The sequence below is a fragment of the Metopolophium dirhodum genome, chromosome 2 (genome assembly GCF_019925205.1).
Source record: "Metopolophium dirhodum isolate CAU chromosome 2, ASM1992520v1, whole genome shotgun sequence".
Taxonomy (NCBI): Eukaryota; Metazoa; Arthropoda; class Insecta; order Hemiptera; family Aphididae; genus Metopolophium; species Metopolophium dirhodum.
In genome coordinates, this window is record NC_083561.1 from 38,052,576 (window position 1) to 38,196,754 (window position 144,179).

At 28.6% G+C, this 144,179-nt stretch overlaps 13 protein-coding genes across 25 annotated transcripts in view; 4 read left to right on the forward strand and 9 right to left on the reverse strand.

Annotated features, from left to right (window-relative positions):
* Positions 1 to 18,298: 18,298 nt before the first annotated feature.
* Positions 18,299 to 20,912, reverse strand: LOC132939292 (eukaryotic translation initiation factor 3 subunit I-like). The gene is made up of 6 exons (XM_061006379.1): positions 20,754 to 20,912; positions 20,404 to 20,650; positions 20,188 to 20,337; positions 19,755 to 19,882; positions 18,682 to 18,882; positions 18,299 to 18,613 (listed from the first exon to the last, which is right to left on the reverse strand). Exons 1-6 carry the CDS (start codon positions 20,754 to 20,756, stop codon positions 18,365 to 18,367), a joined length of 978 nt encoding a protein of 325 aa, XP_060862362.1. The 5' UTR covers positions 20,757 to 20,912; the 3' UTR covers positions 18,299 to 18,364.
* Positions 20,913 to 25,491: 4,579 nt separating this feature from the next.
* LOC132938567 (transmembrane protein 138) lies at positions 25,492 to 28,021 on the forward strand. Its single transcript, XM_061005488.1, has 4 exons — positions 25,492 to 26,069; positions 26,157 to 26,229; positions 26,687 to 26,861; positions 27,786 to 28,021. The coding sequence occupies exons 1-4, from the start codon at positions 25,939 to 25,941 to the stop codon at positions 27,911 to 27,913; spliced, it is 507 nt and encodes a 168-aa protein (XP_060861471.1). The 5' UTR covers positions 25,492 to 25,938; the 3' UTR covers positions 27,914 to 28,021.
* A 152-nt stretch (positions 28,022 to 28,173) lies between these two features.
* LOC132938566 (nocturnin) lies at positions 28,174 to 48,816 on the reverse strand. Of its 7 annotated transcripts, XM_061005482.1 has the most exons (11): positions 48,690 to 48,816; positions 48,440 to 48,618; positions 46,248 to 46,410; positions 42,336 to 42,550; positions 42,071 to 42,209; positions 41,794 to 41,990; positions 30,311 to 30,483; positions 29,738 to 29,797; positions 29,531 to 29,652; positions 29,256 to 29,462; positions 28,174 to 29,193 (listed from the first exon to the last, which is right to left on the reverse strand). In XM_061005482.1, the coding sequence occupies exons 6-11, from the start codon at positions 41,982 to 41,984 to the stop codon at positions 28,693 to 28,695; spliced, it is 1,254 nt and encodes a 417-aa protein (XP_060861465.1). In that variant the 5' UTR covers positions 41,985 to 41,990; positions 42,071 to 42,209; positions 42,336 to 42,550; positions 46,248 to 46,410; positions 48,440 to 48,618; positions 48,690 to 48,816; the 3' UTR covers positions 28,174 to 28,692. The 7 variants fall into 7 exon arrangements, with proteins under 7 accessions (XP_060861465.1, XP_060861464.1, XP_060861467.1 ...); XM_061005481.1 differs by lacking the exons at positions 46,248 to 46,410; positions 48,440 to 48,618; positions 48,690 to 48,816 and adding an exon at positions 45,606 to 45,994; XM_061005484.1 differs by lacking the exons at positions 41,794 to 41,990; positions 42,071 to 42,209; positions 42,336 to 42,550; ... (1 more) ...; positions 48,440 to 48,618; positions 48,690 to 48,816 and adding an exon at positions 33,341 to 33,713.
* Positions 48,817 to 62,785: 13,969 nt separating this feature from the next.
* Positions 62,786 to 90,009, reverse strand: LOC132939531 (clavesin-2-like). 2 transcript variants are annotated; one of them, XM_061006753.1, is made up of 7 exons: positions 89,853 to 90,009; positions 70,786 to 70,998; positions 69,530 to 69,751; positions 66,378 to 66,571; positions 64,298 to 64,414; positions 63,458 to 63,551; positions 62,786 to 63,367 (listed from the first exon to the last, which is right to left on the reverse strand). In XM_061006753.1, exons 2-7 carry the CDS (start codon positions 70,994 to 70,996, stop codon positions 63,192 to 63,194), a joined length of 1,014 nt encoding a protein of 337 aa, XP_060862736.1. In that variant the 5' UTR covers positions 70,997 to 70,998; positions 89,853 to 90,009; the 3' UTR covers positions 62,786 to 63,191. The 2 variants fall into 2 exon arrangements, with proteins under 2 accessions (XP_060862736.1, XP_060862737.1); XM_061006754.1 differs by lacking the exon at positions 89,853 to 90,009 and adding an exon at positions 71,369 to 71,493.
* Positions 90,010 to 105,279: 15,270 nt separating this feature from the next.
* On the reverse strand, positions 105,280 to 107,360 carry LOC132938634 (transmembrane protein 208). Its single transcript, XM_061005571.1, has 5 exons — positions 107,142 to 107,360; positions 106,899 to 107,054; positions 105,944 to 106,080; positions 105,764 to 105,848; positions 105,280 to 105,699 (listed from the first exon to the last, which is right to left on the reverse strand). Exons 1-5 carry the CDS (start codon positions 107,145 to 107,147, stop codon positions 105,547 to 105,549), a joined length of 537 nt encoding a protein of 178 aa, XP_060861554.1. The 5' UTR covers positions 107,148 to 107,360; the 3' UTR covers positions 105,280 to 105,546.
* A 1,898-nt stretch (positions 107,361 to 109,258) lies between these two features.
* Positions 109,259 to 111,983, reverse strand: LOC132939080 (prostaglandin E synthase 2). The gene is made up of 4 exons (XM_061006098.1): positions 111,451 to 111,983; positions 110,976 to 111,382; positions 110,708 to 110,920; positions 109,259 to 110,642 (listed from the first exon to the last, which is right to left on the reverse strand). Exons 1-4 carry the CDS (start codon positions 111,754 to 111,756, stop codon positions 110,411 to 110,413), a joined length of 1,158 nt encoding a protein of 385 aa, XP_060862081.1. The 5' UTR covers positions 111,757 to 111,983; the 3' UTR covers positions 109,259 to 110,410.
* A 182-nt stretch (positions 111,984 to 112,165) lies between these two features.
* On the forward strand, positions 112,166 to 113,403 carry LOC132939081 (prefoldin subunit 5). The gene has a single exon (XM_061006099.1). The coding sequence runs from the start codon at positions 112,347 to 112,349 to the stop codon at positions 112,791 to 112,793; it is 447 nt and encodes a 148-aa protein (XP_060862082.1). The 5' UTR covers positions 112,166 to 112,346; the 3' UTR covers positions 112,794 to 113,403.
* Positions 113,404 to 114,264: 861 nt separating this feature from the next.
* Positions 114,265 to 115,543, forward strand: LOC132937852 (pre-mRNA-splicing factor 38). 2 transcript variants are annotated; one of them, XM_061004426.1, is made up of 2 exons: positions 114,265 to 114,514; positions 114,587 to 115,543. In XM_061004426.1, exon 2 carries the CDS (start codon positions 114,605 to 114,607, stop codon positions 115,421 to 115,423), a length of 819 nt encoding a protein of 272 aa, XP_060860409.1. In that variant the 5' UTR covers positions 114,265 to 114,514; positions 114,587 to 114,604; the 3' UTR covers positions 115,424 to 115,543. The 2 variants fall into 2 exon arrangements, with proteins under 2 accessions (XP_060860409.1, XP_060860408.1); XM_061004425.1 differs by having other exon boundaries at positions 114,266 to 114,491; positions 114,587 to 115,541.
* On the reverse strand, positions 115,438 to 117,035 carry LOC132937850 (pyridine nucleotide-disulfide oxidoreductase domain-containing protein 1). 2 transcript variants are annotated; one of them, XM_061004423.1, is made up of 2 exons: positions 116,896 to 117,003; positions 115,438 to 116,726 (listed from the first exon to the last, which is right to left on the reverse strand). In XM_061004423.1, exon 2 carries the CDS (start codon positions 116,635 to 116,637, stop codon positions 115,486 to 115,488), a length of 1,152 nt encoding a protein of 383 aa, XP_060860406.1. In that variant the 5' UTR covers positions 116,638 to 116,726; positions 116,896 to 117,003; the 3' UTR covers positions 115,438 to 115,485. The 2 variants fall into 2 exon arrangements, with proteins under 2 accessions (XP_060860406.1, XP_060860405.1); XM_061004422.1 differs by having other exon boundaries at positions 115,438 to 117,035.
* Positions 117,036 to 117,152: 117 nt separating this feature from the next.
* On the reverse strand, positions 117,153 to 120,957 carry LOC132937849 (protein SAND). 4 transcript variants are annotated; one of them, XM_061004419.1, is made up of 9 exons: positions 120,531 to 120,956; positions 120,289 to 120,433; positions 119,931 to 120,156; positions 119,538 to 119,735; positions 119,210 to 119,453; positions 118,543 to 118,718; positions 118,335 to 118,455; positions 117,923 to 118,204; positions 117,154 to 117,834 (listed from the first exon to the last, which is right to left on the reverse strand). In XM_061004419.1, the coding sequence occupies exons 3-9, from the start codon at positions 120,146 to 120,148 to the stop codon at positions 117,694 to 117,696; spliced, it is 1,380 nt and encodes a 459-aa protein (XP_060860402.1). In that variant the 5' UTR covers positions 120,149 to 120,156; positions 120,289 to 120,433; positions 120,531 to 120,956; the 3' UTR covers positions 117,154 to 117,693. The 4 variants fall into 4 exon arrangements, with proteins under 4 accessions (XP_060860403.1, XP_060860404.1, XP_060860402.1 ...); XM_061004418.1 differs by having other exon boundaries at positions 120,289 to 120,440; XM_061004420.1 differs by lacking the exon at positions 120,289 to 120,433 and having other exon boundaries at positions 117,153 to 117,834; positions 120,531 to 120,957.
* Positions 120,958 to 121,138: 181 nt separating this feature from the next.
* On the forward strand, positions 121,139 to 127,029 carry LOC132937851 (homer protein homolog 2). The gene is made up of 8 exons (XM_061004424.1): positions 121,139 to 121,429; positions 121,521 to 121,677; positions 121,753 to 121,884; positions 121,975 to 122,253; positions 122,318 to 122,439; positions 122,965 to 123,146; positions 123,227 to 123,372; positions 123,454 to 127,029. The coding sequence occupies exons 1-8, from the start codon at positions 121,398 to 121,400 to the stop codon at positions 123,637 to 123,639; spliced, it is 1,236 nt and encodes a 411-aa protein (XP_060860407.1). The 5' UTR covers positions 121,139 to 121,397; the 3' UTR covers positions 123,640 to 127,029.
* Positions 127,030 to 127,273: 244 nt separating this feature from the next.
* LOC132937854 (mediator of RNA polymerase II transcription subunit 20) lies at positions 127,274 to 129,842 on the reverse strand. The gene is made up of 5 exons (XM_061004427.1): positions 129,487 to 129,842; positions 129,260 to 129,402; positions 128,934 to 129,193; positions 128,557 to 128,667; positions 127,274 to 127,565 (listed from the first exon to the last, which is right to left on the reverse strand). Exons 1-5 carry the CDS (start codon positions 129,498 to 129,500, stop codon positions 127,449 to 127,451), a joined length of 645 nt encoding a protein of 214 aa, XP_060860410.1. The 5' UTR covers positions 129,501 to 129,842; the 3' UTR covers positions 127,274 to 127,448.
* A 3,953-nt stretch (positions 129,843 to 133,795) lies between these two features.
* LOC132938482 (protein Wnt-1-like) overlaps positions 133,796 to 144,179 on the reverse strand; it is a 15,766-nt gene continuing 5,382 nt past the window's right edge. Inside the window, exons 2-7 of the mRNA XM_061005343.1 lie at positions 137,013 to 137,145; positions 136,824 to 136,944; positions 136,556 to 136,716; positions 136,386 to 136,493; positions 134,962 to 135,233; positions 133,796 to 134,881 (exon numbers count right to left, since the gene is read on the reverse strand). Coding sequence (XP_060861326.1) covers positions 134,692 to 134,881; positions 134,962 to 135,233; positions 136,386 to 136,493; positions 136,556 to 136,716; positions 136,824 to 136,944; positions 137,013 to 137,145 — 985 coding nt within the window. The 3' untranslated portion in view covers positions 133,796 to 134,691. The remainder of the gene's footprint in view (positions 134,882 to 134,961; positions 135,234 to 136,385; positions 136,494 to 136,555; positions 136,717 to 136,823; positions 136,945 to 137,012; positions 137,146 to 144,179) is intronic.

Here is a 144,179-nt window from a genome sequence, read left to right on the forward strand (position 1 = left end):
TATTAATATTAAACTCGTACAGCATACGATATTATATTGAACGGATTTCATTCGTTTCAGTCCATATCATATTATGGGTATATAATACTACAGCTATGTTCGGAAATTTATAATATAAAAGTCGAATGTCCATAATATCATTCAAATACATATATATATATATATTGTAATGATATTAAATATTAATACATTTAAGTCGCTTGATTTTCTGTTGCTATACAGGTTGTACAAATAATATGGGTTAGGTACAAATAATATTGGGTGCTCACTTGTATATTATTTTCTTGTGTAATATCTCAAAGATACCAATTACTTACCCTAAATAATTGTTAAACTGCAGTATTATATATTATTACATAGGTATAATATACCAATATGGTAATATAATGTTACGCAATCTCCATACTCTCGTGCGTAGATAATGTTGAAAGTTATAATATGCTTTAAACTTAATTATATCTGCTGACAATATAGGTACTATTTAACTAGGTATATTACCTATATATTTACTTATATAGTTATATATTGTGTATATGTTAATAGAATATTCATTCGAGTAATAAATTATTCCTTGTTATTATAAAATAATCCTTACAGATAATAATTTAGAGGAAAGTTACTAGTTATATAAAAAAACAAAATAGATTAGGTACACAATACTACATTTATATAATAGTTATTTTGAACGTTTCCCAGTTACTGTTGTACAAAACTCATAATACAACGGCAATGTACACACATTGGAAATGTCCATGTTCATTTTAGAAAACCTGATATACCTGAAATACCGGTGCAATGAAAAATTGAAAATTCTAGATACCTAAATGTTCAAGTTTCAAAATGTGTTACCGCATCACGTCATATTGCAGTACGCCGGTACCTAAACAAGTCAGAATCTCGTTTCCATAATAGTCGGTTTGAAGCACTCTTCGATGCTCCGACAAAACTTCCAATGCCTCGCCGTCACCTACGTGATTTTTTATGATTAATTGAGTTCATGCCATATGCCAATTAAGACACGCTATATAGTACATTTTCACACGTTCGTGGTTAATTCAGCGCATATAAAAACTATGTTTTATATCATTGTAATAATAATATAATTAATTATTAACAATAACTTAAAATTATTATGTGTAAATAATAAAAATTCAAAACACGCACTAATAGTGCGCACAGATTACAGGTATAGTGTATACTGTCACGTAATATTTTTAAAAGGTAAAATATAGGGTAATATATTATACACACATAGATATATAAATTTCATTATTTAATAAAATGCAATTATTGAATCAAGCCACAAATCAATAAATATTACACGATAGTATATCACGGTAAAAATGTAAAAGTGGTGTGTGCGTGACAGTGATTTACAGTTTGGGAAAAACTATGCAGGGACCTTTAGATAATATTGAAATGGTAGTCGGAAAAAAAATCCCCAGGAAAAAACATCCCCGGAAAATAAATCCCCCGACGAACAACCCCGGAAAAAAAAATCCCCAGACTACAATATTACTCACAATCACAATATTTTTTAAACGTTAATTAGTATCTATAATTACCATTTACCACGTTATTAATATTTAATTACAAATACGTATATTATATTATATTATATCATATTGTGTTATTAAAAAAATTATATATCTTAAATAAAATTTTGTTATAAATTACGATAATATATTATGTGTAATATGCCTCGTGCCTACATTTAATAAATTATTGTTTGATAATTATTATTATTATTACCTATATTTTGTATAATATTTTTGTATACTATATTTGTGAAGTTGTTAAATTAATTAAGTTGAATTACACATAATATTTAAAACAAAATATTATTTGAAATGTATAATATTTTTAATAATATACGTATTTGTAATTGAATATTAATAATGTGGTAAATGATAATTATAGATACTAATTAACGTTTAAAAAATATTTGTTCATGTTACATGTGGTTGTGAGTAATATTGTAGTCTGGGGATTCTTTTTTCCAGGATTCGCTAGAAATATATACAGAATGATTCACCAAGCATGTTCACTTCCCTTTTGGATTTTATCCTTTAATAATGTATTTTATTTAAGTTCTGATTTTTGGAATTTTTAAGTACACTTAAATTCCATATTTTAAAATGCTTGGATTTGTTTTATCATTAGCCTAAGCCTTAATAGGAGTAACCTATGGCGGCAAACATTATTTTTTTTTAAACAAGAATCAGCTGTTCAAAATTCCAAAAATCAGAATATGAACTGATTCATTATTTAAGGATAAATGTCTAATGAATCTGTACTTAACGAATATCTGTATACATAATATTATTATTTATATAAATTTAAATTAAGAGCAATATTTTGTAATAAGTATATGAAATTGGGTGGATCGTGGATGATTTTCTAAATATTGCTATAATAGTTTAACATACATAATATCTACTTACCTACAACCTACTTGTTGTGTTATTTTTTTATATAGGTATCAATGGACGTCTGGACCCCTTGTATTTATTGTTATGCATAACCGGCAAGTTATTGTTTTTTTGAAATTTTTTCCATTTTTTAGATAATATATTTCCAAATAATTGGTTTTGTGAAATTGATTAATACGAAAAATATATTATGCCGGCCATCAATATTGTTAAAATGTGGTTTGTCCTTGGTAAATCATGACGGAGACCATCAAAACAATTCCAAATTACCAAATGTCTATACAAAATAATGGCTTCAGCGATTTCCTCTTATAGTCTTATAAGCCCAAATTTATAATCCACGTTATTTCAAAGTAATAAGTGGAGATAGCAATTTATTTACTTCATTTTTGATGTATGTGGACCGCTGTGACGCTGGATGCTATCTATTATGATGGATCTTGGTCCCATATTTATTTCTATCACCACCCCCTCTCCTAAAAAAATATAAAATTTTTATTTTTATTATTTTTTAATGATAAAATTAAAGTTAATACATTATTCAATTATTGTGAATAATAACTTTTGAGACCATATTATTGAAAATTCAGACTCACTACTCACAGAGATATGTAGTAGCGAATGGAATCAAAAATTGCATTGCTCTTTATACAGCTCACAGATGACCGTCGTATTTTTTAACGAACCCCAAAATTTGATTACATTATTATTACATTACATTATTTGATTACATTTATTTTAAAATCGTGGTGTGATATTTCTTTCGATCTTAAATTAATTAATTTATCTTTATCGAGGTCTGAATCATTGATTGTATTTGAGTCCACAAGAAAAGATTAAAGAAGTACTTATCAGACACTGTACAGAAATATGATAGATAGGTATAACCGTTCGCGTATATACCTATAAAAATAAATCATAAATATACATTCAATTAACTTTACCATAAAATAATATAAATTTATTTTAAGCCAATTTATTTCTGGGTTATTTAAAAAACTCACAGCTATCCCGTGGACCCCCAAGGGGTCCATGGACCACCGGTTACGAACCTATGGTCTGTATAGCAGGGGTCACCAACTAATTACTTAATTACTTGATTCTGTACGGAAAAAATCTATTCTATAATATTATGTAAAAACTAAAATGTTTCACTTGTCTCAAAACAGCTTGAACAAGATGAAAAAGCAGCCATCTATTTACTTTTGTATAATGGAAAATTCACTATTAATAGTGCATTCTACGCTGATTTTGGACATGAATTAATATAATATATTTTATAACCGAGCAATTTTAATGCTTGCACTATATACATATTATATCGCAGTACCGCACGTGTGTCGTGTATTAATCGGGGAAATAGGTTCGAACAAGAGAAACATTTTTCATCGGAAAACCTGCAATACTCTGTAGAACTTTGTAAAATTTAAATTCGTTTGAACAAATAATACTAAAATTTGAAAATATATAAACGTATGTTATATACGTAGAACGTAGATATTATTAATTATTATCTCCTAAGAAAACTCTTCCTGGATAATTTTGTATTAAATGCAATATGTATTATGTATATTTTATCTTCAGATTATTTTTTCATTACTATAGTTCAATATTCAATGTGGACACATCAATTATTTACAACGCAAGGTTTTGTCCTCGTTCACTTTTTTTTGTATAATATGGGTATAAGTAAATAGGTATACGTAAATAATTTTCCTAATAGACAATAATAGTATAAAATATAAATAATAAAATATGGTGCACAAACGGACATTCTATGATAATGATAGACACTTGCATAGTTGCATGATGTTATTCGATAACAATACAGACTTCAAAATATTTGTTGTAAATTGTAAATGAAAGTGACGAAAAAACGCGATAAAAATATTGTTTTTATTTAAAAACATGCGATATAATGGGACATAATAATATGTAAAAATACTAAAATAGTGTGAATTACTCGAAAAGTGCAGATAAATATAGATAAATATGCTCGATTAAGTTGAAAATAAAATCATATTTTTCATATTTAAAAAACATAATATAACCAATATAGGTACCTAAAGATAAAAAAAAAAAAATATTTTACATATGCCAAAAATCTTAAATTAGAATCAAATATAAAAAAACAACTACATTCAAAGTTACCTTCTGAATAAAATAGGTGGGGTTTCTATGTAAAATGTGCTATCTTCATTTTTGATAAAATCGAGTTATACATCGATTAAAACTGTTGTTTTTTGTTAAAACGCGTACCATGTCACAGCTGTATTAAGCTTAAGCTATTATTTTTTTTTTCAAAACGCGTTATTTCTAATAGATATTTTTTTCCAAAACGTTCTATATCCACTTTCCTTCAAAACGTGCTATTTCCTGTACTAAATCATTGGTCATACTTCTCATCATTTTCCAAAACATAGTATAACCATAATTTTATTCATTACGTGTTATTTCCGCTTACATCAAAACGTGTTATTATCCATGTTATTGATATAGCAATTAAACTACATTTAATTCAAAAAGTACTAATAACCGTTGTGAATCCTTTAAAATTAAAATTATTCCATAAATTCGTATTAAATTATGATGTGGCTTGGTACAAAACCAACAACTATGAATAAAAAAAAAATATGAAACTCAACAAAAAAATAATATAATATGATAATATATTGTTATTTCCCGCCAAAGTTCATGATATAACTGCTCTTGGCTTCTTTGTTATAATACTAAAAGCTGTGTTACCGTGTTAATATTCATAACCCAAATTTGAAAAAATATACTTCAACATTGAATTATATTTTATCATGCATAATGTACTAAGTTATTTTAAGTTAAGTTATATTGTGTACAATAAATTATAATAATAAATATTGAATTGTTAAAAGTTACACAGATTTCCTTACTTCTTTGGATCGTTTGCAACAGAAAATCACTATTCCTGAAAATAACACGTTTTGCATAGAAACACCTCGCACTATAAAACAATCCATATTCAATTTAGTATTTTATTTGTATTATAATTTAGTGTTCTCTGCTATACTCATTAAGAGGCACCTACTCGTATTTCCTATAATTTTCTCAAACATTTTCCAAATGCTTGATCATTACAGGAATAAAAGAAAAAAACATTAATAATACAATTCGCCTACAAAGTATAAAGTAATATCGTGTTGCCAATGGAATGGCATAACTCTAGGGGGAGCAAGGGGATTCCCCATCGTCTGTACAATATAATATTCAAATTTAAAAGTTCATACAAAACATTTTAAGAGGACGTCACACCCACACGTGTTGTTTCCGTCTTACACACTTACGACATAGACAAAACGCGTTTACGCAGCATGAGTATAACTCGCTCAATTTTGGTTCTAGAGTAAAAATACCTATTATAAAATTGAATTGTGACATTATTTTCGAGGGCAAGCCGTTTTTTCCATTATACCTAATATAACGTTCATTATATCGTTTAGAAGTGCCAAATATTTCAACATTTTTAAAATACCTTTAACTTTTCGAGTTCTACTCAGACAGCGTAAACGTGCTTTGTCTATGTCATATACACACGTAAGACGGAGACAACACATGCGGGTGTGACGTCCTCTTAATTCTGAATTCTTCTTGACTACAAAGGAAAGGACGGTATCAATGGTCTTAAATAAACAAATCGCAGAACCTGAAATGCTTCAAGTTTTTGCACGAAAAGCTGGAAGATATCTTCAACTGTAATTGTACTGGACAAAATAATTAAAAAAAACATGAGAAAACCTTCTGATGTATAGCATATTTTGAGTGCATTTCATCATTGACGTTACTGTAAATAATTTACAATTATTGTAATGAATGTGATAAATTAATTAAATTTAAAAATAATCTGTAAGTCAATAACGACGTCTCCGAAGCAGATTCAATTGTTCGAATCACCTACAATAATTTGTAGTATCATCCACTAAATATTTTTATTTTTTTTTTAGGTAATCGTTTATGGTTTAAAAATTGTTTTATAATATAAATTCAGTGCTTGAATTAAGAAAAACTAATTATAGGATGTCAAATTATTTTTCTTTTTAGTCATTAAATTGTTCATAAAACAAATGTACGTTCTCACTCACTGGATGAAATCACAATGAATTTAATTGTGGTTATAATGAGGCTATACAATTTAATATATTTAATATTTTAAGATCTTTAAATTCATGAAAACCATATTATAGCAATATAGGGACATATTGTAGATTTTCGAACTTGAAATGTCTTATAGCTTATCTCCTAATCTACATAATAGTGAATATCGAATTTGTCTGTCCTATATTATTTTGAATTTCCGTGTATTTATAAGTACTTAACTGAATGTATTGACCTTTAAACTCCTGGTTATCCTGAATTGAATGACTAATACGGACAAAATAATCTTTGTCTTGTTATCATAATAATAATAAATTGTACAATTCATGATATTGAATTTGAATATTATTTTATTCAATAAAATCTTAAAAAAAAAAAAACAAATGTTGAAAATATTTTATCAAAAATCATCACACCGTCACTCCGTCCTCCAATGAGATTAATTAATGTAAAGGTGCTATTAAAATATAAAAAATATTAGAAGAGTTCCCTCTGCGCACCTCTCCCACCCCTACCACAATTCGAGAACAGGGTCTTATACATTATAATAGTATGTACATGGCGTACATCAGAAGTATTCAAACTTTTTCATCCCACGGTTCCTACGTCTCTTCAAAACATATTGACAGTTCCCAAATTGAATGGTAAAAAAGATAATGTTTATACAAATTAAGTTTTTTTTTAAAAAACATATTTATTATGTGTTTTTGGCTTGATACAACATTTTTTTCTTTACGTTTTTTGTGGCCTATATTTTCTTACAGTTGCTATGGCAACCAATCAATAACAAAGATAAAATTAACGTTATAACTTTATAATTTTGCATTATAATGTACCTAAGGTTACTACTCCACTCCCTAGCAACCTATGATTAATATAATTACGTTACCATAGCAACCTCGATTATGTCTTTTTAATCATAATTTTAAAAATATATTTTATACGGTTCAATGTTTTTCTATGATACAGTTTACAATATATTTTTCTGTAAAGAATAATAAGCAAATGTGAAAAGGGTAAACATATACAATTGAAAAACTTTTGACGGAAGAAGGCACTCACCGGTGATACTATGAATGGAATGTACTATTTTGCACATTTATTTGAGATTAGTGTTATAGGTACTTTTAAAATTATTATAGCCAAATATTAATTATAAAAGTATCGTAACGACATAATATCATAATATTTATATAATTTTTTTTAACTCATCTGTTTCGTTGGTAGTGGTTCCCTTGACCAACACTTTCCAATGTAGTTTAAAATTTGAATATACCTCTGCAACGGACTTACAATATACATGATTTGTATTTTATATAACATGGTGTATACGATTTTGAGTGTATCAAATAGAGAGCTTATTTGTACAGAATTATCTCAGAGTTGTATATTTGCCAATTTTTTTTTCTGAAAAATAAACAACACAAAAACTAACAATGGATTAGAGTAGATTGCTTTTTATAAGTTTCATATAATATTATGTAACGCTAGAAAATATCCTATTCAACAACGACTATTTATATACAGACTGTCTAAGACTGCTGAGAAAACTAAGTTCCGACGCGCACTTTAATATAGAATATAAATCGTTGATTATTATACTTCTGCACAGTTATAAACAACCAATAACCATTAACCGTAATTATAATACATTAATAAATAAATACCTTTATATCGACCGACATCCTGTATATTGTAATCTGTATAATATCAAAATGCACAATGATTGTTATTAAATTGTTTTAGAATTTAATTTTGCAGTTTGCAGTACGTACATGATATAGGTAGCCAAATTTACAGACGACTCTTTAAGCTTTAACTCAAGCTTAGGTAACTTAGCTAAGAAAATACTTATGGCTATTATATAGGGCTCTGCAATTGTAGAAAAATTCATTATTTTTAGCTTAATGTAAAATGCTTTCTTAACAAAAAGTTTGAGATAGGTACACTAATGAATTGTGATAAACAGTTCCCACCCGTTCCGTGTTTTTTTTTAAGCGGAAAAAAAAGTACCAATGAATATTACATTCTGAAACTTTAGTTTTGCAAATTTTCATTTTTTAATACTTTTATCGATATTTTTAATAATTTCCGTCATTTGTAGCTTTTTACACACACATTTTATGAATTATATTTTCATTTTCGTCTTGAATAACGATCGTCGTATTAATAATATCTTAATTTAAAATATTTTGCACTTGAAGGTGTATTATATTTTTATGCTGTGAATGTCATTTATATTTGCATTGCTTACTGCATTTTATGCTGCGGCATTTTTCCAGATATTAAGTGTATTTTTGAGGTAATAAATGCATTCATTTCATAGCCCTACTTTGTACTAATGACTAATTCGCCAGTGGTATGTAGTTCAAAATATGGTTGCATATAATATTATACTAAACAGGTAAGTAGTAAGTTTATTATAGCGGTTTTCTGTACGTATAAAACAACTGCCCGAGGAAAACAAAAACTTATCGATTGTAATATTTTGTTTTTAGTCAGTGATTAACAATATTATAATGTCACATTATCATTGCTTAAAAAAAATACCTATCTCAACAACAATGATATAGGTAGGTAAGGAATATTCTATATAGCGATTAGCGATATGCGTCTAATAGTGGAAAACCGGTTGCCAGAAACACGCATTATAATATTTATAATGGATTTCAAACCTCTCGTGTATTGATTATACTTATTTTTTATTTTTATCATTTTTAATACAAGCTTTATTAGTTATTTTATTTTATTTTTTATACCAGACACAACCAAAAATCCCAACATGATATTACATAATTATTAGTTATTACAGTTAATTCCAATCGTAATGCTATACAATTTTAGTCGACCATATAATATTATATTATCACATGCGTCGTACCTGGTTTTTAATAATATGATATTAATACGAGTAATATGACAGTATTTTATATCTTTTCGCCAGTATTTTTGAAAAATTCATAATTTTTTTCAATCGTTTACAATATTATGATATATATGGTACCTACAGACTTCATAAGATCTATAGATAATTCGATATTGCAATAAATACAGAGTGCCTCGCGTGAAATTTTACTAAAAAAAGTATATTTTGAACTAGGATTTTTATTCTTGGCACAAGTGTCAAGTTTACAGCTTCAGTATCGTGGCTTGGCTAGTCATACTGCAGGTTACGGAAAGCTATTAAATATAATAATATTTTATGATAATTGAATACTAATATAATCATATTAGCGTGTTTGCGTAGGTACTTTTGTGATAAGCGCATAATAATACAATATTATCATATGAATATTATAATATATAGGTACCTCTTCGCGAATGAATATGGTCGGTAATAATATAATATTATAATATTTTACTCCGTTGTGTTGACGAAATTAACTATTACTATTCATCGGTGTACGATGAACCTTTAGGTAACAGGAGTGTATGGATGTTGCATAATAAATCACTCATTTCGTATACATGCATTTCAACCATTTTTTACCTTCACGCAGAACTATAATTTGATGTTTACACCCGGTAAAAAAAATAATGCGTTTTAATATTTACTATATTAATGTGTGACTGTTTTAAATGTACTTACCTATATTATATTATAGTGTTTGCGCAAACACACCGTATGATAGAATATATTTTATTATTTATATAATAAATTATGGTGTTAAAAATGTGAATACATCGCACTAATGTACTACTTATTCAACATTTTCGTCGAACATTATAGTCCTGACGAAATATTTTAACGCGGTCGTTAATAATAAGTAATAACTGTAACTTTATACCTGCGCCAAACGATTGAAAACCAAAGACGGACGATTTACTGCGGATTTGTCCGTTTTTGATAGATCGGCACTTTATATTATAATTATTGTGTCTATAATAATATAATAATATATGCAATCAGCAATCGATTGATTTTGTCGACACCGCAACAGCTGAAACATTAGGTATAAGACGGCGATAATATTATGATATGAAAATGATCGAAAATTTTAAACGCTTAGGTAGGTACCTAACCTAATGTGTAATGAGTATAAGACGTAAACGCGCGCCAAAGGTATATGAAAATTACTTAATATCATTTGCACCAAAATCAGTAGGGTTTAGGTGCCAATATAAAACTATACCCAACATAATATTATGTCAAAAGTTCCAGACTACCTACAAAAAAATTAATATAATATTAGCCAGTACGTATGGGGTAGAATTTTTAATTATAATCTATAACACACTTAAAAACATTTAAAATCGTCAATAATCAATATTGAATAAAATTATAATCGCGCGTGATGGTAAAATAATAGGTATCTATACCTAGGTAATATAAATAAAAAGAAATGAACATAGTAATGGGTATTTAACAGTATTGAAACTGGTTGATTTTTCAATACCACATTTTTCAGATATTCTATTCTATGACTTATTTCACCATTCTGGTATTTCTTGCACTTTAAAATGTTGTACTCGTGATAGGTATGTTCAAAGTTTCGAGTTTGAAGGAGGAGAATTCATAAATAAATATTTTTTCACTTTGTTATTGATGTCTATTGATGTACTACTATAATATGAACTGAGAAACGAACATAATATAAAATTATTTTTCTATGTTATGACTTATGATATAGCTGCATTTGTAGTTCGAATAATATCCTTGTCCGGAATTTCGGTGCAAATTTCTAAAGGATATTTACTAGAATCAATGGATGTCTCTAAAATGTAAGTATGTAACCACTGACTAAAATGGATCTTAAATAGATATATTTTTGTTCATTAAACAAAATGCATAAAATAGGCATTTTGCTTTATTTGAAATTGTTTTTGTAAAATTAATTTTCAGTACCTATATAGCTTATGCGAAATGCGAAAGCTTACTGACTACTGAGTATACCAATGATATACCTAATGTTATAAGACGTTATAACACACTGTGACGCTCTATCATAATCAGAACATCAGATAATACATTTGTCACGTGTCTAGGGTTTTGGAGTTTTTGTACGATACGATTTATTTTTTGATTATCTCGTTTTGGCCGCTCATGTCTTCCACCGGTGTATTTACAGAAGTAAGAATTATCTAACATTATTCTACATAATAACTTTTCACAATTCGCGTACAATGTTTTCGTTACGACGTCCAAAAAATATATGAATCACCGCACAATTATTATTATATTTGTCTATTCGTAAGAAGTGTGAAGTCGTCTGTCGATAAAATATTTAACATAATATTTTAAACCATATCTGCATACCGAATTGTTTGTTTCACGTGACATTTTTACAACTTTTCGTTTACATAAAAATCAAAATGATGTCATCCATTTATTTTTAAAAAAAAAACGTGAAATACACTGTCTAGGTATAAAATATAATTTTGTCAACAAATAAAGCGAACTTTGCATGTTTTCCTGTCCATTAAGACAATTCGTTATTTGGGTATATTATGTATGTAGTATGTGAATGGAGCAATGACATCTGTTCTACGAACGGAATATTATAATTTTATATCACTCGTGGATAATATGGACAATAATATTGTATATATATATTATATATAATGTGATATGTATAGCCACTACATACAGCCAAATAGGTATACTTCTATGCGTGCACATGTGGTATCACATTACACTATACTTACTATTATAATATATTGTAAATTATAGGCGACTAGTGACGACAACAAGTATAATAATATATTATTGTTATTATGATGGATGTTTTTAAACTTTGATCTATTATACGCTGCGTAATAAAAAATAATAACACCTAGGTAGTATGTGCGTCGTGATCCATAAAAAAATTAGGTTCCACAAAAACACTATAACGACTCGAATATCCCGATATCGCCGGGCGACGGTGATAATTGATAATCGACATTATTATGTAACTATTATCTGAAATAATATTTGAATAATATTATGCTCATCGATGTGTCGTCTTCAATGTACGACCATATTATCTGGCAATATGATTTCTAAATAAATTATAATAATAATTAACAAAATATTAGAGCATGGGGATTTATTCTGTTTATCAATAAGTATACCTATATATAATAACTATATAATAGAACATAATATACAATAACGATTTATGGTTATTATTTTTCGCATCACTGGCGCAGTATGTCAATATTACGAATTTCATTGACCCGCGACCTGTGCCTATTATTTGCATATAATAACTTATTAGTTACCTATTGGTTATTAGTTATTTTGTTTAAATTTGACATAAATACTGCGCTCGGTGCTTCTGCGGTGAAAATTCGTGTTTCTATTTTCTACAACCGTGGCGGGAAGCGACATTTTACATCACTTTGTTGTTGTTGTTGTTATTATATTAGGTATTGTTTATATAACGTCTGCGGACTTAAAGTATGTGGGTGCATAGTGCATTGTGCATGTGTGTATACACGATATTATGCGATTGTAATGTAAAAAATTGCTAATTTTTACGATAAGACACTAAGACAATATTGAATATAATAATGCATAATTTATTAATTTATTATCAAACGTTCATGGCTCACAGATTTCACCGAATAGCTTTCTCCGTCAGCGAATATTCTCATTCTTCGGCGGCTGCATATAAGAACGCGTGGGCCCCGCCGATTGGCATTACAATTACCTATTTACATTGCGTCGTTATAATATATTATTATTATTATTATTATTATTATTACCTACTGTCATACGTTGGGTCGTACTGCAGATGCAGTTAAGTGCAATATAACCTCGTGTATATACTGCAGTCAAGTGAAATATAAGCGTAGGTACATTATGCGGTTCGCGCGATCCGAATCGGAAACCGATCTATTTTATTCGAATCGATCTCATTTTACATCGGGTCGATCGCACGCGTAACGCTAATGCAAGCACCAGCTGTGGCGTGTAACATGGGGTCCAAGTATTGCTCAGGCAATGCCCCAAATATGGATGGGTGGGTATGGATAGAAGAAAAATAGGAAATTTTATAGGTCGGCATAACAGTAGGTATTATGAAGGGTAGGTCGCCTAAAATTATTTGAGCAACACCAATTTTTTAACTATAAATACTATAAATGTATGGTATTATGCACACACAGCTATAATATGTTTACAGGGTGAATTTTTTAACACGAGACATTTGTTATTTCAAAAACTATTGAATATTTTTTTTTACCTACCCAATTATTTGAAGTCGTTAAAAATATAATTTTTCAAAAAATGGATATATTTTTCTTTTGTCATTTATACGTTTTTACTTTTTTTTTTTATGACAGTATACATTTTTTATTTCGTATTCCGAAGATGAACATTTTTTGAAATTTAAAACTCGAATTTTGAAAGATCAGAATTTTAACTGTATAAGTATATTTAAAATATAGAGATAGGTGGCTGACTAGGGGATACCCCCAAAAATGTTGTTCCATTATTCTAATTGAGTCCAATATATACTTTAAACTAATCAACTAGGTACCTACCTACTCGTCCGAAATTCGAAGAAATACTCTGAAAGACATTCTCCCTCCGGAGTATGAAATTACAAATGTATTCAAAAAAGTAAAAACTTAAAAAAAAATGGAAAAATGGAATTTTTTTAAGTCACTTGTAAACTCGCTTGCGCTTGCCCGAATATACGACCACCATGGTAACACCTAGTATATAGACTCGTGTTGAAGTCGTAAACCATGTCAGGTGATCGCGACCATCCAGGGTGGTCGATTTTTCACGAGAATCTCATACCGCCGACGTCGTGGTTTTATCGTTTGATACAGACTGTAGGTACCTACATGTACAAAGGGAAAAAAATCATTGGACGTATATACGTTAGATATAGCAATTCGCTGGCGGAAAATAGTATATACTTACAACGATAATAATAATAATAATAAAAAAATAACATTGTTCGTTTTTTTAATCGTTTTGTGGCATTTATTTTTTCTTTGCTATTCGTAATAATTTTATAAATCGGTCGGCAAAACGTTGTCGTTTATATTTCTTTTCCTCGATTAAGCTTGAGTACCGAAGTGGGCGACGAACGGATAGAGCTAAAAAAATTGTTTTTGTCCATTTAATACCCAGGGGACACCTGGGTAAGATGGGACAAACTACTTAAGAGGGTTACCTAATATTGTACTTTATAGAAAAACCAAGATCCTTCATTAAGTAAAAATATGTGTAGTTATACTATATTTCTAATCAGTTATGTTATATTATTATCAATTATACATACATTTTTGCTAAACATAAAAATTGTTTATTGTCCCATCATGCGTGGACCATGGCTAAGGTAAGATGGGACATAGGTCCTTATTCATAACAAATACAATTAATTTCATATCATATAGGTGATTAAATGTTATTCAATCTTAAAACCTTTGTTTTTATTTATTGTATATAAAATATAAATACACTAAACACATACATTTGATGTACATTAACATTTAAAAATTAACATTTATCGGGAAAATGCTAGTTATAGTATGGAGTTTCATATCTAATGTCTAAATGATAATACCTTTGGTTATATTTGCTTATAAAACATTTACTTTAGTATACTAGGTATATTCATACAACATTATAAACATAAAGCCGAATTTAAAACATTAAAAAAAAAAATACAATAACATGGGACATGGTTCATCTTGCCCCGAATAGTGATATTTTAACTTAACGTGTTTATTATTTTTAAAATAAGGATAAACGCTACCTAAAGTCACATTAATCGAAACCTAACAAGACTAGCCATTAAAAGTTATACGAAAGTAATTAAGAATAAACAATTATTTAATTGCTTATTCATTATTTGATGTTCTCAAAATATTACGTCGCATATTGCCGTTAAATTCAAAGCACCCGTACAGTATCACTTGATATTAAATAATATTATTATAGTTTTCGACATACAACGATGTACCATCTTACCTCTAGACCTCATCCTAGTGTCTTACCCAGGTTCCCCTGTACGGGGTTAAGGACTTCTATTAGGTACTTTAAATCTCAAGATGTATACGCGCACTTATGCGTTTGAAAATACAAGAAATATGCACTTAAAATATGGTCTAAAAAATGAATTCGATGTTCATCGTTTGGTATAAATATATGATAAACAACAATGTCTTAGCGAGTTAACAATATTATATTTGTAAAAAGTTGATTGAATAAAAACTATATTTCTTTCTTCGTTTTCAACATCATAATTTAAACATGTCAAAAGTATAGGTAACAAAAATTCTTAGCGGTCGTGCACGATAATCTTTTATCACAGACAACTAAAGTTAATTACCTACACGTGTTGCGCGTATAATATAGGTACGTGTGTCGGTGTTATGCGTGGTCTTGTCATATCGGCCGATACGATCACGGAATATTGAAATTATTATTTTTATACCGACAATTTTCCAAATGCGTTATCGTGTGTCCAAACTTGTTCGACACTAACTCTGCTAAATTGAAAAAAAAATTGCAAAATATGTTCTAAATAATTGTATTGATCTAGGTATTATAGGTACTCAAAAATGCATTTATAATAATATGCAGTACCTAATGACAATAATAGGTGTAAGCAAAATACAATTTTAAATATAATACCTACCTACTTATATTATAGTTATAGATATCCATTATTATGAAATATAAGATAAGATCACTTAGATAAATTGTTCTGCTACCGTCCTAGACAAATATGAAAAAATAAATAGTAGTCCTCAGTCCAAATAATAACTATAATAACATAGGTTAAAATATAACACAAATAATACACAGTATAATGTTATTAATTAATCTATGCTAAAAACTAATAAGCACAATTTAAGATCTTTAATTGTGCTAATAAGTAATTACTTTGCTGTTAAGTACTAATTATTGCCCTGAATTCGCCATAAATACAATAGCCTGTACAGCAGTGTACTTATAGAAGACACAACGGGAGTTAAGGGGTGTTTAGATACATTTTGATAACTAGAAAATAATAACAAAATAAATTTAAACATTTCTAAATTGATTATTTTTCTGTTCTATTAACCCATGCTTAATGAAAACTTGAAATAAAATATAAAAATGTCATGTTAATAAAAATGCAATATAATAATGTTGATACTATAGTAGTTACTAATTATTTTATTTATTAACAATTAAAATGTTATACTTAATTATTTCTCAAGAATAATTTTGGACAGTAGGTCAGTGTACATCAGTGTACTCGGAAACTATTCAAAAATTGCCGATCAAGTTTATGCAGACTAGCAGACTTCATTGCTGCGCAATCGATTTGTAAATTGTTTGTGCATTTTAAAATACTCATAGCCTGCTTTAAAATTAAAATCTAAAAATAACCCAACGAGGTTCACTAGATAATATTTTTACTTTTAAATTTTATTATAGGTCAATTCACTTTTATATTATACAAACCTGACTACCTGAGTTAAATGGATTATTCAGAACGTACAATTTGCCATGTGCTTGTAAGACGGAGATAGCTGCGCATGCAGATTTGGCATTCTCTTAAATATAATTTTCAATTTAAACAGGAAAGGCTTGAAAATGTAATGCAAAGTACCTCATAAGTTGTTCTTACTTAGGCAACTTAAAATCTCTAAAATATAAGCGCACAGTACTTTTTATAGACAATTAAATTAAGTGCGATATTTAAGCAAAATAAAACATTTTTAGTTATTTTGTCGTAATTAAAAAACTTCTTTGACAAGTTAAATTTACTTAATAACACTAGGTATTGATTAGTTTCAGATGGGTTGTAAATTGAATTAGGTTAGTTTTTCGTAATAAAAAAAAGTAGGTTACTTATCTCACACATAGGTAATAGAGTTTAGTCATGATTTTACATGTTAAACTGAGAGTTCAAAGTATTGACTATCTGAAAAGATATCAATTTACATGAGATTGATGTGAAGAAAGAAGAAAAAGAAAAAGAGAATCAGACAACTATATGAAAAATGTATTAAGAAATTAATTTTATATAGTATTATCTGCAGGATTGAATATTTTTTTAAAATAATAATTGAAACGTCAAAGTAGTTCAAATCTAATACCTATATCTTATTTTTCCATATTAATCTTAAAATAGACCAAGTGGATAATCTACAACAAATTGTAATTTTCAAAATGTAATCTACGAAAAACAATAATTATAACTGAAGAGAATGCCAGCAGCATATGTTGTCCATGTCTTACACGTGCGTAACATACAAAAATTACATTCGGTTTTTTTATTTTAAATACTACTTTGAATTAATCCATTAGCAAACATAAAGTAAACGTAGTGACAACATTGTTTATTTTATATTTTGATACTTTAAATTTAAAACGTGTGAAAAAATTGTAAAATATTATACTTTACAAATGCTCATAATATAATTAAAATAAAAATATTAAAAAAGCATCTCTAACAAAGTAAAGCTTATAATTGATACCTTAAGTTTGATAATAGGTAAATTCGCACTAATATTAAAACTAATGAAGGCACGAAGCTGAATATAAATATGCTATGTCATAAACTTGTTAGATGGCAGATGTAGACAACAAAATATGCTAATGTGGCATCCAGTTAACATTTAAAAAATATATTTTACTTAAAAGTTAACTATAAAAATTACAAGTAAAAGTTGATATAATGATGATATGTATAGTAAAATGGAACACAAATTGCGTTATAAAAGGATTTAAAAGAACATAAAGTTTACTAACCAATAAGATCCAATAACATGATTTGTAATTAGATAAACTTCATAAACAATTGATGTTAAATATTTTATTAGAAATTGTTTTTTTCAATTATTGACACTGACAGTAGAATAAATAATCAATAATCAAATCTAAATTCTTTGTAAGTTGGATCGAATGATTGTACCCTGATGAAACCATCCTCTCCACCAGTACTGAAACTTTCACCATCTGGATGGAACGCTAAAGAATTTATTGGACCGAAATGACCTTTAACTCTTGCAAATTCTTCTTCAAAAATTACATGAAAGAATCGGGCGTCAAATTTTCCTGCTTGTGCTGCTGTTGTTGTTACATCCATAGCATCTTGACCACCACCCAATACCACCTTAAAAAAACAAGCAATATTGAATTTTCAATGTAATATATTGACAAATTCATAAAATATATACTAACATGATCATATGTAGGTGAAAGTGAAGCACTGTTGACAGGTCGTTCAGTCACATAAACTTTGTGGACCGATAAATCATCAACATCAAATAATTTTGATGTTTTGTCTTTTGATGCAGTAACGAACATAGTACCTTGTCGGTTCTTTTGCATGTCGTTGATTGATCCTTGGTGGTCTTTAACAGATTCTATGCTTTTTCCTGTCTATAATATACATAATTAGTAAATACTATACACACCTAAATACAGGAAAGTCAAAATAACTCAAAAACCTCAAAACTTTGATTTTTTGTTTCTCTTCTATTGAAGTTAAGCAAGTTATAATATAGTGATATAAGAGGATGCTACACAGCCATCTGTTGTCTTCGTCTTACAAGTATGTAACATAACAAATTTACGCTCAGGAAAATGCGTTTAGTTTTAAAAATAAAGTGAATCAACTTATTATGAAACTTGATGGTAAGTACATTATCTGTTTGTATGCGGGTTTTTTACGATAGTTAAATTTTTTAGTAAGTTATGCGTATATAATATAGCGTAAATTAAAAATGCTCATAACTCACTTAAAACCCGAATTATCGTAAAAAACCCACATACAAACACATAATAGGTAAATTCACTCTAGTTTTTAAACTAACCAAGTTAAACGTGAACTGCCGATCATAAATTTGCTATGATAAGCACTTGTAAAACCAAGACACCAAATATCTGTGTAGCATCTTCTTAAGAAAAACGTACGGTTATTCCCCTTAAAATTCGAGTTATTGAGACCTGATTGTATAATATAGCGGTTCCAAACCCATGGGCCACGGGCAATGTGGTACTGGGCCGCGGACAAGGGTCAGCAAATTTTAATTAGCATCAACATCAAGATTTTTAAATGATTTTATACACGTCTATATTTCTTTTATCATCTTATTTGTGCGTGTTTATATTTTATACCTGTATATTAGGTAAGTGGGCCTCAAAGTTTTTTTTTACATAATTAGTGGTCTACATAACTAATAAGGTTGAGAACCGCAGGTATAAAATACATAATATACATTTATTTCCTATAGAATATAGATTATACATACTCTCAAATCCCATTGAGTAATGGCACCATCTTCATGTCCAGTAATGATTGTATGGTCTAATGTACCCCAAATTAAAGAGGTCACTTTAGAATCTGGTACAGTCATTCTCAAAATTGGGGCGCTGCTTTCTATAACGTAATGATTAATAATTAAATAGGTATAATAAATACATTTAAATAAGTAAAATAGAGACATTTTTCTAGTGTTCATACTTAACACCAATTCCTGCATGTTACAGTCTACACATAACTTACAATAATTGTTTTACAATAAACCATTGAATTAGTTTGAGTAAATCTTTGAATTCAGAACTTGCAATTCAAAATAAAAATCTTAGTTATTTATTTTAATTTGTTGAGTCCAAATGTTGTATCTTAGATTGGTAAAAACAATAACTAGAATAACTTACTAATAACTAATAACAATAACTTACTAAAAGATTCGTCATCTCGAGCATCAACTATAAAAATTTCACAATCTTGTTTCATAGCCTGATCTGTTGAGTAGCTGGCGAGATCAGCTGAGTAGCTGAATGAGCATGTACGCACAGCCGAATTACTACTAATATTACCGATCTCCACGCCTGCAAAAACATTTTAAAATTATTCACCTACTTTTGAGCTATTAAATGAAGGTTCAATATCATTACCAGTAGCAACATCCCAAAGCCTTAAGGTGTTGTCAGCAGCACCGGACAAAAATTTAGTGGTTTTCCAATCGACGTCAATACACCATACAGCTCCAGTATGGCCTATGTACGTCCCCAGACGCTCTCCGTTCAATGAATACCAAACGTTTGGAGTTACGTCCTTAGCAGACGAGAACAATAAATCACCTTCTCTGTTGTATTTAATTTGAGTAATGGCACGCTCGTGCCCTTGTAACATTAAAGGTTTCTGTAAAACAAAATAAAAAAAAAAACATAATTAAAATGTTTAAAATAAATTCCTCTTTAAAGACAGTTCAAGTAAAAACAATAACCGCCGACCGGTGACTTACCATATTGAACAGGTGAGAGGATAGTTTAAAGTTTTTTACTTAAAATTAAAATATCGTGTACCGTGATTGAATTCTACCCGGAAAGTGTGTTCACCACAATTGTTATCAGTTATCGCGTTTCATATTTACGGTGAGCTTTGAAGGCGCTTTTAATAAACAAATTAAAAACTAAATTGTTTCCAAAGACAATAAAGATATTGTTGGCCCCTGCGCGCTATCTTTACGACAACCGTTCAGTGTTACCATGACAAATTTTCCTAGATTTGAAATATATGAAATAATATATTCTGTGATTTAATTTTTAAAGATCATTGGCGCGATCTAGTGGTTTGCCTCATCCCCATGAACTAAAATAGTACCCACTGAACAGAAAAATTGTCCGGAGGACAATTTGATCCGATGGGGACAGTTTGACCAGCTCATAAAATTACATTATTTGATAAAACGGATCAAAATGTCCCCGGAAGACAATTTGATCCGGTGGGGACAATTTGATCCACTTGGAACATTTTATTTTTGTACAAAAAGGATTAAAATTATACGTACCTACTTAATAATATTATAAATATAATATAAAATATCCTTAGTTGAAAACCATCCCCACTCAGAATCGTTTTTCGAATACAATGATATTATATCATTGAATTCAAATGTAATACCAATACAGTGGTCAGTGACCCACTTGTAACCGACTGTACAGCACAGTGACATCCACTTGGGTACCAATTTTTTTTATCTTTCGTATAGTGTGCGTTTGCGCGCACAATAATCGTTAAACTATGATCGCACATTCGCACGACGTTCCGAATGGGATGTTAAAACTGTATAGTATAGTGTATAGAGAGTGGATCCACAATCTGTGGTCAGTCTTTTTTTTATGTTTAGTTGACGAAATAATAATCCATACGTATGTACCTACCAATATAAAAAAAATCAATGTTTGTCTGTCTGTCCTTTATGCATTCCTATAAACGGCTGGACCGATTTTGATGAATTTTTTTGTTTATTTGAGTAGTTCCTGGGATGATTTAGATCCAGTATAGATTCACAATATTGTATCCGGTAGGCCCAACCCGGGGAGGTGCTCAAACGGAGATTTTGGGATTTACGATGGAAATTTTTGTTTATAAATGGTTGCTATTGGTTAAAATTATAATAATTACAATTAATGCAATAAGCCTGCAGGCGCAGTGGCACTTCTATGTATTTTAGTACAGAATTTTTTTGAAGTTCGAACCACTACGTTTTTGGTGGACCAACTTTTTACGTTGTTTTTTTCTTATTTTTACTTTTTTCTGTTTTCTTTTTTAACAATACATACGAATGTTTGGTTTTTTTTAATTCATCGGTTTTTAGTACGGTTAGGTTAGGTTAGGATTTTGATTGTACTAATCCGCCGTAGGTTGAATTAAGTAAAAACGACAAACTTGGTATAATATCGCAGGGGCGGACTGGCTATTTTTGGTTCGTGGTGCAAAATTAATTAGAGGCCAGTATATTAGATTCTGAGCGAAGCGATGAATGTATTGATTTTACAATGATGTGTGTTTTTTTTTAGATTCTGAGCGAAGCGATGAATGTATTGATTCTACAATGATGTGTGTTTTTTTTTTAATTTTTTTTTTTATTTTTGTGTCTGTCATCACCTTTTAGGACAGTAAAAGTGCTTGGATTTTCTTCAATAGTAACTTTTCTGATAGGAAAGTGAATCTAGTTGGTACTTTGGGGGGTCAAAAGTAAAAATTTCCCAGTAGTTTTCAAAAGCGACGTGAAAAACAAAAGAAAAATTAAGGAAAAACGGGAATTTTTACGCAAAATCTGTTTTCGAGAAAATCGATTTTGGTTTTTGGTGTAACTCTAAAACAAATGACCGTAGGGACATGAAATTTTGACTGAATGTTTATATTAGCATTTTCTATACACCATAAAATTTTGAAAATATTTTGACTCTTTTTGAGCTGTTTACGGCCATTGTCAGTTTTCAATTTTTTTAGTTTTTTTTTCTATAAATATCAATAAAATTTTATCTGTTGAGTAAAAAAGCTTGAAAATTTAATAGAAGGCTCCTAGGTTATTGTTTCAAAGGCAGATGAAAAAAATTAAAAATCCTTAGTCACAGTTTTTAATTATAAGCATTTAAAGTTCAAATTTTGACAAAATACGGAAAAATCACGAAAAATAGCAAATTATTTTGATGAGAATTCATAAAAATTTTTCTTTTTAAATCTAAGATTTGAAAATGTAATATAAGATTACTCATAAGTTTGTCTACCTTTATCAAAAAAAAAATGTCTAGAAGAAACTTAAATTAAATTTTTATGAGCGTCTGAAATTTATATTTTTACAACATTTGATATTTACTCGATTTCTCATGTAACAATTTTCTTATTTTATTGTAATTAAAAAACGAATGACTGTAGATACTTGAAAATTTCACTGAATGTTTATATTAGCATTTTCTATACACCATAAAATGTTGAAAATATTTTGACTCTTTTTGAGCTGTTTACGGACATTGTCAGTTTTCAATTTTTTTAGTTTTTTTTTTCTATAAATATCAATAAATTTTTATTTGTTGGGTAAAAAAGCGTGAAAATTTAATATAAGGCTCCTGATATATCGTTCTAATAGCAGTTGAAAAATATTAAAAAAACATAGGCACAATTTTTTTTTATAAGCATTTAAAGTTCAAATTTTGACAACATTTATCAAATTTATAATTTATATTATGTGGTTAAAAGTTTATAAATTTTTAACGTTTATGGCTAAGAATTGAAAATTTAAAACAAGGCTCCACGTAAATAGGTTATATATAAATTACTTTATTCACAATAATATCATCAAATATACTTGGTAAAATCATAGGCTGACTGACCGTTTTCGCTCAGAATCGTTTTTCTTATACAATGATATTATATCATTGAATTCAAATTTAACACCATCCATTACAGTGACCCACTTGTAACCTACTGTACAGCAGAGCGACATCCACTTTTTTTTTTCTTAAAATCACTAAAATCAAGAAAGAGTTAAATTTAAGAAAGGCCTCAACAGTGATAATCGGGGCCCGAATCATAAATACGAATGGGGGCCCGGGGTACTGCATAGGTTTGTAGTACCCTGGACCAGTCCTAGATCTGTTTCACCAGCCCCCCACCACCATATTGAAATCTCAGATATTTTTTGTATTAAAAATTAGCATGCAATTAGTATGAATTGGCTAGACTCTTATCATAGTTTGCATAACACTATTTAATGAAAAATAATCAATAATTTTTGAGGGGGCATTTGAAACGTTTCACCAGCCCCCCCCCCCCAAGATTGAAAAAAAAGATTTTCCGGATTTACGCCCAAAAGGAGTTGAACAATCACAATTTTTTTCTTGACAACGCCGGGTTATTTAGATAATATAATAATATACTATTGATATAATATATTGCATTTAATTTAAAATTGCGAGGCCTTTGGCCACATATGTTTTAATTACCGATCGATCGATACAAAACAGAATAAATCGAAATAATATCGATATTGTTTATATTGACGAACTACGCACAACACACCCACATGCATATTAATCGATAGATATTTTAAATCAAAATCCAGAACAATACCTTTTGATTTTCAGAATCAAAATCGAAATTATACAAAAATTTCGTGAAAACAATATTAATAGAATACTAATAAACCAAATTACAAATCACAAAAAATAAAAAATATATACATGCTACCTCAAAAATCATTCTGGATCATTCTGGGCTTATTATTTTGAATAGTTTTTTCTGTTTAAGATTCTGGACATTTTAATTTGAAATATTTAATGTGTGTTCCTACTGTATAATTTTTTCTTAATTTATTTTTTGTTTTCTAAAATTAATTTGCCTGCGGGCTCCCATACCTCACTTTCAATTTTTTTTTCTCAACTCTAGTTGATTTTTTTGTATTGATACTTTTAAACATTGATAACTTGGTGCCCTCTGTATTATCATTCTTTAATGAGCTAATTATTGTGAATAGTTTTTTCTGTTTAAGAATCTTTTGCTTTTTTAAATATGAGTTCCTACTGTATAATTTTTTCTAAATAATTATTATTGGTTATCTAAAATGAATTTGCCTACGGGCGCCCCCACAACTCCTTTTCAATTTTTTTTTTATGTATTTAGCTTTAGGTAATTAATTTGAATACAGTATTTAAACATCGACTAGACTTTTTTAATGTATCTATAAAAACGGGGTCTCTGTCCAGCTGTGGTGAAAGCACAGGGCCCGGGGCGAGAGCCCCACTCGCCCTGCCCCAGGGACGGCCCTGACAATATAATATGTGACAGTAACAAGCCTGTAGAGTATATTGTGAATTCAATACATTATGTAAAATAATGGTAATAAACGGAAACTAAAACTGTAAGCAACTTATAGTTTGTTTTTTGAATACTATTAACACTTCCATAGTAATATTGTTTCATATTTTTAAAACGACGGGTTTGCAGGCTTTTATATTGTTTTATTCGACGTCCGCAACCACACGTTTCCGCGAACAAAGAAAACTCTCTCTCTCTCTCGAAAAAAACACTAAAAATGTCGTCTTTCCGGCCCGGAACTACGTGTACACCGGAAAGTCCTAGTTCCCAAATACTAACCCCTCCATGGCTCCGCTAGAAATCCCGTCCACGCCAGATGGCATGCGCAGCCATATAAGTGCGGTACACGGGACACATCGTGTGCGTCCTACCTATCATTAGTATACACTATTTCCTACCTGAACATCGCTGTATATACCACTCGCCGTTCGCTCACGTCGTAATATAGCGCGTTACACGGTCGTCTGGCTTTGGATTTTAATTAAACACACGACGTGCTCTCTCATGCGTGTGCATGTGTAAAACGTCGGGCAATTATGTTATTGGTATTCATTACCTACCGCGGCCGTGCGTTGTTTGATGTTCACTGGACGAAAACGCGAATGGCAGAGGCGAACAGACGTTGCCATAGGGACCGCCGCGAGTTTTCCGGATAAACAATAAAAAAATTAAAAAAAAAAAAAACAGTCGCCGACGGCGGTCGAGGAGGGGGCCCCCGGGCTCGATCGAGTTCAGCAGCAGCAGCAGCAGCAGCAGCAGCAGCAGCAGCAGCAGCAGCTCTTGTACACGTCCTCGGCTGCACCACTCGAGGGAGGCCTGTCGGAGGAATGCGACTGTCCGGGTTCAGGTACACCCTGGTGCTGGTCGTCCAGCTGGCGCTGCTCGCCGTCGACCTGTTGTTCAACACGTTCATCCACCGGTACCTGGCCAACACGGGCATTTCCATTTTGCTCTTCGTGTGAGAATGTTTAGGAGAAACGGATTCAGAGCTCAATTATTAATCGACTGTGATTTCGTGTGTTTTATCGCAATACTATTATTTTAGGCTCCAGGACATCGGTCAGCTGGTCGCCATCGCCGTGTTGCTCATCACGTTCTTCCAGACCAACATATTTCAGGTGACACAATCGAATAATAAAATAATATATTATTAACAGGGCTGGGAATTTGATTGAGAAACCCAACAAATGTTTTCATGCCCTAAAAATGCAATGTTATGCGCTTACATTTCTTGTATTTCAAACAAGTATTTAAATTGATAAAAGTTGTTCGGCCTATCAGGACAACACAATTTCAACTATCCAACGCATGGATTTTCACGTCGTAGTCTAAAAAAAGCAAAATAGAAATTTAAGACTTTATTTTGATTTTTGATTCAAGAAGAACACATGAAACGAACGTACCAATATGTTATAGTAAAACGAGCAAATATAGCTTTGGAAAACAATATATGCAAACACTGCATCCATTAACTATTTCAAAGTGCATCGAAATCCCAGCCCTATAGGTAATTATTGTGTTACCTACTCGAAAGAGCACGTGGAACGCGTTACGATGGATTTGTGGTTCCCCCAGGCCGGTTTCATTGTGCTGCTGTTCAACGAGTTCCGGTCGACCATCATCACCGGCGTCGGTTATTTCATACTAACCCTATTCGTGCAGGTGTGGACTCTTACGAACCGTTTCAAGGGCCAGGTGTATTTCTACTGGCCGGACGGGCTTTACGTGTTTTTTGTCCTGCACAAGTTCAGTAAGTGTGTATTACTTAACGATATTTTGGTCCAATCCGTATCACAAAAATTCCAATTTGCGTGTTTGACACAAATTTTTGATTAGAATCTACGCATTTTTCGAAAAGCTTAAAACCGTACGATCGGATAATATTTGGCCCACATAGTAGAGTGTTCACTGAAAACGTTGCCTAATGTCTATACTGACCATACTTGTCTGTATAGTGAACTTTATGTTTTTCTCAACATAAAATCAGTCTAAATCACAACTAGGTGCCTATTTTGTCTTACCGGATTCATTTAAGTTGAAAAATTATAAATTACAAACGGTGTATTAAACATCAGTACCTATCTAGTTTTATAATAAATAAACATTTTTTTTTTTTTATGGATGATGTGAACATGTGGTATATTCCGGTTAATGGGACTAGGTACCACAAAAAATGATTATAGGTGCCAAGATTACCTAAATTTTTTCACATATACATATTATTATGGATTACACTTATATTGTATAAGACTTCCATTTTTTTTTATAATTTATTAATATCATTCAGTAGAAATAATTTATAAATTATTTCAGTGTTTTGGAAGTTTCCAGTAATTCATAACTACAAGTATAACTTTAAATTCAATTTTAAAAAAAGAATTATACTTTTAATTTTATAGTTAGCAGTAAACGGTTATAAATCAAATTTGATACATGTATAAATAAACATTGGTAACTACTAACATATGGACAATAGCACATATTTTAGAATATAGAGTTAGAGTTGTAGGTATATAATACAATTTAAGATGATAATTGTCGTATAGAATAAATGCTGATATCTTAGTAGTCATGCTATCCCGGAAGTACCTGTATATATTGTAACTTAAAATGTAATAGGTAAATAATATTATTATGAATTAAAAATAACATTTATTTAACATTATGATTACAGCTTCATGTTTGCATTACTACTTGTACAAAAGAACAGCCCTATGTATATCAGATCCCAAATTTTACACCGATGAATGGATAAACCATCGTATAAATCAAGAATCAGATCAGAGAAGTCCGAAGTATTGATGAATGATGAAATTTTATGAGTGTAGTATATTGTTAAGATAGGAAATCAACAATAAATTATGATACAATATTGATCATAAACGGTTGGCAACTAATCAAAATCACATCAATTTACTCATATGGTAATAACTTTTAATTATAAATTGTATTATTGCTGCCAATCACCAATGTCATAGGCATAGACATATACATTTATATGTATAATATGGTCATAGGTCAGATTAAGAAATAATGAAAAAAATATAACTTTCAAATGGAAATTAACTTTCACAACAAATCTGATGTTTATTAAAAAACAAAAATAAAATAAATAAATAAATAAATAAATAATAATTAATAATAATAAATATAGATTTTAAACACATCATAATATCTTATAAATAAATATAAATAAAATATTTTGATCTCTTTTTTTAAAATAAATATGTTTACTATATTTTTACTTTTTAGTCTTGATTGTTAAAGACAATCAGTAATTATTTTATAATTTATAAATTAAGGTTGTTTAGTTCCTTCATTGTGCTCATAAATATGGTTGGTAAAATGGTAAAAATAAGTAATATAATAAGTATTTAAACTGTATAAACCAAATACATAACAACACACATTTTATGGGAATACTATTGGACTAACATACATGGTCAACTTACCACTCAAAAATAACTTATAATAAATTATATTGTCAATTCCTTATTAGAACAAAAATAGACTACCTTAACATTTTTAAGAGAAAAAGTGCAGATAAATACTATTATTGAAATAAAATCATAAAAACAAAATTATTCACAAAAATTTGTTGTATTGTTGTTAAAATAAAAATCACTTATCAAAGAAAAATGATCTGATGGATAGGTCATAGAGGGTACTCTATTCTCACCAATATCTATTTCTTTTGGCATGTCTAGTATATTACTAACAGTTAATTTATGTTTAGTGTAAAACATGTAGTCAATGGTATGCATAACTTCCCCTTCGCCTCCACGAATCTTCCAAGAGGTGTACAACGGTTCTGAGCCAGACAACTTATACGCACTATCTAGTGGTAAATAAGAACAACTGCACATGGTACTGTAAACTGGTTCTGTAGGTTCTGCATTAAAATCCCCACAGACAATTGTTGGACGGTCAGCTGCATGGGAAGATATGAACTGTAGTAAATCTTTTCCTTGTTCGTTTCGCAAGGTGGATAGCAAGGCTCCTTTCCGAGCTTTTAGATGAGTTGTAGAAACACATAATTCTTTTTGTGTATTTTTATCTTTAAGTACCAATAGTAATGACACCTTAAAAATGTACGACATTAAATATACTAAAATAGTTTTTTTTTTTAACATTTTTACTTTACCTGATTGCTGTGGACTGTCCATACTTGCAATACTTTATCGTGTTTTTCTAACAAATCAAACTTGTCATTTTTGTAAAATATTGCACAACCATCCGGTCCATTATTATCATTTATATACACACAAGGTGAATCTGGTTTTGGTACAAATAGGCCGCTATAAGATTGTGTAGCTAGAGCTCTGCTGAGGAAATCAAAATGATCAACTTCCTACACCAAAACAAATAAATAATAAGATTGTTAAAAATTAATTTTTCGTATCTTTTAATATTAGGTACCTGTAAACAAATAATATCGGGATTATGTTTAAGAATTTCTTCAAGCATGTGACACCTTCTATGTTTCCATTCTAAAGCTTCTAAAGGACAACTGTCAAATCTATCATTATTCAGTCCCAATGCTGAAATAAAATATGTAAAAAATTACTGTTGATAATAATGATCACACGCTAAGAGAAATGTCAAACTATTAATAAAATTAGTTACCTTGTGACAAAACGTTCCATTGAAGTACTCTTACAGGATTTCCTTCAACACTATCTTGGTCTACACAAATACATTTTTTGATTATAAAGTACAAATATTTGTTGCTAAAAGGCAATAATATTATAAATTGTTCAATCACACATTTTGATAAGAAAATTAGGTTTTTTTTATGTGTAAAAAATATAATCTTAGCTATGATAATAATATTATACAACTACTATACAATAGTATTTTTCTATTAAAATTGTAGGCAACTAACTAGGCATTAGAATATAATTTGTTATTATAAAATATTTATTTTATTTTATTTTGACTACAGTTAAAACTAAATAGTTGGTTTAGATAAATCATAAAATAAAAGGATGTAAATAATTTTATTTTAACTGTTTTTACTCATTAGTCACTAAAAACACTAAAAATAGATTTAGCCCATAAAAATAATTTTACATAAAATAATACTTTTTTAAACAGTACTTAAGTAGTAATACATAATTGAATGACCAAATTAATAATATGATATAGGAATAATATAAATGGCAAGTATAATATTATTCAAAAACATGTAAAACTAACCATGTGGGATTGACGAAAATGTTCTTTGTATGAGTTGTGAGTTAGGCCATTGATTATTGTGAGTACGGCAATATTCGAGTAATTGTTGATAGGTCATATGATTGTCAAACTGTAAATCTTTGTCTTGGGAATCTTCATTGTCAATTTTCACTGTAGATGTAAAACTTCCCATCCTGCAATAAATTATTAATAATGAAATAATGAGTATAGGTATAAATTTAGTGATCACCTATTTAATTATATTGATCACTATTACTTATAGGTAAATTTATTAAATTGAGCTTAAAAAAAAAAAAGTGGTCTACAGGTTTATACAATTGTTTCTATGGAATCAATATACTTACACCTACTACAATACCTATTAATAAACAACCGTGGCAAGGAATTTTTAATGGAAAAGGTATAATATGCTGTATACACTTAGAAAAAAATATGTTTTGTTACTATACACATACCAAATTATAAACAAAAATTATATCTAATTTTCTATGGAAGACAAGATAAAAAATTAGCAAAGTATATAATCTAATTATGAAGATCCCTGTGGTTACGCCACGGTTACTCGACTAATATTAGGTAATTGATGTCTGTCATTTAATCGTTACTTGTCTGGGGGCATCATAAGCATCTGCAAAGCGGACTCTTACCAAATATATTTTAACATGGTCGCCGCTCTCGTCTTGACAGACGCTTTAGGCCCGTCACCGTTAACGCTAGAGGAATAGAATTTCTTTGGACAGAGTTTTCGTGGCACCGCAAGGACGGTGGTGCGCACAATTGGTCTAATCATCGTGTACGGGTTTAAACGTAAAAATGTACAAATTGTGATTTCACCTACCTATGATGACTACTATCGAGCCACCGACATGGTAGAAAAATGAAAAATTAACGTTTACGTATCGGGACCCAAGGTCAAGGGGCCGTAAATACCGAATACGTACAATGTTTCTTGTGTGAAATTCTCTGCGCACCGCAAGTAGTACATAGTGTCGGAAACTCGGAACGCAAACGGCCAAATAATCCGCTATTCGGTAGGACAAGAGTTTCCCCCGAGGGGGGAGCGTGCGCGCGCGCGCGCGCGGTTTCGAGTGTGTCGAGAATAATAATATCGAAATATAATATAATGCAATAATAATATTGTGGTGTAGTAACGGCGATTGCGAACGAGCGAAAACGTGAACAAACAACCGAAACAAACAACAATCAACAATGCGAAAATTAAAACGGGGAAGTAACGAGACGACGTTATCACGCCACGGTGATAACGCCAGCCACGGGACAACCCACGGCATAATGATATTGAAATATTATAAAATATATAAATTTAGCCATAATACATACTAGGTACGTATACAATATACGAAATATTATGTTCCGTGATTATACACAGGTTATTAACTCCGCCGGGCTGGCGCGGCGAACGGTACCCGCCGGCTACCGAGGTAATCGTTAACAAATAAATTATTGTCGCGCCCGTTACCGCGACCTATCCCACGCGTAGTTGTACCAGAGTACGTACAAGAACAGCCGGAAATCGGAACAGGACGTAGGTGAGCCACGGAACAGCTGCTGCAGGCTGCTTTTACTATAGGCCAGCAGCTGCCAAGTTGACAGTCGATCGTTGATAATTATAGCGAAATTATTTTTTAAACAATTTTGGTATCTATACACACATTTAATCTTTTAAAATATCGTCCATGCTTATTCATGCATAATAAATAATAATATTATATTATTATATTATTTTAAAAAATAAAAATAAAAATTACTAAATAATAAATTGTCTAGAAAATGTATATTTGATATCAATATGATATAAAGTTTATAATTAGGAATTTCAGCAAAAATGGTAGTTGAGAACAATGAGGTTCAATGTATTATGTATGTACGTAGTTGAAGCAGGTACGTATAAGGTGTACCATGTATTTATATTTTATTGACATATTCAAGTATTCATTATTGATGAATGGAGTGTTAACCTATTCGCATGAAATAACAATAATTACTATTCGCCTAGAAGTTGTTACTTAGGTGGTTTGGGCTACTGGCTACAGTAACCCTTGTTTAAAACGTTTAAATAATTTATAATTGTGTATAATATTGCATATACATTTATTATTTTGCTAGCCTTTTTAATATTTTATTTTAAATGGTATAAAATTAGAAAACAATTAAAAATGTTTTGAAATAAGAAGAGCGTCTGATATTTCATGACCCAATGTATCTTTAATCCGAATATATTGGTTATATACTTATGGTTAAAACTTAAAACCACGGTACGTCGGTACCTAGCAGTGTTCGGATTAGATAAGTACTTTTTTATCTAGATAAAGATAAAGATAAATACTTTTTTTATCTAGATAAAAAAAAGATACAATTATTTTTTAAATGGTTTTAAATGTAGGTATATTTTAGTTGGGCACTAGGAACATAATAATAATAATAATAATATAAATAAAAATAATTACATTATTTATAAACCATAAACTTTGTTTGAGAATCTGTATAAATATTTAAAAATGCGTTTGTACAATTTCGCGATTTTTATAAATAAAAAATGTATCTAGATGAATTTACTTAGATTAGTAAAAAAATTATCTAAGGTGAACGTTAAGATGCCTTGTAACTATATTTATCCAGATAAGATAAAAGATGAACAAATAATTATCTAGATAAATTTATCTAAATAAGTCCGAACACTGGTACCTAGGTATCCGATATTTTTTTCAAATAGCTGTGTGATCATGTTTAAATTATTTGAACATTTAAACATAATTACCTATGTAAAGGTTAATTTACATATATACGATCATTTTTTATTAAGAACTACTCACGTATTTGTGTGCTGTATTAAAATATCACATGTGATATCTATGTGCACGAAAAAGACAAAAAATATGCCCTGATTACGTCATATAATAATATAAGTGCACGATATTCCAAAATTTTTTTGTTTCATAGTTCAATAAATGCATAGCCCCGATTATTACAAATAGCATTATAGTTATATATTATTATAGTTTTCTTCACCTAGTAATCCCCGACAGTCTCCTCTTGTCGTATGCGCTCATCTGAAAGGTGTCGGAATATGTGGCCGATTCCACGGCCGGACAGCACGTTAGACAGTGGTCCACGGCCATGGCTTCACCGTTTTCGGACATGGTGCGATTTATTAATACAATTGAATACAATTAAATCGGAGAATGTGTCGACGGTGTGTGTGTGTGTGTGTGTGTGTGTGTGTGTGTGTGTGAAAGTAGCCGAGTATAGAGTATTGAATAAAAACAAAACGAGTATTTTGCTTTTTAAAAATCCCGACTATGACGCGCACTCGAACAGTCCGGTTGTCGGTATAATATCATGTTATATAGGTAGGTACGAAAGCTGTAAACGCCGCGGAAGACTCGCGTTCTCCGCCCGCGCCGTCTCCTTATATTTGATACAAGCGCCGCGGATTCGTCACAGTTATGCAAATACGCGGTTTAACGTGCCTTTTTGCTATTCATTTGTTATTTTTATTTTTACTAGTCCATTCTAGTGGCCTGATGTTTTTTGTTCACGTTTTCTCTTCACTTGCCCGCGCACGCGCACACACAAGTCACAATGGGCGCGTGTACCTATACATTATTACATTACATTGTATACGCGTTTACAAAATCGAAATTATATTATTATCGTACCTACACGCACACCGCAATACCGCCGCGCGTCGACTCGTACCTACGTCACGCGGTCTGAACCTATACGTATATCATACAGGTATATCCTCGTCGCGTATTGTAATAACAATAATAATAATATATACGAAACAATAATAATATGACGTATACAATATAATAACGATGATAATAAGACGTGTTAAATAATAAATATATTATGCGGCGCGTACGCGTGCGTGAATAGTGGGTAGGTGTATACCGCATACGGGTACACGCAGCCTCCTCGTCGCCGTATCGAAGACGTCAATCTCCTCTCCGTCCGCGGTGACAGACGACGACTGTACAATGGGGGACATGGGATTATCACTCGTTATAATGGAGATAATATTACACGGTCGCTCGTGCGGCGGATTAGGCGCCTCGCCACCGTCCCGACCGGTAAGTCGGTTCATAATATTATTGTCATTGTGCGTTATAGTCCTGTGGTCACCGTCTCGTTATCGGATTTCCGCCCACGCTGCACATGCGCACAGCGTGCCCGTAGGGTCTACCTACTATTATTGTGTATGCTCTACGCGACTTCGTAATATTATTATTTATCGTGCTATAATTGTAAATGTACCTATATAATAATATATAATATAATCATATTAATATATTTACGCTGTACGATACACGCGTGTACTGCAACTATTGAACTATACGGACAGAGTACAATATAATTACAAATCTATTATTAATTTGTTATAATATTATCGTATTGTATATTCATTGGCACACGTGTTGCGTGGGCGGATAGGGCCCTAGCCCCTGGGGGGGGGGGGGCTAAGCTCCGCAAACGTATATAGATTTTAGCCACTGTACAGTTATTATTTTTACAGTTTTAAACGCTTGTTTGAATTTATTTTTGTATAAAATGTTTAGATTATGATTACACTTTTGTCAAAACGCATGAATTAGGTGGCGCACCTAATACCTTATAAATACCTTATAATACCTTAAGGAAATTATTCAGGTGGTGTTCAAGCCGACGGAACATTTTTGACATTAATATGTCTTATGTCTGGGGGTAAAATAAGAGTGTGCAACGAAAAAAATTAACGTTTTTTGGTGCACTTCCTGTGGTGCTAGAAACTTGAAATTTGAGCCAAAGGTTCTTCTAATGCCAATTTTTAACGATTAAGTATGAATTTAGAAGTTGAAATTCATCCCCCTTCATCCCTTTCAATAAGTGCAATCTATTGTTTCTCTAGATTACTAAAATTTTCGACATAAATGAAAATATATTGTACACAATTAATAAAATTGTTTGTGTGTCGCTAAAAGGCTTGGATCGCTATGCCTTAATCAATAATCATATAGACAGCAACCGTTTGTGACTGTCATAAGACATATTGATGGTCCTGTGTTTTTTCCAAAAGCGAGAAATTTTTTATAAATAAATGTACCTACATAATTTTAAGAGTATTACCTATACCTACCTAGTATTTCTGTAATTTTGTATAAATACCTATGTCTTATAACATATATATTATATGTACTGTGAGTCCGTGAAAACTGGGTACACTCCATAACTCAGTTAGCTATATTACTTATATACTAAAAAAAATATAATTCTGTCTGCGGGAGATTGATGATTTAATAGTTTTTTTTTTTGCTAGTGATATCAGAACTGCGGTGGAAAAATTATCTAATAGTCTAGTTTTATGTGCCGCAAACAAAATTCTAAAATATGTATATGGTAGGTACTGAGCAATATGGGTAATTAAATTATACAGTTTACCCTGTTTTCGTGGACACGCGGTATATGTATTGTAACATACCTATAAATATACTATATACCTATTATATTCTTATTTTTGAGGGGGATTATTCCCTAAAACCCCCATCCCCTAATATTTGTTTCATTGCAACGTGGATACGTTCATTTGTGTAACAACTCACATACGAATATACGACACTATGTTTACGAATGTCAAATAGTTATATTATACACGTACGCCTATACATACTGATTACTACAAGAGAAACTGATATATTATATCAGATGCAAATTGTAAGGAGGACATTTTAAACGCCTACATAGCAGGGTATGGAATAATCATTATCATTGTTAGAATAGGTTTGGTAGATATACATTAAATTATTTTATTATTGTATACAAATAAAATTAATATTACAGTATTACTCTGAATTACTGTTTGTTCTGAACAATTTTTTTTTATTCTGTTTTTGTGTTTCAACGCATTGATTGTATTTATGAAAATGGAGTGTAAATAGTGTTATGGAAGTCCCCCACGGGTTTACTTGCATTAAGTTTTTATGGAGACTATAGCCCTGCCCCTCCCCCCATAGCATTTTGAGACGAGTTATATACCACTGTAGTAGGTAATAACTAATAACTAATAAATAATAAGACTAATAAAATCGTAGTAAATCGAACGTTTGTAAACACAACTATAATACAAGGTGTTTACCAAGTATGATCATTGCTCACGCCCCCTTTTTATCTTTCAATAGTTAGAATTTTAAATATATAGGTACCTACGTCTTAAATACAATATTTTAAACACTTAAATAAAAATGTATAACACTATAAAAACACTTATTATAAATCTAAGTATATATTTGTATATAGGTAATATACACGATATAGTAAACAATATGTGAGTACGCCTAGGTACTTAAAAATTCTAAAAATCTAAATTTGAATAATTATATTATTAACGGAAAAAATAACAGTGAGCATGCTTGGTGAATCATTCTGTGCATACGTAGTTGGTCTTAAAAAGGCGAGAATAGCCATTAACATGAGCCAGAGTTGACCATTGAAAAACCGCGTTAATTTGTTTTAATCCATCGGTTTGCTCTACAGGGCAAACGGCTGAACGTATATGTAAGATTAATTTTATATATAAGGTATCAATCGATCAGAAATATTGTGCAGATGTGAACGGGGGAACTTGCAAGCATATTGGTTGGATGGCTTAAAAGTTACAACCGAAAATGTTCAAGTACTTTTAAGTCCGATTTTTCGTAGGTATGTGACGAAAATATCGTAATATATATAATATTGTCCCCTCGATCCACCGCTTATCAATCCCACTATTCTCGTTTTTGTGGCAACATTCACACTCAATCACAATATCATATTATTAAAATTTAAAACCACGTATTTCTTGTCGCGTATACTTGACTGTAACTTCCATAGTAAATTTACGTAAAAGTTATTTAAAAAAAAAGTTGTAACTTTTTAATATTCTATCTTAAAGTACGTTATTACTTATTTCTAGTCACGTAACAATGACTTACAAATAATAAGGTATCAACAAAAAAATAGTGATGTCCCAACAAAAACACTCCCCAAACTCCGTGTAAAAAAAACGCTAAGTATAAAAAAAAAGGCACTTAAAGCTATGATATCATTTTATAGCTAAGTCTTTAAACTATAAGTTTCATTATCATTTATGTTAAAATTGTCTGCTAAATAATTGAACTCACCTTGGCGACTTATGTAAAATATTAATATTTGAAAACGCTCATAATTCACTTCAAAATTAAAATATCGTGAAAACCCAACGATAGAATACAGACAATGTTCTTAACTTAAAATTGGACAGTTGGTCGATTCACTCTAATGCCAAAACTAACAGCGCACTATTGAAACTAGTGAACGAAAATTTGCCATGTCGTACGTATGTAAGACGGAGACAACATATGCGGGATCGACGTAGTTGAAAATTTAATAATACCATTGCATAATTAGTACATAATAATATAATCTACCTCTACAATGTCTACTATCATAAAAATAGGTAGTGTATTAGGTACTAATCAAGTGCTATAAAGTCGCCAAGCTAAGTTCAATTATTTGGCAGACTATTTTAACATAAAATATAAATGATATCTATAGTTCAAAGACTTAGCTATGACAATATTATATCACAAATTTTAGAGCAGTTTTTTTATATACTTATCGTTTTTTTACACGGAGTTTTTGTTGGGATAATATAATCATATATCAAACTATCAGGTATGTATTGAAACGATAAAGAATACGAGTAAACATTAATAATTTATAATACCTGATGAAACATTTCAAATAAATATAAAATAATATGATTCCCGTTGACCTAAATTTCATACTGTAGATATACATTTTTAAATCGATAATTTATTTTTATTTCGAAATCAAGCGTTGTGTTTCTGCAAACATATATGCAGACACGCAGTTAATATTATATAGTTATATTTAAATAATTAAACTATTAACTCACAAAGCTATATAATAGTACCTCCAAGATTTAGAGAGGACTTAATAATTAACACTATTGCTAATAATTAATATAAATATATTATTATTTTACCTATACGTTAGCAGCTATACGCGCTATAGTCACTACTCATTACATATCAATAAAACATAATATATAATAATATATTATTATAACTAAAACTGGTACCTATTTTGTACTCATAATTCAAAATAATTGTGTAGATTTTCTTCCACAATTTCAATGTTAACTTCTCTCTGAAAATTATGCATAAAATAATAAAAATAAACCTTGATTTTCGTGAAATTTACAAATATTGACTAGTTTTATTTTTGGCATTAACGCCAAATTTAACACGATAAACTAATTCTGACTACTCAGTATCAAGGCAAAACGTTTTACTATTTTAGTATTATGTCTTTAACTTTTCTAATTTTTTGTCTTATATTTAGATATATCCAAGGTCCATTGTTTTTGTTTCGTATGGAAATTTAAAACAATAACTATGTAAGGTATCTTCAGAATAAAACGATAATACCATTATACTAGTATTATGAATTAATATAAATCCCTACCCGTTGGTGCCCGTTAGTGCTTAATACCTATTTTATATTAACGTACTACAATTTACGAATAAGGAAGTATCAAGTAACTATTCAAGCTATAACAATAATTAATAATTATACCTACCTAATAATTTACATTTATAAATCATTTTATAAATTAATATATTGAAACTAAAAACACATTTTTGAATCAAGTTTTTCAAAAACTATATTATGTTTAAATATAAATTAGCTTTAAATTTGTCATCCAGGATCATTTTTAAAATATATTAAATATACGTTTCAAATGAATAAATAGTAAGTACTTACATACACAGTAAACGCATTGGTACATAGTACAAATGTGTTCAAATATTATGTGATGTATTTGATAACTGGGCATGAAATGAAAATTGTACTATAGCTTAATATAATTACAGCAACATTTACTTTTTTCTACCATAGTCCATGAACGCTTACCCAACAAATATCTACTAAATACCACTAATTAAAATGTATTAAAGTGAAATTTAATAATGACAAACTTACTTAATATTTAGTTTATAAATAGTACTTGCAAAACGATTTAAGTAATATTATCTAATACTTGTACAAAATAATATCCATTAATAAAATAATATCCACTATTTTATCACCAACAATATGTAGTACTTAAACGACATTTTATTAATTTATTATGGAAACACATTGACTGATTCTTGGCTCTTTTGCTACTGATACACAACTACAACTATGTGCCAACTGCCTACAAGACAATTATCACGAGGGTCAAACTATTCGTGTAAGGTTTCAACAAAATTAATTATTTTATTTTCTATAAGCATATATAGTAGAAATGGGGTGAAACTATTCAAACATGAACCCTTATTGCCATTTGTGTTATATTTTAGTTTTTGATAGTGATTTTCATTGTTTAATACCGGTATTTAAAAAATATATACCTTCTTTTGATAGTAAACTAATAAAATATTTAAGAAAAAAGATTATATTATTTAATAAACTATACCTACTCTTTGAAGTCATTACGCTCCTAACTGAGTCCAACCCAAATATCCTTATTGATAAAATGATATCATTGCCACAATATTATATTTTATGATTTAAAATGGACTAAAGTATTTATTCTTTTTTAATTGATGTTCTTTTTTTAATGACATTATTGATTAAAGTACCAATTTTTAAATGTATTAATATAAAAATTAAAGTTAAATGATAATAATATATTAAAAGAAATTAGATTTTAGAAAAGTGTAAAGGAATTTATCTTGATTGACCTTGAAATGAAATACTTTTAATGCCGTAGATTTGTAAAAAAAAAAAATGTCTCATTTGAGAAATGTATATTGTTTAATATACAGAATGTAACAGGAAGACCTGACGGATGTAATAACTTTCGTTCTAATCAATATTTAAAATTTTTTTTTTATATATAACTTATAGTCACTTGTGTTACACGTATAATATGAAAAAAATTATTTTAATTTTTCCATTCTAAAAATAAAAATTTTAAATTTGATTCAATTTTTTTTAGATAAATTCAAAATAGCCAATTTGTGAATCTGATTATAAAACAGTTTTTATGGTAAAAACATTTATCTAAGTCAAGTGGTTTATTTTTGGAATTTTTTAAAATATCAATATTATTTTTATTAAATTAATTTGGAACGTAATAACATTTTTCATAATATTATTTTTAGGAATTTGTTGACATGATCATGTACTCGAGTATATTTCTTAAATTATTTACTAATCATATAATTTTCACATTTTTTTTTTTTTTGTCAGGTTTTCCTTTTAAACCCTGTATAATATAGTCATATATTTAATCATTAATAAATTATCACTTATCAGTATAGGTATACATAGGTATTTTTAAATATATACTACGATGACACTATTACACTAATCATATATTTTTGATTCTTAAATCCTATGATATAAACTTTAACACAGACCAAATAAATAATAGTTAGAAGATACACATAATACGAGTTTAAAAACAAAAAAAAAATTGTGAAGAAATATTATCTATGTAATATATTTGGAAATTAATTACAAGTTATATTCGAGGTCATTAAATCTGATAATATTTAAAAAAATATTTTTTATCTTCTTAACTCAATATTGAATAAAACACACCCATTATTTTTACAATAAAATATATATACCTATAATTACTAAGTTACCTACCCCTCCGATATAATTTACATGAGTAATAATAAAAAATATACTGCTTGACACAAATCTTCTCTATGCAATAATGATTAACATACCTAATCTTTAATTTTTATATTCATGTACTAATCTATATACTTATGTCTTATACTGCTATATCTATAGATATATTATAATTTATAAGAATAAATAAAAACGAATTTAGTATGACAATGATATTATGTAGATGTTTGAGGAATTCAATACTTAAATAATATCGTGATTCATGATTTGTTAGGTATTTAAATATTGAGAAACTATTGACGCTAAAGAAGTTAATTTTAAATTCGCAAGAGTTTAATTATTAAAAAAAAATTAATAGTTTGGAATGAGACACAAGTATTTAATAATATTTGTAGTAGTTATAATAATTTCCAGTGTGCATAATTCAATTATATTGTTTTGAAGAATGAATATTTTTCGTATAAAAAAATGCCATTTACAATGGTTAAATTTAAAACAATATCATTACATATTTATATTGAAACTCAACAAATGTTTTAAATAGTTATAAATAGTTTATTAACACATATATAGTAGACACATATACCTACTATAGTACGAATAACTCCATTATTTTCACCATATAATCTATATTATTTATGTTAGATGAATCATAGATGAAATATTATACTTCAAAATAGAATCAGTAGGTATCAAATAATAAACGCGATTAAAACACTATTGATATAGATAACAATTCATCTAATCTATAAGCAAAAAAATCAACTATATGGCAAATAATTCTTAAAAATATTTTTTAAACTTACCTAACTAAGTACAAAAGTAATTCTCTGGGTGGTTCATATGGTTGGCCTGGTCTTAGTCCTAATTCAACACTCCTTGCTTGTAAACGTCTTCTTGCAGCTGGGGATGTCATTAAGCTAACACTGGCAAGAGTTTCAGCCAACTCCAGTGACCTTTTAATTGCGGATAAGTCATACCGACACGGCTTTTCCATTTTGTTCTTATATTCACAATAAATAAAAAATTTATTTTTCAAAAATAAAATTATAAATAGTAAATTATAATCATTGTTTTACTTACGAAGTGTATATCACAGTGACGAACAAAAGCAATTATGAACCGGCGGGTCCGGTAGCGAGAATAACAACTGTGCGGTTTTCGGGCGCGAGTAAACACTATACTTGATAGATAGTTATTTTCAGTGATAAACAATAATCATCTAGAAATTATAATTAAAGGGTAAAACAAATTAGCATTCAATTGCCGTGGGAGATCGTAAGTTGGAAAATAGTTGGCCGGTCAGGAAAAAAAAAATAATAAAACAATACAGTTTTACTCGTATTACTTATACAACGCGGCTATTTTTCCATCAGTCAGGAAGTCGTACACACGATAACTGTTGAACGACGGTGTCTCGGCGAAGAGACTTCAATGCCGAGGTCACTACCTGTGGCCGGCCTTCCAATACACAGCTCGCTAGTACTTTGTGTAACATTCACCAGTGTCACGTGACTGATAGTTTTCACTGATATAATTTCCTTTTTTTACCCACTTGAGCACCTGAAGTACACGAAAAAACCCATTAGACTAGGTAATTTTAAAGTTCAGCATTCATCAAGTAAATTTAATTTGATTCTATAAAAGCATCATGTTATACGTAAGAAAACTTTACAATTACAATTACTCCAATTATTCGTTTGAATTTTCTGATCATGGGCCATAGAATAATTTTCTTATTGCTTAACATATTATTATTATTCCAAAATAATGAGTAAAAGGAATTAAATTGAGTTGTTTGTTTTAAACTAAATAAATTCGAATGATTATAATGTCTTATAACTTATTAGTTAATGTTACGATAATAAATGGTTGAATTAAAAAAAAAACATGTTAATTTTTGTATATAACTACATATATTATTGCTTATCTCATATTCTTATAAATTTTGCCCTAGGGTACAGATTGTACCCACAGGTTCTCTAAAAAAAAATCTTCATATTATAGACGTATAAAATTAATTGACTTGTTTTTATGTTCTTAATAGAAGTGCTTAAAATTTTAATTTCTAAATCGAGATAATAATTATAAATCATAATTAATAATATATAATTGTAGTATGTATATGATTTAAAATACTATTAAAACTAGATGAAAAAAATCTACTCATAAACCTATTTATCATATACCTATTTATGCTATATTATAATAGTCTATATATTCAAGACTCTAGAATATAATATAATACAACTATAATTACATATTATTAAAATGGTTTACTATTACAATTTACAAACAGATAGTTGGATAGTTCAACAACATAATTAGAATCAATAAATAATACTAAATACCTCCTCAATATTTTAAAATGGAAAATTATTTTATGAACAAAATTACAGTAGGTACCTATTATTTATATTTATTTGAGAATAAGTTCGGTTATATTTTTGTACGTAAAGGGTTCAATAAATTAAAAAAAAATAATAATAATAAGAGTTATGAAGTACAAATATACGAAAAGTAAGATCCACAGATATTATAATGACATAATGAAAAAAAAAATCATAAGAAAACATAATAATATATTAATATTTATCTATAAGTGCGAGTCAATGGAGAAACGAAGAACGGAGATTTTTATATAACATAGATTATTCCTACAAATTACAATACACTGTATTATATCTAAAACTTTCGGTGGAAAATTCAATAAAAATGTTTTAGAATGTTTAAAAATTTTATTTCATTATTTATTCACACTTGTATCGTATATTAATCATATTAGGACGTTGCACAAAAACAAGTATACGTACTGTAGCTATGGAAATAAGGTCATCATAATATACTGAATGAGAATGACTGAACGTATAGGTTAATTATTTATAGTTGAAATTTTAAAATATGATTTTTATTTCTAATGGTTAGGGAAATAACATAATTTCGTTTATACTTACTACTCACCTATATGTAAACAAAAATAAAAATATAACAATTTATTGATTTATTGATTTATTAAACACATAAATATATATAATATATTAGAAGATAAATATGGCTGCAGCTAACAGTAAACTATAAAATCCAATGTTGTATTACACATAGGATATTTTAAATTATAAGTCTACTAAAGTTTTCATTAAAAGTCCCATTTGATTTAAATATATATTTTTTTGGTGTTCAATTTTATCACATTTAAAAAATATTGATTGAAGTGTGATAACTTTTGAATTTATGTAGATAAGCAAGTATACCTCGATAATATAGATTATAATAGTTATAACTTATAACTAATGAATTGATAAATAATAAACCCGATATAAATATTAGAAAAATATCTATATGCGCATAAGTCATATGGAGGTAACCTAACCTCGTATAATAATCCGTTATCTATTATTATGCCTATAAAGACAATTCACATGTAGGTACATTTTATATCAAATAAAAATTAATTTATGACAGACATTGGTTTCATGGCACGATCTTGATTAAAGTGATTGTCTCATGGTCGGTTAGTGCATACAAGTCAATATACTTTAAATATCATGATCGTTATTAAGTTACATACCTATAAGTACAAAAGAAATTGTAAAAGAAAGATTGTATAGATATACCATATACCTACGAGAAAATCGATTGTGCTTAATAGACATGACGTATTTGAATAAACCATAAATATTCAAAAGTAGAGCACAATATCTGTAGACGCACAACAAAAAGATAATATCCTGTTAAGTGTAGACTGAATGTAGAACATTCACAAATCATTAAAACTAATAATGAAATATAAATATTAGATTTTAGATTTCGAGCTAAGTATTTTATATAATAATATTAAATTTGTTGACTTTATTAATATTATTCCTTTTTTTAGAAACCACGTTTTTGGCAGTAGGTAACTAATAATTATAAATGGCTCTAAAGACAACATTTGTATTATATTATAATATTGCATCGTTATAAATCGAATGCATACAATTGCGAAATTATTAAACTTTATAAACTATTATAAACTGCGATTTAAAAACGATATTATTCCTCCGAATTTTTTTTTTTTTTGAGTGCAATTGGTATTCAATAAACAATAATAATTTATCACTGAATCCTGGCAATATTTTTTTTCAACTGTTATATTCTTTTTTAAAAATCATTTTTTCAAGCATGTAAATAATAACGCTAAATTAAGAAAATGTCATTAGTAGGTAATTATTATCATATTATTGGAAATTATTGGAAATTAGTAGTTTATCATATACATGTTATTTATTTGTTAATATGTTATTGTGAACTGTTACGATCGTACAATTATAGAAGGTAAAATACCTATAGGTATAGGACAAGTTGTTTATTGTGTCTTAAAAAAATAAAAAATAAATTTCATAGTTTTTTCTACTTAAACGATTGGTTTTTTTCATTTCGCCATCGCTAAAATTAATTATACCTATTTACAATTTATATAATATGATATTGTACGACCAAAAGTTGTGTATTGAGAAAAAAACATGTTTCCCTTCTTGCCTTCTACAAGATACATCGATGACGTTGAACGACGATAATAAATGTTTTCTTAGAATTTAGTTTTATAATAATAGGTATACCTATACATACAAGTACATACTTCAGATGCTTCGAACTACTGCGGCAGCTTCTTTTTCGTCGAATTAACTAATTGAGGGTAGATGTTGTCTCAGTATATATTTTATGGAAAACGAATTTAAATTTATTTTAATACACATACCATTTTCATATTTATTAGATAGTAAATAATTTTACCTATTTCACTTTGAGAATGAACTTTTACCTATCTATATTCTGTAGAGACATTATAATATACACCCTATCCCTATTACATGATGAGATGAAAAATGGTTTTGGACTTTTAAATAGTCGCAGTATTTAGAAAATTTAAACAAAACTATAAAACTGTATTGTGTATTTTTTTTTTAATGAATTTGACTTTAAAATAACTAATTTAACATAAATATCATATTACTATAACTGTGTCTGCGACCTGCGTGAATATAATAACGAAGTGCCGGAATTTTATTCCATAATCGGTTATTATATTACCACTTAATATTTATAGATTAAAAACTGTTCTGACGTCTTTGACACGAGTCTAATTAAAATTTGTATTAAATATCAGTGATACATAATTATTTCGTTAATTGTACATAGGTACGTGTGCAGTAATAATCGAGTGTTCACGTACTTCTTCGATATCAAATGCGTAATTAATGACCGACAGCAGCTAGCTTACCCGCGGCTTGCTTATCAAACGCAGATAATATCCAATAATGGTCGACGTTTGTTGCGGATAGCCGACGGCAACAAGCCAGGTTTTTATTCCAACTAAAAAGTGCGAGTAATGAAGTTGATCGTTCACCAAACACATAGAAAACTGCGTTAGTGCGTTACCGCGGCTGTAATACAATAAAAGAAAAAGGAAAAAATTTAAATCGGATTCGTAGAATCTTAACAACCGCATAGAGTAGATACATCTATCCTAGTTGACTAGCATTATAATATTACTATGTACTATAAGGTCTCAAGGATTCCAATGTATAAAATATATAATATATTATGTACACTATACAGTTAAGATATGGCTCGCATCATTTGTTTTCTCTTTCCGTAGTTTCACGCGCCATGCACACGTGACAAATTTTCTTTCAGCAGAATTAATGCTGTATTAGCTTCAATAATATCAGAATGAATTGACCTGCCGTCAAACTTTAAAAGAACATTATATCTGTGTTGGTATTTATTGGCTGTTTTACTGCGTTTCAACAGTCATGCGAGTGAAATAATTACACACTTCTGTATCACAAACATTTGAAACATTGTTAAAAATCCAACATGCAAAAACACAAATTAGGTTCTTAATTCTGAGCCATGTAAGCACGATTCAATCTAATAGCTAAGATATCAACACGAGACTGGCTCAGCTCAGCGAAAATGTGCACGTGGCGGGGCAGAGGGAGAAAACCAATAGTGCAAGACAGGTCAACCTGTTGAATAGTAGTATAGACAAAAACAATTTATATTAAATCAAGTTGATTAACGTTTAGCAGTCGTGTTTCGATTGATTATAGTCCCTATACGTATTTTAGTACAGCTGCCGAAGTAAGAACTGACAACTGAAAACAGGATTTATGCGAATCACCGGTGGCGGGCCAATAATGTGCGTGCGTGTTACTTATGAAGACGATTCACAATATTATAATATTATGTATACAACTTGTACACACAGTCTACAGTTAAGTGTACGGTAAATATAATAACAATAACACCCATGTCTTGTGTGTGTCGTATATGTATTTAGTAAACAGGTAAACGATATACTAAACAACATCAAACGTGGTAACTGCGGTTAATAAACACGTAGGTAATCCTACTTAATATTATAAACGCGAAAGTTTGTACGTATGTTTGTTACTCTTTCACGTAAAAACTACTGAATGGATTTTAACGAAACTTAACAATAATATAGCTTATACGTCAGAATAACACATAGGCTACAATTTATAAAGATATATTGTGTGAATTTTTTAATTAAAAAAAATGTGTAAATTGTATACCTATATACCTATTTTAGTAAGAAATAGTCGCTGGCTGAAAATAAATACAATTCAAACAATATTATTATAACTGTTTAGTTTAGCAAAAAAAAAAAAAACAATTAATCAATGAATGAATGTTTGTGTGTAGATTAGACCTCTAGGAAGAAGATAGGCTAATTTAAAAATAGTTAAATTTGGTTTTTTTTTTATTTACCGGATTTTAGTACGGTTAGGTTAGGTTAGTATTTTGTATTAATTGATTATGTTAATTCACCACAGGTGGAATACGACAAACTTGGTATAACTTTGATACTTTAGAGTTAAATCGTATACACTTACGTGCAAACAGCACGGGGTTCGCGATCTACCGCAGGTAGATTGCCTGCCTGATAATATAGTGCTGCGAATCAGAATTTTTATTCCGGGAAACGGAAAAGTTAAGATAAATTTTGAACGCCACACGCCGAACATTAAACTATAACGAATTGAACAAAGTTTGAGTCATTTAGAGTTGGTACATTTAACGGGCAACGAAGTGCACGGGCTCAGCTAATATTATTATAATATTATATGACTGAACAAAATCAACATGTCATTGATTCGGACAATTCGGGTAAACCAAGGCGCATACCAACATTATAATGTACCGTGGGAGTTCTAGAATTGCTACGTTATGATTACATTTCTTGTAAACGATATTCGACCGCTAAATCCCGCATTAAGAATTTCATATGGTTCGATAAAAAAGCGCATACAAAATGTACCTATTCTATATACTAATTAGGACAGAAAATGGTTATTTTTCAGAAGATTTTTTTAATAAGTTGAATCGAAGTGCACGGGATCAGCTAGTATTAAATATAATATAATATAATACATAATTGTATACCTGCGCCCAGTATACGCTATATTACGTGTACGCGATATGCAACTGCAGTTATTGTGGCGAAATATTATCGCGGAAAACCGTAAACAATATGAAGTGTGTTGTGTATAATATGCGATTTCACACACTTCAATGCGCACGCACACATATCATATACGGACACGTTTATCGCACTTGAAACACTGGAATAATATTTATTTATTATTAAAAACAGCAGCTATAATAATATATTACAATAATATTATGTGCCTACATGTGTCGGACGACGACGACGACGACTGCGACGAAGACGATGACGTATGGACGGACGACCGAATGTATCTGGACGGACGTACGTAATATTATGATATTATTATAACGTTTGTTTGGCGGACGAAAGGAAATTATTATTTGTTCGGATAAAAAAAAAAAACAACAACACATATTATTATGGAGTAGGCGTCACCTCATCTATATACATATAATATATTATAATTAATAATAATATGCATAAATGTACAGTAAAATAAACTCGTAAACACGCGTTCGCTAATATATATTGTATTGTTGACTCCGAAACCCCGAGGGAATATAATATTATACACTTGCGAACGTGCGAGTCGTTTTTTGAAAAACCGCCAATTACACATTTTTTTAGGCAACGTTTTTTTTTCTTCTCACAACCAGAGATCTTGCTAGTTATTTTTAAAACTATCAGATATTTTGCGATGCGTCACTCATTACAGTTATTATTATTTATATTATGTCAGACTCAGCTCCCCGATATATCGCGGTGATGCTAAGACGAAATTCATATTTCCGCTGATTACTGATTAGTAATGTCCAGCAATCGCGTGATTACATCGATAATATTTCAAATGGTCGCATAAAAATATTTTGATTCGCTAAAGTCATAAAGAATTTGTTTGATTTGATATTACAGTAAGTAGGATTTTAAATCGTTTGCAGCTATATTGAAGAATTAATCAAATTAACCAACTCAACCTTGTCACTTACTTATTAAAATTAAGTCTTAAAGCGCACAATTACAATGTTTATTTTATACGTATAATATTACCTATGGGTAACTTGTTTTCTTTTACAAGGAAACACTAATTTTTCACAAATTATTGGAAATATTTTTGTTACATACAGTAGTCATACTATGACTTCAGTAGAGAACCCCAAAATGTTGGTCTACTGTACTCTACTTATCGAAACTTTAAAAACCGAGTCACCTAGGTACTTTTAAAGTTATAACTATATAACTACTTACTCGTTTAAAATTTGATTTTTATTTTTATAATAGCGTACCTATTGGAAATTATTCCGATTAGAATAAATTACGAAATTAAAAATGTGTAATCGCTGAAGAATTAAAATTAATATTTATCTTTAAAAGAATCACCTTGGTATTATATTGAATATTTACTTTATTTAACATGTATAGGTTAGGTTAGGTGCCTATACTCTTATTGACAAGGGTTATTAATTTTGTAAGACGAAAATTTGGAGCGAAAAGTGTAAACTCTTATTTGATATTCAATTAGCAGAAAACAATTGTAACCAATATGATAATTATTATTATAATACTTACAAATGGGAATTTTCAATAATTTTATTTTATGTGGTTACTAGTTAGCAGGTTAGCTGCAATAAATGAGTCGGACCATCAATTAGTTATTTATATATTATATAAACCTGCGATTTTATAGATCCTGAGGCCATTTAATTATTTTATAGACTGTAGGTACTCACTACTCACTTAGCGTATTATGCTTTTAAAAAATGAATCGAAACCTGCTCGTTAAGTTTAATTCAACCCTGATGTCTAGGCCGTCAAATTTATAATTGCAACTATACGCTAAAATATGAAACCCGTACTAATTAAAACCTGTTACTTTATTATATAGGCGTTGCAACTAAGAATTAATTTTTGTAAAATGCACTGTTAACATCGCAGTATCGCACTAAAATGACATTTAAAATGTGTAAAGCCACAAAGGAAAATTTGGCAAGGCCGTCCTCAATTGCCATTACTTCAAAATATCGATGATAATTATGTCACATTCGTATAAGAATAATTATACTATTAATACCTAACATTTAAATAATATAGGTCCGTCATAGGTATACACGAATACAATAATTCATAATTTTTAAATGGTAATTCGACAGTGTATTCAAAGTGTCTATATCTAGGTATATAAATTAAAAAAATATAAACCACATTTATTAAAGAAGAAAACTTAAGAGTTAAATTGCAAAAAAAATAAAAAGGTGTTCACTGATTTGTGATATATCACATTTGTATTGAATTAAAACTATAATGTATACTTGGATTAACCATATTAGGTATATTCGTTGAGTAACTTTTTAGTTGTTATTGGCTCGTCGAGTTAGTAAAGAAAAAATGTGAGAAAGTTGAATTAACTCTATGTACATAAATATAGATTTAAATATTGGAGTTACTTGTGTTTGTTTAGTGTATTAAATGTAAAGAAAAATATAATTACTTGGAAAACGCTATCATTTTTCAATAATTGACCAATGTCTCCAACCTTCAAAATATGTAACTGACAATTACTGCAGGTAAACTAGCGCTATGGCGAACTGCATACTGCAGATGCCTTGAAAGGAGTAGGTAGGTCAAAGAAATTACAATATGTATTTTACATTCAATTTTAATGCACAATCTTTTTTTCAAGTTGAACATAGTGCGGAATTGAAATAAGTTCAGCTGTATATAATATAGATACATATAAGTATTATAATTAAGTAGCTATTAAGTAAGAACATTATAGTCGTGTCAGATATAAATCGTTTTATAGTACAGCAAAAGTTATTACAATTATAAAATTGAATAATTTATTAAATCAAAGATTGTACCTACCTATATTATAACGGAATATAATACATTTTAAAGAATATTCCTACAGTTAATAAATAATAACAAAGAAATGAACCTTCTGGTTCCAAATGTCTAGTATAGGTACTCTTGTCGACTGCAGCAGTCAGCAAGCACATTCGTTCGTTTCATTCCTAATCTATAAGTAAGTATTTTTATAATAATACTTTTTGAATTCAATTCACAGCAACATATAATTAAAACTTTTGTTTATGCATAATGTATATTTACTAAAATAACCTTCATGGTGAATCCGAACATTGGGCGGGCAAAAATATCCAAGGATTATAGTGAGAGATTTCATTGTCTGATATGATGGGGTCCATCATTATTCATTAGTCATTACCTATATCTAGTTCAGGTATCAAAATGATGTAAGTATATGTAACACAATTAACATTTATTAGCACTTATATACATAGGAAGTTACATAGGTATTCTTATTTTTTTTTTTTAACATCCAATCTATACATTTATAATGAACGTTCCAAACAGAAATGTCTAGACGACACAAATTTTGAACGAAAAAAATTAAATATGTATATCTTGCATCTATTCAATATGAATAAATTATTATAAATAAAACGTGTTTTAAAATATTCAAAGAACACATTTAATGTCATAGTATAGATATCATTAAATTGGATATTGATAATTTTAATTGATTGTAGGTATAGCCTGTTATAGGTTTTTTCGAAGACATTTTTTTTATTCAGAAAAGTTGAAGTAATACAATTTTTACTACACCAATTGACAGTTTTGTATATAGGTAGGTACTTTAAATCACAAGTCACAACATCAACATTTAAAACACAAAATACAATGAAAACATTTAACAAACAGCCCATTTGTATGTGCCCTGCACATATTATTTATTTGTATAAACAATATATTATGTTAATATATTGTACTGATTGCTGTCATAGATATAATGGCGATTACATTTGCCGGTTGCTTTGACATTTTTTAAACAAATTTACATCAATAATTAATTTATATAATACAATAACACCAACACAATGTCCAAATTATTGAAAAAAAATTACATTATATACAAATATATAAAGCGAATTAGTGAATTTATAAAATGATCAAATTAAAAGAGCATTTGATCAGATTGCAGTAATGATAGGTTGTGTTGTTGACCGTTGTAATGTTTTTACCAGAGACAATGGTTTCCAATTAAAGAACTGAGAATGTGAATTAAATAGGGATTATATAGGTAATGACCAGTAATTAGTAAATAGTAGTCAGTAATAACTAATCAGGATAGGTACATATTTATTATTATATTATTATCTTCATTGTGTCAAATAATGTACATAATATACACAAACATTTAAACGAAAGTCTCAAAATCTCAGGTACTATACTTACCATGCCCGTGGTGGTGAACATTGTATGCGGGCGACGGGCCCCAACGTTAGTTCAAACAAGAAAAAAAAATATTCTAGTAGGCACTATAAAAAGTACAAATTACCACTCAATGTAATTTTAAGCTGAGAGACTATGGGCCCTTTACGAACGTGGGCCTTGAGCGGCCCGGGGATGTGCCTCTCCTGCCACCCTTATCCGGGCTTGGTGATAATGTAAATCGTTATGTGAGTATGCGACTGTTTATGTGATAAGATTACTGCTCTGACTACTACAAAATAAACGCCCATCCCCAGGACGTACAAGCAAATTTATTAGAAACTCCAGTCGTCTATACTATATAATATGTTTTCATATTATAATATAAAAACATGTACAATATAAATAATAATTCATTGTGCCTTAACATCATTGTATGTACCTATTATAACTACCTATATAAAAACTATATTAAAACTTATTCTTCAAGTCATGGGGGATGGGGAATTCGTCGCCACTGCCCCCCCCCCTCTCAAATACGCCACTGCTTGTACGCTGAAGAGAAATACTTAATAGCGTTAAAGTTATAACTTTAAACGAGGATGGCTATGCAATACTTAATATATGTAATATGTATAGCCGCGAAAAACCTAACATAGTTTTTTATTTAATCGTGGGCCGAAGAAATCTATACAATATGTATATATGCAGACTTACTTTAAGTGGTTTCATCACTCTCTCCTTCCTCGATAAACGATAGTATTATTTTGTAGCATAATTATTTTTTAAACAGCTATTCACTGGTTTTATAGTAAATTATTCGGTATATGTTTTGACTTCTATCAAGTTTTAAAAAAAAATTTATAAGGATATTATATTATACGTATAATGTCTATGAAATATACGCTTTAATTATATATGTTTTATACGAATGAAATGATTTACTGACACGACATTGCTGTTTATCATTTCGTACGCCGGGTAATAATATAATGCGATTGCTGATTTGTTTGAAAACTTTAAAACTCTTCCCCCTCATGAAAAATCTATACCGTGAATTACGAAGCATTTGTGCCAATTCGAAGGTTGGGCAACGATATGCTCGTCATAAAATGATTAATACTTACAAACAATATTGATCGAAAACGAAAACACAAAATTAATGACACGGCTTATTATCGTTAAAAAATAAGCCCTGACCCAATGGCTTACGAATATAATATATTATGATATATATTATATCTAGTCCGTGCAGATAAAAATTACTTCCTAGTTCGCGGTGTATAGGTATGCGTATTATTGTATAAGCCTCGAAAATATAATATAAACTTAGGTATATACCTAATGGTGTTTTAATTGCACTATACCTATGTAGGTATAATATGCTTGCTTGGTGTATAAAATCGCGTGCAAATAAAATAGAAAACTAAGAAAATAAATTATAGTGTGCCTAAATAACAGGTATCACTAAAGACGTATAAAAATATGTACCTATATACACATATTTTATTATGCTCTATTTGATTTTTTTTTCATTTGGCTCGTAATAGCCTGCGTGATTCGATGTCATCCCGGGGGAACTGCGGGGGAAATCGCGGAAAAGTCCACCATCGCTGTGTGTCGCACAGCCAGCCGTTTTTTTTATATTTATTTATATCGAAACGCTGAACACGATCGTGTGTGTGTGTGGGGGGGCATGAATTCACGATTTGAATTATAAACTCATCAAATAGATAGGTAATATAGATTAAATAATTTCAATTTGAAATGCACATTTTTCACATGACGAAAATATAAATACATAAATAAATATTAAATATACACGATTTCCTTTTGTTTTTATAATATTATGTTATAATTTAGTGTACGTAGGTAAAAACACGTGTAGTTAAACAATACAATATAATATGGTAATGCAACTAAAATTCTAGAATAGTTGTTACCGGGAAGCTCTGAAATAATAAAATTATCAATCTTCAGTAAACTAAAATAACTAAAATAATAATATAATTAGTAGATAATATACAATAATCCCATGCACATTTGTTGCAAGTCTGTCTACATGTCTTGGTCGCTAATCGTTTCGGACAATCCGGACACACCGCCTGCCATTATAATAATATCGTCGCCATCGTCGTGACGTCTCAACGATAAAGCTTGAACGTTGAACTCGACGATCCGCAAGCGCGCGCCATCCATATACGGTCCCGCTCCCCGCCGTGCGTCCCATTATATTATTTTAATATATTATAATGATATTGCAATACGCCCATACCTACCAAACGACGTTGTTTTCATTATTTTTGATATTTATTATATTGTTACATTAATATTATTATCCGCATTATAGCCGCCGCCCGCTGCACAATCGTCATCGTCGTCGTCGTCGTCGTCATCATCATCGTATTCGCCGCCGCGCACAAAAACCGACACGATTTTCTCAAAAACTCGACCTTGACGAGCGACACGATAGGATCATGTAAATTCGTGAACTTTGGCGCGCGCACACGCTCCCAAGGCCGCCGTCACGCGTAAACTTGACAGCGCGCGTGCGCATTTCCTTTCTATGCACAATACTCGTGTGTGTATATTCTGTGTACCTATTATAATAGTAATAATATCATAAGCGACCCTATTGTTCCAATAACCTTTTGGTACGTCAGGGCGGCGGAGAAGCGTATATTATGTGTGACGTAATAATAACGATTATTTTATTGTTACTGTCGCGATACATTGTAATGATATAAAAACTAGTTTTCGCAGCTTAAAAAAAAAGCAGCGATAGCGACGGCCACCTTGAGGAGGATAATAATATTATAAAAGTCTTATATATTACTATCACCGTGTGCGACGTGGAAAAATAACAAACGCGATGTCATGTTAGACGCGCAATTTCATTATTACCGTGACCGACGACCGATCGACAATATATAAAATTATTATATGGTATAATAATAACAATATTATTTATTGTACATCATAGGATGCACTGTCTACACTGCAGGTACTACAGGTCGCGCGTTCCAATTCACACAATATAATATTATACTTAATGCATATAACATGTTGGTCGGTACCTGATGTAAAATATAAACATACACACATTGTTCATTAGGTATCCACAGGATAAAATCATTATTAATAATAATAATATGATACTTACAAGTTGCAAGTAAATGTACGAGAACGTATACATTATATTATATTATATTATTATTCTGTTGAAAACACGTCATTGATGGACGTCCCCAACAGCTCGCGCGCAGTCCTCGCTTGTGCTAAGCCACAATAATGTAAGAAAGTTGATCTAGGAAAAAAAACCCTGGGAAAAAAGCACCTTATAATAAATATAATTATCATGTAAATTAAGCTATGTATATTATTATTTATATTATGCAATCCAAGCATAAATTCATATAAATATTATCCATGGGTTTGCGATACACATAGGTGTCAATATAGTACTGTCACATAGATAAACGTAAATACAAGTTGAGTAAAATATTTAAAAAAACATCAATTAAGAATTTAAAATTAAAATTAAAAATAATTCAATAGCATTTTTTCACGACGAATGACGACGTAGCTTATTAAACATTATTATGTAATATTTAAGTATAATAAATTGTAACTTTCAATCTTCATTGTTTATTGTACATATTTTTTTTCAGCGCAGTTGGTGGGTTTCCAGGGTACTTTTCCAAATACCTATTAATTAATATTATTGTGCCGACCACCTGTAACGATCATCGGCACCAAAAAAATAGTTGAAAATACCGTAATACAGTCGCGTAGCCAAGGGGAAAAAATCGGCTGTCCTCGATCACGCCATCAGCTGTATTCTCTACTGAATTTATGACTAAATAGAAAAATAAATATTGACAGCTTTTATAGAAAAATCTCCTTTGAAGAATGAACGTTTTGGATCGGACTTGGGCACAATAATGATATAATATTTATATATGTGGGTACCTCATTGTTCGTAAAAAATTAATATACTTAAATAAAAAGTTGTTAAAAATATTATTCATTTATCAGTAGAGTTTACTTGATATTATACACCTACCTGATGAAATAATAGGTAAAAAGTCATCACTATCTAGTATCTAGTGCAAACAATATAATATATTATACATATTATATTTTTTATTGCCCCCCCTCCCCTTTCAGAAATCCTGGCTACGCTACTGCTGTAATATAATATGCGTACCTATATTATCTCTACAAAGTAAATAATATTGTAATATGTAGTATAATGTACTACAGTGTACAATACCTTATGTCTTATGACTTATACCACAGAAAATAATAATAATGCTTGTCGCACATTGCTTTGAATTATTATTATTATTATTATTATTATTATAGTATTGTTATGTACGACGACCCATTGTGTTTTTATAATATCACGACGGCAAGTGACAACTACGACGACAACGATTGACGACGTTCTACGCGTTGCTATAAAAAATATTATAGTAGTTTTACACCGTCGTTGTCGGTTTGGGACGGTTTCTAATACGAACAAAATAGTAAATTATCCATAATATGAATAATACTTAATGGCGTACATAATATTATCATCTTGTCGCGAGTTTGTTTTCGTTTTACTGATTTCTCCTCCCGTCCGCGGTAGGTACATAATAAACATCTTATATAGTTTATACGTCACATAATATACGCGTTATTGTAATATAATAAAATATTATTAATTATTATAAATGACTCGCCGCAGCGATGGAATTATAATAATATATATATATAATGTACGCGTGACCTTAAGGGAGTGAACAATCGCACATACTGCAGGCAATAGCGATTATAAATGGTGTTGTTATAAGCGATGGCGGTCGTTTGAAAATCACAATTAAATATTAGTTTTATATCAAATAATAATATATTATATAGAAAATATACTAATACATATAATGCAGTGGAGTAAACAATGGTGTGTTTTGGGTGTTGAAACAACAGAACACACTTCCCCCCATCCCCACCAATCGACCAAAAGTTATTAAATATTTTTCGGCCCTTATTTCCAATGTTATCTGTTACACCAAGTAATAAAATTGGGCTCACCTCCCCTACAAAAAAAAAAAAAAAATACTGTGCTAGTTAATATATAGATATTATGATCAAAATATCCATTAATTTAAGAATTAAAAAGAATAGGGGGCCAATTTACAAAACTATTATGTATATTAACAATATATTTGAAAAAAAATATCATGTGAGATTTTAAATAAGACTTGGACACTTTTGACTAAATATTGAAATAATTTTTAAACAATCAAGATCGATATCTTGCTCAGAGAAAATTCTAACCTATTATTGTATATTGTTGAACGAAGCCTATTTTTTTATGATTTTTAGTTTTGAAAGAGAACGTTCTGTTTCTACACTTTTAAAAGGTAATGTTTTGCGATATTCAGAATTGTATTCAAGGTTGGAAACAATGATTTTAAAGAGCCATGGTTTCCAAATAACCTAAAACAAAATAATTAAGTTTTATATAATATAATTATAAATTTGAAGACAGTTTTTTTTTTATTAATATTATTATAGGTGAAACGTACTGAAACGTGGAAATTAAACTGGAAAGATTTTACATTGTTTTATCAGGTTAATTCCGACTGGAAATTATTCCCATTACGTCATCCGTATCAGATTTTTTAGTATCTTCTTAAGATCTACCAGAGTGTTCAGAACTTGAACCTACTTCACCCTTTCCGTGAAGTATGGTCGGCAGTATTTTACATTTTTCTAATACTTCAAAATACTTGCGAAATTCTAAATATTCTCTTCTAGCTGTTTCGGCCTCAATAAACTTTTTTAACTTCATTGAACCTTTTTATTCATAAAAGTCCACTATCTTTAAGCAACCCTAAAGTTGTATTATCTGGATTCTTGAATTTTTTTAACAAGATTGACCAATAAAAGGTTCTGTAATTTGTGTATGGATCCAGTCAATCGAAGCATATAGTAAGTTGTTATTTTCAAATTTTCAATTGGATTAATGATAATTTCACTGATGGCACGTTCCCCTGGCACGAGTTTTCTTTTACGACTGGCGACTACGCTGCGAGGGTAATGGTTCAAATTTAAATTTACTTTTATTAATAAATTCACTTGATTTTTTAATCATGTCCTAGTGCGTAGTGCGTAATTTAGAAATTGAATTAAAATTATATTCTATCGTAAAATAAATCCAAACCAGGACTCTGAAACATAAAAAGTCAATCAATTGCTCCACATTACTAAAATAGATTAATTACATCGGTTCCTAATGAAACGGCATCTACAACTATCAAGTCCAATCTATGTGCCCAACAACCAACACCAAACATTAACAGCACTAGGGTTTTCTGCTCTTATAACGCTTTGTAGTCCATTATATTAACCTCGCATATTTGAATCATATGCTTGACCAATTACATAATATGTTTTCTAACCTAAATTATGTTCAAGACATACATCTTTGAATAGATTGGCCAAATCTATACCACGAGTACGATTTAAGCGATTTAAGCGCCAGTAATCTTTCTTTAACACGTTAGTTTTGTTCATCAACATACCTAGCTACAAATGATACTTGCTCATTCTTCGATGTATCAAATGTACTGTCCATAGAAATGCTAAACATTTTAGCATTATTAACATTTTTATCAATTGCATTTAGCAATGTACTCGGATATAGAACCTAATAACATAATATTTTGTTTCCTCCAGGATATGCGAATGAACACTCAGGTTTGTGTTTTTGAAACTGTAGTTCTGTTAAATATTGAGCCATTGTAAGAGAGTATTTATATAAAAGTTTGGTTAAATATTTAAGCTTACCAAATTGTTTTCTTATAATATATGCGTATTGCGTACTATATGACTGAGATTTTTACAAAATATTTATCGTCACACGGGTTCTATACTTCTATTTTATACTTGATATAGTTAATATATTATGATGAAGATTGATGACTGCAATGGAGAGTGTGTTAAGTCCCCAACGTGTTATTTTTTTTAATATAAAACTAAAACACTCCCCCCTCTAAAAAATAAATTCTGGCTGGATGGCACGCCTCCTCCGAAAATCAATGAGTTCAGCCGTTCAGTGTAGGTACCTACCTAATATTCTTGTACTGTTGCTGTTCGCTTACTTATACGCACAAAACCAACTCAGATATGAGATATTAATATTATTATTATGTCGTATCGATGACTGCGTGTGCGGTACATGTGAATGGTGCCTACACAATAAAATATAATTTCAGAACTTTGACGTATTTGCGGGGAGGGGAAGGGAGACATGACGATGCACTTGCACCCCCTGGTATTATGTAGTAGGTGCAATTATCTATAATGCACTTGTACCTGCTGAATCAGCTGAAGCCTGAAGCTGACCTTTAATCCTTCTAAATAGAGGCACGCCAAACTGTTCAAAGTTGGGAAAATCGAACTTAGTTTAAAAAAAAAAAAACCAAATAGAACAGAACTCGAACAAAAATTTCAAATTATCTAATCAATCAAAACTCTAAAGAAATGTAGGAATTCCAAAAATATATACACTCGTTCGATGCGACATTTAATTTAAAAGCTCAGTTCGTGTTAAGTTCGGTATAAAACGACATTTTTGGCTCGGGTTTGGCTCGATTTTGAACGAAATGTTTTGATTTCAACCCACCTCTAGGTACTATATAATACTATTAAGGGGGGACGGAGTGGCCGAGCGGACTAAGGCGTCGGTTGTGACGCACACCGACGCTGGATCAAACCTCGGTCCACGGGCGTCATTTTTCTTCGGGCAAGTCACGGTGTCCGGTGCCGCCATTCCCCACCCGGGCATGGCAGATACCTACGGGTGCCCACTTGAAAATCTACCAAAACTACACACACGGGTTTACACCTACTGTTCTCTCCCCTACAGTTTAAAAACCACCCACTGGCCTAAGTTGCCGTGGGTGATAAAAACTGATCAAAATACTATAAAATAATGTTTCAATGTTTTGTTGATTTTTTTACACAACACTGAACAAATAATAAAATAACGTTATGTTATCGCATACTTATCAATATTATAGATACCAATTTATAAATCAATTATTATATTATATCAAAAATCAGTATAATAATATAATATTTTATTATATCAATATTAAGCTATTATTATAAGCTAGTGATTAAATGTTAATAAAATAAAATAATAAATATAGTATTACTGTATAAGTATATTATTCATATAGGTACTATAATAGTATATAATAGTAGCATGGTGTATTGCTGTATTAGGCAGTGTTTAAAATATTTAAATATACAGATAGATTATGTTGAGAATGATCGTATGTAATCAAATAACAAAAGATAGCTTAAGTGAACGATGCGATGAGCTTTGAATATATGACTAAATAATTCGTCTTTATGATTATTGGACCGATAAAATTTAATGGAATTACGCCAATGAATATGATAACGTAAATATTATTATGGACATTGTTAAATAATAAAATGTACAATCTTTACACCTGCAGCAGTACATATTATCGGACGCCATATATTTTGTGAATAATTGTGGGACGAGTGGGCAGTTGTAGGAAGTCAAGCAAATTCGTCGATACATACGCCTATATAATATCATTATTAATATTCATAATCACGCATCGCGACCTGCACGCTTCCTTAATATTATACTTCCATATTGCATTCCAATAGTTTTTAGTTCTTCTTATTCTACTCATTTAGTAAACAGATATAAAAAAAATAACGAAGCCTCCAAAACCTTGAAAATATTATCACAGGTATACACTGGTATATACAGGTATCACTGTCTTTCAAATTTAGTATATAATTGTTTATTGTTAAAAATTTATATAATACATTTAATACATTTCATTACTGCAGTTAATAAAAAATCAAGGTTACTAAATGTAAACTGCAAAACCAAAATCGATTTTGTCAAAAACCTTTTGCGTAAGAATTCCCGTTTTTCCTTAATTTTTTTTTTTGTTTTTTTCCCGGCGCTTTTGAAAATTACTGGGAATTTTAAATTTTGACCTCCCCAATGCACCAACTAGATTCTCTTTCCCATCAAACAAGATACTGAAGTTGAAAATTGAAGCATTATTTCGACTAATTATCGTCAGTGTTGAGCCGAGATAAATATAATTTTATCTAGATAAAGGTAAAGATAAATTATAATAATGTTATCTAGATAAAGATAAAGTTAAATTATAATAATGATATCTAGATAAAGATAAAATTTTTTTTTTATCTAGATAAATTATCAGGTAAAATTTTTTATATTGGATTATTGCACTCTCCGTAAGTTCGTAGCAATATAACTAAATAGTATGTTATCGAAAATTTCGATAGTTATTAGTAAATACTACACACTTAATAAATTACTTAGTTGTCTACCTATAAATTATAATAAATAAAATTCGTTTAATAAATTTAATTATCTGGATAAATTCATCTAGATAACGGTGATTTTTATCTTAGATAACTGTGCAAATTAATATTCTCTATATTTATCTAGATAAAAGAATATTTATCTAGATAATTTATCTAGATTAACTCAACACTTATTATCGTGTACACACACAAATAAAAAAAATAAAAAAACACACATCATTGTAAAATCAATGCATTCATCGGCTCCGCTCAGAAACTAAAATATAACAAACAATTAAAAAATATATATAATATAATTATATATTATATATTATTTTACTTTTTAATTATTTTTCACCCATAAAAACCTGGGCCACACACAATTAGGCGTAGCTCAAGAAATACTATAGACACCACCACCGATTTAATGAAACATTACAATTACCTAATACCTTCATGTTACAAGATAAATTAGGTACCTGGAGGTAAATCTAAAATAAATAGAATTGTGCAAACCCTAAAAAATCAAGTTCTTTATATGGAAAACGTACTATAGATATTAATATGTATTAGATACAAATTATAAAATCTTTCTTTAATCATGGTTCTGATACATTTATATCTTAATAGGCAATTCTTAATTATATAAAATTGTTGTTTTTTTTCATAGTATTAATTTAAAAAACAAATACTTAATTAAATGTAGGTAAAAAAAATAAATATAATATGTTTACAAAAGTTTTACTGCAGTATTATGATAAATATTTAATCAGATATTTTAGTTTTTGCAACTAAAATATTATTATATCATGTAGGTACTATGCTAATTCAAACAAATATTAATTTGAATGTACATAACTAAAATAATTATCTACTATAAAAGTGAATTAAAAAATATTGCAAAAATATTGTATAAATAAAAATATGGTAACGATAATTATTATATAAGATGAATATAAATCTATGAGGGTACTTATTTAAAAATAAAACTTATATTATAATAATGAAGAATTTACAAAATGAAAAAAAACCAACATTTTTAAGTTTTTCACAAGATACGAATTACTGATGTATCACTTATTTACAATAATATATGTAATTAGCATAATAATTACTAACAATAATTAATAGTTAGTCTACTTCCAGTTTTCGAAAACTGCCATTTAGCTGATTGAATCCAGCGATCAAATTATGATTAATATCAGCTTTCGATTTTCTTGTTATAATGCTTTTATCTGATAATAATCGCATATTGTCTAACGCTATTAATTTTTCTCTATTTGCCAGTAATTCTTTTTTCCACAAGCCTAAACAAAAAATTGAAATTAAAAATTAACAAATGTATGTACAGCTAACAATATACTAGTATCTGTATTTATAGCTAAAGAATTAATTACTGATCATTTCGGCCATTGGCATTTCACCACCATACTCTTTGGGTAAAACTTTTTTATCAAGTGTCTCGTGTAACTCGGAAAGTGAATTGTACATCTAAAATGTTAATAATATAAATTAGACCTTTTTTAGAAGTCTGCAGGATTCTCTCGTATAGTGAAAAATATGTTAACACCATTGGTGCAAATACCTCTTCCCCTGTAACTGTTAAGGGGACTCACACAGTTAGACCCATCCATAAACTTAGCCAAGTCGGAAGTCCCCAAATATATTCTTTATAAAATAATTACTTAGTAAATGTCAAATTTTTCATCTATTATTTTAAAATTGAAAAAAAAAAATAATACAATTAATATCTAAAACTGTGTTTGCGTGTTTTATAGAAATCTTACTCCGTTTGCATAATATTATATAATATATGTTTATAGAATATTATAAAATAAATTTAATGCATGAATTAAATTGAAGGTCATGATTTCAGAAAGTAATATAATGGTGTAAATAATAATTTGTATTTTATATAGAAAGCTTTAGTTGTAGGGGGGGGGGGGGGGTAGAAAATGTATTCCTTAGTCGCCTTAAACAATTTGACCTGTTTACGCATTACGCCTATGGTGAGCACAATTACACTAAACCATATTTTTAAGCTGTTTATTTAAGTTTTGTTTTTTCCAAAATTATAATTATATTGAACATTATGTCATTATGATAGCGATTTCAGATTTAGGCACGATTTGATCTACCGTCCAATTAGATCAAATGACAAATACTATGAAAAATGCCTATGTATTATTTAGGGAAAATCACATCATATCAAACGCGAGTTTTTATTAGTTTCATACCTTCATTCGTGCACTGAGTTTTGGGCTTATTCTTGATTGGAAATAATCATAAGCAAACTTGATCGGTGACGGCACGTTCAACAAGTGTATTGCTTTATGTCTCATAGGAATTGATTGCTATAAACAAAAAAAAATGGCAATTAACTTTTTAGACATAACCATTTATATATAGGTAAAACGTTAAATTTAAAAAAACGTGTTATTTATATTTTAACATACGATCTTATAAAACCATTAATGGATATAAACTATATAGAACTATACATCAATATTTTTTTTATTGTTAGTTGACAAAATAAATAAATTATAATATAATATAATAGTATGATTCATAATAAGTTGTTTTCATATGTTGATATTATTCAAGCCCGGATTAAGGATCAATTGGGCCCCGGTACACCATACACTTAGTGGGCCCCCTTTCAACTTTAACTTCAAAATAATTATATCATTACATAATAACGACTTTATAATATTGTATAATTTTTCACTATACAAAAAATATACAGGATGTATCTTATGTCATTGTAGGCGGCTTTTTTTTTAACAATTATGGATCGATGATATGGAATTTCGTTAAAACAAAAAAAGACGTGTTTCTCTATTTTTAACGGATAATTTTTTCTATAACATTTTCAAAATTTTTTTACAGTAAAATGATCAATTTTGGGTCACTAGATTATTAAATATGATCATCTAAATTTTAGTATAATAATATGTTTTAATACTTTTAACTGAAATACCTAATTTACAAGAGCTAATTATTATTTTCTTATAACTACCTTTTTATATACTTAAATAATTAAATCGGTTATCTAAAATGCTCAAAAAAAAAAAAACAAACAAACAAAATTGTTGGCAAACATAATTCATTATTTATAGTAACTTTTCGTGATATAAAATTTAGAACAATTTTATTTTATAATTATTAATAATAATTTACCTATCTACATACCTACCACCTACTTACATAATTTTTTTTTTATACTGTATTGGACGGCTGGACGCGTTAAAAAAATATATTTTGGGGATAAATATGGGCCCCCAAAATCAATGGGCCCCGGGACCGTGCTCCCCTTGCCACCCTTAATCCGTGATTGATATTATTAAGAAGATGAACACTAAACACAGACTAATTTCCTTGCGGTATATCGGTATAGTATTATTATTTCAAGCATGAAAGTAATGACAAATATACATAATTGCATTCGAAAATGTTTCAATTAAAATCAGCTCAGTATATATAGGACGTAATATGTTCATAAACAAAACTAATAGTGAATACAGATATTCAATTATTCAAATTAAATGATTATAAATGTAATTATATTTATATGCTTGTTAATTACTTAAATTAAACAAATTGTATACCTACGTTGTGTATAATTTTTATGGGTTATCACTCGGGTTATCAAGTATCCCCAAAAAAAACTACGCCAATCTCCGTGTAAAAAAACGCTAAATATAAAAAAAAAAACATAATTTCATCAGTTATCATTTTATAGCTAAGTCTTTGAACTATAGATATAATTTATGTTAAAATATTCTGCTAAATAATTGAACTTAGCTTGGTGACTTTAAAACACATGATTAGTATGCCACTGCCTATTTCAGTGATAGTAGCCAGTAGGCTATATTATTATATACTCATTGTGCTAAAGTATTTTTAACTTAAGTCGCCAAGCTAAGTTCAATTGTTTATCAGACTATTTTAACAAAATGATATCTATAGTTCAAAGACTTAACGACATCACAACTTTTAGAGCAGTTTTTTTTCACACGGAGTTTGGCTGAGTGTTTTTATTGAGATATCACTCATTTTTGAATCGTGTTGCTTCCCGTCATAAATTATACCCAGCAAGTATTCGAGTGTTGTTTTGCCAATGTGTACATTGTAAGGCTCTCTTTTCTTTTTATAATTAGTGTGACCCTACCGGGTCATTGGATACACAAAAAAACGTAAAAGTAAAAGTGAATAATTAAAATAATATACCGAGTATATTAGTATATGAGTAAGACTGTAACCATATGCAAAATATACAAAAAGCTAATAACAAAATTGTTCATCTGTAATGTTTACCTCTCCCCACTTGATGAGAGTGGCGAATTCATTAGGAGCGAACAGAGTTATATACGCTGGAGTAATGGAGTATAAATCACCGAAGTGGGTGAATCCCATGACCTGATTGACTTCATCGTTTAGTAATGTCTCATAGGTCAATATATGCACAACACCCAAGTCTTTATTGCTATATTTTCGAAGATCAAAGCCTCCTGTAAATCAAATAAAATGTAAGCACACTATAATATTTATTCATGGTTCACCATTAAGAGAGGACGCAGTACGCGCTTATAATTTGAATTCGATAACCTTGTGTATGTGATCTGTAACCAATTTCACATCCTCACTCGGTATACATTTATCATCATGTAATCACAGGATAACTGTTTATTTTTAAGTTAACGTTTTAATTGTTCAATACTCTACAAATATATAGTCACTATATATTTTTTATATTTATATACACTATATTAATATAGTGTATAGACTTAAAAATTGACAAATTATGCATTTTTGGTTGAATTGAGTAATATTAATAATATAATATATATATAAATATTTGAAACAATAAAAATAGGTAAATTTATTATAATTAAATGTATCATTAAATAAAAAAAAATAAATAAATAAATAAAAATATTTTGTTTATTAAAAAAAAAAAAAATAGTAATTTTATTAGATACAAATAAATAATGTACCTATTGTACCTATAGTACTTAGTATTACAGACGTGTTAATCACACAAAACCGATTGCATTTTAAAATTGAATTAGTAAATACCCTGCAAACACGACAACTAATATAGTACCGAACGGCCAGAGCTGCAGGTAGACAGGAAGGGACTATTCTTGTGTTATTTTAACGGTCAATGTTACGATTTGAGAACCGCAAGTGACCGGAGTCGGCAGGCGTAAGGAGTAACTGCTTGTCATCTTTAACTGGCGATGTTACACGTTAGGTTATCACTAGGGCTAGGATTTATATGCATTGGTATGTTTTTTTCGCAACTTCTGATTACTTATTTTGTAAGTAATGTCAACGAATTAGCTCTAGCTGAGGTAAATGGTGGTATTTTTATTTGTCATATTTTTGCATATTTTGGACAAAATGCATATTTTTGCATATTTTGAACAAAATGAATATTTTTATACATTTCGAGTACAAAAACACAAAAAGTGCATGTTTTATAGTATATTTTATTATAATTCATTTTATCGCAGTACAAAAATACCCAAATGTAATTTTATCGAATATCGATAATATGATAAGTTGTGTGAAAAAAAGTATTTTTAAAAGCTCCGAGTCGTGTGTTGAAATTTCGAGAATAATTTCGAGAACTACCTTTACCTCCACAGCCAATACTTACCCGATGGGGGGGGGGGGGGGACTTGGCTAGAAGCCACATCATATTATGCTGATAATTTTAATTCCATAAAATCGGTGCTTTTGTCTTTAGACGAAAATACTACAAAATCCATAAAGAATGCTATAGCTTTATTTGAAAATAGAACTATACTAAATGATTTAGCTTATATAAAAAGTAACTTTGGCTTTATCACTCAATCTATTTTGAAATTAGAAAATGCATCACTTTTACTCGATGAGAATTTGGAAATCGTTGAAAACACCAAATCTAAACTTGGCCAAAACAAAGGACCGATCGCTGAAAAAATCGACAAAAAATATAAAAATGTGTTAGAAAAAAATACCGGGCTAAAAGCTATGTCTACGTACGTAATATTTTAAATGGCAACAATGTAGATGAAGATTTTCCAAATCTAACTCCTGGGGAAGTTACAAAATTTAGATATGCAAAAATTACGTCATGTGATGTCGAACGGAGTTTTAGCAAATATAAAAACATACCAAGGTCAAACAGAAGATCGTTCATTTTTGAAAATATAAAACATCATGTAATTGTTTCATGTAATTCATTCGAGTTGCTTTATCAATTTTATATCAATTAATATTTTAGAGATTGTAAGATTTTAGAATTTTTTAAATGTTTTTATATTTAAGTGTTTAACATATTTATTTTTATTAATTGGTATTTAAAAAAAATGTATTAGTTTTAGAGATTTTAAGATTTTAGAATTTTTTAAATGTTTTTCTATTTAAGTCTTTAACATATTTACTTTTATTAATTGGTATTTAAAAAAAAATTATAGAAAATGTTTTTTTTTTAAATATTATTTATTTGGTTTATTTAAGCATATTTTTATTGCATATTTTTGCATATTTTTAATAAACCCAATGCATATTTAATCATTTTTATTGCATATAAATCCTAGCTCTAGTTATCACATTAGTTGCATGGCAAATCGATTAATTTAATGGTTCAATATAATTTAATGAACCGCAATCATGGGCCAATAAATCAAGTTTGAGGGATCATTAAAGCTCACTATTGATTCGTTAAATGTTTAGTGATTTTTTATGTAACCAGACATAGGTATTTTTATTACACAGAGAAAAATGGTTTTGTCATTGTCGGCAGGGAGGAGTGACTGATTTTTCAACATACACTAATATTGATCATTAATAATATAATTTATAGTTACCGTTTAAACCTATATCTAAGTTATTATAAATATTGAAAAAAAAGTCATGGGGAATCTATCCCCTTGCCCTCCTCCCGTTTGACTGCCACTATAATATCACAGTCAAAATACAAATCAAATCAAAAAATAAAAAGTGTCCAAAAGTTGAGCACGGACCAACTCTGGAAAATTCCTAGTTCAATCATCGTTAGTAAAAGTTATACCTTGATTGCAATAGCCAATCAGAATACGATAATAGGCACACCTATGGACTATGACACACGACTTTGACTTCATACTATCGACCGTGTTATCTACACATGCCAGTACGCCAAGCACCGACAGGACGTGATTACCGTGATTCATTATACATTTTGAATGCCTATAACTTGGAAACGAAGTCCGAGCGACAGATTGTAATTGTGCCATCGAACGTTAACTCGGTGAAAAACGGAAGTACTAGAATATTATTTTTAATTTCCCTTTTAAATAAGTTGTGTTCTGACACAAATTACCTACTGGCTACTATAGTTGTAAGTTCTAACTAGTATTTTATAGCTATATTCAATACTACAATGTAGGTAGGTATATAATAATTAATAATTTTTTGTATTTTATTGTTTTACTTACTAGCAGTACCAATAATAACTCGCCGACCATGGTTATCCCTAAAAGGCGATACAAACAAGTATCCGGAGTCAATAAGTTCGTTGATTGATGGAATTAAACAGTCTAGGCCCATGAAGTACATTGAGAATCTTTGTCGAAGATTCAAATATTTAAGCAGCATTTGTTGAGCCATCGGTAAACTAAATTTCTTAGTACGCAAGAATCGTAACAAAAAGTTTTCATCTGAAATATTAATATATTATTTTAAATGAATAATCGCAAGCACAAAAATATATGAAAATGATAACTTTAGTATTCTACATAGTTAAGTGACTCTCGTTTAAAGTATATCTATTACGGAATTACATAAGAAATGTATATCAAACAAACATAACGTACAATATATTATAGTATATTACCCAAAACCTTAATAATATAAGTCATACAAATTTAAAGTCACCATAACATAATAACTAATAATATAATAATACTATATTGAGGCTGAGGACTTCTAGTTTATTTTTAAATATTTTTTTAGGAAGGTTGCATTACGATGGGCGATCTATAAATATGTCTTATAGCTGTATAACAATTTTATTTTACATATTTAGTCATTAGTGCATATTTGAATGCATTAGACAAATAATTAAGAAGATGTTTTGCAATGTTTCTATGTAGTAAAGTTTATGGTCAAATGAGTTTGGAATAAATATAAAAACACATTAGGATAATAATTGTCGGTATGAAATTAATAATTAAACTATTTCGAAAATCCGATCCGATACCGCCGATTAAAACCATGTCTCATATTACGTCTACCTATTACATTCAACGCACGTGGGAAATTAACTGTGTAGTTAATTATTAATTTCCGTCATCATTTGTCAAGAGATCGTGAAATAAATTAACTTTTCAAGTTTTTATTTTATTAACTTTATCGAAATATATTATTATTTGTATTTCCTATATCTAAATATTATTATTTATCTGCTACATAGAAGTCTTCGGCACTAATATTATTATACTTGCTTATATTGGTATCTCTAGAATATAATATAGTCTGTCTGTTCACTTTAAAATACGTAGATTTACTAGTAGGATCAATAACTCGATTATTTAAATTCTAAACATCCGTCTATTGAGGTTAGACAAAAACTTTACATCTCAAATAAAAAAACTAGAGTTTACTTTAAGACGTAAGTCACACGAAATAAAATTATTTAGAGCTTTTGATCGAATTTCGTAACAACATTTTAAAATATAATTATTTACCATACCGGTATTTACGTTTTGAATATCCGCATTTTTTAATATCCACTGTCGAAACGCAGAAATAGCTTGATTACGAGCACTTTCATTTTCCCGTAACTGAATCAAAGCCACTTCTTGAATATGCTTTGGTAATGCACAAGGCTCTAAGCATTCCCACCAGTCATCCGTGTGCTTTTTCTGATCATCATCGCCCACAGAAGCGTTTGTCGGTGACATCGCTGAAAAAATATTTAAATACACGTCCATATGTTATTATAGTTATAACTCTTTAAAACATATTATGTATTTATACTTCAGTATACTACCTACGATACAAATTTAAAATAAAAATAAAAATAAAAATCATAAATATGACAAGGAAATACATGTAACTCGCTCTTTTCGAAATAAAGATAAATTGTATATAACAACAAAACCGAAGGCGATTATTGATGACATATAAATATATAATATTATAATATCTTATATTATAAATTTTTACTATAATTTCTTCATAAAGATAAATTTTAGTAGGCCCAGTATAATGTCTGAGCAAATTAAAAAAAAAATGACTTTATCCTGTATAATAGATAGTGATAATATACACACCTGTAGTTGTTGTCAAACGATTTGTGAAAAATAAATGATTATAACAAACGCGAAAATGCCAATCAACAAATGTATAGAATTTAATAATAATGCTTTCTCTTGCGATGTCTCGGGACTGAATATTTCTTACATTGTTTAACAAAATGTATACTCTTAAGATGTTTTTGAATGCTAAGAATATATCCATATCCCTACCTAGTACCAATGTATTGTAGTATAATTTCCCCTGCCTATTTGATGAAATAGTAGTGGGGTGTTTGAGTAATTGTTTTGTATAGAAAAAATATTTACTTAACTACAAAACATAGGTATTGGCTTATACACGTTTACAAATTATTTAAATGCCATAATGACTGGAATAAAATATTTATTCTTATTTCCTATACAAGGTGATTTTTTTAACGTCAAACATTCGCTATCTCGAAAGGCACTAACGAGAAATGAGTAATTCCTGCAGTGAGGAGAATCATCCTGTTTAGTTAAACAATAACATATCATTATGATGTCACATTATCAATTAGAGTTATTTTCTTTATAATTTATTCGGTCTTACTGTCTTAGGGTACCTATTCATATATTTTCAGCAGAATTGTTTTCAAATGTATTCCGTTTAACACAAGACACTCATTATTTCTGAAAAAAATAACGTTTTTGAAAATATTTTACTTAAATAATTTTATATCGTTCAAAACATCAATTTATTTTTAGTTTTTCACTCTTTCGAACGACAAGTACAATTTAAATTTAATTTTCCGAAGAAGAATAAAATAAAATAACTATAAAAACAAACTGTGTTTTTATATTTTTGAGATTTTTTGGTCACAGAATAACCTACTTATGTGGAACCTTGTTTTAAATTTTCAACCCTTAGCTATAAAAGTTGAACATTTTATAAATGTTTAACTACAAAACCGTTTCAAAATTTAAAATTTGGTTACAAGATACTTTGGAAGAAAGTCGAAGCAGTTTGTCTGCCCCAAACGGTGATGACTGATGACAGACACAAAAATCACACACATCATTGTAAAATCAATACATACATCGCTGCGCTCAGAATTTAAAATGGTAAGAAATAAGAATATATATATTTTTTTAGAAAAATGTTGTTTTTAAACGACTTAAAATTGTTTACTAGAACAGATTTTTTCCTTATATGTTCAACTATACCTACTAACTAGAAAAAATAGAAACTACGTAAATGATCAATATTTGTTAGTGTACCTATGCCACCGTGCCAAGCAATAGTAGGTACAATGATAATTAAGCCAAAGTTTATTATACAAACACAATCAAAACGTATTATTCGCTTTGTGTTTTTTCAATATGCCTATATGCTGGATAATGGGCATTGTTTTTTGTTTTATTTTGATTATATATTATTGCTAGTCGGTCATGGATTTCTTCATGAGTATCATAAATATAATGAAATAAATAATAACTTAGAATTTAAAACAACCTTACATAATGTAAGTTTCTAATATCTTTTTTTAATCAACTGTAGAAATTATCAAATAATTTTCACTGTAATATTGTCAGATAGATATTAATAACATCAATATACAGCAAATCTGTATAAATGTATTATTACTTATATCACATAAGCAATATAGTATGTCCTAATGAAGAAGCATGTTAATATATTATACATATTCAATAAGTTTTTTATTCTATTATTCAAAGGACAATTTGTCTTGAATAATTTTATAATATTAAACATACCTATTATAATTATAAAAAAAAAATTATTCAGTAGGTATACACAATTATTGTAACCATTTATTCCGTAAAGAGTATTGATTCCGTAATTCGTAAATGGTAATAGTAGGTATAAAGACGTAAAGTATATTTCTTCTTTCATGAATTAATCATAAAAATTAAAAACATAAAAAAAATGTATGTCTCAATAGTTTTAAGTATAAATATAACTTTTTTTTGCCTAACCCAGTAACCCATGATAAAAACTAAAATTAAATTACCTTTTCACGTTTTATCAAATGATGTTTTATGTATGGAGATTAGGTCTCCCAAGTATTTTAAAGAAAATACAAGTTTCTACGTTTTTTTATGTATAAAACAATAATTGCCTTATAAAATAATGAAATATTCTAAAAAAATGATCGAAATACTTTCTTAGTTCATAATCTACAATTTAAAAGTGGATTTTTTTAAGTGTATAATTTTAGTAGACATTACGTCGTTTTATTTACCTATTTATATTGGATATTTTCGCAGATGATTGTTAATTATATATTTTCAATTTTAAATTTGAATGAATAATTAATTTCTCATACTTAAACATAATTATTAGATATCCATATACTATACAGTATATAAATATCCTTTCTCTCACACATACGCGTGCAAGTCGTACAGTAAGTGCTAAGTACTAAGTAGGAATAGTAGAATAATCATATGTTTTAAATGAAAAAAAAGAACATTTGACTTAATAAGAGAAGATCGCTTAATTAAGGCGAAAATCCACATTTTATGGCTGAATGAGATTGTTTCAACTATTTACTTGTGGCTTATAATCTATATACCTATATACAACTATACATTATACGACACACATATATTATAGTTTAGGTAATAATTTATATTATTAAAATATTACAATTACGAATGGATATTCTATCATTGGTTTTTATTTTAAATACCTATTCGAATAAATTATATTTAGATTCGTTTTTTTTTAGCGTACCTACCTTTGGTTAGTTCGCAAATCAACATTAATAAGTATAAATGGTAATACATATACGATTAAAAATTTACAATATAGGTTAAAAACACAAGTCAACATAATATCAAAATATCAAAATTAAAATTAAAATAAATCATGAAAAATCGATTACAGCAGTAATAAATAAATATAGTCTGTTATATTTCAAAGATTCATAAGCTAATGTCTAATTCTTGAATCCATTCCAATGAATCGGTATTAATTTCTGAATGAATTCTATGTTACCTACCTACTTTTCTGGTACGATTAGGTACTTTCAGTTTTGATTTAATATATTTATAATAACATCACACTTGCCCGGGTACACATTACCCACAAACCCACTCCCATTACTCAAATAGTCATTATTTTATCCTATTTCTATAGGTACACATATTATTTTATTTATTTTTTTTTTTTTCGTGCTCTGGTTTAGAGTTTTATTTATTTACTCCTCTTGTACATACATATTTAATGAATTGTATGTACAATCTATATAGTCGTATAAAATAATATAAAGGTATTCTTCTATACAATAAATTATAGTAAACTGTAAACACTAAACAGTATACACAATATACTATGTGAATGTACTATGTACATGGACATACTATGTGTATTGGCACTTAGTGGTAATATTGTTATGGGGTATCCATTATGTATTCAAATTCTATGTAGGTTGGTAGGTACCTACAAAATGTCTATAATTTAATTAAAAGCGTAATATGAATTGAATAAAATAAAATTACTGAAAGCTATTCGACTGACGTATATATATATTATATATGTTACCGGCCCCGCCCCACAAGGGGAAAATTCGACTTTCCCGGCAAACGAGTAGAGCAGGAATTACGAAAAGCTCCTAAGGAATTCACAGGAATTTAGCACTAATTATTCGCACAAAAATATTGCAAATATATATTTTTTTGGTGGTGGGGGGTGGGTACATATCAATATTGCCTAATAAAAATAACATATATACCACTATTTTGCATTTTTGGGATCCAGTCTATGATAGATATATATAAACACAGGGTCCTTCAAATTTGAAGAAAAAATAGATTTCCTAATGACATCTTAAAATTATGAAAAAATTACCTATATATGAAACCGATTTAGAGTCATATAATTTAGATGAATATGATATTATATAATTGTTTTTTTTTTTTAATTAAAAAGGGGAGATTTGAAGGTTAAATTTTAAAATTCAAATGGGAACCTATATTTTTGAAAAGTGATACATATTCAGTTTATTTAATTAATGAATACTATTAACATTTGAATTTTGTGTTTAATTTGTAAAATATCATCAATGAATAATAATAATAATAATGCATGTGTGTGCTTATGATATACGTTGATGCACTATTGTACAATCTTAATAATCTGCGTGCTATCTAACTATTGTCTATCAATGTATTACAGTAACAAAACGCGTGTTTGGTATTTTATATTACGTGAGTTAAATAACTGTATTGTATTGATAATATAAAAACTCATTGGCTAATACGAGACATTATACTTATACCTATAACCGGATTACAAATAAGTACTATGTGGTAGTATAATATGGTCGTAGACAGAAGAGCTGGGAATGCACAGGACACAATAGTCGGCAATTACATTTTTCGAACTGTAACCGATTTTAAATATTTGGGAACTAATATATACAATGCAAATAATATGCATAATGAGATAAGACTAAGAATCTCGGCCGCTAATAAATGACATTTTGCACTGGGAAAATTATTAAAATCAAAGTAATTATCAAAAATCAACCCTTTACTGCTCAAGCTACCAATAATACGACCAGTTATATCCTATGGGTGCAAAACGTGGTCGGTTAGGAAGGGCGATGAAGAGAATGTCGATGACATTCGAAAGGACAAAACCGAGACGTATCTATAGAAAATGGAGTGTATAGAATAAGAACCAATGGAGAAGTTTACCAAATGAACCTAAAGCACAACATCAAATCATTTATAAAAGGCAAACATTTAGAATGGGTGGGGCACGCATGGAGATCCATTGGTATAATAAAAGATGTAATGACAGGCACTATCAATGGGAACTTACAGACCTAAGGGACGACCTAGATAGAGGTAAATAGACACAGTCAAATAAATCATACCTCGAAAAATGTGCTCCAGGATCAAAATTAGAAGAGATTGTAGATAGAGATAGATGGCATCAAATAGTAGAAGCAAAAAAGCTATAGAAGCTAAAAAAAAATTGTATAACTAATTCTACTATGATACTATTGAAACGGTTTATATATTCTCAATAATTTTACATAATATTTATTATTTATTAATTATATTTTTAAAAAACATAAATCATACAATAGTATAATAACTATACAAAATTATTGTACAAATCATAATACAATCAGAATACAAATATACCCAATATATATGAAAATATCTTTATTTTTAGACTAATGTTGGTAACTACCTACTTGAAATGTTTTTAATTTAAATAATAACGTAGGTACATAATTTTTTTGAATCGACTTAATATTATAAATACTATTTCTAAACACTGCAAAAAGACAACATCAATTTCAAAAACTTGCATGATTAAATTTCGCGTTCAACGGCCTCAAGGACCTTGAACTTCAACAAACTTAATGTCAAATGATGCATTCATTCAAATAAATTCAAATAAACACCATTTAAAGAATATCACATCTTTCGGTATAAAATATAAATATATGATCACATCAATAAAAAATTATAATAACTACTAACTAGAACTTATCTAGATGTTTTTAAATTAAGGAAAATAGTTATACCTAACTAGGTTTTCTTAGAGACTTGTTGCTCTAATAACACAGTAGACACGCAAATATTCATGCATATATCTATCCAAACATGACCAAATATGAACCGAATAAAAAATATTGACTTGAAATTTTGTAATTAATTGTGTTATTAATTTTTCTCTTACGAATAACTTTAATACTTCCATATCAATGTCATCATCCTTTAATAAAAACAATATCATAAGTCAATAGAAATAGTCATCGGCTGATACATTTTTTTAAATTTAATTTATGTCCCAATCATGATAATGTCAACATAATATATTTTGAGTGGTGCGTATGACTTAAAATAAGATTTAGAGCAATTTTAAAACTTAACATTTTATCTTAAATTTTATTAAAACAATGTGAAGTTGTAAAGATAATAACTTAAATGTGGAAAATAAAGTTTTTATATGAAACGATTCCTATTCATTAATAAGACTTACTATCATTATAGTAATTAATGAATATTAATATTAATATTATTATTCCCAAGCTTTGCGTGAGCAATAAATAAAAAACTTGTTTTTATCTTAAACATTGAGTAACTATTCATGACAGTCGACAGATAGCTATGGACTGGCAGTTATTTAAAGAGCATATAACTTATAAGTGCACGCAAATACTTTCGATTTGGACTACGTCAATAAGTGAAAGGACAATAGAAATGTAGAAACAAATTTGTATTATAAAATGTTAAAGATTTTATAGTAACTTTTAAATATCTATTAGTTCTGAATTGATTTATTTTACATCATAATATGTTAAACAACATTTTAAGAATAATTGGTTTTTACATATATTTAACCCGCAGGTGAATACCGAATACTGGTTGGTGCCTAGTGGCTAGTGGTTATATTGTTTAATAATAACCGGATGAGACATTCGTTAAACATATCAAAAAAAAAATTATTAACCTAACCCAGTCATTTAAACCCATCAACTGTAAACTCATCAAATTCTAAACAGCTCATTATTTTTAATTACCTACAATTTACTCCATTGTTGACAAAATAATTGTTTTATTTATAGTTTACTATAGGTAAACTATGAAGCATAAACATTTACTTACCTTCTACAATAGCATGTTTTAAAGAAAAAAAATGTACAAAAAATCAGTTCATAAAAGTCTAGACGACAAAACCGTGTAGACTATAATAATAATAAAATGTATCCACGTTGTAAAATAATTAATTTAAATAAAACCGATGGTCCGAAAAGGTTTTAAAAAAATGTCCATACGTTAAAATAATTTATTGTTATGAATTGATTATTATACTATAATGTGTTTAATCTACGACTGTATGCCCATTTAAAATAATTCAACTTAATACCAATGTTACAATATTATATGAAAAATATAATATTAAATAGGTAGGTATCTAGTATCTACCATCTACTAAATTGACATATAGTTAATACTTAATACTAACATTTAAAAAAGTATGCACTGTAAATAGAAAATTGCTATATGATACTGTATTATGTACATGCTATAAATATTTACACCAAATAAAATATTATAAAATATGCAAAATAAGAATAATATTTTATTTTTATTTCCAGAACGTGGAACAGATTGATATTTTCCATATCAATTAGGTAACCACCTATCTTTTTTACTTTCATAAAACCAAAATCCTGTAAAACCTTGCTGATAAAGTAATTTATAATTTATTTTAATTTAAAAATATTACTTAACATATTATATATCTGTGGTGGATCTATACTCTATAGTGTAATAATAAATGTCCCTAACAGGCAGGTACATGTTCAGGTACAAGAATATTACTCTGTAGTAACTAATTATATAATGTAATATAGTAACAAGTACATTTTTGTCACACTTTAGATAGTTATTTAAATATTACGATAACATTATTTGGATATTTCTCATTTGACATTGATTCAATTTAATTTGAAAAACATTTAGTCATAAACAGGATTCTAAATAGTTTTTAAAAAACCTTAAACCAGGTATTCACACCACGCACGTTTATTCTGTCTTTGTTTGTTCAAACAAAGTGTGTAGATATAATATAGAAAAACCACTATCTCTCCGTGACGTTTATTGTAAGTTGTAACGATCTACCAGTTTAAATTGGAGTATACAAGTAGGTATCTATCACCTACTTAGGTAGTTATTAAAGGTGAGGAATATGTATTCTGTGATTTTACGTTATTTAGCTCTTTTTTTTATATAAGATAAAGAATATTTATTTGAATAATATGACTTTCCATTAGTTAATATAAGTAGGTACCTACAATGAGAATAAAATATATTTAATGTGTGGCAGTCACTGTGCGCGCTTTAATAAACGTTAAAACATGTTAGTGGAGCGTTCTCAAAATAAAAATTACATTATATTCTTAAAAAAAAATATCATCAAATTATAAGATTTTAAATTTTAGTAGTGCACAATATAACGATGTAAACACCTACAATACATACTATGTATATGTATTTATTTATTTGTATGGACTTAAAATAAGGACCAATTTTATATTGATTTGAAATTTTGATCTCATAATGAAGAACAAAATAGCAAAATGGCAAAGCTGGTAAATGTATAGAAGTAATTTAAAAAATATATAATAGAATGCTATAGCACTTCCTAGCTCCCACAGTTCTAGCTCAGTCTTACACCCATAGCATATAGTCGGCTGACATGTTGCCCAGCTTAGGTGCCGATATCATCGATAGTACCTATAGTAAGTATAAACGTATACCTAGTTACAACTAACCTCGTTGAATTTCAGTTACCTATACAATTAGATTCATTATTGTGATTTTACGTACCTAAATAATTGTGACGCACATAATATTATTGGACCAGCTAATTAAGTAAGTATATACATTATATTCTGTAGTCAATGTTGAAAAAATTGAACGGATACTTTAATTCCGGAAGTCGGAACATGTTAACTACTACGGATGATGGCTATTATAAATAATATTTTCGGGTATGGCTAAAATTGATAAATTATATCCTCTCACTTCCTTAACACGAACGTCGATCTTAAGTATATACCTAATATTCTATATTCTATTAGTTAAACCATCAATTTATTATAATATCAACTTCAGTGATTATATAATATTTATTATGATACATAATATATAAATATACCTAATTAATATATATTGACAGTTGACACGAATTCTAACGCAATTATTTTACAAACGGTTAATATCAGTACAATAAATTCTTTAGAAACATATTTCTATTTTTTTTATATATATATATATATATTACCAATTAAAAAATAAAATGAATAGGAACCTATCTTGAATATTTCTGGTAATACTTAGGCAAAACCGGCACGCCCAAGGTTATTAAAATGTAAAACATAATATTACAGTATAGATACTGTATTGAAAGAGTGGGAATTAACCAATAAATTGCATAATATTTCATCTGGAGAAAGGTTTAAAATCATATAGACAATGAACTTAAGGAAAACTTAATACCAAAAACTTTATCATACAGCAGATAATGACAAGGTAAAAACTAGAGAAAATGACAACAAAAGTAATTAGATGCTCGATAAATTGTATTTAGAACCATAACAATTATTTTATTGTACACTTAAGATAATCGCGTCCGGTTGGTAATTCGAATAGGTACGTACATTTTCCGAATTTTCCTAGGTAGTTATTTAAGTGAACAAAAAATGTATCATTATTTATAATAATTATGTAATAATATGTATATAATTATCATATATGTACCTATTTTTTACAAGTCATGTATATATATCATTGACATCTTGATGAATATTACGACTGTAGTTTAAATTTCTTGTAACTATATTCACCGTAATGTGAAGTTTTGTATATTTAGGATACCCAACGATTCCGCCATTATAACATTGATTCACCTGTAGTTGTTTGCATGTGTAATTTTAAAACAACCTACATCAATTTTGCGCAACGACCAATTATTTTCTCCCGTGGTCGTTCTGCAGGTTTGAATTTCAAATTTGCAAAAGCATTTACATTTGACTTAATTATTTACACCAAATAAATATTATCGTGTACACTATATAGTATTCTTATTGAGTGGAAAAGTCTACCAAATTCATTTACATCCATGAAAAAATTAGCACTTTCATTATTGACTATGTTTGGTTCTACATATACATGTGAGCAGCTATTTTCCTCCATGAATTTTATCAAATCCACATTGAGAAATCGTCTTGGAACAGATATCAGTGCAGCATGTATTCAATTAAAATCTACAAATTATAATCCCAGGATTGATTCGTTAGCTGGAAATATGCAGCAACAAATTTCTCATAAAAAACTTATTTTTGTAATTAAAAAAAATATGTGTTTATTATTAATATGTAATAGTAAATAGTAAATGAATGCTGTAAAGATATATTAATATGTAATAGTAAATAGTAAATTAATGCTGTAAAGATATATTAATATTATGTAATAGTAAATAGTAAATTAATGCTGTAAAGATATATTAATATGTACATGTATCTTTATAAATAGTAAATAGTATAAATGCTGTAAAGTTATATTAATATGCAATAGTACCTAAATAGAAAATGCTGTAAAGTTTAAATATTTTATACACCTAACAACAAATAAAATCATGTTTATATGTTTAATTAATTATTTTTTAAGCAAAAAAAAAGGTCTGACACGCGAGGCAAATAAAATCAAACCAAACATTTTGATTTGACACGCAGTTATCAAAAGGTTCGCCATCCCTGCTATATACGATGTCGTACCTATACCCCGATACTTCCTCGCGTATACAGTAGACTTATAAATCGAAACACACACAGTATACAAGCACTAAACTATACTACCCTAGTGTTTTAACAGCACCAAGTGATCGCCTTTGAAGAACCACTTTCCGTCGTATCTTATTTCTTATGTACATAGCTTAACCTAGTTTCCTATGTTCATATTATACATATAACTGTAATTGGCCTGCTGATATTTACTGATTAAGAACTTAATATTAAATTTGATTCCTTATTAGTTATTATATAATTGTTTTCTTAACTTATAGTTGTATATACACATCTAATGCATAGTACGACAACGAACATACATACCTAATCACGCGTGCCGTGCACAACACTACAATATATTACAACAATTAAATATTAATTCAAAATTGTATTATTTTAATATGCTTAATAATAAGTAACAACTATTCAATGTATATTTTATTATATGAATATTACCCAATTTTTGATTTTTAAGACATTTCTGTTCTCACTAAATTTTATTTTTATTCGATAAAAAAAATATTAGCTATATAAAATATACATAATATAATTAAACTTTATAATTATTATTATATTATCAATACCGTATATATAATGTAAATTTAAAAATGACCACCACCATAATTATTGTTTACCTTATATATTTACTGGCCTACAGGCAACAGTAAAAATCAAATCTAAAGAGATTTTATGAAACTCATATATATTACGTTTTATAAAGTTATGCCTACTAATACGAAGAACTATTATTAACTATTATTGTTATAATAAATTTGTCAACGTCTACTGAAAATCGACAAAGACTTATTTCAATAGTTCTACAATATTTTTCAAGCTAACAAAGTAACTTTCCATACTGTATTCATTTTACAAATTATAACGTGATTGTAATGAGTTTAAGTGTAAACTGTAAAATACACTTAAATATAATGTACATAATGTGTAAATATAGTGTGTACAGTAAAATATACATTGATGATTGATTTATATCAATTGTATAACTATATGAAATAAGAATTACCTGCCCACTCAACAAATCCATTTTAGATTTTATTTGTTACGTATACCTGATCCAATAAAACTAGTTCACCTGTTTAGTATTTTAATACTTTGAAAATACACAGATAATAATTTAATATATTTTTGTTGTTTAGTAAAAAAATAAGTTAATTTCTATTTCGATTTTTAATATTTTTGAAATACCTTCTTAGTTTACATACAAATATAGTTAAAATCAATGTTAGTAAATAACTATTATGTATTATAATGGTTATTATTTTTAAAGAAAAACCTGTTAAATCTATTGGGTAATTTATCAAAAATATGTTTAAGTTGCAGTAGCTAATAAAGTCAGAGGTATAGGTATTACAAATATACGTTAAAATAATTTGTTAATGAATACATAAATTCTACTTTAAACTCTTTTCATAATAATAAATTATCTACTAGTTATACTAGTTATAATACAATGATAAAAAGCGGTAGGTGGATTTCGCTCTGCTGGACGCTGGACAGAAGGTCACAAGTGGGTCATTGTATAATGGATGGTATTAAATTTGAATTCAATGATATAATATCATTGTATACGAAAAACGATTCTAAGCGGAGATGGGTTGTCAGTGTGGATATTTTATATTATATTTCTATTGATATTACTTATTATCAATACGGTAGCCGGTAACTTGAATTTATATTATAAAATTACAACAAAATAACTAAAACCGTTGCTCTTGGTTATTCAATATGTAACTTTGGCCAAATTTGAACATAAAATAACTATAACATGTTTTGGTTACAGAATGACCTATATTTACGTGGAACCTTGTTTTTAATTTTCAATCTTTAGCTATAAAAGTTAAACATTTTATACATTTTTAACAACAAAATAATTGTTAAATTTCAAATTTGATAAATGTTGTCAAAAATCGAACTTTAAATGCTTGTAAAAAAAAATTGTGCCCATGTATTTTTAATATTTTTCAACTATTATTGTAACAATATATCTGGAGTCTTATGTTAAATTTTCATGCTTTTTGACCCAACCAATAAATTTGTATTGACATTTAAAGACAAAAAAAAAAATAAAAATTGAAAATGTCAGTAATAGAAGCACAAAATGAATCAAAATATTTTGAAAATTTTACAAGTGTAGTAATTGATAAAATAAACATTTGAAACAAAGTTTAAGTATCTACGGTGATTAGCTTTTGAATTATAAAAAGTAAGAAAATCACTACATTAGAAATCGACTAAAGGTAGACAAACTTATAAGGAATTTTGTATTATATTTTAAAATCTTAGATTTAAAAAGAAAAATCCTTAAATGCTTATAAAAAAAAATTTTCTATGTATTTTTAATATTTTTTAACCGTCATTATAACAATTTATATCAGAGTCTTCAATTTTCAAGCTTTTTGACCAAACGAATAAAATTGTCTTGATATTTACAGAAAAAAAAAGTAAAAAATTGGAAACTGAATATGTGAAAATTTTATTGTGTATATAAAATGATAATATAAACATTCAGTGAACATTTCATATATCTAGGGTCATTTGTCTTAGAGTTGCACCAAAAACCAAAATCGATTTTGCGTAAAAATTCCTGTTTTTTTTATAAATTTTTATTTTGTTTTTCCCTGCGCTTTTGAAAACTATTGACCTCCTGAAGTACCTATAGATGCACTTTCCCATCGAACTACATATTGTTAAAGGAATTCGAAACAGTTTTACTACTCCAAACGGTGATGACAGATACAAAAATATTAAAAATTTGAGAATTAATAAAAAAAAATTATAAACGTGTGGATCACGACTGTCCAGTGTCCACTATTTCGACTGGTAAGTGACCACAGACCAAACTAAAAATGTTTTTAATATATATTTATAGCAATTTATTTGTGTTGTACTGTTGTAAGTCAATTAACATTTTAAGGTAATTTTTTTTATAAAACAACTGGAATGGCATGGCGTAAAAATAAACAAAAAATATGATTTTAGCAACATGTAGGTAAATATGATGTATTATGATTTATGTGTCTGAGATATAATCTTTGACATCGTATATGGGTTCTTATTTCACAATTTGTCTTCTACGGTTTATGTCTAAAAGAGAAGTATATATATGTGCGTATACAATGTTATATCATGTACATTGTACAATGAACAAGATCAGTACGTTTTTTTTTTTTAAAGATAACTTGTTTTCATTTTGCAATGTGGGTCATGCGGTGTTTTATATAATAAAGATGACCAACAACATCACGACCCCCAACTAAAATAATGCAATAGGATTATAAGAGCCAATTTCAAGAGTAGGTACCTACCTACTCGTATAATAAACCTATACAATTGATAGCGATAGGTATGACTGCATGAGGTATCTTACAAAATAACAATGACAAAATTATTTGTAAACCCAAGTCAAATTAAAAACTGTGATCAAAGATGTTTATAATATTTTATGTACATTTTAAAATAAAGTTTTACTATATATAATCATGGTAGTTTTGAGTAATCAACGCATGATTTGACTGTTATTTTTGTATAGCCCATGTCGATTTTATCATAATATTACATAATACAAGTAGGTATACAAGATAAACAAAGTTTTAAAATAACTATATTATTATTATTATTATTATTTTTATTATTCTTGTTATTACTATATTAAATTCAATTTTCGTGGTGATTTTAAGTAACGTTTAATGATTTAACACGATTAATTTATTGAAAAAAATAGATGTTTAAGTTTTAATTATTAGGGCTGGAATTTTTGTGATATTTCATATTTTTTCTGATGCTTTATAACAAAGCTCAGTAAGTGGAAAATGTGTTTTAGGCGATACTGACAATTTTAATTTTACTCTTGACAAAATGTTAACAGCATTGATTGGCCATTTTTTTTTTCAAAATAAATTTTATCCAGATTATAGTAGTAATAAAAACCATTGTTTATGTATTATACATTATACAAGCTGTACGTCTGTACAGTGAGAGTGAGTCACGTCATACATGTGAGGACTTCTGATACCTAGTTTAGTTATGAAGTAATGAATATCTTTGTATTTGGTTATATTATTTTAGATTAATAAATCAAAAGACCTATTATAAAAGTACCTGTAAATTATTGAATATACAAACAAAATTAAAAATAAAAACAAAAATATATTTTTAATATATTTTTTATGAATATTTAAATCTATGAGAAATACACTAATTTAACGCATTGTTTTTTTTTTTTTTTTTTTTTTTTTTTTATTAAAGAAAATATATACAATCTGTATTAACTATACAATAAGTAATATTGATGATTTATATACAAAACTGGACGGCTTGATAGAAGGGAGTGTCCAAACAACACTACTTCAATTTTTGACTTTTAATTGATGATTTTTTTTTTTTTTTTATTTTAGTATTATTGGTTGAGGAGGTCCCTGGGCCAATTTCGCTTTAGACGACGTGGAGGGTTATCGGGGAGAGTGACGGATGAGAGATTGGAAATGAATGGATTTGGATGGTTGACTGTGTTATTGTGAAATAATTTATAGTAGAGGGAGGCTAGGGTGCTTATGTATGGGATTTTAAGGTCAGAGTGGAGTGTGAGGTTGGACACGTACCAGGGTGCGTTTGTGAGGAGACGAAGACAAATTGATTGGAAGGCTTGGAATTTTTGAATGTTGGATTTTTTGGATGTGCCCCATAACTGTATTCCGTAAGTCATTGAAGGGCGGAGAATTTGTTTATAGATTAGGAGTTTTGTGTAGAGAGGGAGATTTGATTTGAGAAGGTGTTTCATTTTGTGGAGTTTAAAGTTAAGTGATTTCCTTTTTGTTTTTATGTGAACTGCCCAAGTGAGTTTACTGTCGAGATGGACTCCGAGGTAACGGGTGGCATGTGCTTTGGGAATCGTGACGTTATTGAGGGTCATGGGGGGACTATGGTCTGGACGTAGAGTAAAGGTTATGTGGGTAGATTTATTTGGATTTATTTTGATTCTCCACAAGTTGAACCAATTTTGTAGTTCATTGAGATGGGATTGTAGATTTTCGGATGCTATGGTTAGGTCAACATTAGTCGATATTATGCCTGTGTCATCTGCGAAAGTAGCAAGAGTGGTGTTCTCAAAGTGAGGAATGTCGGAGGTAAATATATTGTAAAGAGTAGGTGCTAACGCATTGTTTGCAATAATTATGAAGGCATTGACAACCCACCCATACTAATTATTTATTATTGTAACTATTTCAACCTTTTGAGTGCCATAGACGCATATATATATGCGTCCACCATACAACAACCGTAAAGTGCCATGGACGCATATTTGCGTGTTTGCTTGTTAAAATCATTTACTGCCGTTATCAATACTTAAATGTATACCAATCTTAGATCATATACAATGGATGGAGCTATGTGTGTATTTCTCGTATGCCGAGCTGGGTCCAACATAACCCCCCACCACCCATTTGATTTCAAGGTACAACGAGTTATTACGCATGCGCTTCGCCAACAATCACTATAAAATAACTAATAAGTGGGGGGTTATGTTGGACACAGCAAATGATTAAAGTAGCCCCATCCATTGTATATGATCTAAGATATCAATAGATTGCAAATTCAAAGTCGAATCCAAAGACATTCAGTAAAAAAATATCGGATAAATATCAATGAAGTTATAAGTGAATTAATTATTTTGTCTTTAATTTGGCACTCAAAGCCGAATATAGAATGAGTTTGAATTGAATTTAATTTGTTATATCTGTTTATGGTCCACAAGACGTGAATTGCAAATATAACTGATCAACTGTAAAAATAAAATAACTTTATGGTTGCACTTAAGACGTATCTATCGTACTACTTTTATAGGTGCAGCTCACGAAACTTTTCGTATTGGCCAATTATATTACATAACCAAGAAATACATTAATTTTTAAGACAAGTCACTAAATTTTCAATACCTATGTGCGCAGTGTGCAATCATCTTTTTGAAAAATAAATTATAAAATATGCACACCCACACATTGCTAACGTATATTGATGAACAAAATTATATTTTTTATGTATAACTTTCACTCAAATGACACTCACAATTAATATTTATTATTTAATTCGACAATATACATAGATTAAATTACGTCTCATAAATATTTTATAGAAAATAAAAATCATAGTCTCATAAGAAAAAAAATGTAATTATTTATTGATTTATGGTATATTAAACTCGCTGAATTTCACATTATTTTGGGGATAAAAATTATCCAAAAATTAATAGGTATATAAATACAGGCATATACTATATAGGTACTATGAATTACGATTGCGATCATGGGATGGAAATGCACGTCATCCTCCGTCCTTGCATACATAAAATACAGCAAAAATTGTAATGGACCGTAAAAAAGAGAAGTTTACCTCCCTGTCTACTATAAATTTTATTTTGTTTAGCGTCCCACTTTAATTAAATAAATTAAACATACATAGATTTAAAGATTTACAAATAAATTATATTTTAGATCATATATCTATTAGAATATTATATTACTATGGAATGATATTACTATAACGATGCCACGGTGATATCTGATAACTCATAAGGGGAATGATATATTATTCGATTCTATTTTATTTCTTATATATTACACAGAAAAGGTTTGCTCAAATTAAAGGTTTATAAATTAATATAATATTTAGCAGATAATTCGGATGTTGGGCTGTCTGAATTTAACCTTTTTTCCTTGTGGCATCACTACATGGGGGTCAAACTGTTTTTACACATGACTTAACCCCCATGCAGCATCGATTATTAAAAATCAATAATTTGTACAACTTTGATATTATGTCCTCGTGGGTCAGGATCTACTTTCCTCAGCGGCGCTATTTATACTCAATGGTACTACAAGAGTATGGTTTGATAATCATGTTAAAATTCAATATCAAAAGATCTAAATATACTTCAGTTAAATGTAATTACAAGTATTTAAAAAAAGTAAAATATCACCTAATATTAAAATAATATCTATAAATTACAAGTAAGTATACATATACCGTATATATAAAAATCATATGATATTATGAATATAATGAATTATAATAATTGATCATCTTAATTAATCATAGTGCATGTAGTTGCAATTCAAAATGTTCATCAATCATAATACTTCTAAAAACATAACTTCATTGAAAATAATCGATTTGATCGTTGGGTTATAAAATATGTTTGACCAAAGTATATTCTAAAACATGCACGTTTTCCTAGTTTTTAAATATGTATGCTTCACCATTTCAATCCCAACAGCATACATAAATATTTTCTTTGGTTAATCAGATAAACAACATTTAATTTCTCCAAGTCTTAATAGATTTGAATTATTTATAACGCGAGTTATAAATATTATATTCGAGTTTATATAAAGAAATGAAAGGACCAATTTGTATGTATATTATAAATTATTACCTAAACAATATTTTTTGAAAATACCGCTTTTAAGTTTGAAACATTGAAATCCGTAGAAATAAAATAAGCTATTAGTTTCCTTACAACTATGACCATGACTTCAAAAGTTCCACTCGAAATCGTTAACAATTAAAATAATATATAAATATCAGATTTTTGAAAATGTCTAATAATTTACGACTAACGAATCAAAATGGAAACTTTATGAACGTGATCATTGAACTCAAACTTGTGATAAATGACTAGACATTGAATATTTAATTAAAGACATTTAATTTTTCAAATTTACTACAGATACTATAACTTTCAACTTATAATTTATAGTCATTTGTTGTATTTAAAATGTAAATTAATATATAATTGTATAGGTTTAGCCGTTTAGGTACTTAATTAGTAATTACTATCATCAAGTCAGTCCTAATATTTTCAAACATTAGTGCATAATATAGAAGCTTTTATATTTGAATGCATACAATAATATTTACTATTTTATCAACATTTATCGTTGCATATAGAACTTTGGAAATAACACGTCGTATACTAATACTATAAAATGTTTGTGATTTTTTTTTTTTACATAAAAATGGGTTAATTTTATTTAAAATAACGGTCATATTTGTTGTGTTATGTATTAAGAAAATGAATAGTAACGATGATAGTATTATTATTCTATCGGTAGGACACATGTTGGTGACGACTTGTATTATATTATATTAGTTTAAAATTTAAAAAAAAACACAGTGATGTGACTTACCGAGATACTCTATGTGTGTCGTGAATTTGTGATGATGATGTCGGCGGCGGTCCGCTGGCTGAACGACAACGGTTAACGAGTCGGCGGCGATACTATTAGAGCGAACGAGCACCTGTAGAGTATGATCGCAGACTCCATGACAACGGATTCTGTAATGGTTCTACCACTCGGAGTCTGCTCAAACGGGTCTAGGTCAACTTGGTACGAGTGGTGTGTACTGTGTCACACATAATATAAAAACCGGTACAGTTCTTTGCGCATATTATGCCGGGGACAAGTTTCGTGAGCAGAATTGCGCAGCATTCGTGTTTATGTTATTGTGGAGTTTTTCTGTTTATTGAAACACAGCTCATACAGGAGGGCAATAATATTATCCAATTGAAAATTGAATTAATCTTTTACAGTTTAATGTGACGTAGGTAAAATACTCGTTAATATAAGACCAAAATATGCAAACAGTGAATGTCAAAAGTAAAATCCCTGCTTCGTACGATATAGTCAGGTCCCCGAGATAATTACAAAAAAGGTATAATACTATAATCTGAATCGCAGCTCAGGGTTATTTTATTAGGTATAGGTACTAACGTATAAGTTATATCCGAGTTTCTTTTTTATTTTATCTGAAGTTTGTCCCGATAAACATTTACCATTTTAAGATGTCTTAATGTTTGTATCATACATTCGTAGGACCTTATATTGTTAATAAATTATAATTTTATAATATTATCGTTACCCGTTTAATAATAACGATATTCGACAATCACAATACAGTACAGTCTCATAACATATTTTCAAAATATAATATATTAATGTTTTATTGTTCATCGTTAAAACATGTCTAACATGTCATATAATTATCGTTGACAACAATGACAATTACAAAAATAATAAATTCGAATTTATAAAAAAATATCAAACAAGTTTTTACCAGTGACATAATATTAGTTTTTTAAAAAGGTGGGCAGATGGGTAGGTACTGACGTACTGTTCTCTGTACAGTAGGTGCGGTGGAGGCCACTGTAATTTATTGATGTATTCAATTTTAATTCAATAATATATCATTGTATCTATAGGTACGAAAAATTATTTTAAAGAAGACAGCATGTCTGGGATATTTCATATTATAATATTAATATTGTTAGTAGACATTAGTAATATAATACGTAGGTTAAATTCATTTTTGCAACATCATTGCATTTGAATACCTATACCTATTGTCCTAAATTCTAAAATTATCAGTGATTTTTGGTTTTAGTATGGTTTTAGTACTATATACTTATGAAGATTCTTGTATTACTTTTTTAACATTTTGAACCAAACGAATAATTTTTTGTCGACATTTATAGAAATAATCAAAGAATGTTTAATTTGTTGGTAATTATAAGGTGACCAAACAATATTATTATTATCATACTATAATAATAATAATATAGTATTTATTTACCCGTCTATTTTTAAAACTTTTGAGAATTTTCAATTTTGAGTTTTTACCTCTCAAAAGTTCCGACTAGATTGAATCTATTTTCTATCAGAAACCTCTAAGTTGATGAATATACCATTTTTTCTACTGGAAAAAGTTTTTCCAGACACAAAAAACCATACATCATTGTAAAATCAACATCTACATTTATCACTAGTCGCTACGCTCAGAATCTAAAAATATGTGACAAGAATTTAAAATAAAAACGGCAAAGCAGCGTTTTTAACCTGTCTGTAGGTATAATATAATAATTAATAATACATTAATACTACAGACGGTCTATGTGAAAATGGGAAGGAAATATGAAATTCCTTAATATATAATATTTGTTTTATATTTTATAGTTATTTGAAAAGTACTCGTTTTGGAAAAATTGGAAAAATTGGAAAAATTGAACAACATAAAAATCTTAGAACAGTCAAAATGTCTTCAAGATATATATGTAGATGATTTAGGAAGTTATTTCCCCAATGAATGTGTTCACTATAAATCACATAGGTATAAAGAACCTCGAAATTGATGAAAAGCCAAAAAATATTCATTAAATGCTTGTTTTTATCAAAAATAATGATTTTTTTGAAACGTTTCATTACATTGTTATCCCGTTAAGAACGTTATTATGTACATACTACATTTTACACCATGTAGTAACTGTTCCACTGGACGGTATTCTTTAGCTTTAAAATAAGTAAAAACATACCTAAGATCAAATATAAAAGAGGAAAGATTAAATGCATTGGTAACCCTAAATATTGAAAATTACATTACAATATGACTTAATCATAACAATGTTATTAATATTTTTGTTGCTAAAAAAGAACAGAGAAGATTATTATAAATTTGTATTAAAAGTTGAAAAATACTGTTTGCAGGAAAAGTGTTGACACTTGAACCTCAAAAAAATGTTTTGAATTATGTTTAATAAATTTTCATATATTATTTATTTTTTTGAGGGGGTAGGGCCGTAAGGGTGGCCAAAATATGTTGCCCTGGGGCGCAAATTTTCCAAATGCGCCCCTGAATATAATATAATAATATAGTCACACCATATTATGCGGTTGCTCGTGAATTTTTATAAGACCAACATTTTGTAGTTATAAGCAGTTATTGTAGCATGTACCTATGTAAATGTAATGAATTCAATTTTATTACATTATACTATAAGAACAAATCGTGAATATTTCACGTAAAAACTGAAAGTTGTATAACCTGCAAGAATTATTATGGATACGAAATCTAACGAAGATTAGATGAGGGAATGCGATATCGGAATGATAGCGCAATCATGTACCTATGTATCCAACGGTCATGTTTCCAGTCGATAAAATTTCAGAATAAATATTGCATATTTGTACTCATTAGTTAGAACTTATAAAAGTAATAATAAAATGTACAAGCTGTTAAAACGAGTTTAAATTAATTAAAACCTTGGATCAAATATTTTAGATTCCGAGTGGAACGATGAATGTACTGATTTTACAATGATGTGTGTTTTTTTTTTTTTATTTTAGAATCTTGTTCGATGGGAAAGATTGTTGGTGCATTGAGGAGGTCAAAATTTAAAATTCCAAACGGTTTTAAAAAGTGGCGGGAAAAACAACATACAAATTAAGAAAAAACGGTCATTTTTACGGAAAATCGGTTTTCCACAAAATCGATTTTGGTTTTTGGTGTACTCAAAACAAATGAACGTATGTAGGTACATGAAATTTTCAGTTGAAAAATATTAAAAATACATAGGCACAATTTTTTTTATAAGCATTTAAAGTTAAAATTTTGACAACATTTATCAAATTTAAAATTTAATAATTATTTTGTAGTTAAAAATGTATAAAATGTTCAACTTTTATAGCTAAGGATTGAAAGTTTAAAACAAGGTTCCACGTAAATAGGTAAATATATAAATTACTTTATTCACAATAATATCATCAAATATACTTAGTAATATCATAAGCTGACTGATCGTTTTCGCTCAGAATCGTTTTTCTTATACGATGATATTGTATCATTGAATTCAAATTTAATACCATCCATTGCAGTGACCCACTTGTAACCTACTGTACAGCAGAGCGACACCGACTTTCCCACCTTTTTTCTTTTTTTTATTCTAATTAGAGTTCAACTTTGACTTAATATCATATTTTATCAAGAAAGAATTATATAAATTTTAACCCGTAATACAAACCATCAACCATGAGTCATTACGTACAAAATGTATGTTGTTAGATACTTGTACTGTTGCCATAATATTTGTTTGGATACGTTGATCGGATGTAGGTACCTATCTAGCTACTAATACCTAATATGAGGCAATATAGACTCATATGTATTTTTAGAAGAATATATACCTAGGAGACTTCCAAATAATATATAGAACTATGGTTTTTCTCTTGTAATCATGTTGTACAATAAATTATAAAATATTAATATTACATACGTCTGGTATAAGCCCGTATAAGCTCGTGTCTCGGATGAACCATCCGATTATTTATCATGTTTATAATAAGTAAATAATTATTATTTTTTAGATTCTGAGTGAAACGATGAATGTATTGATTTTACAATGATGTGTGTTTTTTTTTTTATTTTTTTTTTATTTTTTTTTTTATTTTTTTTTTTATTTTTTTATTTTTGTGTCTGTGTACACGATAAGTATTCGAAATAATGCTTCGATTTTCGACTTCAGTATCTTGTTCGATGGGAAAGTGAATATCGTTGGTGCATTGGGGAGGTCAAAATTTTAATTTCCCAGTAGTTTTCAAAAGCGATGTGAAAAACAAAAGAAAAATTAAGGAAAAACGGGAATTTTTACGCAAAATCGATTTTTAACAAAATCGATTTTGGTTATTGGTGTAACTCTAAAACAAATGACCGTAGATGCATGACATTTTCACTGGTTGTTTATATTTGCATTTTCTATACACAATACAATTTTGAAAATAATTTGACTTTTTTTGAACTGTTTACGGACATTGTCAGTTTTCAGTTTTTTTAAATTTTTTTTCTATAAATATCAATAAAATTTTATTTGTTGAGTAAAAAAGCTTGAAAATTTAATAGAAGGCTCCTAGGTTATTGTTTCAAAGGCAGATGAAAAAAATTAAAAATCCTTAGTCACAGTTTTTTTTTTATACACGTTTAAAGTTCAAATCTTGAAAAAATACGGAAAAATCACGAAAATTTGCAAATTATTTTGAGTTAGAAATTCATAAAAAATTTTCTTTTTAAATCTAAGATTTTAAAATCTAATACAAGATTCCTCATAAGTTTGTCTAACTTTATCAAAAAAAAAATTTCTACAAGAAAGTCAAATTAAATTTTTATGAGCGTTTTAAATTCATATTTTTACAACATTAGATATTCACTCGATTTCTCATGTACCGATTTTCTTATTTTATTGTAATTCAAAAACGAATAACTGTAGATACATGAAAATTTCACTGAATGTTTATATTAGCATTTCCTATACACCATACAATTTTGAAAATATTTTGACACTTTTTGAGCTGTTTACGGGCATTTTCAGTTTTCAATTTTTTTAGTTTTTTTTTCTATAAATATCTATAAATTTTTATTTGTTGGGTAAAAAAGCGTGAAAATTTAATATAATGCTCCTGATATATCGTTCTAATATTAGTTGAAAAATATTAAAAATACATAGGCACAATTTTTTTTTATAAGCATTTAAAGTTCAAATTTTGACAACATTTATCAAATTTATAATTTATTAATTATTTTGTAGTTAAAAATTTATAAATTTTTAACTTTTATGGCTAAGGATTGAAAATTTTAAACAAGGCTCCACGTAAATAGGTTATATATTAATTACTTTATTCACAATCATCAAATATACTTGGTAAAATCATAGGCTGACTGACCGTTTTCGCTCAGAATCGTTTTTCTTATACAATGATATTATATCATTGAATTCAAATTTAACACCATCCATTACAGTGACCCACTTGTAACCTACTGTACAGCAGAGCGACATCCACTTATCCACCTTTTTTATATATAATTATAAAATATACGATGTTTATACTACAACTACCTACTTACTGAAGTATACATTTTGAAATAATATGTTTCTTTCGAAACGACCAATATTTTTATACATTTTTAATGTACTACCTACAACACTCATGAAGATACAAATTTATGTGTTATAAATTATAACAGGTTATTTCATAAAGTGTTCACAAGTTTCATAAAACATTTAAAAATAAAATTTTAAAATTTAAAACAAAAGATGACATATTGCATTAACGGGTATGATGTCGTCAGTGGCAAATTAGTTTTTCGATGATCATGGAGTAAGTCACTTGAATGTGCTTTATTTGAGTTTAATGATAAATTATTCATTATTGCGCATACTTATAGACACGAAAGACCATTTTGGACGGAGACAGTATCAGCTAATATTTCTAAGGATATTTGTAGCTTTACGCTAAACTTTTTTTCTAAAACTTCTAAACTTAATTGTTGACGAATTTCATCTGAAAATGATTTAGTAATGAAAATGTATGATATGTAATATTATACCTAGCTAATCAGAGGTTTGAAAAATAGGATTTGCCGAATTATATAAACTATAAGGTATACCTATATACCTAGTACCTACTTATATTATATATTTGTGAGTAAAATACATGACGTATTCGATCAGTTAAATATTATACAACAATTTTCCACTTTTGAGCCAGATGCCCCCAGATTACATCAATCGATTTAATTAACAGCTATTAACATTAAAGGCATCAGACTGATGTTCAAAAAACGTGTATTGACTGTTAAATATTGTTTAAAACACCTTTCGCCCAAAAATAACCAGTACCTACATTTTGTTCGATAATAATAGGTACATTGCACTTTTGCAGGGACACAATAACGGGTATTGTATATTACATTTTATTCGGTTTAGTTTATAATATATTGGTCAATCGTTTGAAACGATTAACCTATACCTATTATAGTAATTATCATGATTTGTAGTGCTACATATAAAGCTGTGGAAAACGTAAGAACCTTGACGTTATACCTGCACCTCGTGTCCAATCGACGCACAACGATCAACATTGAAATAGGTAGCTATTCGTATATTATACCTATATTGCCTATATAAAGCAGTACTTGAAGTTTGGCCCGGCTCTCTAATTATAGGACAACAATTTCATTGGACGCGAGATTAGAATACCTACCTGGGAAATCTCGTTGAATTGAATTGGAATAATAATTATATAATAAGTATAATAAGTATAATTATTATTAATTCTATCGACAAATAACGAGTCAGTCAAGTGGCGTGTTTACGGTGATAACTTACGGGGGATACCACTCTCACCAAAGGCGCTTTTTTATTTGAAATCCAGCCATGATAGTAATTACTAATCAATAATTTTTACAATTATACTACAATGTCAGCATGTTACATTAATAGTTTTAATGCCAAGCCGGTTATGAGCTCACGATTAGACGACCGTCGTTTCAAATATATTATAACAATATGTTCGATTACTGGACACATTTTGGAATAAATTTGATTAATATTTTTCTGTAAATTATTTTTCATATCACTGCCCAGTGTCCATTACAGATAATACATTATATTTTTTTATATCAAATATTTAACCACGATCTTCGTTTGAAAATATCCTGTGTTTATCAAAATTAAGTGGAGGTATAACGATATATTATTGAAATGTCTTAGCCACCTAATGATCATTGAAAACTAATATTGCCCGCTAGTGAAAAAATTTAGGCGTCGCCACTGAATAAAATATTATTTAACTTACACAGCTCAAGGACGTATAATCAAGAATCTACATCATAAGATATTTTGTGCCAACTGTCTAATCGTCTAGACCAGGGGTCGGCAAGTAATTTCTATTTCATATGAATTATGATATAACTATAATCTGAGTTTGACAAATTAAATTAAATAAATATTCTCTATTAATAACAATACTATTACAGTAAATAACATAATGAAGTACAATGAGTTGACAGGGTCCAAAGTTTTGCCTTCCACGGTCCGCCAGTGTTGTTGCCGATCCCTGGTCTAGACGACCTAATCGATAAGTCCTAAGTACCTATATATTTCGATGTTATTACGTATTTCCGTGACGAATAGTGATTCAATAACTGCAGCTAGGGTTAAAAACTTGGGTGACTTCGCATGTATTCGAGTCACCATGCAATGGGAGGGGTTTAACTGCAGATTTATCATTGATTAATAAATAATTTTGGGTAGGCTTGCTTATGCAGTTATATACTTATACATTAATATTAATATTCCTCTACATTTAAATATATTGTGCATTTGAAGTACAACAAATACTACATTTATTGCGTATAAATGTATAATAGGTATAGGTACATAATATATTACGCTTAAAGTATTTATGTAGATACAACTTATAAAATATATTAATAGTAGGTATGCTTTATAGTTTATACCATTAATACAAATACCTACAGAACGTATGAAAAAAAAAATAGAAAAGCTAAACTTTTTTTTTTAAATACAAATTGTATTTATCACATTTATTACATTTTGTAAAATTAATTAAAAAAGTTGTAACTTTGAAAGTTTGAACTTCACAACCGAAAATATAATATTATATCTTATTATAATTATTTATAATATCTTCATAAAATTGTAAGGAATTACGTTTACATTTATTAAATCTAGTTGTCATATTATGGCGAAATTTAAATGAGCAAACAAATAGGTACGTGTTACTTATCAATAACGTACACTCAATTAAATTAAAGAAAAACGGATATGATTTCGAGCCTATGAAATTATGTAATACATTTGAAGAAAGTTTTTCCATTAAATCCTTGTTATTTATTTTCATTAAAACCAGTATACATTTATTAAATTTAAAGATAATCTTACTTAAAATAATAATTTAGAATATTCAAAGTAAGAAAAATTAATAATCTTTTCAAATCCATAGCGTTTTAAATCAAAGACATAATTTCCAATGATTTACGAAAACAATGCTGTACATTTAATGGAAAAAAGTATTAATTTAAAGACACTTTTTATTAATTTTAATATACTGTTCTAGTTAAATCAATATTACCCTTTCTTTAAATTAAAAACTATGGTGTTTAATGGATGACATTTTGTGTCAAATCAAGTCAATTAATGACATTGAATGAATAACTATTTCAAAAATATATGCGATAAATATAAAGGAATTATGTTTTTACATCAAAGAAATAAAGGAATACAAAATTAAATAAAAATTACTATATTATAAATTATAATAAATAATAAAATAATAATAATAAAACGCATATTTTATTATTATTATTATAACATTTTTTTTTTTATTAAGTTTAAAGCTTCGACGACCGAGGTCATTAGCTTGCAAGGTTTGTAGGGTTGGTACAGAAGGGTTGGGATGGTTGGTAAGGTCGGTTAGGATCACGTGTATGTGTGGCAAGGTTTTTGCGCACTACGAACCCGGGTGGTCATCATCCATCTAAAAACTAGTGGCAGCGGCCGTTGCTTACTCTCAATCACGTCGCGTGATAAATTTCAGCCACAATAATAGCATTTATAATGTGAATGAACACCGTTGTTCATTTTATTATTGTACATAATACTAATTTAAAAAATTAAAATTTTATGAAAAACACTAATATAAATCGATTATATTTGTACATGATAATAAACGGGGATGTATTATTTTCAACAAAATAAGTGGAGGGATGGAAAATGTAAATTATAAAAAGTGGTGGGATCCCATCCCGCCTATTCCCCCTCGGACCACCACATACAGACCACTGCATATTATATACTGAGTATACTGTATTCGAACAAAGCGACACATGTGGTCAAAATAATGAAAACAATAAATTATAAGGTATACCTATACTATTATGATTGATTAATCTCTATGTAAATATCACTTAACATAAAATAACTTAAATGAGTTATGAAAAATCACATACACATTACCTATAGCCTATATAGGTATGGTATACGAACAAATTGGAACACGCGTGGTCTATACACAATTCATGTGCTGTATATTATAGAAATTCAAATTCCAATACTCGTACGTTTGTACTCGTAGTTCGTTTACTATTTTGCAACATATTTAATGTAACCGGTTTTGCTTATTGCCGAAAAATGAAATATAAGGTAACGATTATTAACGAACGGAGTATACACTTACATCACGTATACAGTATACACTTAAAGTCTTAAACATTAAATAGTAAGAGTTTCCGCAGTATTGGCCACGCTGTACAGTTTAGCCAGTACCTACCTATTAATAGGTGACTATATATGTGGCAGTGGCGTGTATCATAAAAAAATTGGTTTTGTTCAAATAATTTTAGGTCACCTACCCCACATGATATTATTAATATTGTTATACCGGCCTATTTTTCTTCTATCAATAGCCACCCACCCACCCATGTTTAAGGTGTTGCCTGAGCCGCACTTGAACCCTATGTTACACGCCACTGATATGTGGTACGTCGTTCATCTATTATTATATATATATAGATTATAGGCAACGATAGTTTCCAAATTACTTATATTCAACTATTCAAACAGAGACAAGTGCAGAGTACAAGTACCTATACTTACAATATAGTTTGTTACCTGTTGGTTTTAATAGTTACCTACTTACCTATACGCTATTATAATTCAGCGTTTCAGTCACTCTTCTATGGTAAAATATGCAGTTGAGCCCTTTAGCAAAATATTCAATAGGTATTCAAACTTTTTCAATTCCATCGCTGCTTTGTGTGTTTACAATATTTTTACAGATCCCAAATTATTATGATGAATTGAAACAATACGGATACAATATTATAGCCAATATGGGTGATAATAACAGTGACTTTAGTACTAGAAATAAAACTTCTAATAGTCGGGTAATGTGTTTCATTATCGTTTCCAAAATCGCTTTAATGATTATAATTTATAAATTATATTTATACAATTATATACTTGACCTACATTAATTTTGATTTCCAATGCTTTGACCCGGCTCCTTTCGACAACTCTCGCTACGCCCCTGGGAGCCACTATATGCACAGTTGGAATACCTCTGTAATACTAAATGGAACGTGGAAATATGTATGGAGTATGGATAAGTTCGTGAACACAGTATACACTAAAACAAGGCAAGTACTATAAAGAATTTTCTGTCCGAAAAAAATGGATTTTCACTTAAACTAATCCAAACAATCCATGATAAACAGACTAACTTGCGTAACTAATAATAAATATAAAGGCCAATTTTAGGAGTTACTTTGTATTTATTACTGCGTGATCTGTGGTCACTGGTCAATACTCAAGAAAAAAATTTAAAGAAAGTAGGTAGGTATCACATATATGTATTGACGTATTGTTATAATATGTATAAGTATTATAGGTACTTTTCTGTTCTCTTGTTTTAATTTCAAGAACGTTTCTATATTAATATTCGGTATTTAACATATATTGTTTAAGACTTTTGTTTATAACTAACATGGTAATAATAAATTACAAATTGATCAATACGCAGTAAGTATATACCTATATACAGTATGCATATATTGATTATATACCTATTTATATCTATAGATAATACATCAAATTGTCAACATGACTAAATTGTCAACATTTTACATTAAGATTAATAATTGAAAAGATAGTTTTAGTTTTTTTGTAATATTGTTTACTGAAATAATTGGTATTATTCAATCAAGTCATTGGATTTGACAAAAGCTATAAAATCTGTTTTGTTAAAAACTAATATTCCATAAATGACAAAATTTTTTGTCATTTTTCGATAGCTATATAATGATTATTACTGTATTTCCTTATACACTTTTTAGGCAGTGGTGGCGTACATAGATATTTTATGAGGCTACTGCCTCGTGCAGTAGGTATACCAATGACTCCAGTATCCAAGACCTAGACGGCCGGACTGTATAGTTTCTAATTTATGCTCGCAAAGTCACATACGACCTGCGTATAAGATGTGTGAAAATAAGTATTGGAATTATGAACAAAACACCCTATTATGGGTATCATTTAGTGTATAAGTGATCCATTCACACTTTACTACAACGGACGCTGAGTAGGTATACATTTTTATAATACTATACCGTATGTCTTGTGTAGTGTATAGCCGGTATACACAGTTAGCCGTTGATTTATATTACGCCTCGTTACACTATCGCATCATTATACTTATTAATTATTATTAATTATATAATATATCCCACCTTATTAATTAGCTTTAGCTTCTGTATATCTGTGTACTTCAACAATAAGTTACCTGTAATATATGTATATTTTTAAAATGTTTAACATTTTTTCTTGGTATATTATACCTATATTTGTAGTGTATTTTGCGAAATTCTTATAATTTATATTTTTAATGCCAACGAAAACTAATGACCCAACTATAGTGTAGTACCTACCCGAAAAAAACTGAGACCCAACTAGTGTAGTACCTGAAAAAACCTGGACCCAACTGGTGTAGTGCCTAGAACGGGCATGGACCAATTGCGCCTAAAACAAAATTTGTATTTTAGGGTCAGTCTACCAATTGCGCCTCTTATATTTTACGGTTAGTACACCAATTGCGCTCTTTATATTTTACGGTCAATATACCAATTGCGCATGTGAAATACAACATCATGATTACCTTAAACTCAAAATCTTATTACTTTATGATTTAACCACCTATTATTTTATTTTAGTTTAGACCTTAGGGTCAACACGTGACTTATAGGTCATGAGTTAAGTGCTGCCCTTAATTCATGTGCGGTAAGTAGTGCTAAGGTAATACAATTAACAGAAATATTATAACCTATTATACAGAAAAACCAAAAATAAGAAACTTCACATAGTTTGTTTTAAGACATTACAGGTCGGCATTTTTACAGTCGGCATAAATTATATTTCAGTCACCAAATACTTGATCTCAACCCCCCGTAAAAATCGTATAACTCCGGTCGAGCATTCATTATATAATTATAACTGACTAATAAGTTTTCCTTAGGTAGTGTAAAATGTATAAGCGCAATTGGTCTATCGACCCTAAACATTTTAGAGCGCAATTGGTATATCAACCCTAAAATGTTTAGAGCGCAATTGGTATATGAAAAGATAATTTTAAGCGCAATTGGTAAACACCCCCTAGAACAATCCCGGACCCAACTAGTATAGCAATTTTAGTTCGGGGCCCGACTCGGATGCAGCCGTAAATTCTGGTAAATTGTATTATTAAGGTATCTAGGCAGGTAACGCAACTAAAAATATGTATACCTATTGTATATGCTATAAGTCATATAGGTATCCAACTATATATAGATACCTTTACATAGGTTAGACACCTATGACCTATAGTCTATATACTCTACGCCCTATAATCCTATAATAGCCAATAGGCATATAATACAACGTGTGTTAAACAAACAAAATTATTATATAATAACATGATTGTTGATTATGATGTATCATATTGTCATAAATCATAATATGATATATTAATACATAAGTAATACGCCTGCCTCCAGTTATTAATTGATTATTATTTAATATAGGTAGGTACCTGATTTATACCAATAGCATTAACTCGTTATAAGTATACTCACAACCACATATATCAAACTACACTGTACACTCACACAAGTACTTGACATTGACATATATTTATATACCAATATGGATATCTACCTAAAAGTCTATTAAAGTACTAATTTTATAGGCTCTAGCGACTAAAAGACAATAAGTTTAAAATTGAAATTTCACCACAAGCAGAAGGTAGCTTTTTTAACTAGATATACTTAACTTACTATACTTTATAAACATAAATCGTCTCATAATTCGGGATTTAAAAATTGTAGGATACCTACCTATAATAAACACGTTCAACAGGTTTCAAGTAAAAGTGCAATAGCTGGTAGGTAAGTAATATAAAGATAACATTAATGATAAAATATAGGTGAAAACGAAATTAAAAAGATGCATCGACCTTGACCAAATAAAAATTCAACCGCTAACAACAAATCATTCGATTTTGTTTACGGTAGGCAGTATACAAACTATGGGTAGAGACGTAGAGTCCTTTTAATGTAATAGTAGGTAGGTATATAGACAATATACATATACTACAAGTCGCCTACTCGATAGGTACTCATATAGTACAAGCCACAAGCACATATTATTATGTTGTCAAAGTCATAAACTTATCCAATTATAGTACCTATATTATTATTATACCAATATCACATCAATTACATAATATATTTGTAATTTCATTATTTTATTCGTTTATTTCCGAGTACGTTATGACCATTCAATATTTCAATAGTGAATAGATACATAGGTATTATATCCCTTATGTAAGGCGTAATTCATTGCAGTTTGGCAGTTTTCCACTTACAATAAGTATTAGGTATATTAGTTATTAGTTTATTACCTATGGGCTTTGGCTATAAATTATGATTCATGTTTCACATGACCTTATTTTGATTATTAATAGAAATAAGAAATTATTGTTATATAAATCAACAAGTAGGTAACGACAATTTCTAAAGACATCTACGTGTAGGTAGGTTGGATCTGTGTTTTAGATTCTGAGTGGAGCGATGAACGTATTGATTTTACAATGATGTGGGTTTTTTTTTTGTGTCTGTCATCACGGGGCAGTAAAACTGCTTCGATTTTCTTCGACAATATCTTGTTCGACGGGAAAGTGAATCTAGTCGGTGCGTTCGGTAGGTCAATAGTTTTCAAGCAACATAAAAGTTAAGGAAAAACGGGAATTTTTACGCAAAATTGGTTTTCGACAAAATCGATTTTGGTTTTTGGTGTAACTCTAAAACAAATGACCGTAGATACATGAAATGTTCACTGAATGTTTATATTATCTTTTTATAATATACCTATTACCTACACAATAGTACAATACAATTTTCACATATTCAGTTTCCAATTTTTTAGTGTTTTTTTTTCAGTAAATATATCAATACAATTTTATTCGTTGGGTCAAAAAACTTGAAAATTGAATACAAGGTTCCTGATCTATATTGTTACAATGACAGTTAAAAAAATATAAAAAATACACAGACAATTTTTTTTTTTATAAGCATTTAAGGATTTTTCTTTTTAAATCTAAGATTTTAAAATATAATACAAGATTCCTAATAAGTTTGTCTACCTTTAGACGATTTCTCATGTAGTGGTTTTCTTAATTTTGTAAATCAAAAACTAATAACCGTAGATACATGAAATTTATATCAAATGTTTATTTTATCAATTCCTTTGACATGTATCAAATTTAAAATTTAACTATTGTTTTGTCTAGTTAAAAATGTATAAAATGTTCAACTTTTATAGTTAAGGATTGAAAATAGATGTGTCAAAAATTGGCCACCCGGGAAAATGTCTCCGTTGCCCTCCCTCAAATGCGGCCCTGCCCACTTGCAACCTACTGTACAGCAGAGTGACACCCACTTGCCAACCTTTTTTTAACAATGCCAATGTTGATGAGAAGTGAAGAGAACTTAATAATTGAAAACTATAGGCTTGTTTTATGTAGGAATCAATATTATTTATTAGTCATTTATGACAATGCCTAATAAATGTGAATATTGACTAGGCGTTATGATCAATGGCTCTTTATCAGTAATGTGATGATAAAACTATAAAAGAGTAACTGGGTACTTTTTATAAAAATTATAATATATGTACCTACCTACATGATCAATATTAATAAATATTCTAATTATTGTTAGTGCAAATACTAAGCAAAAAAAATAAAATACGCTACACAATTTGAGGTCATGTGAGCTCTATGTGAGTAGCAAAAAGAAATTATAACGAAAATGGATTGCTTATTAAGTCTTATAAAGTCGAAAAGCACTGTAATAGTTCATTACATGTCCTGTGACTAGAAATTTTATACATTTTAAACATTTCACTTAATGAATTTTTGATATATTATCAATACATAACATATTTTAGCACATTCATCAAAAGCAATAAGCATAGTAATTGACTATAGATGTTAATAATTACAAATATGAACATATTATTTAAAGAATACACAAATAGAATTACAATGTATAGATATAATTATAAAATGTTATATCAAGTCGTATAAAAAAAAAAATTCAAAGTTATAACAAAAATATAATTTATTTTAAAAATAATAATTAAGCTCAATATATCAACCAAAATCATTAAAACCGTACATTTTGCTGTCGTTTTTTCCTCCTTTCCAATTTCTTTTGTTTTTTCTCATTTATTTCTGGTGAATTATCTTCTGGTGCTTTTTGCATAAAATAGGGTCCTAAAAAGTTTTTCCATAATATCCAGAATGCTTGACCAGGTGCCTTTAAAATGTAATTCATGAATTAATATCTACACAATCGTACAAAACTATTTTTTTCAACTTACTAGGAGCCATAGAAACCAAAAGTAATTAGAAATAAGTGATAATAATTGGCAACCGGATGTTAATATAATCAAGTCTTTCGTATACCTAAAAAAAAAATACATTATATAAATTAAAAAATATAGATGCAAATAGTAAATATCCATGATAATTTAATTATAACAATAATACTATATAATTACTCGGCTAAACCACCTTCCATGTTGAGATCTGTACCGGCATCAAGTAACTGACCATTTTCAGTAAATTTAGCAACTGACATGTATGCCATAAATTTATAGCTACCACCATGTGATGCAATAACAAGAGTATATAGAAACTGTATAAAAAAAATTATTTATTGACAATATTGTTACAAAGTTAAAACAAAATATTCCAATGCTAATGAAATACTTAATACAATTATTATAATATGCATTAATTCAAAACTAATTAAATGTTGTACAATAATCTACAATCAATTCAAGCTGTAGGAACTTAATTAGAGTAGAGAAAACCGGTCACAGAAACTATAGACTGGTAAAATTGTTGTAGCCATTCGGCACTACTTATTCCCAGACAGAAACACATTTAGGACTTAAATCAGCACAAAATATCATATTATCAGATAACACTAATTGTTTCTGCGTTCCAAATACTATTAAGATAATATAAAAATAAAAAATAGAATAATTCAGTTCTAATTAAATATATACATGACACTATGTCAATGTTATACTAAACTGCAACCAAGATAATGGAAATATTTAATTTCCTTTATGTTAATATAATTAATTATATTAAAAAAAATGTATAATTGTTAATTATTTTCATGTAAGTTGCTGCTAGAAATCATCCTATATCATACAGCAGGATGTTTTTGAAAGTAATATTCATACTAAAATACTAAAATATAATTTGAAATAATTAAATACAAAATACAATGATTAAGAACAATTAAAAGAATCCCTTCTCATCACAATACTTAATATAGCATAACATTATTTTTCTTCATTCAAAATTATAAAACCCTAACTATTCCATTTACCTACTATATTTTTAATGTTTACCTACACAAAATATTTGACGTCTTAGAAAAGCAAATCATTACATTTATTTCAATAAATCATTGACTGTATATAATAATATTTTACTTACAATGTTTGTAAGAGAAAAAACATTTCCAATAGCTAAATGAACTATTATGTATACAGCGCTAACTGCTCCAATCATATTTCTATAAAACTTCAATGTGGCCTCGTTCTCCTCAAGTATTTGTTTTTGGCCTTTAGTGCCAGTTTTACCTTTTGTGGGCTGTTAGAGACAAATCAAATGTACATAGTATTAGTCCTGTTAACCACCTATTAAATATAAGTATTTACTATTCATATATTTACATACCGCCATTACTCGAAGTCTTTCGATTAATTCCTAATAAAACACAATTGTCTCTAGATAACTAGTCACAAATTTTATATTTTGGGTTGAAAAATTAGGCACTTCTATAATTTATTAGCTTAACTTTTCCTTTCTAATTTCTATTTCGAATTTTAATTTGTTAGTTGACACTTGATAACAGCTAAAATCGTTATCAACGATGTGATAACTCAACTGGTTCTACCACACTACCACAGTCATAGTGACGCGTGTAGACACGACGTCTGTCGTGGTCTCGGTTTGTTACACACGGTTGACGGAAGAGCGTTACCAACTTTTAGATCTAGAGTCTTGACAGTTGTTGTATTTAGTAGTCCGTGATATGATCTAAGTATCAACAAACTGCTTCTGCGAGATATGAATATGCCAACATTAATACATTTTGCGATTATAAAAATGTAAAAATAATGTAATACACATTCGTGTATGTGTCACTCTATTTGTATAGGTACCTGTCACGGCTTTAGATTCTATCTTAAGCCGTGGTACTTATACGACTATACGAGTAGATGATATGTATATTAATTCATTAGTATTACGCACATGGGGTGGTCAGGAATCTGGATAAGCAGTAGGTATATAAGTACATATAATATATTATACTCAGTACCTAATACAGTAATACCTAAAAGGTCTATTGATAAATCGTTAATTCTACAAAAATCTTTGTGATCTACAATGAACCTATTCTGGTTTTCTATTTCAGTTGTTCTTCGCGTATCAAATTTAACCATACAAACTGGTCCACAAGTTTATGAACATTCTATTATTGTAATGCATTATCCCGCCTGTTCCTCTAAATTACACAGTGTTGTAGAACGTATATTTCTTTGGTAATTAAATTACAATATGAATTATAAGTTACCTATGTATAGCCGTATAGGTACTTGTCCAAAACTCGAATCTAGTTGGTACTTTGGAGGGTCAAAAGTTAAAACTTCCCAGTAGTTTTCAAAAGCACCGTGAAAAACAAAAGAAAAATTAAGGAAAAACGGGAATTTTATGCAAAATTATGCAGATTATGGTTTTTGGTGTACCTAGGTAACTCTAAAAACAAATGACAGTAGATTACATAACATTTTGACTGAATGTTTATATAAACATTTTCAAAATATTTTGACTTATTTTGAGCTATTTACGGATATTTTCAGTTTCCAATTTTTTTAGTTTTTTATTCTATGAACATCAATAAATTTATATTTGTTGGGTACAAAAGCTTGCAAATTTAATAGTAGGCTCTTAATATGTTTTTTCAAAATCAAATGAAAAATATTAGAAATCCAGTCACAATTTTTTTTTTATAAGCATTTTAAGTTCAAATATTGACAAAATACGTAAAATTCACGAAAATGTGCACATTATTTTGAGTTAGAAACTCATAAAAATTTTTCTATTTAAATCAAAGATTTGAAAATGTAATACCTACAAGATACCTTATAAGTTTATCTACCTTTATCAAAAAAATCCCTACAAGTAAATCAAATTCAATTTTCCTAACCTAAGCGTACTCGCTCAGAATTGTTTTTCTTATACAATATTATATCATTGAATTCAAATTTAACACCATCCATTACAGTGACCCACTTGTAACCTACTGTACAGCAGAGCGACATCCACTTACCCACCTTTTTAAATTTACAAATTATTTTGCTGTTAAAAATGTATAAAATGTTCAATTTTCATAGCTAAGAATTAAAAAATTAAAACAAGGTTCCATGGAACTTGTCCATTCTGTAAGTAATAAATCTAAAAAATATTTAAACATATTTTTGTTTTATAGTTATTTGGAGTTCAAGTTTTGGATGAAATAGATATTTAAACGAAAAAGAACAATTTTGTTATGTGTTATAATTTAAAAATATTATTTATGTTAAGTTACAGGCTACCGTATTATAACAATATAAATATAATAAAATATCCTAGGTTAACAGTATTCGCTCAGAACCTTTTTTTGACATTATATATTTATATCATAGAATTCGAATTTAACACCGATCATTACAGCGACCCACTTACCCACTTTTCATTATAAATTTATGGTGTTTTCTCAAAATGTTGATTTTTTCATGTAAACAAAATCATATAAATATATTATTATATATTCATTATTAACATAATTTGCATTATACAAATAAATGAAAAGTAAAGAAAATGTTATAATTGGATTATTTAACATAATAATTTAATACATTTGATGAAAATACAACTTGTGATTTTAATAGCTTTTAATACAGACAGCGATGATGAATATTTTGGTAAATTGTGATAACTAGTAACTACTGATAAGTGTATTAAGTAGTATATCAATACATTAACATAATACAAATTATATAGATATAAGTTTGAACTATTTTCTTGATTTTTTAGTATAAAAAAAGATTTTGCTACAATACAAATATAAAATACAGTTTTTTTTTAATCCGTCACTACTTGCGGGGTTTTTGATGCCACATTCACTCATGAGGGATAAACATTTACTCCTTTGGTTTTTATACAAAAATATATTTCTTTAAATATTTAATATACACCCATAAATGAAGGTACTAAAAGTTAAAGACACGAAACTATTAAGGTTAGTTTTTTATTTTCATTTTAAGTTTAACTAGGTGAATATTTACGCAGCGCGAGTGGTGACAATGAGCTGTTTATAATAGAAAAAGGAGTTCAATATAGATTGTTTTCTAGGTATATTATATTGTGTTGTGTAAGTGTATAGTAAGTGATCATAGTGTATGCGATTGTAGTTTTAAATTGAATAATAATTTGTTGATTTATTAATGTTACATTGGTACTTATCATTAATATATAAATACACACCTAGTTTGAAGCAATAGATTGCCTTATGTTATTAATGATGAACAGTTGTACTAAGAAAAATAATACAGCTTTGTAAATAATTTTCATTCTCAATTGAAATACCTATTAGTAGTAGAGTATAAATATATTTATAAAATAAATAATAAACAGCAGCAGTGTCAAAAAAAAAATAAAAGCATTCACTTGGGGACAGAACTGTTTTATTTTGTATGATTGATTGATTCAAGAAAGTTAATATATTATGAAAGTTAACTAGGATAATATAATAACAAATTTCTTATTTTTGTTAAAAACAAATACTTTCAGTGTAATTAAAAAGAACAACTAATTTTCTTAAATTAAATAACTGACCCTTTTCATTCTATTTATTATTTTGTAAATGCATTTTAAGAAATGGCAACAATATAGGAACAATATCATAGTATAACCTTTTTCATATTACTAAACCACACATTTATTTTAGTATTTTCTTGTATGTCTTTAAAAGCCATACAGCCTTCAATACTTGAAAGAGTACCATACACAGCTAGATCGGCCAAATTTGGTTTATTACCGCCCATGAAAGTTCCACCATTTTTTTCGACTGCTTTTACCCATGTATTACATTCTTCATATAATGATTGACGTACATCATCTTTTAGCATGTACCTATAAAACATTAACTATTGTATTCATAAATTATTCTAAATTATTTAATAATTTAATAAAATTACTTTTTCTTCAATTTTTTACTAATTAGCCACATCATAAAGGCACCACCATATATCATAAGACTTGTTTCCCAAAAAGGGAAATTTTTCTCCCATTCGCCTGCTATTGAAAACCATTTAAAAGAGTCAACAGCTTCCGATAGAGTACGGTAAGCATTTGGTGAAAGCGCGTGGACCAAAGTATCATCAGACCATTTTCTCCATTGTCTTTCATTTCTAAAAAAAATATCATATTATGTTAATTTGATTAGTTCTAAATATAACAACTTACTCAAAGTTTAATCGTTTTGATTTTTCAGATTCGTCTTCATTCATGATAAAATATTTGTTCATAATGTCTGTCTTTCTCTTTCCGTCTACATCAACATAGGACATTGATGGATAAAAATTTGCAATATCTTCAATGGTAAACGTTTTATCTTTTAAATAAGAAGCCAGAGCAGATACGATCATTGTACTATCGGTAAGTGGTTGGTAACCATTACTTGATTTTACTAATAGAATGGGAACTTTTTTATAATCTGACCAACTTATTTGCTGTTTGAGAATAGGGTCTACTTCAATGATATCATATGGCACCTTTACATAATCAAGAAATGCTCGTACCTTACAACAAAATGGACAAGTTGGATACTGAAATAAAATAAATTTGGCTATCTCCTCATTATTGTGCCGTACCTGAAATTGTAAATTATAAATATGTACAATACATTTAAATGTCACTAAAGTTGAGAGTAATGCCATACTTTACGGGTGACCTTCAGATCAGTAGGTAATGTCTTCAAGATCGGTATTTGTGTTGGAGTATTTACTATCGCACCGGGCAATTTTCTCTCTGAATCCGAAAAATATGAATATGCTGCTCCAACTACGACACCAATGGCCACACCACCGCCTATTAAACGTACTGTGCTGGTACGTTTTTTAGCATGTTTAGCTAGTGGTGACTCACTATTGAAATGTTTTGAACGACTAAATGTATTGTTTATACGTAATATAGATGGTCCTCCAGCAACTGTTTTTAAGCGGGCAACAGCCACTCGCAATGCCATTTTTGTCAAGCTTCAATGTCACTTAGATTCCCACAAAAAAATGTATATATGTACCTACACTTGTTTTTTTAATACATTTACCTAATTAAAAACGGCCAGGTTTAATTCGGTCAATTATTTAAACTTTTTAAACTAACAAATAAAATGATTAACAGGTAACAACTAAAACTTAAAATTTTAGATCAATAGATCATTACTAACATAATAACATTCAGAGTACAGATCGTCTAAATATTAAATAATACTCTGATATAAAAATAAGTTTAATATCTACCACGATGTATGATACTACTATCTACAGATTACACAAATCAAAAAACTTTTTAACTTCATGTTCAATATTTATTTTTTTGGTGTCAATTTTCGGTGCATGCACTGGCTTATCAACTCGGCTCTGGCAGGCACATGTTTGTTGATAAGAATATAAGATCCAAGCACAGAGTAGACTAACTTTAAAAAAAAGTATCTTATAGTAACTAGACGGTGACTACGACACTGATTACTGAATACATTAGACATCCGATTTCAAATCTTCACAGTTTAATCGTTTAATAATTCTAAATTCCTTTTCAAGTTATACCTATTTAGCCATGGCAGGGAAAATGATCGACCTGAACAATTTAAACGTGCAGCAATTGGCAAAAATGAAGGAACAGGTATACAAAGAAGTTAGTTTAATACAAGACTCGTTGCAATCTTTGAAGATGGCACAGAAAAGGTACATTAGTTCACAAGAGGCGCTGGAAAGTGCCAAAGGACGACCATCTGGTACATCCATGATGATTCCTTTAACCAAGTCTATGTACGCTGCTGGACAATTAGCCAATCCTGAGCATGTGACTGTATGCATAGGGGCTGGATATTTTTTGAAGCTCGAGATTAACGACGCAATTCAATACTTCAAAAGACGTGTCAACTTCCTCGTGGAACGTATGGAAGGCATCCAACAGATTGGTTTAGAAAAACAGAAGTTACAGAATGTTGTTACTGAAGTACTAGAGATGAAATTACAACAAGCTCAAACTGAAAATAAATGAACAACAGTTATGCTAACACTTTTTAATTATTTTTTCCTAACATTTAATTGATATAAAGCTATTTTTTGTTTTTAATACTTATTAAACTAATCAAATTTTGATTAAATATTTTCTGTAAATGATTGGTACTGCTTCTTGTCCTTCTTATCGAAGCATATTTTTTGTATTGCATTGATAATTTTTACTGTTAACAAATTTAATATGCATGTGTTCAATTATTGAATTAAAATATTATATGTATTTAAGATTCTAACAGTTAAAATATATATAAATTATTAATAGATCACATTTTTAAATGTTTTGTTGAACTATCATAAGAATATTTATACAAAATTAAGTAACAGCGTTTGTATGCTTTATGGTTAATATATGAGGGTGCTAAATGCTGTCTGCTATTAAGCATCTCCAACTGGCTAGTTTCAAATTTTAAAATGTAAGGACATTTATCACTATTTTATCAATTATTATAATTTAAAAGCACCTTCCTATAAAAATCTATAATATTAATCATATTAATGAAAATATGTTAATGAATGTACATAATATATTTATGTGTAATAATGTTAACAAAATTTTTTTATCTAATAAAAAATAATAATATAATGTCATACTCATGCTGTATATTTTATTGCAATGGATTAATGTATTCAAGCATATACCTGAGTATAAATTACAGTATTAATATAAAAAATAAAACAAGCCAAAACAAATTGTTCAAAAGTGATTTCAGGTGAAGCGCACATCACTGTCTACTGACTTGATTCAATCCGAACTCAAAACATGTATTATATCATTTTATACCCACGATTTGAGATATTTTATCTAAAATCGGGATTATACCCATAGGCGCAACTAGAGGCCAAACACTGGGGGTGCTAAAATTATGTAGATGACACAGACCCGTGGAACTTGTGGGGGGGGGGGGCACACCCCCAAATGCCATACTTCAATTTTATAATCACTATAACCATTCCTAATTAATGCATCATAAAATCGGTATGACTGTGCTAATTATATCATGGTACCATAGAGTAATATTACTCTATACATGGGTACTACTCTACTCGCACCACTCTACCCCGTCAACCATGCATGTTCCGTCGAACGAGTTTATTAAGGTCTATGGCAGATTGGCAGAAGCAGCTCTATGCCATGGCAAATTAAATTATAATTTGTCATGCTTTATGATGTATACTAAAAAGCACTAAGCTACTCAAAGGCCAAACCTAGTGGTCATGGCTAGGGGCTAGGGCGCTAGGCTAAGTAGACATGCTAGAAAGCTACAACTGGCCATTTGGGTGATGGATACAACTGTACTATATGTTGTCCGTTATACTTATTGACCGTGGCAACACTGTATTTTAGCCTGCTTGTAGGACGTGGGGCTGGTTTATAATCGGCGTTTTGTCGTGTTTTCCAGTTTTCTCTATTCACAGGTATGCAGCAGCTGTCCCAGTGTCATGTCGTATTGTCGTTTACATAATATTTCATAGTACATACACGAATACACGATACACCATGGGGCATAGACTTTTTGCAGAGCAGTCGTCATACCGGCCGACCGGGTAGAAAAAACTTTAAACTTTAAAGTACTTGGTTAATTAGTATTCAGTACTGCTCATCAGACACCACTGATAGTGATCAGTGACTTGAGTTAGCAGTGGCCGGTGAGCTGATCTGGGCGCCGTTGCCCGTGAGGTGGGTTTAATACTTAATATTATGTGAGTTTAATGTTTTTTTTTTTTATATTGATCATTCTCTAATACAACGTGTCAATTACTATTATTTAACAGTGAGCACTCGACAAAAAAATGGCCAATCGAACGGTAAAAGATGCAAAAACCATTCACGGGACAAATCCTCAGTATTTGATAGAAAAGATCATCCGGTCTCGTATTTACGACAATAAATTCTGGAAAGAAGAATGCTTTGCTTTGTCTGCCGAGTTACTGGTGGACAAGGCCATGTTGATGCGATTTATAGGAGGAGTATTTGGAGGTAATATCAAACCCACACCTTTCTTGTGTTTGACGTTGAAGATGTTGCAAATACAACCAGAAAAAGACATAATTGTGGAGTTCATAAAAAACGAAGAATTCAAATATGTCCGCGCGCTTGGGGCATTTTATATGCGTTTGACGGGCTCGTCAGTGGATTGTTATAAATATCTGGAACCATTGTTGGCAGACAGTCGTAAGTTAAGAAGACAAAATCGGGAGGGTCAGTTCGAGCTTATATACATTGATGAATTTATTGACTCACTGCTACGAGACGAACGTGTATGTGACGTTATATTGCCACGTATACAAAGCAGACATGTGCTGGAAGAAAATAATGAGTTAGAACCCAAAGTGTCTATACTTGAAGAGGACATAGAAGAAGGTGTTGAATCATCAGATGATGAAGAGCCTACAGATAAAAGAAGAGAAAAGGAACACAGGAATAAACATTCCCCTGTAAAAGAAAAAAGAAGAGACAGAGAGCGTGATAAGAGGAATAGAGATAGAGATCGAGATCGAAGAGATCGTGATAGGGGCGATAGAAGAGATAGAGACCGTCATAGAAGGAGTAGAAGTCATGATCGAGAACGATCAAGAAGACATAGGTCAAGATCACCTTATAGAAAATAAAACAACACTTTTTCATTTGTAAATACATGTATATTTTTTTTCAACAAATAAATCATTTGAACTCAATCAAAATAATCTTCTATATCAATATTAGGATCTAACAAATCGTCCATTAAATTAGTTACATCGATTTGGTTCAGTATTAAATTCTCACACATTTCTTCGAGATCTGTATCTCCAATAAGCATTGCACCAACTACTCTTCCGTTTTGTAATACTAATTTTATGTATTCTTGACCATTGGTTACACGAACCAATAACTCGCATTCCTTCTTGTCCAATCCTTGTGCGTTATATAAGCCTAATAATATAACTTTGAAACCAAAAAATGATGTTACATGCGTAAACAGTTCAAAACAAAAGTCTTGCAACAGTGTTTCATTTATGTGTTTAGAATGCATGCACTTGGCTGCATACATTCCCATTTGTCTCGCCTGAGTCCACAGTCTCATTTGAAACCAATGTTCAGAAGTCCAATCTACAGTGCATACATCACCGGCTGCAAAGATATCTGACAGACTTGTTTCCATTTTCCAGTCTACTTTAATACCACCATCACTAGCAATGTCAACACTAGTACCGTCTCTTATATCCAAATTGCTATTCGGTGTTACTCCAGTAGCAGATACAACAAAATCACATTCATACACTTTCCCGTTTGTTAATTCTACTCTTACTGTATCGCTTTTAGAAATATTTTTGATTTCAGTCTTATACTCAATGATAACATTTTTACCACCATGGTTTCCAAATATTGCACCACAGTGCCAGTCAGGACCTAGTGCAGCTCCAGAGGTACGTTCTCCGGAATATCTAAATCTTTTTATTACTTTGTCACTTGATTGCTGAGTGTTTAGGTAGTTACTAAAAAATTCTGCCGCTCCAGCATCCAGGAAATGTGAACTAATGTATTCATCCCTAATAATCCAAATAATTTCAATACCATTTAACTTATACACCAAATCTGTTGCAATACCACCATTACCAACAATCAATACTCTATTAGCAGTACCAACAATTGATTGAAAATACTCCACAGAATGTGTATCACGCAATCCAATAACATAATCTTTGTCATCCAACAGTTTTGGAGTAGCGCCTGTACACAAACACAATTTTTTATACTTGATTTCCCGATGATTTGCTGTATAAATAATGTGCTCTATTGAATTAACTGCTATAATTTTATCTATTATGTATTCTGTTTTCTCCATACATTGGAGATTTCTATCTTCGACTTTGAATCCCGCAGCAATTTTGGTGTAAAATTTTATATCAGTGACCACTTTAACAATTGGCGATTCTGAAATTAAAAGCACTGGCTCTGTTGTATACAATTTCAAAGCTTCAACACAACTAATACCAGCTATACCACCACCGATCACAACGTAAGTAGAGTCAATTTGCTGGTTCTCACTCATTGTGCTATTTATTATGATAATTGATAATAATAATAGTTGCACGGTACTCACATTCCATAATCTCGATTACAATTTATAAACTACATAATATTTTTATATTATATAATAAATTTTCAAAACACATAAAGTATAAACTAAACAGAGAACAAAATATAAACATATTTTACGGTTTTGAAATTATTTAAAATTCTACCAAGTGATAACACTATCAATCATTTTGGAAAATACTGAAGAGGGAGAGATTAATAAATCAAAAAATAATTCAAAAAAAAGTAATAATATAATTTATAATTATGGTAGATTTTACAAAGAGCAATAATAACAATTTAATTATTTTTTTATACATTTCATCATAGCACACATAAATACAATAATAAGTTAAGTATTTCACAAATTTACAATTTATATTACATTGTGTAAGTAGGTAACAACAAATATAAAAATTCATGATATTTGAATATTTTATAACTTTATAGATACAATTTTCTAGGCAATATTTTATAATTGTGATAACTATCAATCTTAAATTAATATATTCACAGTTGAAATAATTTATATTTTTCTTGAATAATATGAGTTCATAAAATTACAAGTAATATTGAAAAACCGAATTGTAAGAATGTCTAATAACATAAATAGCAATCATTCTTCATTATTTTTAATTTTATACATTTAACATATTTTTCCAACTGATACAAAGAGAGATAATATAGAAGAACTTAAAACGTTGACAATGTATAACTATTATTTATAATTCTTAAGTATAATTATATATATATATATTACCTCTATTAATATATAATTAATATTATCACAAATTCTGGATTCAATTACATATAATGGTTAATTTTAAAACATGGGAATATTAAATATAAACAATGAGTCCTCTTCTTTCTTCATCCATTGTGTTAGTTTAGTTACTGCATTTGTTGCACATTCTTTAGAAACTAGTGGCTCAAAACTCATATACAATTCAACATCGTCAGTTGCCTAGAACAATGTCAAAATTACTCATATAATTTAACTTCTAATATAATTTTTCTACATAATATAATCATATTGTACATAATTTACATACCCAAGCAAGCATAGTTTCAGCTGTTAATTGTTGAAAAATTACTTTCAATGTACGCCCAGGGAAATTCATTTGGCTGATCAATGAACTATAAACTGACATGAGGTTTTGTTGTAGTTCGATGGTATTATACGGAGAAGTAAATGGAGGGCACCAGTGTTGTGAGCGGTTTTTGTTCTTGTACAAAAGATGCCGTAATCCAGTAATATTTGCTCGTGCTAAGCTGACGGGTTGACGAATAATAGCTTCGTTGATTTCATGGAGACAATCATTGCAACGCATTTTCTGTTACAAAAAAAAATATATATATATATTTATTTAATAGGTAAATAATATTTTCATATAGTCCTATAGTTAAAAATGACTATGCAATGAAGCAAGATTAGTATTAAAACATTAAGTAAATAAAACATACTTCTGTGATTTTTCTTTTGGCGTCGGAAAGTGCAAAAAAAAGATTATGATCAATTGTTAACAAAACTAGACATGCTTGACAATCTTCTGCCAAATATGATATATGAGCGTGCATGTAACCACTGAAAAAGTTATAAACACAAACACAATGAGAAGATGATTTTGGTTTAACAATTTAAAAAAATATATTTAAAGAATATTATTTTTACCTAGAATCAAATGTAGGTAAACAAATAGGTGTCCAAGTCTCTGCTGTTTTAAACGATTCTGTTGAATTGATTAGGTTTAATATTAAGTGAATATCGGATACATGCAGCGAGTATTTTTTCATACGTACAATCGATATAACGTGTTTTTGAGCAATCAATAAACCAAATACTAAATTCTAAAGATACCAAACATTTATTAATATTGAATAAAATAATTAAAAATATATCATTAAGGGCGTTGCATGCGGTGATTTGCTATCTTTGTCTAACACACATGTAACATAGGAATAACGACCTAAGCGCCTGACAAAAATTAAGGTACTTCTAGTTGTTCGATTTAAAAAATGTAAAGATGTTTGAACTGATATACAAGTTTACTTTGCATCGGTTGAAGTACTTTTTCAATTGTAGCAATATTTTGATGAGAATAAATATTTTTAATTTTTATAATTTTTTTTATAAATTTTATTAAAAAATATTAAAAATAGGCTTTGACCGATGCAAAGTAAACTTGTATACCAATTCAAACATCTTTACATTTTTTAAATCGAACAACTAGAAGTACCTTAATTTTTGTCAGGCGCTTAGGTCGTTATTCCTATGTTACACGTGTAGTGTGTTAGACAAAGACAGCAAATAGCCGCATGCAATGCCCTTAGGTTTTTACTTTTATTTTACTGCATTGTGTCAATATGGTTTGTGTTATTTTATCTCTGCTACTAGATGGCATTTGTAGACAACTAATAGAATCCAATAAAAATCCTGGATCATTCTCAGTAAACGTTATAAGCTTGTCTATCAATCTTTCAGATCCACTCATTAATCGCCTCAAATCAAAATTAGTCCTATTGTGGAAGATTTTTTTTAACTGGGTTAATGTCAATGTACTAATTATATTGTTATAGACATATCTGAAAGCAAAAACATATGATTTTAAAATTATTAAAATTTTAATAATTTAGTTTTAGATGTATTTATGGTATATAATAAATTACGTTAATTGTTTTTTAATTTGGTCATTCGGCTCAGAAGATTGGGAAACTCCGACCAGTATAATAGGATCTTTATTTAAAAACACTATTCGAGTCTGACCGCAACAAATCGACTGTAATGTGTCATTTGAATCTTGGGTCACCGAAACTAAAGCTATCATTAAACCAAAAAGGGAGGCCATTTGGTTTTCATTTCCAAACCTATACATGACATGTATAAAAGTAAAATTAATAAGAAGTGTTATTTGTGAGATACAAATGCAATTTACCGGAAACCAAACATTTACAATATTTATTTATTTAATATTTTTATAATCTACATCTTAATAATACATTGAATACTGTCCGGCCAACTGCATTTGCTCCACTCATGCTTACTAACAATATTATATTTACCGTGTGTAAATAGGTTTACCAGCTGTACTTAAAACAAATATATGTTTGTTATTTTCTTTAAGTTGATCAAATAAAATTTCATAAGAACTTCCCTGTTCTGAACTACTTGGTTCAGACTCATTTTTAGTAACAGATTTACTAATTACTGGATCGTGTATTGCAATATCATTTATGTCAGAAATCAGTGTGTCTGTGTCAGTTTCTTGAGTTTTCTCCATATCATATCCTAAAAGAACAAAATTAATAAGTATCTCACTAAAAAATACATTGTACCTAAAGAACACATTTTATCATTACATGACTGTTGGTTAATTGACAAGAAAAACAAATTTTGGAGATTATTTCGGTATTATCATACCTGTGTAATAGAAATCCAATGAATATGGAATGCATAGAAATACTTAATGGTTTAATACAAACCAAACAACTCGATTCAGTGAAAAAAACCAATGTGGGCAATGGAAATATGGGAAAACAATTTTGCGGAGACTTTGGAACTTGTACTGAAAACTTATAAAAAAACAATTATAAAGACCTGGTTCGATCCTTGCACGACCGGTCAATCACAAGCACTGAGCAGCGAACATAATATATAATTACATTTAAACTGGTGGCAAAAATTCAACAACAACGAGCAGCACACTCAGATGACGTTTATCTTTATTCTATGGTTTCTGATGACACAAAGTTTACCGCCAGCAACACTCATCACTACGGTCTACGACTGGCCATGTCGATGTCTCGGTAGTTGGCATTTGGCGGTCATTGGCATTCAACAGTTCGGCACGTCGTAAGTACTCGACACTCGACAGGCTCAGCACGAAATTGATCGTTCATATTGTTCAAATTTTCAGAAATTCAGAATAATATCATTATTCAATATTATCGTCGCACAAAAATCGCAGATAAGACTACCGTGATAACATATTATTTATTTATATTTTTATTATTATTATTTGTTTTCAATCAGTGGTGATAAGAGTTGTGATGAAAAGAATTATAATAACGAGAAAAAACCGAATAAAACACTGTTGTTTTTTTTTTTTATTAACAGTAAAAAAGTTGGTTTTCTATAGAGATAAACAATAAGGATACTATCATGAGATAAACGAGACCGCACACGCAAATGGGCGTTGGTCCGCGGTGCGCACGCGCATTTTCTGGTCAATTTGTTTTCTTATCAGAAAAGCGTATTCGTCGAGATTGATTGATAAACAAATATTTGGCCCGCAAAACGTCCCAGTCCCGGGTCGCGTACCTCCAGCTATACATTTTGTCGCTTGCGGAATTATCATAGCACCGTTGTTATATTCTGTGACCGTACACTGTACAGATATCGTAAATTGTTGTTGTCGACATTATAGGCGCCTTTATTGTCATATTCTGTGCTAATATCGGCGATTTGTAAATTTGTATTATACAGTTGTCATTCAACCAGTTTACACAAATTCCAAACACTTTTCGTTGATGGCTATGACTCTGGGAAAGGATACCATGGGGTAAGTGTTGTTATGCATAATATGTTTATTTACTTTATATAATTTGTTGGTGTATTATTTTATTCGTACATAATTTAATTCTATACTATAGAGAGCAGCCAATATTTACATGCAAGGCCCATGTGTTCCACATAGATCCTAAAACAAAAAAATCATGGATATCGGCATCTACAGTGGCTGTCAATGTTTCATTCTTTTTCGACTCCCACCGGGCATTGTATCGAATCATTAGTGTAGAAGGAAGCAAAGTATGTATCCAAATGTGTCAACATAATTAAAAGCTAACTATTATTAACACATTTCTTAATTTTTACATAATTTAGGCCGTCATTAACAGTACTATTACTCCAAATATGTCATTTACAAAAACATCACAAAAATTCGGTCAGTGGACCGACAATAGGGCAAATACTGTTTATGGTCTTGGGTTTTCTTCTGAACAAGAACTGAATAAAGTATTTATTAACTAAACAATCTTAGATATCTATGTTTTGCATATAATTTAGCTATTATAAATAATAAATACCATCTAAATATTTTTTTAGTTTATACACAAGTTTGAAGAAGTAAAAGAAAAAACAAGACAATCGGCAGTAAGTGGACCACAACAGATTCAACAAGCGTTTATGAGTTCAACAACTCCAATTACAAGTGCTAATGCTAGTCCTGTAACTACACGTATTAGTCAGTCATCTGATGGTCAAAGTATTATTGAACCTCCCAATATGACACCCACAGATCCAAATACTACTCCTGAAGATACTAATTCAACTGAACAAATGATTAACCAGATGTCTAAAACTATGATATCCAATGCCAATCATGTAATGAATATTAATAATAACATTTTATAACAGTTATATTGTACAATTTACATTTTATATTTAGGCCGCAGAGAGTCCAAAACATCAAGGAAGCAATGATGGACGCATGAGTGGTGGAAATTCTATGTTACCTGAATCTCAATTAAAATATGAAAATGAAAGATTAAAATTAGCTTTAACTCATAGGTAAAATTATCATTAATAACCCTAGATCACACGCATTTAAAATATTCACGAGAATACACGCTCACAGTCTTTTTAGTTACCCACAGTATGGCAAAAATCATAGTCACCTAACCAGTTACAATGAAAATATCATAACTACCAATTTCGTTTATCAAGCAGCAATTATTAGAAACACAATTTAAAAATAACTCATAATTGATTTTTTACGATCACACACACAGTGTTTTTACTGTTTATTAAATATTAATAGATAATGTCTGGTAATGAACTTTGAAAACTTCTGTATTACTGAGTACTGACATCAGATTGTATACAGTCGAGAGTTAGTATCTAATTTTAGCTTATCACCTAATTAAAAGGTACCTAGGTTCGATTAGGTTCATATTTCGTATTTTTGAACAATGAACAAAATTCTAAAAGCCTGATATTTTTTACCGTAAAGCGCGTGTTCTAAGATTAATTAAAAATTTGAAATAATAATTATTTTTTAATAATCATTACCTATGTCCTTATTTCTATGTTCAGTTCAGCAAATGCAAAAAAATGGGAGATTGAACTTCAGACACTAAAGAACAATAACTTAAGATTAACCAATGCATTGCAAGAAAGCACAGCTAATGTAGATGAATGGAAACGCCAGTTGCAATCTTATAAAGAGGAAAATCAGCGGTTGAAAACTAGATACCTTGACGCTGAAGTAGCCAAAGGTAAATTGGTTTATAATTGATGCTAACAAATTAATAATAGTATTAAAAAAGTTGAACAATACTTTACTTATTATCTTTAGGAGGGTCAGAAGTTGCTTCAGAATTAAGAAATGAGTTAACTAGTCTACGCTTGAAGGTTGAAAACCTTGATGGTGAATTGAAAAGTAAAAATGAAGAAATCCAAAAGATGACTATGAATAGAATGCCACTTGAAGAAAAATGCAAGGTAATAAAAAACTGAAATATACATATTATTGTAAAGAAAAAAATATTATTTTTAAATTCTATAATTTTTCTTTGTTTTTAGGTTCTTAGTCAAGAGAATGCAGAACTTCAAGCTGCAGTCAGTCTAGCACAAGCACAATTGGAAACAGCTTTGGCAGCACAAGAATCACAACGACGTGTTATAGATACACTCAACAATAGTCTATTTGTGCGTATACAAGAATTGGCTGCAATACACAGAGAAATGACAACTGCTATTCAAACCTAAGGTATAATGATTTGTGAATAGTTAAATACCTAATGATTGGTCGTAGAAAGCAATTTAAAATTTAATTCATTTTTTTAAATCACATAATTATATCGTTTTTTATTTATATTATTATTTTATTTATAAGAAACTGTTGAGTGACCATTATTGAGTAAATCAATGGAAAAGATAATATTTAAAAAAAAAAAAATAAGGTCATCTAGATCAAAAATGTATATAAATAAAATTATCTTTTATCAATTTTGCATATTTATAACTTAATTCAATTTTTAATTTCTTGTATATTCATTATTTGTGATTGACTAAGATTTAGAAATAAATTATTTATAAATTTGTATAATCTTGAAGAAAGTTGATGAACTAGAAGTTTAATACAATGTAACCATTAAATACTGTTATAATTAGTGTTTGGAAGTTATAGGAATTAAAATTGATAAATACACAAACAAAATATAAAAATTATATCTTATTAATTGCCGTGTCTAGACCAGTGTTGAATCGAGACAATTTTTGTGGGTGGGGGGGGCTCACTTGTTTTTTTTTGGGAAAGTCAGTAGATAGTACCTATACTGTCAATAACGGTATAAAAGCGGTATATTTTAATGGTATTAACACCATTAGGAGCGGTAATCGTAACAAGTATTGTAATTTTTTTTGAAAGTATTAAGTATACCTGGATTCAACACTGGTATAGACGCTCAGCCATGATCGGCAAGATAATATATGCCTGACCATGGTCAGTAGATTAAGTTACCTTTAACCAGTATCAACAACTTACATACACAAATTAACAGAATACTATAAACAATTATTTTGTCATATAGTCAGATACTGTATATTTGATTGTGTGATATCAACTTTCGTAGCCATATAATTGAAAAAAATTTCATTAGGTATATAAAAGATTGTACCACAACTTTCCATAATTTAATAACTTATGGTGAATGACAGTTGGTCAAAATTGTTTTATTTGGCCAAAAAGCTTAAAAATTCAATACAAGGACTACATATGTATGAATAGTTAATTTAAAAATTTTTTGAATTATTTAGTTACAAGATGATATCACAAAATCAAATATTTGTATTCTGCTTATTCCTGTATGTTGTGACACTCGTCAACCATTTTCTATCTTACCCACCATGGTTTGGCATTTATTAGTTATTAGAAAGTTACATACTAATTAATAGTATATTACAAACATATATGTTATAGCAGAAAAATTCACCTTGTTATCTCTAATAAATTTTTTTGAAAAATAAAATTTATAAATGGATAATGAAAAAAAAAGTGTTTATAACTAACTGTCTATAAAATATTTAAAATTATGCATGTAAAATTGTTGTTTTTAACAATTCTATACAACATGAATGGATTCTTGCTTGATCTGCTATAAAATAAATGTGTATAAAAAAAAAATCATACACACCCAACTTCTGAGCCCTACTTATATAATGCTGTTTGATGAAATTCAAATGCATAACTTATTTCTTTGGAACCAAGTACTAACTAGTTTAATTAGTTACTTTTAATGACGCAGAATACTTTTATTTGATGCCTTGATAGCCAAATGAGTACCAATTTTGATATTTATTCATTAAATAAAATTAAATTTTCTTTTAAGTTAACCAAAAATTAAAAAAGTTTATGCATCTATAAATGATTGATTTACAATAATACTAATAAAAAATGTATAATTTTTAAAAAATAGAAATTTGTTCAAAATATTGTAAGTATTCCAATTTTTTGTACAAACATTTAAATTAGTATTATAATTCAATAGTTAAAAAAATAGGTATAAATATACATCTAAAAAATGTAATGAATATTGAAATAAAAGGAGTGTCAAAATTAACTTTTTTATATATCCGCCCATCTTTAGTTCCTTCGCCCTATAATACTAAAAATAATTCTAAGATTTACGAGAAAAATATTGTAAATCAACATTTATATTTTATAGTGTTACACAAACATTTTTATGTGCAATTTATTTATTAAGATTTAAGAGCTTAACAAATTATTCGGCCTAAATTTAAAAAGTATTACAATTGTTATTTTCTTTTTAATGTATTATTATTATAAGCATTGGACTATTTCTACAAGTCCAATTATTTCCTTCTCACATTACAAATTTATCTTTGATATTTTTGATTGTTTGTTTTTATAGTTAAATTTTTTTTTCTTTATGATTAAAATTTTTATTAAAGAAATGTTGGCGACTTACCGCTATACAATAAATGTGCAATGTGTTATTATATTTTTTTTTTAATACTTTTTATAGTTATCTTGAGTTTATTTAATTAACAAACATATAATAATCAAAGCCATTTATATGTTTATAGATAAATATTAAAATTGATTTTCTTTAAAAAAAAAACTCATTTATCTAACTTACAACATTTTTAAATAATGTAATTTAATTTTTTAATAATTTTACTGCTGTTCACTTCATTAATTATGCAAATAGGTTTTATATCATATTAAAGAATTAAAACTTTTAGTTATAAATTATAAACTTATTTTTAGTTTTTTTGACTGAATTTATTTATTTTTTCATATTATTGTAAACATATAATGCGATAAATAATATTATACTTATTTTCTACTTAGAATTACAATGATAAAGAAAAACCTAAATTATTAATTATAAACATTTGGCTTCCTTGTGGTTTATAATACTTTAGTAATAGCATATTTAATAGTTTCAATTGTTTTACTGTAGGATACTACTCAACTTAATAATTAATTTATATATCATTTAATGTGATAAATTATAATATTGTGTTTACAATTTATTATAAATGTATGTAGTTAGTCAAAAATGATATGAATCATAAGATGTAACCATAAGCTTTTAGAAAATTGTAATATTCATAGACAAATGTATTATTTGTATATTTAATTTTTTAATAATATTGCATTAGAGTATTAATTATTGTGTATACTTTGATTATAGTGTTCATATATAAAAATGATCAAAATATATTCAAATAAAATATTTATTTTTTACTATGACCCATAAAAGGCTGACAAGTTTGATCTGACATGTGAATTTATAAAAATAAAAATTCAATTAGTGATAATAAAGAGGTGTTGTAGAATTGTTTTGAAGCCACAAATTATAAATAAATAGTACCTAAAACATTTTTTTTCCAATCAGAATTGTTTTTTTATTTTATTTAACTCGTATTTTAATTTGTATCTATCACACTCAACTTTCCTAAAATGTATTATGTTAATATTTTAGATATATAACATTTAATAAGTCATTATGTCATCAAGCTTTTTGTTAATTTTTCAATTTAAGGTTTATAAAAATATTAATTGCATTATTTGTGCCAATTACACCTGTTATTTTAATATATACATTTAATATGTTTATTATATTCCTACTTAATTGTGTATTCATTACTGAATAATTCTAATTAATTTTAAGTTTAATTATATTACCTATGCATTTGTACCGCAAATCATAACATTTTAGTAACATGATTTGAAATTGTATTTATCTAATATTTATTTGAATTTGTATTTTATCTAATATCATTGAGTAAATATTGTATATATAATATATACTCAATGCTAATATGCATATTGCATAATTATGTCAATGAGTCAAATAAATATAATTAAGGCTATTTAAAAAATGTATGTAATATATTACATTATTTTTCCATTATGATAATGATATTAAGTAGCTAAAACATAATTTTTAATTATTGATAATAAAAAATATATTTAAAAAATGTTGGCTTTTTTGAACACAAAAAAAGATTATCCCATTAGTGTATATGTATATATCTCTATATATTTAAGTGGTATTGGTATTATACTGTTGTAAGATTCCAGTGGCTTTTCTATAAATAGTTATATGGTCTAGGTACTGTTGAATGGTGTCCAGTGGTTGAAAAATATCATTCATACGGTTCTGAAAAGTATAATATAAAAATACGTCTTTATAACTCATAAATGTCAAATGATATTAATAATATTGAAAGTATTATAGGTTTTGAGTAATCGAATAAGCCCCAATTTTCTAATATTTGCATAATTAATAAAATAATGCTATGTCTAATATTGTTTATAGGTATCAACTGTATAGTATTCAACATTTGTGACTCATGTTTGTAAATCAAAAAGTAATATTTCATTTTAACCCCTCATTTCAATTTTGGTAGTACATTTGTATTTATATATTCTTATGTAGTTTCTGAAGGTAAATTAACACTTTGACGGACATGACTGCTCATGCAGTTATGTACATTACTGTAATTTGGTAGTCACTCTGATTCGGCAAACACTAGATTAGATATTTTTTCACAATATTTGATTTTTTTTTTTGCCCGAAATTGTTAGTACGTCACGATAGGAAACTAGATAATTTACAATGTGGTGAATCCAAAAGAAACACAACTGCTCTAGCAGTTATGCCATTTTATGACTTTTAATATATTATAAATGTTATACCCATAAATATAAACAACAACTAGATAGCCGTCTTTATAATACAGTTGTGACCAATGTTGAAATCGGCCCCATTTTTAAAGCAGGAAATGTTTACATTTATTTATATACATATATATTTATCCATACATATATACCGTGATAATATTATTTTGTAAACATTGCCTGCTTTGTAAATGGCGGCCGACTTTGATGACAAGAAGGAGACGGCTATCTAGTTGTTGTATAATTATATCCATGGTTATACCAGTCATGGTCATAGTTCGACTTATTTTATTATGACTACTATAGTAGTGACTCTCCGTCAACGTGTTAATGTATATGAATATTGTTTTGGTATGGAACTTACCTAATTTGTACAAAAATTAGTTTTTTATTATAATAAAGGCCTACATTACTATATTTTGTTTACAACAAATTTATGTAATTTTTAAAAAATTTTGTATTTTACTTACTTGAAAATAATGTGGCGGGATATTTGATACACAAGATCCTAAAAATCCTTGAAGAAATTCTCGTAACATATCCCAACATAAGCCAAATACAACACAAGGCCTATATTCTGCCTGAAATAAAAATTAAACAGCATTAAAACCATGACAAATTGACATACATGAATAACGCATCAATGCATCTAGAAATTATATTTTATTATATTTATATATAAATGCATATTCTAGAAATTATAATAAAAATCTAAGAAAACGTTTAATTGATTTATATAAATTTGTATAAAATTGTATTAAATATTGCATGAAAATATGAAATCTAAGCATTTCTTATTAATATTATTATTATAATAACTCATGAGACAAATCATATTATTTGTTACCTCCACAATAATGCCTTTAACATTGTGATTAATATTTATTGCACCAATTTTAATAACAAAATCGTTTAGCTCAAATCTTGGACCTCTAATCTCAACTTTGGATTTTTTAGAGGTGTATACAGACGACATTTTCAACAAAAGCAAATCAAATAATGCATCTGCTACAACAGGCACATTTTTTCCAGTACCATTATCAAGGATTGCAAACACTGATGCTGGCTGTTCTGAATTATGAAATACATGTAATGTTCGTTGGACACCTAAACATGAATTTCTTTTAGTTAATTTTCATGAAATTTAATATTATTTTGTTAGGTACAACTCACCTAATTGAGGTATAGATGCGTATGTCTCACAGTCAACAAGAAATGTACCACATTGTTTGGCACCAAGTGCATTAACTCTTTTTGTAAGAAATTCAATTATCTGAGCACCTGTACGATTTTCTTTCATTGGAAACTGTTGTATACTACAAACATTCAAAATAAATAGATACAAACACATACAAATAGTTACTCATAATTTAAAAATAAAAAACATCTGAGATACTAACATTGTAACGCCCATGTTAAGAATTGTAAAACAAAAACGTTGAATGTTAAAAAAATATATTACATGTTACAATATTACAAGAACACACATTTAAAAAATGCTCATATTTGGTATAACCAAACTAAATCAAAATTTTTTGGTACCAACTATTACTTATTACAACTTGGAAGTTATTCGGCATTAGTTTGCAATAAAATGTTGTCACTTTACGGTGAACACTGAACACCAAACAATTTCAAATTTTAATAACTGTCCCAAAGAACACAGTTGAACACTAGGTACTTCTACAGTTAGGTTCTACTTTCTACTGTTTGCTGTTTGATTATTTAATATTTTCTGTAAACAGTGTAAACGGATTACGGATACGATATGATAAAAAAATTATATGTTTGCCGAGAATTATTATCAACTTATAATAAATTCATGGTACAGCGCCATCTATGTCTATGGGTTATTGGTATATGGATTTTGGTTATCGGTTCAATAAATAATAATTCGGATGTCTTAGCAAACTGTTTTTCCACTTTCCCAGGAATTCCGAATTAACTACCACAACCCATGATATAAACTTAGGTACCTAATAACTAATAAGTAATAATTACAGTGGTCGTGCCAGGGGAGGCCCGCCGGCCCGGGCCTATCTTAAAAAGTCATGGGCCCTCCCCGTGGCCCGACCCAAAATTTAAATTTAAAATAAATCTTAATCGTTTACCAGCGTCTGAATACGAAAATAATAAATAATTAGTAAATGCTTTAAAAATAAGAATGCTCATTGCGTGAGTTGTATAATTGAATTGGCATTACAAGTTACAACATATAATATTTATTCTCAGTCAAAATATTTATAATAATACTTTACCTTAATAGTTACCTATATTTACCCAATTATATTACAATTTACAATTAGTCAATTGGTACCGGATGGTGTGCTTAGTATTGGGTGTTCTTTTGATTTTTAGGCCAGGAAGGAAGCATCGCCACTCAAGTTCGTGCGCAGGATTTCTTCATCGAGGCAGTTACAAAAAAGAAATGTATAAAATGGATACGCCATCAATTATTAGTAAATATTATAGTATTATATTATTTATATTTACATACATTTTTTAAGTACGTATATAAAAAGTGTTTAAATCAATAGCTAATGTTTTATTAGAAAAATAAAACGTGGGAAAAGTGGGTGTCGCTCTGCTGTAGTTGGTTACAAGTGGGTCACTGTAATGGATAGTGTTAAATTTGAATTCAATGATATAATATCATTGTATGAGAAAAACGATTCTGAGCGAAGACGGTCAGACAGCTTATGCTGCTTATGATATTATTGTGAACAAAGTAATTTACATAATATAACCTATTTACGTGGAACTTTGTTTTCAATTTTCAATCCTTAGCTATAAAAGTTGAGCATTTTATAAATTTTTAAATTTGATAAATTTTGTCAAAAACCGAACTTTAAAAGCTCATAAAAAAAATTGTGAATATGTATTTTTAAATATTTTTCACATGCTATTTTAACGTAATATGAGGCGCCTTGTATTACATTTTCACGCTTTTTGTCCCAACAAATAAAATTTTATTTATATATTTTAGAAACAATTTAAAAAAATTCAATTTGAAATTGTCCGTTAACAGCTTAAAAAGAGTCAAAATATTTTCAAATTTTCATGTATCTACAGTCATTCGTTTTTGAATTACAACAAAATAGCAAAATCACTACATGAGAAATCGAGTGATAAAAATATGAACTTCAAACGCTCATAACAATTTAATTTGCTTGTAGATATTTTTTTTTCATAAAGGTAGACAAGCTTATGAGGAATCTTGTATTACATTTTCAAATCTTAGATTTAAATAGAACAATTTTTATGAATTCTCAAAAACTCAAAATAATATGCAAATTTTTGTCATTTTTACGTATTTTGTCAATATCTGAACTTTAAATGCTTATAAAAAAAAGCTGTGACTATGAATTTTTGATTTTTTTTATCTGCCTTTGAAACAATATACTAGGAGCCTTCTATTAAATTTTCAAGGTTTTTTTAAACCAACAAAAAAAATTTTATTGATATTTATAGAAAAAAAAACTAAAAAAAATGGAAACTGAAAATGTCCGTAAACAGCTCAAAATAAGTCAAAATATTTGGAAAATGTTATGGTGTATAGAAAATGCTAATATAAACATTCAGTCAAAATGTCATGTACCTACGGTCATTTGTTTAAGAGTTGCATCAAAAAACAAAATCGATTTTTTCGAAAACGGATTTTGCGTAAAAATTCTTGTTTTTTCTTAATTTTACTTTAGTTTTTCACGGCGCTTTTGAAAAATTTTACTTTTGACTTCCCGAAGTACCAACTAGATTCACTTTCCTATCAGAAAAGATATTGTTGAAGAAAATCTAAGCATTTTACTGTCCTTAAAGGTGATGACAGACACAAAAAAAAACACATCATTGTAAAATCAATACATTCATCGTTCCACTCTGCAGAATCTAAAATGTACATTTTTTTTTGGGGGGGGGGGGGGGGGTTAAGCCCCTTAGCCACCCTGCAATTTGCGCCTATGCAGTGATCGCCTCCTCTCCTTACTAAACTAATGAATACACCATTGCCGGAACTAAAGTCTAAACCAATTGATGCCCTTCTTAATCATTCACTAAACAAACTATTATACTTGAAGCGTTTGTTGAAATTCGTACATTGAAATAATAATATATTCATGTATTATACAATATAGGGTGTCCCGTGAGGATATAGGTACCCATTAGCGGTAGAAGGGGGACTCACCGCCCGGACAAAAACAGTTTTTTTGTTGTTTTACAAATAACCTAAAAAATTATAAAAATCATGAAATTAATGAAAACAAAATGTTGAAGTCAAATTTTTCAGAAAATTAAATTCTATAAAATTACAATTGTTTCAAAAATTAAAAATTACATTTCTTACATTTTACCAAAACAATTAAATATAATTAAATTAAAAATATAATATAATATGTAATCCTTATCTCGGCGACTGGCGAGTCTAATAAAAAAAAACAGATTTATCATAAATGTATTATCTCAGGAGATATTGTAATGGGTAAATCCTCGCGGGACACCGTGTATACGATAAAATTATAATGTATTTTTGCTTATCATAATTGTATGTACCTAGTGAAAGTTAAAGGTTTCATTAATTCGTATATAATTATATAAATAAATAAAAAGAGTGAAAAACTGTCTGAATAATCCTGATAGCCGATAGGTTTATAATTTACATATAAACAAATGTAAGACACGGATGACAATACTAGTGTGTAATTAATTTAAATATAAGCCGGTAGTTAGTTTATTTAAAAATATATTTTGTTTTGTTGGTACTTTTAAGTTAGGTAGTGAAGTTGTCCATAACTCTAATGAGTAATGAACTAATGAGTATTACGACCAATCACTAAGTAACAATGTCACGTCACTATAGTCAATATCGATACGATTATTGATCCTGGGAGTTTTTCAATACCTATACTTATAATATAGCAACATTTGTTAGTTGATCCTATATGAAGTTGAGTTGTACTATTTTCTGTTACGTATATTATAATAAAAGTATATTATTAACAAGCTTATGCTTTTAGATGATATCACTGAAATATTGAATATGCATAATTATACAACTTGTAAAATATCAGGGGGGGGGGGCACATTGATTTCGATAGATTATAGATCTATTCACTAAATCTAGAATAGTTGTTTATTCATAAGATGATTTAGTTTTTAATTCTATTCTGAAATTGTATGGTCATTGCATATGGGAAATGGGAATTGTCATTCGTTTTGGTATTTTCTAGATAATGTTAATTGCTTATTAAAAACAAAAACATTGATGACCAAGTTAATAGTTTACAATAATATGTATTATTCATATTACCATACATAAATGCTATAGTATTTATAATCAATGATGTAACATATTACAATTTACACCTCATGATTAAAAAAAATTGCGATCCAGGTGACCAGGTATTACACATAAAAATGATAGTATAACTGAAAAAAACGGGTACCTATTCCAATATAGTACATAATTGTTGTACTCCTCCCCCTTCCTACATTTTATCAATAGTTCCGCAATGAACTTCAGATGGGAACAGTTTAGAATTTTCAACTTCTCTTTCAATTATTTATCCATGTATTACTAAGTTATAGTATGCCATAGCCATAGCCATAACATCACAATTGTGCATATTCTATGCGTCTTAATTAATAATAATAATAATTAAAAGGGCTTGTCGTTCAGCAGAATATTTATCAAAAATCAAAACAACAAATGTCTCAAACTAATTTATTTCTACATGTCTTACATAAAATGTCATGTCATCATTAAAAATTAAAATTCTATATTACAATTAACTCATGAATAAAATGTACTTTTTAGATTTTTTCAATTATGACAAAAATATTAATATTATATTAATTTTAAAATTATAAAATAATAAAATAGATTATTTATTTTTCTTATATAAAAAAAAAACTTAACTGATATACTATGATAAAAAAAAGTAAACTCTAGAAAACAACTAATAAATACACGTGTGCGTATTAATAATTAATATGACTCTAAATACAATATTGAATAAATTATAACAGAAAACTATAGGACAGAAGTGGGAAGTAAACGTGCGCACTCAATATTATAATATAAATTAAAAATAAATATTCTTATCATAATACAAAATATCTCAATGCCATATTTGTGCGATATTGGACAGTGAATGTATTAAGGAAATTTAAATTATTTGGCAAATAAATGTTACATTTTGAAACGTTATCAAGTTATCTATAATCGACAATCGATGAGTCCTAGAATTCTCATCACTATCATACATATCAGTCATTTTCTTAATAGGTAGGTAACTATTAAACCTAATTTCTACTGACTATACTTATAATGTAATAGTAATTTGTATTTTAAGAAAACATTAATAAAGGTTCTAAATTGTCCTGAGACTCGAAGAAGTCGGTAGTGATATTTTTTATTTTGCTCCTTCGATCTCAAAACAAGTAAATCTCTTAAGTTCGATCCGTTTTAAAGAAAATTATACAAAGTTATTTGTGATGAGAATACTAGAATACGTTATTCGTTTGAATTGTATATTTTATGGACAAACAAAATAATAAATATCATAGTTTTTAGAGTTATTCGTGAACTCTCAATATTATACAAAATGCGATTAATTGCAAATATACTCTTCCTTTTTATACCTACAAATTTCGCAAGCAACATTACAACACCAAATGAATTTACATTTACACTTCTCCTCCACGTCCCTTAATCTAATTTGAAATCCTCTGTGGCAACATAGATGTCTGCAGCCATCTAATCCTTGACATACACGATCATAGGTACCCATTATGCTCAATCTGTTTTAAATAAATATTTAATTAATATACCTGTAGGCATGTACTGCTGTTGCTATACGTATAAAATAAAAACTACTCACGATTCATTACGTTCACAATAGTCCGGAGATGTATCTAAGTATACGAGTTCCGTTTTATTGGGTGTTTTTCTGTCCATCCTGATTGGTCGTAGTTTTTTAATTTTCTTTCTTTTCTTTTCACCAAGTCGTACATGTGAAGCACCTTCATATCGAACCATTAATGAATCTCCAATATCCCGAAACGATGAAAGTTTCATCCAACAAATGCGTACACTACATGAACCTGACATACCATGACATTTGCATACTTTTTGCATACTAGAGCGAATAATCTAAAAAATTAAATATAGTCTTAATAGTTAATTATTATAATATTTGAAACTTCGAAAGGCAATAGCTCTGTTTCGAATAAAACAATAATAATGCATTAATGTAGTTTATTCGTTTTCGTTGGGGTTATGTCAGAGTTTATAACGTATTTAAACAAAAATATTTACTCTTAAACTACGAAAAAAAACACATAATTTAAATATTTCGTTTAATATATTATACAATTTTGAAATTTGAGAATAATAACCTATCATCACATATTATCCACATTACATAAGTAACACATACGTGTAACGTGTGTAAGGCGAATTGCCCTAAATATTTATAAAAATAATAACAGGAGTTGGTTAACAACAATTGTATCTGATTAATTGTTAAGTTAATAATTTAATGATGAATACGATATTTTAAATTTAAATAAAAAAAATACTAATATAATTTAAATGAAAAAATTATGGATACATTTATAATTTAGTAGTGAAATTTACTATCATAATAAAGAATTTAGCACCCACAACTTTTTCATTTAAAGTTTTTCATAATATGTTCTTTGTAGTGTATTAGTCCTCTAAAATTATTTTATAATATTTTAACATGATACTTTATGTTATTTTTTTTCTAAAAATTGCGTTGAATATTCTCTTTTACAATCTGAATATTGTAATTGTATAATCAGTAAGTGTGATGGCAATTTATTAAATTACTAACAAATAACATGTACCTAGGTATACTCCCGTTAATGGTAATGAGAAGCCTCACGCAATATAATGGCAGCACCACTTCGTAGCTTTATATGTTATAAAAACATTCAGATACTTACCGATTATTCGCATAAGTATACGTAAAATTATATTATGGTAAATATATTAATAAACTATATTGATATCAATAATATTACCAGGTACCTACATATAATTTCTATGAATATACGCCAATATATTTATAATAGATATTTGCATATTATTACCTATAGATATATATTATATAATATACTATCATGTTGAAATATGTATTTTATAAAATGCAATGACATAATAAGTGTTAAGTGTATACACTTCATTATACAAATTAAAAACTAAATTAAATCCTATAGAAAAAACAAGTAAAACGTATTTTTAAAAACTCAATTAATTATATAATAAAAAAATATATACCCTTCGACCAGCTTCATTATTGTGTACGTTCATTAGCCCTTGAACGCTATCAATATCTTCTATGGAATCGACAAAATCACGACTAAACTTTTCGCCGAAACGTATGTCCTACAAAAATTGATATTATAAAGGTTTAATTCATGTACTGTTAAAGAAAAGACTCGGCGTACCTCTGAACATCCTCCCCATTGCCAATTCTTTTTAGCTTGTTTTCTTTGCATTTTATTATCACAACTACATTCGTTCAGTTCACCTCTTGAGCATGCTTTTGTGATCGCATATGCTACACCGGCCGATGTAATAGCATTCACGTATGCTTTTTCTCTACTCTCTAAATTTACGATATGTTAAACATTAGCATTGCATTCTAACAATATGCATCACCCAAATAATTGTAATTAAAGCTTAAATATACATTATTGATTCAATTGAACTTACTGTATGACAATACGTTTCCAAACACGGACGTGTTGTTTGAATATGTGGTACAATTCCACCTCTGAGTGCTAAACTGATGTTGGCATTCCTCAATGGCCATTTTTGTTCCACTGCTCACAACCTATATGCAAAATACAATATAAAAACTATTTTTCAAATTATTTTTTATTGTGTAGAACACTTACTTACACTCATAATTTTTTCTCCAAGGTCACACAATTGTTGTTGTCTACTTCTCAAAAATGGATATCGGTAACAATTTTCTTTGTGACTAAGCAATGGGTTAAACTCTCTTGGCGGGTAATTTTGCAGTCCCAGGTACCTATAAGAATTGCATTAAAAAAATGTAAATTATCTTTGACAATACATAATGTATTAAGTAAGGATATATTTTTTCCTAAAAGCTATATATTTTCAAAGTTATAGTTATGATTTATTTTAGATATGCTTAAATGTACGATAAAAATAAGCTGAAGTAAAAATGTAGTAGGTATACTACATTTAGATAATATGATTTGATTGTTACTAAATAAATTCATAAATTGGATACAGGGTGATTCACCAAGCATGCTCTTTTTTTCTTCAATTTACTACAGTTATTCAAAATCTGATTTTTGGAATTTTTAAATATACTTTAAGATTATATTTTCAAACGCTTGAGATTTTATATACTACTTGAGGAGTGTCCTGTGGTGATACAAACTTGTGTTTTTAAATGTAAACACCCTTTTTCAACTGTAAATTATACAGTGGATAATTTTTCTGAAATTTTTGACGTATCAAAATCAAAATATGTACGGGTGGTGTTTGAGTCATTCAATTTTTTGTTCTAAGGATAAAAGGTCCATGATTATTGATTACTATACCTAATTTAGTTATACCTAACCATAATTTTGAATCAGTTACATTTTTGGAAAAAAAAATTATTTACTTAATAAATTACAGTAAAAAAAGAGGGGTTCTAATTTGAAAAACAGAAGTTTGTATCGTTGCAGGACATCCCTAAGGAGTACAAAAAAATCAATAATTTTAAAATATAGTCTATGAGCAGTGTTGGGAATAGAAAACTAAAAAATTATCTATAGATAAGATAAGATAAGATCATTTTAACAAAATATCATCTATATAAAGATAAAGATAAAGATAACATAAATTTAATTTATCTAGATAAAGATAAATACAACAATACATTCATCTAGATAAATTAAATTTTTTTACACTTATTTTTATTGTTTTTTATTTATTTTTAAAATGGATGGGGAAATAAACCTATACCTAATTAATTTTAATATGCTCATTATGGCTAGTGCCGCCTAGTAGGGAACGAATAAAACGATGTATAGTGCATGCCCGCACGCAGGTTCTTGTATTATTGTAATACCGCCGTTGGCAATAATAATAAGAAATATATTCTTCTAATTTTATAAATAATTTATAAAATATTAGAATTTTAGTAACATTGGTTTTATAATTTTGTAGGGGCACTATAATATTTATCTAGATAAACCCATTTATTATCTAAGCTAAACATTAGATAAATCGTAACATAATTATCTAGATACTTTAAAAGATAATTTATTTCAAAAAATCTTATCTAGATAATTCCCAGCACTGTCTATGAGTACTGAGTAGGTATATTTAAAAATTCCAAAAATTAGAATTTGAATAAATTCATTATTAAAAGGAAAATGGTGGTGAGCATGTTTGGTAAATCACCCTGTATATCAAAAAAAACCCTCACGAAAATCAATCAATTCTTCTTTCTGCTAAGAATCAAAACATCATTTGTAATTTGTTGTCCAAGCCCATTTTACTAATTTATATATCTATATGAATTTGTAGACCGTATATTATGTATTACACGTTCGGAATAAATCAGGTTTAGACTACAAATTACAATCAAAAGATGTTGAGTAAAACAACTTATGTACCTACATAGAAACAGCTACAACTTAATCTTTAATATTATTCCATTCTATCATATTTTTCCTTGAATATTTAAACATAAAAAAAAATGATCATAACTAAATGGTATTTTTTTCCTTCTAATTCTATCGAATAACATTCGAAATAACTTATGGGTGTTATAATTACTGACAGTAAATACTTTTATTTAGCCGCCGCTATTTAATTTAATACTTTAAAACAAAAAAAAAAACCTAAACGCAAGGGGCGTGATCTACCAGCGTCAAATTATTAAAGTAACCTAGTAATTATTAAGCCGAAACAGGCCACTGAACTGGCGGCAAAAAATCACAAAGTGTATATAAAACAAAACTGACAACTTTTCTATTGAAATTTTATTACATTTTTTTTTACGCCCAAGGCAACTAATAAGATGATCTATTACAATATAGGTATATTATATACTATATCTGCAGTATTTAGTATTTTCTTTGACGTATATTAGTTATATTTTATATGATATGTATTCTACACTAAAAGAACGACACTATACAATATATAATTTACTAACATTTTATGGAATTTGGAATAATATATTAATATGATGTATATTGTATTGTATAGTGAAACTATAACTAATGTCTTATAATAAATTTGTATCTGATAAAACTATGTACGTATATATTATATTAAACATGCATTTATGCATTTTAAGAAGAAAAAAACTTTAGTTTTAGTCTATAAAATAAAAATTCTTATGTAAGCGACTCCTCGATGGTTATTTTATAAGGAAATTATAATAAAATCATTTTATTAAATATTCGTGTGTTATACATTAATACATAAATATATTATATAATGTATATTAGGTATCTATATATTTTAGATTCTGAATTTAATGTGGACTGGTTGTTTGAAAATGTATGTATTGTGTATCAATTTGTGTATTAAAATGTAATACTTATTTAAAAAATAATGATGTTTAGGTTGAAAACATGCAATTTTTGCGTTCTTGTGCACATATGTAGGTACCCTGCAGGTAGTTATTTTCATTCCGTTGGATATATTTAAAAAAGGGATAAACATATTAATTTTCCACTTGTAAAAACTCAAGTTTGAATGACATAAGCCGTCTAATAAACCTTATACTAATTAGTGTCCTAAAATCAGTGAAATCACCCCTACGCTAGATTTCCAAGTACCTCTAGTAGCGTTCTTTCAACAAGGGTTATTATGCGTATATAACGCATGTACGTCCTTATTAGACCTGCATATTGTTATTCTAGAACAGGCACATATTGTTGTGTTATGGTTGCCTAGTAACCCCTTGAATTCAGAAGACAAGGCTCCGCCTTTTTGGTTTCCTTTATCTGTCAATCACCGGCCATTTTGGCCCCCCGATGACATTCAACTGAGAAATAAAATCCAAAATCTGTGAATTTCACCTCATCTTTACATAGTAAGTTTAATTTATGACTGGTGTGTTTAATATATTATGTACGTAATGGCTAAAACGAACATCAGTCCAGAGTAATAAATCAAGTGTAGATTTAAATAATAATCCGAATATATAATAATATGATACGAACTATCAGCCATTACGTATCTACCTAATAATAAATAAAAAATGCAATTTTCTCATTTTTTAATAATTATTTTGGACCCTGAGTAAAGCGATGTTTAACATACGTTTAACGCAATGATGATTTTTGTTATTGTTTGAAAGAAGAAATGTTGAGAAATGTACCTCGGAATCTAATTTTTAAGCCAAAGGAAAACTACAGGAAATCTTCAAAATGTTTAGGCTGAAATTAATATCATGCGAATTTATTATCGAAAATTCACTATACATCACTATTTTGCACAGAAATGATAAGGGCCCGACTTTAAGATAGTGTTATTTTATCTTAAACTTAAAAAAACTGTTTTTAGTGCCATAACTATATCATTATGTCGACGTTATTTTAAATTATTGGATGATAATATAAATATTATTGCAATCAAAAATCAACGTGTACATTAATTAAATCAGTTGTATCTTAATCTTATTATAAGAATTTATAAAAATAGGTACCTATTTATAATTATCAATGGATAATGTTTTATATAGTTGTTCGTGTTTAGTTCAAATATGAAATAATTATTGCGTCCCAAGTAATTGTAGTAGTCCTTAGTAGTAGCCGTAGTGTATATAGGTACATAAAACATTATAAAAGAATAAAAAAATATTTTGTATTTCTGTATTATTTTATGCCATTGTACTCGTCTAAATTCCTACGGTCAAATCATAATTCATCCATAATGCTCTCATTTCCATCAACATGCTCATAAAAAAAAATAATAGGATGATGGTAATACGACATGACAGCTGGAAGGTAACATGAGAGTTTTCGAAACCTATTTAAGGCTCGCGGTACATGGGTTTTGTAGTTTCTTCCACCTTACTTCACCCAAATAACATTGGTGTACATTGCATATTATATACCTACATATTACCTATATAGTGCAGACAATTAACCGGATATCTGAGCAACTTGTATTTTTTAAGATTAGTACCATTATTATTTTACCAATTTATTTGAACACACACGTATAGTACGTATATCAGGACATAACTACCTACATAAGGTACACGTATAATTAACAATGTATTGGCAAACATTTTTGTACGGAATATTTTAATGAAAAACCTTTAAAAATAAATGCAAATATATATTATCTAATATTGATAAATGTTATACAATACAGTATTTTTGAATAAAACAGGTTTTAAACATAAGAACTATTTATCCCAAAATTAATGTTTGCTGCAGATAAATTATAATAAACGTATATAATAACTCAAAAATATATAATATATGTAGGTATAGGTATCTATTTAATATATATATATTCACGCATTAGTGCATAATTATACATATAGTTACAATAAAAAATTATTAAATTTATATTAATTGCTTTAAACAGATTGTGACCCGAAAGAATTTAAACTTCTTAATTATTCAATTAATTTGCATATAATTTTCTAAAAATATTATGATTGTGTACAGTAAACTAAACAGTAAAACAATTTATATGATAATTTAAAATAAATATTTTATAAACACGATTGTTAATTACCTAATAAATAGATCATAGATATAATAACTAATTTCAGCAATAAAATTTTGAACTAAAAAGTAGTTTTTAATTTTAATTATACAATAAAAATTCTGTTCTCAAATATTATATTTAACCACAATATCATTATAATATAATATTAATATTAAATATAATAACGAAGCACTCAGTACTACACATCGATTAGTTGATACTTTGATACTTAAATACCTATATTACATTATAATATAAGTAAATTACATTAGAATTATTGCCTATTAATTGTATACACTTATGTATCATAATATATTTTGGTAAAGTATATAATATAATTGTTTACAAATTTTTTAAATGACATTATAATATAAGTTATAACGTATAATAAGTACAATAGATGGAAATTTATTAAATACATATTTTTTATTTACTTGTATATAAGTATTCTATATTGTTGATCTTTTTTCCTGTTTGCAGTAGTTGCATATAAAATATACAAATTATTAAAAAAATTAATAATATTATAAAATATAAATATAATATTTATAAATCAATATTGAGGCATTTTTCAATTCTGATTAAAGAATATTTTATTCGGAAACTGAAGTAATTCTAATTATAATATACAATTTTTTAATTAAGTCATTTTTAAACAGTTTAGAAATGTACACGATTTGTTAATTTTACCAGCAAGATCTAAATCAGTTGTACACAAAATGAATATTAAAGGAACGAAAAAGAATTCACTGTTTACTCGGATTCTATATCATAAACATGTGGCGGTATTTGTGATCGTAAAAGAACATATACACACATTAAACAGAAGTCAATAATATAAAAGCCATACAAAACTTATAGTATAATATGTATAACTGTATAAGTAAATATGAAAACCGGAAATGTTTTTTTTTTACGATTCCTTGATTAATATAAAACGTTTGATACTTGTCATGTGATACATTTTAAAGTTTAATTCAATTTTTTTACAAAACATGTGCTATAAGGAACAGAGTGTACTATTTATTTCCTATATTACTATAATACATCATGTAACTTTGTTATTTGTTGCCGTTTAATTTTTATACCTAACCAGTATTTTAATATGGTACATAAATACGGTTATAATTGTATTGATGCTCTATAATTTTTTTGTAGGCTATAGGTACCTTATATCCTATATGTCATAACTTTATAAGGATAACAAATAATAACCAAGTGCAACATATCCATTGCCGAATACTCGTAGCTTATTAATAATTATTAAATTAACCTGATTACCTATATAATATAACAATGTATGACTATGATAATTTCTAGAAAAAAACGTATTAAAGCACAACACTAAAACTCCAAAGAGTTTCGATGTCTCTTGTCTAGATTTTGTCTCGAATGAATGAATTCCTGAAATAAGTCTAGTAAGTAGTATATGTTTATAATTTTTACTGTTCAAAGGTTTATTAAGTTATTATTTAATTTCAACCTTGTAATATATCGGTATATTGTAAGTAGGAACATCTATATTATATAGGTACCTATTGGTTCGAAATATCAAAACATTTTTTTTTAATCGTATTACACTATTTGATTTTTTTCTGTGTATATTTTAAGGCTAGTCTTTTTAGTCAATTCGATAGATTTATAGCAATATTCCAAAATGTATAATGCATATACGAGACATTTAAATAAGTTCTAGGTTTAATACTTTTATGTTAACCAAACCAAATACATAGTTTTGGTCGTCTACAGTGGTGTATTGGTACGGGTACGCGGGTAAACGCCGTATACCCATCAGAAGATTTTCGATTTTCGGCGTATACCCAATGTAAAATCTTATTTTACGGGTATACGCTTCCAAAATAACCAGAAAACCAAATAAGATTTAAAATTTATTTAATATTTCATATAGGAAAAAAAGTTATTCGTATTAATGAATTATTTATCAATTGAAGTAGGTATTGAATATAAGTTATATAACAATATGCGTTGTGTTTAATGTATTTTAAGACTTTAAGTTCAATTTAGTAAACCCAATATTGAATTCAAAAAATCTTTGTGGAAAATTCTATAGATTGTACCTATAATAATAATGTTATTATAATTTTAATTTTTTTGACATTCGAGTTGATTTTGTTTTATTTTCTATTGTTACATTATACAAAAATTAATAAAATAATGTTAAAAACTATGTACTAATTGAACTGCAATAACGTTATATAATATATACGATGATATAATTTAATCGTTTAGGTTACATACATATTTTATTGGTGCGTATACCCATAAATATATTTACCAATACACCACTGGTCGTCTATAATTTAATAGTCATACAAATTTATAATAATAATAAAAATA

What these genes read in the sequence shown, in the direction of transcription:
- LOC132937851 (XM_061004424.1), top strand. Translation starts at nt 121,398, where the DNA reads ATGGCTATGACTCTGGGAAAGGATACCATGGG. An exon ending in AAATTAGCTTTAACTCATAG is followed by an intron (nt 122,440 to 122,964) that starts GTAAAATTATCA and finishes TTCTATGTTCAG; the next exon opens with TTCAGCAAATGCAAAAAAAT. An exon ending in TGACGCTGAAGTAGCCAAAG is followed by an intron (nt 123,147 to 123,226) that starts GTAAATTGGTTT and finishes TATTATCTTTAG; the next exon opens with GAGGGTCAGAAGTTGCTTCA.
- LOC132939080 (XM_061006098.1), bottom strand. Translation starts at nt 111,756, where the DNA reads ATGGCATTGCGAGTGGCTGTTGCCCGCTTAAAAACAGTTGCTGGAGGA. An exon ending in ATCTGAAGGTCACCCGTAAA is followed by an intron (nt 111,383 to 111,450) that starts GTATGGCATTAC and finishes TTACAATTTCAG; the next exon opens with GTACGGCACAATAATGAGGA. An exon ending in TCAAAACGATTAAACTTTGA is followed by an intron (nt 110,921 to 110,975) that starts GTAAGTTGTTAT and finishes TATTTTTTTTAG; the next exon opens with AAATGAAAGACAATGGAGAA.
- LOC132938567 (XM_061005488.1), top strand. Translation starts at nt 25,939, where the DNA reads ATGCGACTGTCCGGGTTCAGGTACACCCTGGTGCTGGTCGTCCAGCTG. An exon ending in TCCAGACCAACATATTTCAG is followed by an intron (nt 26,230 to 26,686) that starts GTGACACAATCG and finishes TGGTTCCCCCAG; the next exon opens with GCCGGTTTCATTGTGCTGCT. An exon ending in TTTTGTCCTGCACAAGTTCA is followed by an intron (nt 26,862 to 27,785) that starts GTAAGTGTGTAT and finishes TTATGATTACAG; the next exon opens with CTTCATGTTTGCATTACTAC.
- LOC132939292 (XM_061006379.1), bottom strand. An exon ending in TCGAGATGACGAATCTTTTA is followed by an intron (nt 19,883 to 20,187) that starts GTAAGTTATTGT and finishes ATTACGTTATAG; the next exon opens with AAAGCAGCGCCCCAATTTTG. An exon ending in TTACTCAATGGGATTTGAGA is followed by an intron (nt 18,883 to 19,754) that starts GTATGTATAATC and finishes TGTATATTATAG; the next exon opens with ACAGGAAAAAGCATAGAATC.
- LOC132939081 (XM_061006099.1), top strand. Translation starts at nt 112,347, where the DNA reads ATGGCAGGGAAAATGATCGACCTGAACAATTTAAACGTGCAGCAATTG.
- LOC132939531 (XM_061006753.1), bottom strand. Translation starts at nt 70,996, where the DNA reads ATGTCACCGACAAACGCTTCTGTGGGCGATGATGATCAGAAAAAGCAC. An exon ending in TATTCAAAACGTAAATACCG is followed by an intron (nt 69,752 to 70,785) that starts GTATGGTAAATA and finishes TTAATATTTCAG; the next exon opens with ATGAAAACTTTTTGTTACGA. An exon ending in CTCTCATCAAGTGGGGAGAG is followed by an intron (nt 64,415 to 66,377) that starts GTAAACATTACA and finishes TTTTGTTTATAG; the next exon opens with CAATCAATTCCTATGAGACA.
- LOC132937852 (XM_061004426.1), top strand. Translation starts at nt 114,605, where the DNA reads ATGGCCAATCGAACGGTAAAAGATGCAAAAACCATTCACGGGACAAAT.
- LOC132938566 (XM_061005482.1), bottom strand. Translation starts at nt 41,984, where the DNA reads ATGGAAAAGCCGTGTCGGTATGACTTATCCGCAATTAAAAGGTCACTG. An exon ending in ATTTTCGTCAATCCCACATG is followed by an intron (nt 29,798 to 30,310) that starts GTTAGTTTTACA and finishes GTATTTGTGTAG; the next exon opens with ACCAAGATAGTGTTGAAGGA. An exon ending in ATGGAACGTTTTGTCACAAG is followed by an intron (nt 29,653 to 29,737) that starts GTAACTAATTTT and finishes ATTTTATTTCAG; the next exon opens with CATTGGGACTGAATAATGAT.
- LOC132938634 (XM_061005571.1), bottom strand. An exon ending in TTTTTTCTCTTACAAACATT is followed by an intron (nt 106,081 to 106,898) that starts GTAAGTAAAATA and finishes TTTTTTATACAG; the next exon opens with TTTCTATATACTCTTGTTAT. An exon ending in ATGGAAGGTGGTTTAGCCGA is followed by an intron (nt 105,849 to 105,943) that starts GTAATTATATAG and finishes TTTTTTTTTTAG; the next exon opens with GTATACGAAAGACTTGATTA.
- LOC132937850 (XM_061004422.1), bottom strand. Translation starts at nt 116,844, where the DNA reads ATGAGTGAGAACCAGCAAATTGACTCTACTTACGTTGTGATCGGTGGT.
- LOC132937854 (XM_061004427.1), bottom strand. An exon ending in CGCATCTATACCTCAATTAG is followed by an intron (nt 129,194 to 129,259) that starts GTGAGTTGTACC and finishes ATTCATGTTTAG; the next exon opens with GTGTCCAACGAACATTACAT. An exon ending in TTAAAGGCATTATTGTGGAG is followed by an intron (nt 128,668 to 128,933) that starts GTAACAAATAAT and finishes TTTTTATTTCAG; the next exon opens with GCAGAATATAGGCCTTGTGT.
- LOC132937849 (XM_061004420.1), bottom strand. Translation starts at nt 120,148, where the DNA reads ATGGAGAAAACTCAAGAAACTGACACAGACACACTGATTTCTGACATA. An exon ending in TTACCTACATTTGATTCTAG is followed by an intron (nt 118,456 to 118,542) that starts GTAAAAATAATA and finishes TAACTTTTTCAG; the next exon opens with TGGTTACATGCACGCTCATA. An exon ending in CCAAAAGAAAAATCACAGAA is followed by an intron (nt 118,205 to 118,334) that starts GTATGTTTTATT and finishes TTTTTGTAACAG; the next exon opens with AAAATGCGTTGCAATGATTG.